This window comes from Falco cherrug, chromosome 13 (genome assembly GCF_023634085.1).
Source record: "Falco cherrug isolate bFalChe1 chromosome 13, bFalChe1.pri, whole genome shotgun sequence".
NCBI lineage: Eukaryota > Metazoa > Chordata > Aves > Falconiformes > Falconidae > Falco > Falco cherrug.
This window is the reverse complement of record NC_073709.1, coordinates 23900870-24044579: the sequence shown is the minus strand read 5'-3', so window position 1 is coordinate 24044579 and position 143710 is coordinate 23900870. Positions and strand designations below refer to the sequence as shown.

The 143710-nt window shown below is 40.5% G+C and overlaps 3 protein-coding genes and 1 long non-coding RNA gene across 6 annotated transcripts in view; 2 read left to right on the top strand and 2 right to left on the bottom strand.

Moving 5' to 3' along the window:
- The window catches only part of DTL (denticleless E3 ubiquitin protein ligase homolog), a 22159-nt gene extending 1794 nt beyond the window's left edge, over positions 1-20365 (bottom strand). Inside the window, exons 1-14 of the mRNA XM_055725847.1 lie at positions 20275-20365; positions 19918-20043; positions 18946-19044; positions 18559-18620; positions 18353-18473; positions 17813-17878; positions 16524-16639; positions 15775-15848; positions 14744-14847; positions 13690-13794; positions 11512-11624; positions 7748-7837; positions 5829-5967; positions 1194-2035 (exon numbers count right to left, since the gene is read on the bottom strand). Coding sequence (XP_055581822.1) covers positions 1194-2035; positions 5829-5967; positions 7748-7837; positions 11512-11624; positions 13690-13794; positions 14744-14847; positions 15775-15848; positions 16524-16639; positions 17813-17878; positions 18353-18473; positions 18559-18620; positions 18946-19044; positions 19918-20043; positions 20275-20320 — 2103 coding nt within the window. The 5' untranslated portion in view covers positions 20321-20365. The remainder of the gene's footprint in view (positions 1-1193; positions 2036-5828; positions 5968-7747; positions 7838-11511; positions 11625-13689; positions 13795-14743; positions 14848-15774; positions 15849-16523; positions 16640-17812; positions 17879-18352; positions 18474-18558; positions 18621-18945; positions 19045-19917; positions 20044-20274) is intronic.
- A 238-nt stretch (positions 20366-20603) lies between these two features.
- INTS7 (integrator complex subunit 7) lies at positions 20604-51811 on the top strand. The gene is made up of 20 exons (XM_055725846.1): positions 20604-20752; positions 20966-21095; positions 21964-22110; positions 24178-24315; positions 24816-24862; positions 25377-25576; positions 27086-27208; positions 29650-29767; positions 30741-30875; positions 31455-31552; positions 32199-32438; positions 33151-33288; positions 34001-34207; positions 37775-37969; positions 38731-38834; positions 39228-39296; positions 40449-40581; positions 41739-41837; positions 42687-42872; positions 43809-51811. The coding sequence occupies exons 1-20, from the start codon at positions 20662-20664 to the stop codon at positions 44094-44096; spliced, it is 2886 nt and encodes a 961-aa protein (XP_055581821.1). The 5' UTR covers positions 20604-20661; the 3' UTR covers positions 44097-51811.
- LOC129737271 (uncharacterized) lies at positions 51656-60679 on the bottom strand. The gene is made up of 3 exons (XR_008734965.1): positions 59420-60679; positions 54008-54042; positions 51656-51788 (listed from the first exon to the last, which is right to left on the bottom strand). It is a non-coding gene; the product is annotated as an uncharacterized LOC129737271 (long non-coding RNA).
- A 5651-nt stretch (positions 60680-66330) lies between these two features.
- Positions 66331-133522, top strand: LPGAT1 (lysophosphatidylglycerol acyltransferase 1). 3 transcript variants are annotated; one of them, XM_055725848.1, is made up of 9 exons: positions 66331-66477; positions 66810-66959; positions 67355-67622; positions 94917-95035; positions 100829-100924; positions 104113-104386; positions 113145-113271; positions 123279-123385; positions 127670-133522. In XM_055725848.1, the coding sequence occupies exons 3-9, from the start codon at positions 67385-67387 to the stop codon at positions 127819-127821; spliced, it is 1113 nt and encodes a 370-aa protein (XP_055581823.1). In that variant the 5' UTR covers positions 66331-66477; positions 66810-66959; positions 67355-67384; the 3' UTR covers positions 127822-133522. The 3 variants fall into 3 exon arrangements, with proteins under 3 accessions (XP_055581823.1, XP_055581824.1, XP_027665028.1); XM_055725849.1 differs by lacking the exon at positions 66331-66477 and adding an exon at positions 66490-66638; XM_027809227.2 differs by lacking the exons at positions 66331-66477; positions 66810-66959 and adding an exon at positions 68547-68767 and having other exon boundaries at positions 67486-67622.
- Positions 133523-143710: the final 10188 nt, after the last annotated feature.

Here is a 143710-nt window from a genome sequence, read left to right as displayed (position 1 = left end):
AGATGTAGCAGATCAACAAAGGCTGCTGGTATTCTAGGCACCTCCTCAGGCTTTGAGTACAACACAGGAGCATCCTGAAATCCGAACTAGAGCACACTGGACAGGAAAGGTAATTGTTCTACAGTAATCTCTCTGCAGGGAGACCTTTCTGTCTTGTGTTTAAACACGTACAGCATAAAGCACACGTAGTTGTAGGTTTCCTGCAACCACAGTATGAAGAGTTCAGCTGCTGTGTGTAACTTAAGGAGGGGTGGCTTGCCCATTTCGTGTCTGATAGATAGTGCTGGAAGAGGTGAAATGAGATACCAAAATAAGTCTTAATGATGGCAACAACTTGTAGCATCAGATAGTCAAATGAGATAAAACTAAAATCCAATGACTGAAAACTTACCTAACATTTACTGAAATAAGGCTCAGTCAAAGACACTGTAGGACTTGGGAGTCCAGTTTCAGACACGAATGCAGTGTGGTTTGTTTTAAAAAAAGTAATTATGGTATCTCAGTTTGCATGTTAAACCCTCATGCCAACTTTTTAAACTGCTTTATAAGCTTAACTTTCAGATCCTAGGATGAGCTCTGTGCCAGGCTTCTTGTACATCAAAAGTAGGATTATTTAGGTCAGATCCTGCCCTCTGACTCTTTACAGTTCCTTTGTTTCCTGCTAGTTTTCAACTGAAGGAACCGAAGGCATTATTTACTCCCACAGTTTTAACATGGGTAACAAATTCTTTTGCTACCTGGGCTAGAATAGAATTTAGCTCTTTCTTCCAATGCTAAAGTGGCTTTCCAGTAACGTAAACAGGCAGATGTGACGGTGAATACACAAACAGTAGATCTGCCAGGAAAGGTGCTGTCACTATCACGCTTCCCAGAGTAGAGCTGCATTTCAGATGATGGCTACATCCTTTGAACATCCAGCTGGGGACTGCAAGGATCTCGGAGCTCCTGTGTGCCCCAAGTCCCTTTAAAATGAGGGACACCACCATCCTAAAAGTTCTGTTCTGGCACAGAGGGGATTAGCCGATAACAGCATTAATGTAGCTGGCTTATTAGGCCTGGAATCATCCCTTTTGTCCATAATCAAAGGGATCAGATAACTCTTTGAATGCCTGAGCAGGCATGAACAAACAAGGGGTGAGTGGCAGCTAGGGATAACTTCTTTCATGACCACTGTCACTGGCCGTCCTACTTACAGTTTTGGGTGAGGTGGCCACTGCTGCAGCCTCCTGTCGTTTGGCACTGGGGCTGCGGGCTGACGGGGGGCTGTTTGACGTGCTCTGGCTGCCAGGTCTGCCAGTCCGTAGCTTCTCTCCCAAAGCAGACAACCAATTTTTTCTTTCAGGTGAACTATTCTCTTTATCAACTACCTCAGCATCTTTCCCACATGGAGGTCTGAAAAGATTGGGGGGGGTCTGAACACCCGATGGCTTAATATGAAAGGAAGGCTCTTTAGGGCTGCGGCTAGAGCCTTCGTGGTCGTTACCCAAGTTAGCCAGGCTGAGAGAGACTTCATCACAAGCTTTTTGGTCTGCAGCCAAGTGACATAAGTTCAGCTTGGATTTCTTAGCTGCGTGGTCCAGTTCAGTCACACAGCTACAGGCCTGCAGACACTTCTGCCCCGCACTGTCCTCCTTGCTGCAGTCAAGCCTTCTCTTGGCACGCTTTTCAGCCTGTGAGTGTGGGGCTTTAGGAGGGCAGGTGGCTTCCAGAAGACCTTGGGTGACTTCTGCCAGGGCTTTTCTAGGAGAAGGAGCATTCTTCCCCACTTCTGGAGAAGAGTACGGAGTCCTTGTAACCCAATGTTTAATAGAGGAAGGGATCAGTTTGGGAGAAGCGCAGGGGCTGGCCCCACACTGCTTGGCTGGGGTGCAGGCTGCAGCCACCTGGGCTTTGAGAGTGACCGTCGGAGTGTTTGTAGACAGGGGAAGGTCTCCGGAATAAATGGGAGCACAGGCAGCCAGCCGTGGCGAGGAAATGCACAGGCTGCCCACTGTGAAGGCCTTGGCAGGAGTGCTCTGTGGGCTGGCTGGCGGTCCTGGTAGGGGAGAAACAAGTAGCTTGATGAGGAACACAGAACTCTGGATTAAAGGCAGCCCTTTTACAAACACCCCTTCCAATAAGGAGATGAATTCAGCACTGATCCTGATTCTCAGATTGCATAAATCCCTCTAATTTCGGTTAAACCGGTACATAGTTTATATAGGTAAAATCCTATATCATTGATAAGTGCATACACAGTACCTTTGTGTAACATCTGATATCTATCCGTTCTGTAACAAGCACCCTTACGTGAGCTACAGCCAAGGGGGACAGACAAAACAGATCTTGACTCCTCCAAGTTTGTCTAGCCTTGCTGGAAGCCTTGCAGTGGCTCGGTCTGAACAGCTCTGTACTGACATACTGCCCGAGAGAAAGGCTGGTCCTCACCTGCACTACCATCTTTAACAGCTGCATAACTTACTGTAAGCAGGTCCCACAGCTAATTGCAATACCATGGAAGCCTTACGCTATAATGCCCTACCATATGAGTCATGCTCCTAGTCAGGCATTAATAGTTGCATATTTTAAAGATTAAAAAAAAGACTGAGAACAGGAAAGGACATACTTTCATTCTCTTGTCTTTTTGCTGGAGTATTTTCTGCGATGCCATATTAGTATGAAGATGGTTGTTATTTACCACACCCAGGGAAGTGCGAGAAATTCTTCACCTCCTGAACAAGGACTTAAATTCTGAAGAAAATAGAATCTGTCACTGTGGTAATTAATTTCTTTAAAACAAATGATTCCCAAGCAGATATTTCACAGTGGCTTTTGAGCTCACTAGCTGATATGTAACCCCCCCTACTTTTAAAAAAGACGTTCGGCATACCCAGCTTCTTAAAACAGTACTCATAGGTAGGGGCATAAGGACCTCATTACTAACAGTGGGAATCATATATAGCAAAAATCTTGGTCTGCAGCAGTATTAGAGGGTTTCTTTTTATTTTTTCTTTTTTGATTTCTGGCACCCTCCAATGGCAAATACATTGGCAGGTTTGTTAGATGCCTGCTTCCTCATTCATCTGACTTGCAGTGATGCAATTAAATAGGATAGCACCTTGGTTACTCTATGCATTTCCACTGCTGAGCACAAGAGCTCTAAACATTTTCTATATAGCAGGGGTTTAATCTGAACTCCTAATTCTCAGCATTAGTACTGTATTATAAAGCACTTCATTAGGACAATAAGTCTAGTGTGAATAACTTACCGTTTTCTTTAGGATGCTGGCCTGTCACACAAATAACATGTTGAGTGAGCACCTACATGCCTGATCATATACCATACTAAGCCTCTTTCAGTTCTTCCTTTTACTGTATTGTCTAGTATCCAAAATACAAGTAGTGGTGCATCACTCAAAATTAAATAGGATCCTGTAATAACAGAACCCACTACAAATCACTCTAACACACAAAACAGAGTTAAACGCTCCTTTCCTGATAAAATATGCTACTTCATAACAACTTGCTTCAATCTGGACTAAGAGAAAGTAACTGCCAAGATTGGTTCTCCTTTACTTTAATGAGCATTACAAGACAATAGTATCTCAGCTGGGCAGTTAGTTGCACTTAAAAATCTAAGCTCCTAGAGGCAGAAGAGAAGTAGCAAGGTCAGTTCTTGATCCCTAATGACCATCTACAAATTCACACAGCAGAAATATTGCATGACTCGCTGGGTATGAGCCCTCTCAATCCCAAACCGGTCGGAAAGTTATGCTGTGGGGACACTGGATAAGAGAAAAAAAGCTATCCTGAAAGTTGGATGGGTGTTATGGCCAGAAGCAAACCCAAACTGGATAAACATCCCCAAACATGAGATAAAGAACAGGAAATCAGGCTTTCTGGTAAGACTGCATGCATTATTCAGGCTTCTACTAAGCCAGTTCCCAGCTGTTTCCATTTTTCCTGCCATTGCACATAGTAGAACACTGTAAATACCTGCAGTCAACCTGCATAACACCAGAGTAGGTTCTTTCAAATGTTTGCTGCCCTCTCTGCTACAAATCTTCTAGAGTGATATTATCGGTCTCCAGATTTAAGAGTCACAAATTGTCCATGCTCCAGAATTTTTGTTACACAAAAGCAGAGAAAGTCGTGCAATTTAAGGAAACCACAAAAATAATTTCCAAAGAAAAAGGAAACCGTGCTTGCTCTACTTGATGATATAGGTCAACAGTCAATACACAACCTCAATCCCACAATTTGTTCCAGAAGATAAATGGGTGGGGAACTACCTAGATCTCACCCCAGCAGGTCTGAAATAGTACTTAGCTTGCCAGCTCTGAATCAGTGCTGCCGATAACTCCTGTATTCTAACAGCACGTGCTTTGTGTTCAAGAGCTAAGGTCAGCAGGAAGCCTGCTGTTGTGTTTGCAGTGTCTGTGTACTTCCTCTTCCCTCCTGTGTTACTTTAACGCAAGAGCAAGGAGAAGTTAAATTAATTTTCAGGTATAATTGCCAAAGCTAACTTGTAAAGTGTAAAGCTACTTTAGGTTTCAGGCTTCTGCACTAGAACTATGCTTACTTCTCTTTTGCTGAAACTAGTACACAAAGAGATTTTTGAGCCCCCCCTGAAGCAAAGCATGTGCACACACAAACCATTTACCGGCTATGGAATGGACCTGGCACTCTCCCTGCTATTGTCTTGCAAACTTCCTGCAAGGCTGTTACTCACTGGCAAAAGGTTAGAGGTAATGTTATCCCATTAGTGGGATTTGGAGACCTTCAGCCTTTATTAGTGTTAGCCAAGGTGAAATTCATTTGGAGGGTGGCTAGAAAACATAGGTGGAACACAGGAAGTCACACCAGCAGCTGCTGGGAGGCTGTTGTATTCTTAGTTTCAGAGCTACTCTACAGAGAAGCTCATCTTACTTCACTTTTTGGGGGCGTTATTCTCCTTTCACCTACTCTACTGTAACAACACACGAGTTTCAGACAAGTCAAAGTAGTGCTGTGATTCAGGGCTCCTTTCTTCTGGTCTAGGGTGCCGTCCAGTGAGTAGCTTCTCTGCAGAGCCCAGATCCGCACGCTGCATAGCTTGTCTGACTGCCTAGGCTTTGTAGAAAGGTATTGCATTTGTTAACTAGCCTTAATACGTGAATAGATGAATGCTGCTGATAAATTCTGGAACATTATGATCACATGATGATTGTCTACATGCATTTCTGAAGTACTATCACTTAGTGGCTTTTGTCTGAAGAGATAGTACCATTGTATGAAGCTGAAGAAAGAGATGCAATATTGATAGCAATATTGCAATATTGATAGCAATATTGCAATATTGAAATCTGTGTGGAATTCAACTACTGGCCAGGAGGAAACAGTTCAGAGTTCCAAGGCTGTATATGTGCCATCAGACCTTTACTGGGTAAACTAGCAAACTGGAAAAAGCATGTGATCTTACTGCTCTCAGTTATTATTTGGTATTAAAAAAAAGCATGACTTGTTGCCACAGTGCATGCACACATGACATCTCCTTTGGTTGTTCAGTTATTGGACCCTGCTGATACCCGCTGAAGATCTGGCTGCCCAACAAGCTGTATTAATGAATATTTGCTTTGCAGTCGGGTCATACGGACTTCAGCATACTTGTAAGCTATTTCAGCCAGCTTGTCTCCTTGGTGGCATTAGTATTTACAAGTAGAAGTGTTTGTCTGGCTATATGAATAATTGCCTAATATTAACAAAATAGAAGACTAGCAAGACAAGCCAAAGGCTTTTGCTGGTGCAGAGAGAAGCCAAAATTCAGAAGCTATGTTGCAGAGCAAGATATCTCAGCTCAAAAGCCTTACCTGCTCCATGTTGTTCTTCTGGTTTCTTCTGAGTGACCCAGCCCACCAAGTTGATTTTGCTGAATGCTGACTTCTCCTCCTCAGGACGACGTCGTAAGCGCCAGATCCTCACAGTGTTGTCATCAGAGCACGTGGCAATCTACAGTACAAATTAGTTTGTTGGAGTAACCAGGGCACATCCTATGGACCACTGGACACGTGAACTAGAACAGCTACACCCAACACACCAAGCCAATACAAATGAGGGCAAAGCCTGGTTCAGGGAGTGCGAGATTTGCCCATAAAACAAACAAAACAACACAGCTCTGTTTCATTACTGTATCAGACAGCAGAATTTGCTTTAAACCAGGCAAAGCTGCCACCTTCGTGGCTTCCTGCTAGAGAAATCTCAGTCACTAGTAACCATTTGCCTTGTATAGCTCTGCAACAATCTGCTCGGGAAGGGCCAAGGCATATTCTGAGATTTCAACCACCCAGCAGACAAAAGCAGCCACGCTGCACCTGCATTTAGGTCTGCCTCTGCTACTCGGGACCTTTTCTGCTTGGGAACAAACATTTCCAGCACACTGAGAAGGTGACGTTGGAAGGTCATTATACTAGCCTTAAACACTATCTCTTCAGTCAGATGTCAGCAGTATCTGGCAGAGAAACCAACTCTGCTAGAAACATCGGTCTAGATTTCCACCGCAGCATCAGACGCTCCCAAAGCATCCATGGAATCTCAGCTGAAGAAGCAGCAGAACCCACGTAGCCCACATTTTATGGCTCTCTTTGGACAGATTAGCTGGTGACTCACATGGGAATTAGCAGTAAGAAAAAGGAAATGCTGTGGCCAAAGTTCATAGTAATCTGAAAGGGAATGTGCCTCTACTCTGACCTCTGTGACACCAATATTGTCCCTACAGAAGGAAATTTTGTCTCTCAAGTCACTCCAAGCAGCTTTCTGATGTATCTTAGCAGCACATTTTCCACTTTTCCTCATGCTTCAGCACCTGTACAATGGCTGACTATTCCTTACCTGTGTCAGTTATGATTTTAAAGTCTGTATTGGTCTGCATTTACAACGCATCCTGATCAAGACGCTGGGCTACCTCTAAGCAACAGATTTCATCTAAAGTGCTAATTCTTATATTTTTGTGCATCTTATACAACTAGAACAATTCCTCCTGTTTGCCTCCCACCCTACCACATTGCAACACTTTTCTGAAGACCCAGTGCTATAGTGCAAGCTAGGGAAAGTGGCTGACTTAATACTGTGGGGTGAAAGAAACTCTGGCTATTATTAGGACACTGTGTAGGATTTTTCAGGGTTATTTCTCATTTTGGGCTAGGGCAGTCATTCAAACCGATGTCCTACTGCAGTTCTCTTCCTTTTGGTGATACTTGGTACATAATTACTGACCCTTTTCACTGTAGTTTTTGGGTGTACACAGCATATATGTCATCAGACTTTGAAAGAAGGTCACAATGAAAAGAGTCCACATGTTTCTTAACAGGCATTCAAAACTTCTTGCAGCTCTACAAAACTAGCAGATGCATCAGTGGTCAGAAAGGTAAGGGAGCTGTATGTATGGAACCACAAAACAAGCTTTTGGCTTATGAAAGCCCTGATTAAATGGTTTTACAGTTCTGTCTTTTAAAGGTAGCGTCACAAGCTCTCATCAGGAGAGGTCTTTGTTCATTTGCAATTTCCTAGGTCTTATCAAATAGCCCAGATTATTTGAAAATAATGAAAAAATTCTAATACATGGCACTCATGTGACAAGCCTGGTTCACCACCCCTCTAAATGAACATTTTTAGAAATTGTTGACTAAAAATTTCCACCCAAATAAACAAATATTGCTGCAATTTTGAAAAGCAGATGTTGCCACATCACATCTATTGTTGCACTGGAAAGACAATTTTCCAGAAAACAAACCTTAGTGAAGTCTGAAGGACACCAAGCAATGGAGGTAACTTCTTGAGAGTGACCAGTGAGTATCCATGGAGGAAGGCTGGGCTCAGAAACCTTAAAAATTCCATAAAAAAAACAAGTATACAATCAGAAGCCCCACAGCCTAATATACATCGTTAAGAAAAGATCCCATAGCCCACCCACGAAGCATGCAAATCTTTGCATCTTTCCTATACGAGATGGATAAATCAAATGCTCTCAGACTGTCTTGAGGCAACAGCTGATGGAGCCCTAGGAGTCAGTTCATGTTTCATGTCTAGAAGTTAAGCAGCTGGTCAGCAATGAGAGGTACTGACTTGCCTGGATCCTGCTACACACAGGATTTCTGCCTCCAGCTGTCAGCCCAAAACACAACCCAAGCGTTTTATTATATTAAGTACCTCTACCTGTTCTAGGTAAGATGCTTAAAAGTTTGGGAAACTCATACTTTGAATCAGGACAGGAAAATATATTCTGCTGCCATTTTACAAATGTCCCAATCACAGGTCAATGGTTTATTAAAAAAATGAAACCGCTACCAACAAAATCCTATAGATGAACTCCAGTGGCTTCAGAACTGGCATTTGTGTGACTGCCAAGTGCCTGTACCTCCTCCAACCAACCAGCTGGACCAGAGACCCTCTTAAGAGCTTATAAAATAGCTCCCCTAAATCACTCATGCTCATGAAACTGATCTCCATTTCTCTTACACCCTTCATAAAAATCTTTCTCCTGTTCTACATTATTACTATTAATCATCGATTACAGCTCATGTAAGTGACACATACAGCTGAAGCTAGCATTAAGTGGCCTAAGGAAGAAAACACACACGCGCACACACACACACACACACACACAGATTATACCCAAGTTTTGCACGCTTTCATCAGGCAATCCTTTCTGGAGCCATGAGTCACCGTTATTGATGTGACATTGTAAGGGGGATTTATCAAGGGGATTTGCATAAATGACTAAGTGAATGAACAGATTCTTTACTGTGTGGGAAAAGGAGTAGACATTACATGTAGATTTCAAAGGAAGATGCAAGACTTTGCGGAAGGTTTCTGATTTACACACAATTTTTTCTCTTTGGATCACCTCCTACAACAGCCTGCAAACCCACAATTGAATATACAGCTTCAGATCTTAAAGCTGTTCTGATAAAAACAGGTGCATCTTAACAGAACACTTTTTTTTTTTTTAACCTGTCATAGCAGAGGCAATCACTTGACTTAATATCCACTAAAAGTCTTGGTCAGGGTATTCCCTTGTCTGCCAAAATAGGCAATACCATGGGAACTAAATCCTTATTTAGGGAATAAACAACAGGAGATCTTGGTGTAGAGAACACCTTCATTTACATTTAATAGCAGTCTTGCTATACACTCATAACAGACACAATAGCGGTCCAGTAGCCACAGATTGCTGAAAGGAGAGCAGAGGAAGAGAACTATTCTTGCCGGGACATATTGGTTTTACACTGTACTAGTGTAAATTACACCAACTACACCCAGCTTGTATTATTGTGTACTAAAGGACGATGCATAATTATAGCTGTGTCCTCTGTGTTTGGCAGAAGCCAGCCAGCCAGCCTGCACATGTGACATCAGGATTAGCCACAGCACATGCTGCTTTTTGCCTGATTTGACAGGATGTTGGTGGGGAAGTTAGAGCAATTGTGGGCAGGTTAAAAAGAGAAACCTAGGAAATGAGACTTTATTAGTTACTCTACTCACTGAAACAGCTGTTGTATCCATCGTCAGGATTCAGCATAAAACACTGTATATAGTTTTGTGCACCATATGATACAGAAGCACTTCAATTCCAATGCTGGGACAGACTAAAGGGTAACTTGTTATGGTCACCTCGGAGTGGTCCGTCCCAAAGGATTCAAAGGACAATGGAAGTTCACGTCTATAAAGGATGTTTTTTTATTACCAGGATAGTATCATCTCAGCCAGAGACCATCTTTGTTGAGAGAAACATCTCTGCTCTCTGACTTTTATCATCTTAGGGTTGTTCAAGAGTCAGTTCATCAATCAACAGACTAGTAATTAAAAAAACCCAAAACAACAAAACAATAAAGCCAGTGTTCATTGCCTGGAGGTGATTTATATATGGAAACAGACTGAAACAGCATCCTCATCAGCAATAACTTCTAGCCACGGTGCTCCTTGGGAACTGCTGACCCAAACACAACTTAGCACTGCTGCAAAAGTTTCTCAAAGAAATCATCTGGATAGACAAGGTCTTGCTCTGCCTTTCATTCCTTGACAAGGTCTTCCTCTGCTTTTCATTTGTCTTTAGATATAGAAAGCTAGCGTTCTTCATGCAGTTCTTTCCAACATTACCTGTTAATTGCTCATGCAATATTTAACCATATTTTTTTCACAACACAGTAAATCCTTATCCCAGGAAAAGATATGTATGTTTCACAGTCAGTTAAATCTGCCAAGACTTGAAACAAATTAAGAAGCCTCTGGATATGACAGATCTCAAGAGACAGTTTTGCTGTAAGTCCCACTTTCTAACATGACTATGGAATTAAAATAAAAGTAATCATCTGATGATTTACTTAATAAATATGCAATATGATCTGTCGCTCATATGTGATAGCAACAGAAGCCTTCCGTACACGAATGCATTTTAAACGTGCTTAAATGCTTTAGCTTTGAGATGTAATGATATCCTTAAATGCTCTCAACCCAGTCCCAGTGTGTGTTCCAAGTATCAAAACACACGAATGCAGGATGCAGAACTCAAGTTTGCACAGGTATTTTTGCTGAACTCGCACAGAACGTGAGGAAGGTTAAAATAACACCACTTGGCATGGGAGTAGCCATGGTACCGCACTCCTGCTACTACTGAGTAAGCAACATAGCTGCTTACAAGTGTTCTCCAAATCAAAGAGACTACATGCTCAAACTACGACCTCAGCAGACTGACCCTCTGCTCTGAAGGGTTTGTACGTTACTTTCAAACTCAGCGCGAAAGGGGTAAACAAGTCAGCATTCCTTAAAAATTACCCCAAACCTGAAACAGGCAGTCACCTGTGGTTTCTGTCTATTCTACTTCAGTAAGAAGCCCGCTCTGGTCGGCTGTCGAGTATGGAGAACAGAACTTGAAGCATGCCTTATTCTGAGGTCCCTGCTATCAACTTGGTGACATTTGCATTTCCTACACGTCACCCTCTCTCACCCTCTCAGCTGTCAGATGGTACTTCGGAATTTTGCTGAAGGCTCTGGCTGAGCCCTTGCTGTAACACAAACGCTTTAACTACTGTAAATTAAGCATGGGAAACAGCTATGTCTGAAGGAAGAGCTGGAAAAAAGGGAGGTGGGGGAAAGACTGCCCTTTAAAACAATTAAATTGTTAGGTTTCTGCTAATGTGCTCCATTGCTAAATATGAACCAAGAACTGTCTGTCTACTTGTCACAGCTGGCTGAATCAACAGGCTTGAAGGAGGATTTTAATGCCCATTAAAACCAGATTAAGATCAGCAACTTGCAATAAGCAGCGGTGATGAGAGGTATTGATGGCGGGAGGTTAGCTCTGTTTTACATTAAAGTTACATCTAGCCTTGACAGCAACAAACACAGTCTGGGCACAACATGCCAGGAGCTAACCCCACGCTGCTTATGAGTGGGAGTGGAAGGCAGGGAGTGTCCTACGTGAACATGAAAAGCAAATGAAATGAGAGAGCGGAGCAGCTCCAGGTTGCACACTTGGGTCTCCACCAGTTGCCTCACCTTCCAGATGTACGCGTTGCCGTCACTCGAGCCACTGACCAGGAACTGGTTGTCTGGGCTGGTGCTGGATTTGATGTAAAAGGTTGAATTCTGGTGCCCGCTGAAAACAGCCACTGTGAAGAGAAAAGAAAAAAAAAGGAAAATAAAAGACCCACTCAACGTGCTGTAGAGTCAGTTGCGTAAGGAGGGCTGATCTTACAGGCTTTTCCTGCCTGGCCACATATCCTCTGGAGAAAGTGGTTGCACTGCTCCCTCGCTCTGGGGCTCCAGCAGCAGGAACTTTTTGTTATTCCACTGGAGCCCTTCAGGCTTCCCAAACAAAGCAGCAGCTCTCTCCACAGCATTAGGAAGCGGTGGCAGCTTTATTAAAGCTTTGGCTTGACCCATATCTCAAGCAGGCAGAGACATCGCCTGGGCTGCCCCACTGCTCTGGTTAAGGCTCCTTGTCTCTTCCTCCCTCAGCCGCCATCACCAGCCCCACTACATCAACAAAGGCAGTCTTGCAGAAAATATAGAGAGGGCTTTCTTCCACCCAGGTGGCAACAAGGGCACTTGCTGCTTCTTCCTCCTGCTGCCAACATCTTTATTTTGCCAACAAAACTTGCATCATGTCAACCATGCTCACCGGCTGCTTGTATTTAAAGCCTCAGCAGCATTTGCTAAAGTCTTGAAATCCTCGCCTCAAATGGCTGCCATTACCCCTGTTGTGAGGACCTGAAGAGCTGGCAGCTGACACAGGGGCTGAGCGTGGATCTCGAGCACTCAGACACACCACATCCCATCCCCTCATCGGGGCAGAAAGGACCAATTTGCCGATGCAGAACCAGGTAGGACTGGCAGCCCCTCTACCAGCCCTGCTTTAATTGCGGTTTTGGCAAAGGAAGCAACCCACAGACCACGTGGCTGCCTTCGGTGGTTTTTGAAAAGTTGTAAGACCCCAAAACATCCCTCGATTTTCACCCACAGCTCTCTCAGCACAGCAGTTACCAGACAGCAAGTCTCTTCCTAAGCCAGACCTACCAGCAGGTCGTGTTACAGCGAGGATTTCCGTACATCCCCCTGCAAACTAAAGCTGCCTCAATACTAGCTAAGAGCAGCCACGATCAGGAGAAAAGCCGGTGAGCGAGGAGAGAGGCACCAACCCGCGGGCAGGCGCTGCCCTCTGCGGGAACAGCGGCACACCGAGAAGCCACACGGGTTTCATCCAGCTGGATGAATTCAGATGCTTGCTGGGTTTTATCAGCTACACACGTTAGGCAAGAGCTCCATGAGGAGGCCGAGGGTGGGATGCCCTGTGCTTTGGAGAGAGCCCACTCCTGCGGGGGGGACAGGCTGGTGAGTGTATTTCCACAGCTTAGCAGTGGCACCCGGGGTTTACCTCAACAACTGATCTATTAATATTTACTACTTGGACCATTTCTCGACTCTGGAAGCGTTCCCACCCACCAGACTGCCTTCTTGAAAAGGCAGACAGAAGGACACATTGTTCATTTAATTTCAGTTAAGTGAGAGACTGAGAAAGGGCAGTGGAACTAAATCATGTGTCTGCCTGGCTGGAATGCATCCAGCAAGTTTTGCCGCTTCCTAAGAAGCAGCCACTGGCTGATGGCAAAGCAGCTTGGTGCACCAGGTCACAGGTGCAGAGCCAAAGGAATCTAAAAAGCTGAAGCATCTCCAAAATATGCTGGGGATACTTTCTGCCAGAAACTGCAGCAGGAGCCAAATTTAAAAGACACCTTAACATACCTTAATACAACACATGAAGTGATCACTTTACATGGATTCATATCTAAGAGTTTGAATAAAATCAGTGACTGCCAGTAAGCAGAAGATTCAAACTTGCTTCAGGTGGGTAGCAGTGGGACACTAGCCATTCCTCACCAGATAACTAGAGTCAACGTGCAAACCAGCATTAGTATCTGTCTAGAAAAAACAGTATCTGCACTTTCATAAGTTTTTATGCTATTAATTTTAAGTGGATGGCTTAACACAAAATATGAACACCCCTTGTTACAGGTGCCTTCTCTCCCGAGTAAGCTTTAGACAAAAGCGCATGGAATAGGTTTCCTAAGTGTTCAAGAGGTCTCTGTCTCTCTAGGTCATAGGGAGAAACTTGCCTTTCTATGCTCTGTAACATCTATATTTTTTGCGGTTATTTCCACTGATTATCATGCTTACCCGGAGTGGTCCTTAAACTTGCCATGTTGAACATGTAGATACTGTCATCAGTGCAGTTAGCAAACAGATTAGCACCAGTGGAATCCAAAACCAGGCTAGAATATCCTATAGAAAAAGAGAAAAGTTCTTAAAAAAATGTTTTGGAAAATAGGCATTCTCAAAGAAATGCCTAGAGAGGCAAATTTGGAAAGGATCTCTATCATGTATGAGATTGTCATTGGAAAGGTTTGTTTGACAGAGCACTTGCTGGAGAGGAAAGTTTCTAGACTAACATCTACATTTTGTCATGAGGGTTCAGGGTGATATTTAGAGAGGAATCTCACTTTCAGAGCAGGCAGGCGATATATTATTTGATAATTTCAAATGGATAACAGAACAACCAATTGTAGAAGCAGAGAATAAAAATAAAAACCCTCATGCTTTGGTAGAATAAGCCATTCTCTGATTTGCTAGTGATTTAGGTTCAAGAAAAATCTTCCCCTGCAAGCAAATTATTGCACAACCAGCTCCTCGTGTTCTTGGAACTGACACCGATCATTAATACATCAAGATAATTCATTAGACAAGTCATCAGGAATTACTGTGTTACATCAAAACATTGTAAGGCATTAAGATACAAAGAAGCCCAGAGCAACATGAATAAGAGCACTATTGTTTTTGGTAACAAACAGCTTCAAGTATTGCTCGACTCTGCAAGGTTATAATGTAAAAATCCCACCCGGTCTGTTGTCTTTGCAAGATATAATGCAAAGAAAGAGTTCCATCTGATTTCTACTCATGCATCAAAACAACTAGCTAAATTCTACCTCAATAGCTCTACTATTCCCTCATCTCCATTTCTGAAAATGCACTGCTGAAGCTAATCCAAGCTTTTATCATCAATGCAGTGACACCAAGTGGGGCACTTCCACTCTTCAACTTGGTATTAGCAATCAAAATACCCTGCTGAGCTTGTCATTTTGATCAATAATTGGCTAAAAGGGTAAGAGACGGCACTGTCAGTACTTCTTAAACTCACTTTGCACTTTAACGAATACGTCCTCCAATAACTTACCAAGTTTGCGAGTGCTAGTCCCAGGGTAGCAAAAAGACTTGAAAGGCACCGGGTCCTGACGGTAAGCGGCATAGTTCTTGCGCAAGTCCCATACTTTGATCACACTGAAATAGAAAAAGACAAGCATCTTCAACTGCAAAATTTCTTTTGCAATGCTGACAGGGCCTTCTAAGAGCATGGGAAGACAGGTTGCTTGTTACTGAGGAGCATCCAGTGCCAAGAACCAAAACTAAGCAGGCGTAGAGCAGAGACGTGCTGAAAGCAAAACAATTGCTCCGAGTATGGATGAGGAAGCAGCACTACCTTCTGTAACTAACACAAGATCAACAAGAGCCTGCAAGCCAACTTGCTTCAACTAGGAAAAGGAAATATAAGGATGCCTTTATACTCCTGACTTTTAGTTTTATAAATGAAGTCCAAGGTTTTTCTTGCTCCCCAGGAGCAAGTGTCTCTCACAAGCCATAGGCAATAGTCAATCGTATCTGCCTCAGAAAGGCTCTGACCGCATGGAGCCTGCTAAGGTATCAAGTCCTGAGAGGCTAATCTCCATGCTAATCAATGAGACAGTCTGCCCAAGCTCCAAGATGCTGCAATGGATCTGGCACCTAAAAGAATGCATCTTTTGTCACTTAAGGCAACATTTTCTCAAGCATGCCTACACATATCCAGACACCAACCACCCACTTGCATCCCAAAGCGGCTAACTGTCTAACAATAGTTTGTTTATGTGTGGTCCCGTAGGTCCATGAGAATAGAGAGAGATTATAAATTCTGCCCTGTAGCTAAGACAATAAAATGAGCATTTACCACATACACACAATTTGTCTCAGCGCTGCAATCTCCAGTAAGGAAAAGAAGTGGCATTCAGCTTTGCCAATGCAAGCTGGCAGCATAGATCTGCTGATTCTACCTAATAGTAACTCTAGCCTTGTAGGCCACAAAGCGATCTTAGAAAAAAATCTCCCAAGCTTTTTGTGCCACTAAGAAGAACACACAGAACAGACAGAAAAGCAGGCATCCTCCCTCCTTACCCATCAACAGCTCCTGCAGAGATAAGAGTATGCTCATCCTGAAGCAGCACCACAGTTACACTCTGCTGGAAGTCCTTAAAAAGAAAAGAAAAAAAAGAACTTTATTTTCTTTCCAGGTCAGCAAGATCTTGCTGCTTTGTTCAAGGCCAAGTGAATACTAAGAAGACCTTCTCCTAGCCAGACCGGAGCATCTGGAAATACCAGATACAATGGACACAACAATCCTTCAATACTCCAACTTGCCACTGAGTGTTAAGTGTTTGGGCAGCAGTTTTAGATTACGCATTTCAGGTCAGAGATAAGAGAGCTGCCTTCATCACAAGGTTTAATAGATTAAATAAGACCAGGTCTTACTCCAGTAAGGCAGTAACTCACATGGTCAAATGGGAAGGGGGGGGGGGGGAGGCAGGGAATGGACAGAGAAATAAAATTACAACCGTCTCTATCACTCCCCTCAAACAAGGAATGCTGCCCACTCCTTTCCTCTTTGGCAAAAAAAGTATTTTCACATGGCATTTGCAAAAAGAAGGCTTTGATGGTACATGGGTTGTTGCTGACAATTAAACAACGTGTAAAGTCAGCCACAGCAAGTGACCATGACACAAAAACCTACCGCTGCAAAGATAAATGGAAGCATTTACTACATTCAAACCAAGTATTTTTCATAATAATTACTTAGGAAGACTTCTGTGAAAAACGTTGTCCTTCAGAAGAGAGGCCTACATTTCCTTTGTTCCCCAGACACGTACCACCAAGGGAGCAAGCCCTCGCAGGTTCTGCCTCTTTTTCTTTGGTTTGGAAGGAGTCTGCTTGTCAACCACATTGTGTGCTCCACTGATTTGATTCACCTGCCTATAAAATCCATCTGAAAGAAATCAAAGACATCTCAATTAGTAGTTTCTATGCAATTTTGCTACCACTTTACTAAAACAGGCGTCAGCTTGGAATAAGTCCTAAAAACTGGTTCAGACTAACCTTTAAAATCACAGAAGTATTCTGAAGACAAAAATTGTTAGTTATATATGAAACTGATAAGCACACAGTAGCAAACAGGAGCATACATTGAAAAAAATTAGAGGTCAGCTTAACTGTGGACATTGAAACTAAAACTGGTCTAGGCAGGCTGCCTTTGGAAACCTTCACCCCTTGGTCTAGTCTTCAGCATGCATCATGGTCTGGATCATTCAACCCACCTCATCCCAAGCAGAACTGCACTCACAGGAAGGTTTCCAGTGATTTTCCACTCTGTTTTAGAATTTTCTATTTAGCCTTTTGTCTGCTACTTCTTGCTTTATGAAACTTAGTGCTTTACCAGAGTTAATTGACTATTCTACTTTTTTCCTATACCTTCCACTTCAATCACATGGAGCCTCCCTTTTTCCCCCAGTTTGCCAGTTTGAAGAGCCAGTGAACCTGGGACAGATGGAAGAATGAGACATGTTCTGGCTGTGCAGGCCAGGAAACTGCTGGGACAGAGCAGGGAACTGGGAAGAAGTATAAGGGCATGACCTGACCAGGGAAGGAAAAACTCCAGGAAACAGAGGAGCAGAATGAGCTCACCCTGCATTTAGTAGGTGCTCCCGCAGTATATTCACTCACTCCCAGTACTCACAAGCCCCTTTGTTCCTGCACTTTCTGCCTTCCTACTCTGGTAGGAGCCTTCCCAGCTTTTCTTCATCCCTCTGGATGGCTCTGACCTAAGCACTCTCACCCAGCCCATCTACCTCCATGCTCTCCCACCCACACAGGGATGTATTCTGTACCTCCCTATCTCCTTACCAATACACAGGGTATTAGCAGGCCAGCATATATATCATGCTGCAAATCTGAGACTGTTACCAAGTGGGAAAATGTATTATACATAGAAGAAACACCTATTCCATCCTCTTACTGTACTAAAGGCATACCCTAATCTGACAATCCTCTTCTTATCGAAGTGTTGCCTATATTGTAATCGAAAGCATTAGTCCAACAAGTACATCTGAGTATTTACATGAGATACAGAGCTTTTTCAATACATATCTGAAAGTTTAGTTACCTTTCTTGTTGCATCTGGTATCCCAAACCATGATGTTTCCATCTCTGCCTCCAGTACAGAAGACAGCTGAGAAAGAGAAAGCGTGTATTAACTTCTGAAAGTGTTAATTAACTGGATGCAGTACAACGCCACCTATGTGCCTCTGGCTCTTCTACCCCAACACTTGGGATGCCAGTCCTAGAAATACAAAAATCAGGCCATTGTTCTGCCATGGTTTTTTACTACTTTCCTTACTCTTCCTGTCCTTTTTTTTTACTACTACTCTAGAGAAACCTGCTTATGAAAAGAGTATTTTCACACTTACATATGAAAGTAGGGATCATATCTTAACCTTGCCCAAGATCAGAAATGTGCAGATGTTAGCATCAGGTCACCGTGAAGTTCAAACAAGTTAGTTTTGCTTTACTGGCTGGGTTGCTGCTCAGTCAGTCTGTGCTACTTGTAACTGTCAGCTTCCAAAGCCCTTTCTTAGCCCCAAAAGTACCGATGTGCCAAGGGGAAAGAAGGAAAAAACAGACAGCAGGGAAGATCAACATTTACCTTTCTCAAATCTAGAAAAAGCAACTGACTTGAGGCTACACTGGTGACCTTTGCATATGCCAAGAAGCTCGCCGGCTCTCACATCCCACACCTTGGCTGTCTGATCTCCTGAGGCAGTGACCTTCACAGGAAAAAATAAAAAGCTTTAAACTGCACACAGTTGCCAAAGCATTAAAAATAAAGTGAGATGGTAAAAGATTGCTTACAATCCTGTGTTCCCCTGGTACCCAGGCAAGGTCAAATACAGCATTTGAGTGAGCTTGCCATTCTAGCAAGAAAACAAAAGCTCAGATTAGTTCAGTGCATTGCAGCATGGTATTTTGCAGAAGACTAAAGAACATTAGACAATGAAATCAGAAAACTTGTCAACAGCTTGCCTTAGGCATGAAAACCAGCACAGAAAACCTCACCCATTACTGCTGTTCAAAGAGCACACTCACACTGCTGCTTTGTAAAGGAGACTCAGCAAAATATGTGAAAGGATTTAAGTACTTCCCACGTTTATGTTTAAACCTTGTAAAAAGCTTTCTTTGACTCCAGTAAATCACATACTTGTCACACCGAATAAGGATCACATTCTATAAAACATTTACCCTTAAAGATGAGTTTGCTGGTAGTATGAGCTTCTGTATCATACAGTCTAACAAATCCTTCTTCATTTGCAACTGCCAGTACGTGCTCCAGATTCGGGGCTGAAAAGAAATTAAAACATATTTGTGTATTATTTAGCTGATTCATAATCATACTCCTGCTCTTTGCGAAGGGCCACAGGCACTTTAGATAGGGTACACAGCAAACGGATAGCTGTGAAATAAACCGTATTTATAGAGCAATTTAAATATTCAACATACTGGCAAACATTTTTCCGAGACGTTCCATTTGGAAACTAAGACACATGAGCAATCGCATGGCTTCAGAAGCAACTTTTGAGATAAATGTCTCTTTCACCAGCTGTAATAGTTCTCAAGTTATAGTCCTGTGTATTGAAACTACCTATCGTCTACAACTTCCAGCACTTCCTATGGATCTGAACTGGAAAAGCAGGAAGCTGCTTTGGAGAAACGTGTAAGCTCACACCAGAAATAGAGTGCTACATATGGAAGAGTTTTGCCCTGAAGGTCCAGGAGCTGCCATGCCTACTTCACCCTTTATGTATTTATCAGGGGGAAATGCGGTGTAACGGCCTGGTGACAGCCATCCACGTCTTTTGATTTCTACATACCATTCTCCATCCTGTTAGATCTTATATTTTTCGCACAAAGCCCATTTTTTCAACTGTGTAGCCTACCCCTGTCACGAAGAGGACATAGCTTCACACAGACAAAGCTGAAACAACAAACGCTTTGTAGTTACTTCTTTAAGGGAATACTTCCCAGCAGTATACCTAGGAGCACCATGACACAATTTATATCACGTCTAGGTGCAAGCACACTATTACCGGCTTCCTTTAAGGCAAGACACTCTGAAACCAAATCCTGACACATATTTAAACAAAGAAAAAAAACAACCAAACAAAAAGCTGACAGCTCCGGCCCCTGAAAGGGCCCTTGGGAAGGTGACCTTACCTGCCGAGAAGGTGCAGCCGAAAGGGGGGACCGGCATCCCCGTTTCCCCGTAGGACAGGTGGTCATCTTCTCGGCTGCACTGGTAGCTATCCAAGAGATGCTGCAGGGAAAGCGGCGGGGACCGAACTGCAACGAGACAGGCGGACCGTGAGCGCACCGGACAGCCCAGGTTCAGATGCGGGGAGCCCCGCGGGCCCCGCAGCGGGTGCGGAGATACCCGAGCCACCCGCTCCGCCGCCGGGGAGGTCTAACCCGGGAGCTCCGAGACCCACGGTTCGGCAGCGGGCAGCCCGGGCTGGCGCCGCCCGGGGAGGGGCGGGAGGAGGCGGCGGCGGGCCGGGGGGTCGCGGTACTCACGGGGCGGCGGGGCCGAGGCGCGGCGGAGCAGCGCGCAGCACAGCATGGCTGGGAACCACCGGCGAGCGCGGACCCGGCTCGTGGTGCCAACTCCCGCCACCGACCGACCCGCCAAAAGCGCCTCGGCCTCCCATTGGGCAGCATGCGCCCGCCGCGCCGCATCCTCTTCCTCTGATTGGGTGGCGCGGAGGGGCAGGGCCTCCAGGGCAGGCCTTGTCGGGCGGTTCTGCGGGCTGCAGCCGCCGCGGCTGGGGTGGTAGGTGGTGCGCGCGCCTCGGCGTCGCGCCTGCGCACGGGTGGGAGCGGCGGCGGGGCGGGGCGGGGCTGGGGTGGCGGGAGGGTGACCGCGCATGCGCGGCGGTTGTCCGCGGCGCTGAGGGGGCCGCTATGGCTGCCAGCGCCAAGTCCTTCCTGGCTGATGCGGGCTACGGCGAGCAGGAGCTGGACGCCAATTCCGCCCTCATGGAGCTGGACAAAGGTGGGGCCGCGCGGGCTCGGGGCTGCCGCCGGGCTGGGAGCGGGAGTGGGGCTGCCTGACCCCCGGGTCGCCGGCGCGCTGTGGGGGTGGCCCGGCCCCGCCGTCGGTCCCCGCGGCTGGGGGCTTCGTCCGTCCCGCTTCCCGCGGGCGCCGTGGTGGGGCGGGTTGTGGAGGAGCGCCGGTGTCGACAGTCATTGCTGTTGTCTCGTTTAGGCCTCAGGTCTGGCAAACTCGGGGAGCAGTGTGAAGCCGTCGTTCGTTTTCCCAGGCTCTTCCAGAAATACCCTTTCCCTATTCTCATAAATTCAGCTTTCCTGAAGCTAGCAGATGTTTTTAGAGTGGGGTAAGTAACATCAGTCAGTTCCCATCCGTTCCAATTTCTGATCCATAGTCATGCGTTGTGTCTTGGAGCGCTGCTGTGTTGGAGCCTGGGCAGTCATGGAGTGGTTTTGCTCTCCTGGTAGTACCACGGTGGTACTTACTCAGTGGAGGACAAGTTGTGTTCGACTGAAGCTTGCTGTCCTCGTCTCTAGTGGGCTTGAGTGGCTGTGAGTGATGAAGGACACGTGGTTCCTTCCCATCTGTCCAGATTTGAGGATTCACTTGCTGACAGGTGTAAACTGTGCTTCGTAGGCATGTTCAATGTCATCATTAATTAACAGATGAATGATCACACGTAAATTCCATCTCCAAGGAATGTTAATAACAAAGCCTGAAGTATAGCTTTTTCAAGTGCCTGATGTCTAAATGATGCATGTGATGGAACTGGAGCTACTTTGTAACAGCTTACAAAACTTACCTGTTGCTGTTGTGGAGTCTTCACTGTTAGCTCCAGGAGGGAAAAGAAAGTCATTCACAGCTGGCAATGGTAACTAGACTTTTCTATGTTAGTCCTGGATGTGTTTATCTAGTGGAATTAGATCCCGAAGTGTGCACAAAACGGGTACCTGCTGACACTCTTCCTCACCGGTGTCAGCAGTTCATTTCCCTGGAATTGGGCCTAAATTGGATGCTACCTGTACTAGATAATTAAATGATAGCGTGTTAATAGTCTCTCTTTTTACTATATCTACTTGAATATAATGTTTCTAAAGCATAAGCCTTGTCTTGTTTTAATTTACCCCTGGAAGTTTTTTACAAATAACTTTGTTTACAGTGTTTGAATTTTTATTATAAAGCAGCCTGATAAAGAAACGTGTGTCTTCCAACAGAAACAACTTCCTGAGGCTGTGTGTGCTGAAAGTTACTCAGCAGAGTGAGAAGCACTTAGAGAAGATCCTGAATGTGGATGAGTTTGTCAAAAGAGTTTTCTCAGTAATTCATAGCAATGATCCAGTTGCTCGAGCTATTACACTTAGGTATGTATTATATAAATGAACCTAATATACTTCACATTTCTAGCTAATTATTAGTATGGTAGTCTGGAATAACAAAATCTGTATCCACCACGAATGAAATGTAGGAGGCATCTTATACATTGCTTATAGAGTTAAAAGCAAAGACGTTGGTCTTTAGAGGGAGGGAATGATAAGGGTCTGTGATCAGAAGAACACGGTTATTAACCATTTGTGATGGTGAGAATTTTGTGGATGGCTCCAGGCAAAACAGAATTTGCAGTGTTGAAATTTTTTGTACTCAAGGAGGAAAACGAACCTGTTGTATGCATAACCCAGACAGTAGCTATATGCAATACATCCTGTGTTGCCTATGATATATTTAAATTGGGACCAAAAGGGAAATGCTTCCTTATGTGTCAAAATAATTTATGTGGAATTGTAACTGAGACTTATTTATGTGAACCTTGTTATGCTTGCACCTAGATCTTTCATTTATTGTTGCCCTAGAAGTTTACTGCTTGTTGGTCTCTGATCAATAACTTCTAAGGAAGTGCCATTGTATTATTGATTGCTTTGGACTTCCTGGGAATCAAATGGAAAAACAAAAAAAATTAAGCTATCTTTAATACCACTGTTTGGCTGCTTTTGTGTCTGTCTCTCTAATGCTATCCAACATGATCTTCTTAACTGCTTCTTCCAACTCCTGTGCAAGTGAATTTAAATGTGAAGAGAGCACTTTTCCCCTTTGTATTCTTCTTTTCTATCCACCTGGAACTGTTCCTGATTTCACTACTAAAAGATGGGAGACAGTAACAGGGGTTTGCTTGATTAGCTTACATATCCATTTTTTTCACCTTTTGATAGTCTATTTGAGTTTATACTTCCATGCTCTGGTGTCTCAGTTCTTTAGATTCAGTATATCTACATGTTTTCTGGTACCTTCACTTCAGTATTCTAACATAAGATAACAATTGTTGACTGGTATTGAGGGCTATCTTTACAGACTGCTAAAAATCCCAGGAATATGTTAATTTTGAAAAAATAATTAAATTACTGATCAGAGGTTGCATTAAGTAAAAAGTTAAAATCGCTGTTGATTCAGCAGTTTCAGGTGAAATTCTTCAGCTGATTTTGGTTTTGTCCTTCTTAAGTAGTGTCAGTAAGAAAGAACATGCTGAAAGAAAGATCTGCTAAAAACCCCTTTGTGCCTGTGAAACTTTATTGATAGTGCTCTGTGTAAATATTGGTATAGAACTCTTGCTAAAATTACCATCAGTGCAAATCCTGCATTCATTGTTCTATTAATTGGATTATGCTAAATATGTCTGAAAAGTATCTTGGAGATACCCTTAGCAAATAGATTGATTTTTCTCCTTTTTTTAACAGTTACACAAATGCATTGCACTATTTCCAGTAATAACCTTATTTCACATCAGCAAAAGGTCTTTGAAACAAATGATGAAAGTCAGGTATTTGTTTGCTTGATCATGGTACCACTCTAGAAACTGCTTTCGTAGCATGTGGTTAAAATTTATGACTGTTCAAACATTTGTCACTCACTTCTGCAGTCTTAAGTGGAAAGAGGGCTAGAAAAGATGGAAACAGTTCTCTAAACCTTGTTCTTTTTACCCTCCTAGACTACCACATATATCTGAATTTATATCACATGATATATCACACTTAATGTGTGTCTGAAAATAGCCGTCAGTACACTTTCATGTTAAATCTGTTGTACTGGTATCAGAGCTTGAATGTAAAAGCATCTGAAAAATACTTGTTCCTGATGCAGTAGTGCACTCTTAATTTTGTAAGAATCCTTGGTAAGTTTATTGCTGTGCCCATTTCAAACTAAAAGGAGTCAAAATGTAATATTTTTTTTTAATTAAACTACTGACATAAGCCACATGACAAGACTTCTTATCCTTTATTTATATGCCTATTTTTAGCATTTGTTTGTAATATGTGAAAAAGCACGTATTTATAGAAAAATAGTCTTCTAACCAGTGCTTCTACACTTCTGTTTAGTTTCATCTTGCATTTCTTCATGATCGTTGTTCTTCCTGATTTTGCTGTGATTTGTTTCTGTAGGATGTTGGGCAGCATGGCATCTATTATTCCAGAAAGGAAGAATGCACATCACAGTATTCGTCAGAGTTTGGATTCCCATGATAATGTGGAAGTTGAAGCTGCTATATTTGCTGCTGCCAACTTCTCTGCACAATCAAAGTAAGATGTAATTTTTTTCAGTTTTTTACATTACAGAGATTAGAAACCCTGTTGCCACTGGCACTCAAAAACCTTAATTATTCCTTCTGTAGTGCTACCCATGTCATTTATAGCAGAACATTTAATTGCATGCAGTAACAGTATTGTGAGGAAATCTGAATACAGGTTTTAACAGATTTTTTTTTTTTATTCCTAAATAGTAATGGAAAGCTCGTATATATGGGAATGCAAAGTGGAATAGCAGTTTTAATCAAGGATTATTTTACAGAAACTGTTAGGGAACAAAATGTAGGGCTGCTTGTCACTGACACATTTTTGAAAGCTTCCATTTTATTGTACAATCACGCCTACATGCAGGGGCTCTAAAACAACAGGTCTTGGCAAGCATCTTTAGTGAAAGTTTTTGTTGTTAAGACACAATGTTTGGTAGTACAGTTGATTTTTATTTTTACTTACTTTTTTTATTTTTCATTTCACCTCATACTTTGTCTTCTCTACAGGGATTTTGCTGCCGGAATATGTAATAAAATCAGTGAGATGATTCAAGGTACATATGTATAATAAATGATAAAAGGGAAAAGCTCTAATTTCTCTTGAGAATTCTTTGTTAGCCATATGTAAAGATTGTATATCGGAATGCTGTTGCCCTTATCCTCCAATGATTCCAGTTTTTAAATTAAATTAGCTAACCAATAATCTAACATCTGGCTCTTGTGTCCTATTGAAAATGAAGTTCTCAAAACACCCGTTTAGTAAAGAATAAAACTTTATCTATAGTATGATGAATAAACTTGCACAGATTATCACAGGTTGCTTCAGATGAGTTAGTGTGCATTACTTGCAATAAAGCAAGGAGCAACCTTCTCAGAGAACCACGGAAGTGCTTGATAGCGCTTTCATTATGCTGCTACTTAGTAGATGAGTTATCTGAAGCTGATGCAGGTGTCTGCACAACCTACATTCAGCAGTGGTAGCAATGCAGATGTATTTTGTGCCTCAGTATTGCCAAAAGCCAGTACAAAGGACTAACGTTCCACCTGTGTTTCTCTTCCTTGTTGCAGGTTTGGCCACTCCTGTGGACTTGAAATTGAAGTTGATCCCTATTCTGCAGCATATGCATCATGATGCTAGCCTGGCCTCCAGCTCCCGGCAGCTGCTTCAGCAGCTGGTAACATCATATCCCTCTACCAAGATGGTCATCGTTACTCTGCACACTTTTACTCTTCTTGCTGCTTCTTCTTTGGTTGACATTCCTAAACAGGTAGTTCTTCCTGATTCATTCCCTCAACTTAAAAGTGCAAAGTACGCTTATAAAACCCCTTGGATTTTATCTGATGCTGAAAATAAATTGTAATGGATATGCTAGGATGGGTTCTGTATGTGCTAGAGAAAACACCCTGAGAACTGTTGCTGCTGGCGTATTTCTTTGCCCTATCTGGTCCTGTTTTCCAGGTGGCCTCATCAAACACCAGAACCTTTCTTTACAGATCATAACCTTTCTATCTTTAAATCAACTGGAATTAAAATGAACGACAATCAGTTGGTATTTAGGAAAGCAAACACCCTGACTTTTTCTGCAAACATTTCATTTTACCTGTAGAACCTAGGCTTCTCTTCTCAATACTGTAATTTTCTTGGGTTTTGAGTGTCTTTTGCCTTCCTTGCATGCAAGCAAATGAATATTTCAATAGTGTAGAGTGCATTTAAAAATGTATTTCTTGAAGAACTCTGAGGAATTTCAATCTGTTCCTATAATTTAAGACTATGAACCAAGTTGTGGGAAAGCAGTGATGGAAAAATACAATGCTTTTATGTTCTGATAATGCGATTTGTGGATCTGATTTATATAGCAGGTCTGAACACGGTGACATTTGAGATTCATCCAACTAACCCTTCTAAAGTAGTCATGAAAATCTACCTCCTTTCTTTCAATTCTGTACAACTATAGAAGGCTGATGTCCGTTACTGTTAGACTAATAGCATTGATCTGCCTGAAATGTTTCTTGTATGGCTGATTTCTGTATTTCAGGAGATGCTTTTGATAATACTGATTCTATGCCAACTGAAATAGCATTAGAACACTTGATGTGATTTTTGTTTTTAATGATGATAACCAATGTGATTTAGGCTGTCTTTCTGCAACACAACAGCCAATGCTGCTTAAAAGTGATGTAGCCAGCATAGGCATGGAGAGCAAAATCATGGCCAGCATGTTCATGCTTTCATGTGCTGGCTGTTCTATCTCTGTAAATTTGCAGGCAATGAACACAGCAAAAGAAGTGCAATTAAGTATCACTTAACTTGAGAGAAATGGTTTGGGGGGGGTGGGCAGGGATATTTTCTGCTTGGGTTTTTGGCATGTCGGTTTTGCAATGTTAACTGCAGATCATGCAGACACGCAAATTAGCATCGAATGCCCAGAAGACTTGCTAGTAGCAGAATCATGACAGTATAAGGTGTTTACTGAGCTTCTCAGGGATGTTTTATATTTCTGCGAGTGCTGAAATAGCTCTCAAGGCTTCTCAGGGGTGTAGGGTGATGTAGAGAAGGATGTGTGAACAAGCAGTGCAGGATGGTAGAAATCGGCTGTCAAACTGTTTTAGCTTGCCATAGCATCAGAGCCTAAGTAGAACTTTTTCCTGTGGCAAGCAATCAGACAGAAAGTCAAATTGGTTTTGGCTGAGTATGCTCAAGACTTCTTCACAAATACTTTTGAAAATACTTCCTTCTGGTAGCATCTTTCTTAAACAATGAATTTACTTTGTTGCAGATCCAGCTGTTGTTGCAATACTTGAAGAATGACCCCAGGAAGGCTGTGAAGAGGCTTGCAATCCAAGATTTAAAGTTGTTGGCCAACAAGACACCACATACATGGAGCAGAGAAAATATTCAGGTTTATAAATTTCTTTAAGGTTTATTATGAAACTTTGCAATTAGTTTAAAATTTTTTTTTCAGAACAATTTTGGAGATAAAGGAAGGAAGAGCGTACATCTCCATATCCTAAAGTCAGGTTACTCTGGATATAGAGTTCATAGAATCATAAAATATCTTGAACTGGTTGAGTTGACCTATAAGGATCAAAGCTGAGGTATTATAACTGAGGAAAAGCTTGTGTAGTACTGTACGGAAATAATTTTTCCGTCTCACAAACGCATCTAAGATGATAGACGTGAGAGCTGAATATTTACACGAATCTTATAAATACTGGGTATATATTAATACCTTCATGTAAAAGGGAGAGTCTCTGTGCTATTTGTTAAAGCATGTCATCCAGCAAGGTATACTTGAAAGGACAAATGTAATTCTGACTTCATTTCTTAGGATTAGTAGCTCATTTTCAGTAGTATCCTTGTGGTTCCTATTGTATGAATGAGACCCTAGAAGCTGTTTATAGTGCATCTGTGTTATCTGGGGAAACAGTTGTTACAGTGTAGATAGTATTGCTTCTTTCTTTTAGTCAGTTACATACGAACATTTTTTTCTCCTTGTCTTTTTTTCTGGTAGAAATGACAATAGTAAATAACTTCAGGTTAGATTAATGGGAAAGTAAATATTTCAAGAACTTAATGGCACAGGCTTATAGCTCTACTTTTTTCTGGGTCTTTTTTTTCTCTGTTTTTACTACTCTTGAAAGCTACTCTTGATACATATGCGGTTGGATCTTAAGGCAGCTGGGAGGAAAAACTATGTGCGTTTTTGTTAATAACCATGTGAGAAATAAAGCATGTTTTGCTTTGTCTCCAGTTGTCAAATAAGATTATTTGAAGTGTGCAGAGGTTTTGTTTTAGTGTCTTAAGGTAGGTGTCCTGATGGTTGAAATGCATGTGAAAAGCTTTCATTGTTGTCAGACTAAACCAGTGACTGAGTTACAGCAAAATTGATGGACTGAAGCTTGTTAGTGCTTGCTGCATGGCGTGCAGAAGTGATAGTTTTTTCTGACTTCTGAAATATAAAGCCATTATTTTGAGTAGGGCAACTCTTTTCCATATGTTTAAATAACTTGGTAATGGTTATACAACAGGGACTAGAACAGACCCTCATTTTCTCATAGAAAAACCTGCTTGTATCTTTTTACCAACAAGAGTAGCAGTGGTGTTAATGTCTTCAGCATTTTGGGTTGGTCTGTGTAGGTCAGGTAGGAGAGGCTTGGTCTTTGTATTGTGGAGACTTCACTGATTTCTAGACACTAGCTTTAGAAGCTGTTGCTGTTGACACAGCAATCCTGCTGATTGTGAAGGTAACAAGCAGTCTGCGGCCCATCCTGCTAATTCTTTTGTGCTTCTGGCATTCTTCATAGTTACTGTTTCAAGTATGCTGTGTGAGTGGTGATCTAATAGCACTGGAGTAAAATACCAGTTTCTTGGGAGACATCAAGACTCATTTTCAACTCTAATCATTGTAACTTCTTCTGTCTGTTGATGCCATACTATTCAGTGGGTTAGCAGAATACTACAATGGTATGAATTACAAATTTAGTTAGGATTTAACACTTGCACCATATAAGAACATATATATGCCTGGTAAGAACACTATTTGGGCTTTTTATTAGTTCTGTGGAACTAATTCTATGTCATTGCTTTTCTTTATTGAGTTACTGGATGTTATCATTCAGCCTTGGTACTCTCTGGGGCAGGACATACTTATGTTTTCCATTTGTGCCTCATGCTGACTAAAAAAGCCTCCAAAACCAGTGAATGGCTACATTGTGGACAGTGTTGGCATAATGCATCTGAGAACAACATGTGTTTTAAAAATTATTCTGATCTCTGTGTGATAAGGCCTGAGGAGATCTGGCAAAAAAGCCACAAAAGCATGACAGGAGCTCTACTATAAACACGTTAAAAAATGAAATACGCTTCAAGATGTTTATCAAGAAACTTAAGCTGTATTCTGTAGGACACCAGGATTGTTACAGGAAATGACACTTCAAACTTCACTCTTGAGATATATACTTACATAGATCCCTGCGGGTTGTTATAAGGCAAAGTAATCAGTAAATATTGACTTACTTAAGACTGGGGAACTGTCTTAAAATCTTTTGCAATATTTGATCAGTGAGACCCAATAATATTTTTGCTACTGATTTTTAATTAATAGATGACTTCTAATCGGTGTTTCCTAGTATATGAGACCCACTCTCTTTTCTGCAAGCCATGTCCTCTGTCTTCTAAAACAGATGCTTCAGCACGTGACTTCTGACTTTTGATTTCAGTATAATATTTTCTGTGGGAAAATCTTGACTCTCACAACTTTTAATAGAGAAGTGCAACTATTAATACAGATAGCTCATGGGACTTCCTTTCCTTTGTATCTTTTGTCCTGCTAATCTTTAGGCACTCTGTGAATCTGCTCTTCACACTCCTTATGACAGCTTGAAACTGGGCATGCTGTCTGTTCTTTCCACGTTATCGGGGACCATTGCCATTAAACAGTACTTCAGCAGTGCTCCAGGTAAGAAAGCCAGATTAAGTGACTACCTTTGGCATTTCTAATGGGTTGGCTATCTACTGATAACTGGTTTCATCTAAACACTTTGTAGCATATTTTTAAACTTACTTTTGAACTTCAGAACACTAACTGAGGGTCAGACTGTGTTCATCTTATATAAACTTAAAATGGGATACTGTATACCCACGAATATTCATGGTCTAAAATTTTGTTCTGGATTTTGTGGGTAAAGAGCTATATGAAAGGGTTTTTTACCTTTGGGTCTTCAACTTTTTTTTCATTTTATGAAGAAATGTAATACCTCTCGAATAGCTGACCTGCATTCTACTTAAGGTGCTTTGAAACCATGGTTTTGCATAGTTTTTGAGTAGCATGGAGACTTAATGGTGCAAGAGTAGGCTGGTATGTTACTGTGGCACAGTGAAGCTATGCTACCCTTTGTGGGAATGACCTGCTGTGGTAGCAGGTGAACCTTCCTGCCTTGTGACTATATTCTGGAGAAATAGAGTTGGCATTTTAAAGTCGTTCAAGGTATCTTGTTCTTAAAATGATGATCATACTTTTATTTTTTCTTCTTCAAAGCCCAGCTACTTGGGCTGCAGAGTTGGAGAAAAAAAGTACATCCTCTTCAGTCATTCTGGCATGTCTTAATGATTAATAGGCTCACCAGCTTTTTTTAAGCAGATGCAATATTTCTGAGTCCCTGAAACATTAGCCTTCAGACCCAGATATTCTTTCTCACGTATGTCTAATTTGTATAATGTTCAAGAAGGGAGGGAGAGCCTCTGTTTGAGTGTGGGGAGAAAGAGAGAAAGGTATGTTTTCATCCTACCCTTAAAAAATATGGGGGAAAAAAATCCTAAATCAATATAGGTTTGTTGTTTTGGTGGGTTTTTTAATGAATATGCTTGAAAAGATCTGTGGTGTAATTCTGGATTGTGATATTTTATGTCCTGTTTGCCCTGTCTTTACTTAGGAACGACAGCTACAACCGCAAGATCGCTTGATTTAGTAAAACTAGCACAGGAGTGCTGTTATCATAATAACCGTGGCATTGCAGCTCATGGCGTGAGAATTTTGACCAATATATCAGCCTCCTGCCAGGAAAAAGGTAAATGAAAGCAACGACAATGAAATTTGTCTGTTTAGTCAGGCTTATGCACTTAACGCCCATTAACTGGTCTTGTCTGTGAACCTGTCTGTAAATCTATCTGATCCTTGATGCTGGTTAGGGGGAATGGGGACTATAACCTAGTAGAAAATATTTGGTATGATTTTGTGAATAGCTGGGAAGATTCCATCTTAATCTAATTTAAAGAAAAGTACTGGGCGCAGTAGAACTCGTGCTCAATAAATGCTTGTCTTACCTTTGCTGTAAGACTAATGAATTGATGTCAACATTTTAAAAAATATCTTTGCACAAAGTCTGTTGCAAAAGAATGTGGACTAAGACTTGTAAATGTCCTGTTAGACTTATGCATGCTCTATAAATGTCATGGTGTGACTGCTGAATATAGTTACCCAAGACATGGCATGGCAGAATTGTTTCTAAATCAAAATAAGGTAAGGCAGAAGTATTAGGAAGATACTTATCTGTCATGACTGCAACACCAGTGCAAGCATTACACTGTTTATGTTCAGAAAACATAACAGGGAACTAACTTACTCTGCTTTTCTTTTCTTTTCTTAGATCTTCTGCCTTTGGAGCAAGATGCAGTTTTTGGCTTAGAAGCTCTTCTTGTTCTTTGTAGTCAAGATGACAGTCCAGGAGCTCAGGCAACCTTGAAGGTGACATTACTGTTGCTTTCCCCTAGCACAGCTTAAGTTACAGTAATAGCTTGTATAACAAAGGCTAGCATGCACCACATGGTGGAAGCATAACATACTGGAAGGAAACAAAGATTTTTTTCAATGTTTTGCCTGTAATCAGGGCTCAGATTGGTAGAACAACTGAGCACAACTATAGTGCAATTCGTGGCAGCTCTAGAGTAAGTTGACTGCTTGGGGCGGGGAGAAAGGGGGAAAGCATTCCTGTGAGAGGAACAGCTATAGGGATGGAGGTGCCTCTGGAGGACAAAGAATTTTGGAGATGGGTATGCAATGTACGTGGTTACAATGTTTGTATAAACTATTATTTTTATTTTCCCACTTCATAAGCAGTTACCAGTAGTTTTATCTAGTTATTTACCTGTAAAGGCTGGTTGTATGAGAAAGAAGATTATTGTTCTTGAATTTGTGATGTGTTTTTGCACTGTGAGCTCAGGGACAGAGGCTTGGGCTCTTAGAAAAATCTCATCTTTTGTAGAGTATATGGTTCTGAAAATACCAGATCTTCTATATTTCTGCAGTCATACTTGCAGATCAGTGTGTTTGACTTTTTGTATTTTTAAGTAGACATTGTGCTTACTGTACCTGTTGATTGTGTGAATTGCAGATCACATTAACTTGTATGGTGAAGCTGGTGAAGTGCCGTCCTCACCTGAGTCAGTCAGTAGTTGAATCCCTGCTGACTCAGTTGCACAGTGCCCAGGACACTGCTAGGATTCTCATGTGCCACTGCTTAGCAGCTATTGCCATGCAGCTGCCTGTCTTAGCAGATGGGATGCTGGGAGACCTAATGGACCTCTACAAATTAATTGGACGATCTGCCACAGATAAGAAACAGGAACTCTTGGTAAGACCTCCTGGTGAATAGCTCTTGATGGGTGAAGTCCATATAAACTACTGTGGATGGATTTTATTTAAAAAGGCAGCTAAGCCGTTTGTTATGTCCAAGTTGATGTGCCAGTCTATAGTAACTGTTTTCAGTTTTACTTCAACTTCTATTTCTGTCAGTGTTCAATGTGAAGTAGCTCACAGATGGAGCAGAACTACGCAGTGTATTCCATTATATTTTCCAGCAGATGGCACTGCTTAGACAAACCTAGCTACTGAAATTGGGGGATCTGTAAAATAATGGTTATAGAAAACCAAAATGGCATTTTGCTCAATTTACATATAGTACTTGGATGCCCATGACTTCTACTATACTGTGAGAGATAAAAATGCTTTTTTGACATCCATTTGAAAATGTATTTTAATTTTAAGAAAGAAATTACAGACTTCATCTGAATTTATTTGGAGCATTTGAATTACCTCAGTTAAAAGCCACAGTAAAGAGTCTTTAAGTGACAGATGACTTTCATTTACAAGAAATACTTGGGTTGCCATAACAACTTGAAAGATAGAAGTCTGAGAAAAGTTCCTCAGTTAAAATGCATATGTAGTTTGGAGTCCAAAATCAGTCAAATAATTTCTGGTAGTTTAGGAAACAGCTGGCTTTTTTTTTTTCTTGTTTTGTTTAGTTCCTGATCTATAACCTTCTTCACCCCTCCACTCTTCCTTAGGTTTCTCTTGCCACGGTGATATTTGTTTCCAGTCAGAAAGCTTTATCTTCAGAAATCAAAACTGTTATAAAACAACAGCTTGAGAATTCTTCCAATGGATGGACAGCCTACAGGATAGCCAGACAGGCTTCCAGAATGGTAAGTGAAAATACCTGGAGGAAAATGGTTTGATGTGGTTGGGCAGATGCTAGTGATTTCTTGGATTTAGAAAAAGAAAATAAGGAAAATAGTAGGATTGGGGATGAGGAAATGAATGTGGGGTCAAAAAAAATAATTTCCGTCTTAATTTCCTGGAATGCTGATTCAGATATATATGCCATTTAGGGTAGTCATCCCATCAGGTTAGTTTTTCACTTGTCTTTTTGAAGTATTTGAGAAGAATGTAATGACCTGGTACTTCCTTGAGCACATGCCTAATCTGCATTGTGTGGCTGCTCTTTAGAAGGTGATATAGGCCATCCTGATGTCTGCTTCTCCAGTGTGAGGGAAGGAGAAGACACAGTTTCCCTTTTCCCTTCAGTAAAGTCACAGCTGGGGTCAGAATTATGTAGAAACCCTAGTATGAGATGCTGGGATAAAAGTAAATTTTGATATTTGTTTCTCCTTTTGTTGAACTATTTTGTGTAAATAAATACTACGTTTTATACAGGCTGATGCTTCCATAAAATAAACATTTGTGCTTCTATTTATTGTTAGGAATGTCATGATCAAATAACTGGAAGTTTCAGTAATTCTATTTATAAAGTAAGGGTAGTTTTGGAGATGTTACTGTTTTCTTATTTGTATTCGTTTCATAGAAATCCACAGCCTTCTTTCATGTCTCCTCTTGGAAACACTCTTGTCATTACAGGGCAACCATGACATGGCCAGAGAACTGTATCAAAGCCTGCTGACTCAAGTAGCTTCAGAACACTTCTACTTCTGGCTGAACAGCTTGAAGGAGTTCTCCCATGCAGAACAGTGTCTGACAGGTTTGCAGGAGGACAACTACAGCTCAGCACTTTCTTGCATTGCTGAAGCTTTAAAATCCTATCACAAAGGAATAGCATCGCTGACGGTTAGCACAGATCTTCTACTTTAGTGATGATGTTTCTGTATACTGCAGCAAGTCTTTTTGGTTTCTCTTCTTAAACCTCTGACAAGTTTTTAAAGACATCAGACATCTGCCAGACTCTCTTTCTGAGAGGACTGCAGGGAAGAGTTAGTTGTAACACACTGCATCTTCAGAGGGAAGATCCTCAGCTAAGTGTGATTAGCTAGACTTATCTTTTTTTTTCCCCCCACTTCTTCTTCACCCCCCACTTCCTGCCTTGATCAAATCATATGATATGTGACAGATCTTTTAAAAAGTTACAGTACTTAAAATTTTCCACTCCTTGTCTTGGCTGAATAAATACTATTGTAATAATAGGACATCATTCTTGAGATGTGGAGAAGGGTTTAATTGCCTTCCTCCCTCTTGCTGAGTTCATGTTGACTTGTATTTGATAATGTGATCCTATAGAATCCTAACAACACTCAACACCAGTTTAGTGGGAGGAGAGAGGACAATTCAGTCTCATCAAATCAACAGAGTTCAAATGGTACCTGCTTTTATGCAAATACTTTCTGCTTTTCTGAAGTGGTGAAAATGCCAAGAAGCTGTGTGATGTCTGTGAATGTAAACAAAAAAAGCATTAATGAATACAGACCTTCAGTTCTTACTGTTAAGTGGCTCCTTAACAAAAGACGATCTGGCTTCACACAGCGCTTGCTTTCATGTTTTAGTTTGCATGAAGAAACCTTTACATACAGTTTTTTGTATGTCTTTTGAATGAAGCTGCTCTCCCCCTGCCCAGCACTGGAACTGTCAGTTTTGTAACAATTTTGATATTAATGTTTAATAAAGTTCAGATATTACTGTTTATTAATAAAACTATCCCTGAATAATAAGCAGGAAGGATGTAAATTTTACACCTTTGTCCTTTGAGAGAAAGCTCCATTGTTCCTGAAGTATGTCTTTAACTTGTTGACTGAGTGAATAAGGCTTTTAATTCAGTATTTCAAGATTTCTCCAATGTCTAGAAGACATTGAGGGGGGACCTCATCTAATTAGATGTTCATATTTAATACAGGCAGGAAAATAAGCTCTTTAAATAGGTCATTCTGTGATTCAGTAATTTAGTTAGCCTTTCCCTAGAGTTCAGGGTTTTTTTCTGTTGAAGGATTCCAGTCATCTCCTTGGCTGACTTCACTTCCTGCATGTTGCACATAGGTATTGCACCCAGAAAAACACTTCCTTGTGAGTTGTTGTGGTCCAGAGTAGTAAGTACAGGTTTCAGAGGGCTAGAAAAGAGGAAACTGAGTGTTACTGCTGGCTGTTGCTGACTTGTTGCACTGCTCTGGACAAATTCCTAACCATGCTGCAGTGTATCAGTTGTGAAAGGAGCCAGTCTCTGATTGTATCTACAGAACACAGCATCTTGAAGGAGTGAAGTGCCATAACATGCACATGATAGTTTTACTGCTATAGACTTCTTCTGTCTCTCCCCTATGACTTTGCTGCTGCTGTTTTAGTGTAGAGCATGACTCAGCACTGTCGGTTCCAGACACCATTAGTGCATATCATGAACCCTGTGTAGCTTGTCTGCTTTGTAGCAGGAAGACGCTTTGCTGGTAAATCTGTTGCAGATATTTGGTCAGCCCAGTTTAGCAATGATGAAATATTTACAGTGTCTGATCTTGTCAGAAAATTTCTCAATTCCTTCTTGATATGCATGCAACTGTCTTGCATTGCTATATGCAAGATGCTCTTTCATGTGAGCTAGTCTGCTTGAGGAAAAAAATCCCATTACTTTATGGATGAAGGGTGTTGGGGGGATGGCAGGGACTTATCATAGAGCATATTGGCCACAGTCCCCATCTGTCTCACTGAGTACTTATTTGTATAGTTTTTGAATAGGACCTGCTCTTTCTGGCGCAGAACATGCATCATGTTGAAAGCATTGTGTTTGTTTTTCACTGCTGGTAATCTAGAGAAGATGCAGAACTTGAACAAAGCATTAACATAATCATTGATTAAGTAGCACTAACTCCAAATATGTTGATAACAAGTGGCGGTGGTTGAAGGACTTGGCTGAGCCAAAGAACTCTGTCATTTTCAAAAAAGAATTGTAACTCATTTATTGCCCATGGCTATATGGGTAGCAGATAAGGTAAATTGCAGTATTAATGAGGCAAGCTTGTATTTCCATTTACAAGAATGGAGTCCAATTTGTGCTACTAAAAATGTCTGGATTTTCTGATACAAGTACTGGTACTTTACTCTCAATAAAAGCGTGTAGTCTCTGTAGAGCAATTACTGTGCAGCGAGATCTCTTCTACAGAGGGTTTTCTGAAACCACCCTTGCAGAATAAACTGAACTATTTCCATTCAAAAGGGATTTTTTAATGCTCTTGGAGAAATGAAAATGAAGTGATAGATAAGAGAGGCTAAATGGCTCAAGAGAAGAAATAGTCTTATTTCTTTGGCTGAAATCTAGTTTAGTGGTTGCAGTTGGCTGATGTTTTCTCATTTTAGTGAGTAGTGGGCCAGTTCTCAGTGGTTGGGATGTTTTGTGAGGAACTAGTTTGCTGCTTTCCTGCCAGCAGAAGTGGTTCTTACTAAGGTTTTGGGATAGATTGTAACAACTTGCTTCCAGAAGTAATCTTTTCTGGTGAGGAATAAAAAGCACTGGTGGAAGGTATGTGTGAGTTTAACATCCATTCTGTGAGTAAGAGAAGGTTCCAGTTCTTTGTTTTGCAGGTGGCTTTTTCCCCCCTAAAGGAAAAAAGTGTACTCTTCTCAAAATCCAGCAGTATAAGAAAAGGTAGTAATAAGAATAAAAGGATTTTTTTGCCTTAAGTAGTATCAAATCTCAAGCGCTCCAGCTTACTCCCTCCTGGGTGTCCTAAGCTGTCACAGGTGCTTCTACAAGTCAGATAAGCTCCCAAAGTCTTAGGGAACAAAGTTTCACAGAACCATATATGCTAAATAATAGCATGTCTACCATTATGGAGTTCTCTTATTTATTGTTGCTAGTTGTCACTGAACTGTGTCTAGTCTTCATCAAATGTGAGGTTCAGTGCCTTCCTAATGTTCCTGTCTATTTCACAGTTAAAAAAAACCAAACCAAAGGTTGTATTACCCCTTCTGCTTGCTGCAGGTAACTTAGGCAATTCTTTCTTTTCTGGCTGATGCAGGGAATCACTTTTTCAGTCCTTTGTTTCAGGTTGCCTTACAATTCGGTGTGCTTTCCTGTAGTAAGGACTGTCTGGACTAATGTAATTTGAAGTCTAAGGCCTGGCCTTGGAGGAAGAGGAAATAGGTGCCCTAATAAATAGCATTTTAACAGCTTGTCACATTTGTTACAAGGGTGATTGCTTGCTTGAAATACAGCTTAGTAATTAGCTGACTTCTGTGTTGTTTATATTCAGTATGATTTAAATTAAGCAAATCTACTAAATGTAGCCTTAAAAAAAGCAGCTTTCAGAATTGAACTGAAGGGTTCTGTTGTCTCGTGAGACAGTTCAGTGACATTGTAAAGTTACTTTATCATGTTTGCTTTCAACCTAGATTGCCAGCATTCCTATTACTGTGTTTCAGGCTGCTAGTACACCACTTAATCCTCTGAGCTTCCAGTGTGGGTTTGTGAAACTCAGGATTGACCTTCTGCAAGCTTTTTCTCAACTTATTTGTACCTGCAACAGCCTAAAAACGAGTCCACCACCAGCTATTGCCACAACAATTGCTATGACATCAGGAAATGATCTCCAAAGGTGTGGACGCATCTCTAACCAGGCATGTATTCTTGTTCCACTCTTGTGCAGTTACATTATGGCTCTGGTGTGAATGTTGCTTCTCAGCAAACATATCTGATGAAAGAAAAGTGGTAGTAAATAGTTTTGCTAGATAGTGGGCCTTGGCTTTCACCTGTCGCTATAAAAAAAGTCTGCCTGTAGCAGGCCATATTTTGAAGTTGAGCATGTATGTACGTTTTCTCACACATTGATGCACACAGCTCCCAAGGACATGCATGCAGTTAAGCCACTCGGTACACTCAAACTTGCAAGACCTTTCACACCTTGATTCGAAACACCTCGGATACTGTGATTACACTTTAGGATCATAATGCAACTTCTTTTGATAAGTGTTGGCAACTCACTTGATACCATACAGAACACCAAAGCAGTCTGCTTCTAAAATGCATGTACCCTTCAAGAAGGAATCAGTGGGTAGTCTTTCAAAGACAGAGCAGTTTGATTGACCAGTAGGAGTTGGAGGAGGTTGGTGGTTGTTTTGTTTTGCTTTATTTTTAACCCAAAGAGGATATGTTGGTGGTACATTACAGGAAAAATATCTGTTTGATGTGTGGACAATAAAAATCACCAAAGGAACAGGCTATCTGTGTGAAGAAGCAAGAAATTTATATGTTTTGCCAGAGTATGTTGTCTTACTCCTTCAGTGTTGTATGTTTAATGTTTTAATGTGGTTTTCTGGATGTGTGGGGCTTTGATTTTGTTTTGATTTGATTTTTTTGACTAGTAACATTGCCTCTGTAGATGAAACACTCAATGGAGGAATTCCGAAACCTGGCTACGCGGTATGGAGATCTGTATCAGTCATCTTTTGATGCAGACTCAGCAACTCTAAGGAACGTAGAGCTGTATCCTTTTAAAATCTTAGAAATGGTCCACTTCCCTTCTCATGTGACCAGCATGAAGCTTAGTAATCCTTTTTTCTACAAAGACTGGCACAAAGTCATCTTGAAATTAGTAATGTAAAAATTAGGTACCAGTTGCTTAAAACCTATTTGGAAATAAACATTGCCATACTATTGTCAGGAATTACTTTATGAAACAAATTACGACACAAAAATTGCAACAGCATAAAACTTGGGATTTTCATGGCTTTTGCTCTGCATTTACTGAAGGAGTAATGACTGCAGGATTACTTCACAAAAGCTAGAGAAATAAGGAAAAGTGCCAGTAAATATACTGCATGTCTTGGTTTAGGTGCCAGTTTTGTAAATCTTCCAACTCCTTAGTATTAAGATCAGACAACAGCAGAGCTGCCTGTTAATTTCACATGCAATAGAAGCTCTGATTTTGGATCCAGAATCTGCAAGGTATGTTTGATAATTAACTTTCTACTCCTTTGCTATTTTTTTCTGAATTCTTGGGGCTTTAAGCCTAGGAATTTGAAGAATGTTGAGAAAGCTTCTCAGTGGACTCTTCTAATTCTACTCTGGGCAGGCTTGAGGACCTGTTGCTGCTGTGCTATACCTGGCAGGCTAGGAACTGTGTTTTGAGTTCTGTATTTTATACAGATTTTGCTCTTGAGAGCACTATACAGAACTTATCTTAAATATAGGCTTATATTAAAAGAAAAAAAACACTTTTAATCTCCTCTTTAGCTACCTGTTTTAACTTATGTCATTGTGTGTTAGCTCCTATACCTACTGTCTGCACTTGTAAGCACAGATTATTTTCCTTCAGGGTCCTGAAAATATATGCACTAAATTAGTTTAATCTCCTAATGTAAATCCATTGCCTCTGGCTCTTTTTAACAGTGAAGGTATACCCACTAGAAAATCACATTGAAGTACTTATGGATTGAATCAATCACTCTTTAAAACTGCCAGGCTGAGATTAAATGGAAGATAATGTGGATAAACAGATTTTTAAATGTATGATTTTTATAACTAAAAGTACAAGCAAACATCTGAAGTGACTGTCCTCATGAATTAGACATTGTTTAGAAGGTGTATTAATCATACTTGTAAAAAGTATGAAGCCATGGATTTCAAAACATGGGATCCCTAGGAGATGGAATTGTATTCGAAGCCTGAGATTATAAACTTCCAGAATTAGTTTTAACTCTGGCTGGCGTTCTTGCTTTTTCTTGAGTTGTGAGACTTTAAAAAACTTTATAAACATTGCAGGCTTAAATAAAAGCCAGTGGAATTAAACACTGCAGGCTTAAGTAAAAGCTAGGGGAATTAAGACCTGTAACTGCTTCAAGTGAGAGAAGGTGGGGACAGAAAGCAGTGGGTAAGCTGTAGTTAAGTAAAGGTTTAAATGTAAAGGGCAAGTCTTATAGTGGAAAGATAATAAGGGAACAGAGGAAATGGTTTGACAGTTCATTTGTAATGGATTTCAGGTTGTAACAAAGGGTGATCTTGTTGGACCCATTCGGGTGTGAGAGCCTCCTAGGTCACGGTGAGGAAAGTACGTTAGACAGGATGAAAACTTGTTTTGTTTTGGGTTTTTTTCTTTAGTTTCCAGGAATATAGCTCAAATGGAACAGCACATGTTGAGAGTGAATATGAAAGAAGAATGATGTCTGTATTTAATCATGTACTGGAAGAAGTGGAATCCCTCAACAGGAAGTATGCTCCTGTGTCTTACTTGGCAAGTAGCAGTTTTAAATGTATAATTCTGTAGACTAAGTTTCCAAAGACATGGCAACTCAGTATATTTGTGGTGGTCAAGAAACTGAAGAGTGCACTTGATTAATTAACGTAACCTCTTGCTGGCACAAAGCATCTCTATGAAGACTCACTGCTTCAAAAATACTTCAAAAAAGGTTCTGCAAAGACATTTGTAACCGTACAGATTAAAAATAGTGTTTTAAAAATTCTGATACTAAGAATATAGCAGATGCTGGTAAGATACCTAAAAGGAATTGTTGTCCTACCACACACAGCACTGGAGGGTCCAGCACTAGCCTAGCTTTGGTTGGTGAGTCGTTGGCAGTTCATGCTGTGTTTTGTGAGTATAGCGTTCCCCTTATCAGTGCAGGTCATCAGAGAACACAATGTAAAGTGTGCTGTATGCAAACAGTGAGCTGTAAGTGATAACTTAACGCCTTTACAGGGCTGGTATGGTTTCTTCTTTTACTGTTGGTGAACATCATAAAACTGAAGTGCATGTTGATGGGAATGAGGTACTTAATTTGTCACGGCTGGCATCTATTTGCCTTCTTTCTGAATTCAACAGTCCTTACCAATTCCAAATAGAATAGAAGAATGAGTAACGTAAAATATAGCGAAGGTAAACCCTGTAAACTTGGTTATCACCGGCTCCGTATCAGTGCAGCTTGGTGACTTCAGTAGCACTCCCTTTGCTCATCTGAGCCAGAAGGATGGTGTAGTGCAGTAGGGAAGAGACTTAAAACTTAATTATCGCACTGCATTAAGTTGTGGTAGATGCCGGTCTTGTTCGCTTGGAGAATTGTTTATTTCAGAATTTGTGTGTGAGGGTTTTGTGTATGAGCATTTCAAGCAGATCCTGCTCTGCTGACCATAACGCTAGGACTGAAATTATTTGGATTTTTTCTTTTTCTTGGCCTCCTTGTTCTTTCCAGAGCAGAATAACTTCTTCATGAAGGGCAGAATATAAATAGGCTGAATGTAGTCATCATAGCGGCTGTTGCTCTATGACTGTATCAGTATATTTCTGCACTTCTAGTGGAAACTATTACAGTTTCAATAGCATGAGTAAATGTCTTTTTCCTATGCTATGAATGATGATTTTTTTCTCTACTATTCTGGTTCTGTTTCTTACAGCATACAGCTTGTCTGTGCGATGCTGTCATTGCATTGTTGAAGGTACCCCTTTCATTTCAGAGATACTTTTTTCAAAAGCTGCAATCTACAAGCATTAAGGTAAGTGTACTGCTCAAATGTGGCCTAAAATTACTCTTTATAGAGTCTTTACTTCATGACAAAAGTCTTACTGAAGGCACAAAGTTTCAGCATTTCTACTGAAGATACTTAAACGCAAATAGCATCTGGGTTTATCTGTTAAGAAAAACTTCAATAATATGTACATGTAGTCATTAAGAACTACTAGGCTGTGACTTAGGCAAGTAGGATTCAGTTCTTTGATTGCAAAGCCTTAATGATAAAATCTAACTGGAGTTTTTGTTGATTCTGAGAATGCAAAGCTAAATAACATTCTAGTCCTGGGAAGGCAACTTCTATATATTTGTATTTATTTTTTTTCCTTTTAAAAAAGCAACGTTTACTATCTTGGAAGGAAATTGTGGTATTCAGCTGACTAAGATTGGCTGTATGTGACCTTTAGTGGTTGCATGTTGTTGGGTTTTTGGGGGCTTTTTTTGTGGTTGTTTTGTTTTTTACTTAAGTGCTCCTTTTTCTTTTTCTAGGAAAAATGAAAGCCTTGGAATTTTTAATGTTTACTTTGTGCATTTTACTACCTTGTTTGACTTAATATAGTTACCTGTGACTATTTTGTAGTAGATTTTCTGCTTCTTTTGAAGAAGTGCAATTAATGAAACTGATATAAAGACCACATCTGGTATTGCTGATGATGCTTATTAATCATTATAGTTACGAGTCTCAAATATATGTCTTGTGTTTCCATTTGCTGGTTTCCCGACCAAAACCTCCTTGGAATTTTTTCTATAAGAAGCTGTTTCGTTTCAGCCTTGAATCACATTTGCTTTTCTGGAGGCATGAAATTACTTTTCGGTCTGTTTTCTTGTGTTTCAGCTTGCTCTATCCCCATCTCCAAGGAACCCTGCAGAACCTATTGCAGTACAGAACAATCAGCAGTTGGCCCTAAAGGTGGAAGGAGTGGTTCAGCATGGGTCTAAACCAGGCCTTTTCCGTAAAATCCAATCTGTCTGTCTAAATGTCTCTTCAGTGCTGCAGAGCAAATCTGGACAAGACTATAAGGTATGGATAGAACAGAGCCAGGCTTTAAGCTTTCTTTGCTGTGTTTTCCTGCTCTTTTGTTTGGCTCTGGTTAGTGGAACTTTCAGGTAGAAATGAATGGGTGGTTCTGTAATATCACTCTTGATAGTTCACAAAAACTGGCCAGAGCCAGGCATAGTGCACGGAAGGGATCTGGGATTTTGAAGTCTGCTGTGTGCTGATACCTTTTTAGTAACAGCTTTTCTTGCAAACAAAAGAGGCTTTGTGATGTTTAGAGCAAGTCATTAGGAATATGCTTGAGATCAGGAAAATTGAACCTACGTATATATCGTGTGAAACTCCACAGGGGAAAAAAAGGCAGGAGTAGATTATTCTCTGCCACATAGTTTCTAGAACTTTTTGATCTGCATTTTAAATTGTTTTTGTTTGCTTCTTCATGGGAATCGGGGGGATGGGCTTTCCAAATTAAATATTAGAACCTGAACTTTAGACATGCAATCTTTGATAAAACTGTTGACTTAAATTTTTATGTATTTCCTCAGGTGCTAATGTATGACATATAGTGAAAGGCCTGTTTTGGTGGTGTTTGGGGTTGGTCTTTTTGTTTTTGTTGTTTGGGGTTTGCTTTTTCTTTTGAGGAGGAAAAGGAAAAAGTCATTTGCTTCTAAGAGAACAGGGCTAGGAAGTGTGTAATGTTTGTCTGACTCCTTACTCTGGGAAACTAGAACCTCGAGGAGAAAAAGACTTGCTAGCTACCTTGCTTCTGTGAATAGATATAAAAAAACCCCATTCATTGATGAAAAAGCATGTCAAGCTGGCTCAATTGTGCACATGCATTGGCTTAGGAAAATTGAGGATAAATGTTTCTCTTTCTCTTTTCTCCTTCAAATGGAGAACAGAAAACTTATTTTAACACGTTTATATAAAATGGCATTTTAACCTTCCATGTGTTCTCAGATTCCTATTGACAACATGACCAATGAAATGGAGCAGAGGGTGGAACCACACAACGACTACTTCAGCACTCAGTTTCTGTTAAACTTTGTGATACTTGGCACCCACAACATCACAGTAGAGTCCTCTGTAATAGATTCAAATGGTATTGTCTGGAAAACTGGGCCTAAAACAACTATTTTGGTTAAATCTCTTGAGGATCCATACTCCCAGCAGGTTCGTCTTCAGCAACAGCAAGGACAGCCACCATCACAGCAGCAACAGCAAAGAACAGCATACTCACGGTTTTAATTCCCAGAAATGACTCTATCCTGGTCAATGGTATTATAGTTTTTTCTTGGACACTCTTGGTTTTTTGAAAGGCCTACAATTTTAATCTTCTCCTAGAAAGTCTTGGATGCCAATTTGTTGCTTTTTAAATTATCTGGGGTAGGTAAACTTGGAATTTGATTCAGCAGAAGCAACTCTGTTCAAATTTAGAGTTGTGCTTTTCATATAAGAATTTATATCTGATCACTTCTGTTTACAAACCAAACCCATTGCAGCAGGCTCTGCAAACTTTGATAGCAGGGGACAGGAAGAACTCTTTGATTAGTACTTTCTCTGCTTTCTTTTGTTGAAGCATATAAGTTCTAATGTTAGGCCTACAGAGCATCAGTAAACACTTTGGCTAGTTATACAGAACTGAGTGTGATACCAAGTCTGTGTCTTTTAATGTAAAGTAATTGGCAGGAATTTCCAGGGATTTTTTTTCTGACATTTAATAGCAATTTCCAGTATTTGGCTGGTGTATGTGTATTATTACAATTCATCAGCACTACTTAATGCATGCATCTGAAAAATAAAAAAAGTTGCAGCTCATTTCTCATACCCAGTCATTGTGGAGGGAGGAGACTGCCTGAGGAGTTGCTGTCTAGGGAGTCTTAAAATTGAGGCAGAATTTTACAGGTGGGAACAATTAACTGTTTCTCAGGTGATATAGAGAAGATTACTGTGGTGTTTTTAAATCTTCATGCATCTGTATTCCCGAAGGCTTTGGTTTTGTTGGGTTTTCTGTTTGCTTTTTTAAGAGGGAAGTTAACTTGCAAGTTACCATTTTTTTTAAAAACTCCTTTGTCTTCTAAAAAGAAATTTCATATACCAAAGCTTTGTAATCTTGTGTACTCTTTGACCAATTTAGTAATCTTAGTTGTTACTTTTACAGGATAACTTGAAGGAGAATTTTACCAATACTAGAAATTGATTCAGAATAACTTTGGAAATATGCTGCTTCATACATAGTTTCCTTGCTTTCTTTGAGGTGCAAAGGGCTGGACTCTGCCTGTGTCTGGACTCCCAGACAATAGATCACATAACATGTACTTCACCTGGTCCTCATAAATAATCTCTGCTTATCACTCTGCAGGAAAGTAGGGCCCACTTGCTTGGGGAGGAGGAAGGGTGGCACTTCTTACAGACTTCAGTTTGTAAATGGTTTAATCCCTTTCATTGGAGCAGAAAATTTCATTGTTGTTTTCTCGGTGAGTTCTGAAGATACTATTACTTCAAATTGCTTTCACTGCAGAAGCTGACTAGAGCTTGCAGATTCTGCTTGCGTTATATGCAGGGAATATAACAAATTGTCGTAAGCCTAGGTTTCTTTGGCATAGCTGGATAAAGAATAATTTTCACTGTGTTTTCCCATAATAGTTGCTTAAGCAATCAACTTTCATATTCTTGGCTGGACACTAACAACAAAAAGAAGTGATTATGATAGATTTCATAATATCTTGGTCAGGCTATAATCCTAAGCAGAAAAGATGATTGGGATGCGAAGTAGAAAAAGAAGATTCAAAAAACTGGTGAAAGATTCACCAGCATACTACTTAAATCTGATTTTTATTTTGTACAGGAGACAAACTACCACTCCCCTTCACGCTGTCTGAGGAAAGTGGTAGTTTCTGTTCCCACTTTCATGTTTATATACTTAGGTTTGCGTGTGTATATGTACATAGAGCTATGTATGCATAGATGTATCTATAGCTGCATATAATTATATAGTCCAGAAAGAGATGATTGAGCCAGTGTTGTGTATGCTGTTTGTCGGACTGAAGATCTGAACCCTTTGTGGTTGGTTGGGTTTTTTCATTAAATTTTTAGATCAGTGCCTTAACCACAAAAACCTCCTTATTGTATGCAAAAAAGAAAAAGACTAAGAGGTCAAACATTTTTTTTTTTTTTTTTTTTTTTTTATCCTGCATAGTGAATGTGTTTCTTGCTGTTATTGACCAATATGTTGCTGGAAACCTGTGATGGCAGCGTTCCAAAACAACTCTGAAATGAAACAAAATTTCCACACTGGGGAGCAGACTTCTTTCCTAAATCTGCTGATGCTCACAGTGCAGAGCTAAACATATGAGAAACCTAGTAGAAAAAACACTTATGCAGGGAAAGCCTGACCTGGCCTGAGGCTTACTTGTCTGTGAGCCAGTAAGATTAACCCTGAATCAGTTGAAAACAATTGTTCCTTCTCCAAACAACTTTGTTCACCTCATCTGAGAGGCCACTAGAACTCCAGGAATGTGTATCAGTTTTGGAGCCTGGCAAATAGTAACTGAGGTCTGAAATTCTGGATGCTAGGTATGGGAGACCACAGGGTGAGGGTAAAAGTCTTCTGGAGAATGGCAAGTCATATTTCTTGGAAATTAGCTTGTATAGGAGGGTGGCTTACTGTGCAAGTATCTGGATTTCTGACAGAAGGATTGCTCATGCTGGCTCATCTGTACGTTAGTTATGTGCATGCTGATCAGGACAGACCCTGGACCTGTTACTGAATGTCCTTTTATGTAAGCACAGTGTTTTATGTGGTGTTTGTAGTGAGGTTATTCTTTGGGTGTTTGGGTTTTTTTCAAACATTGTGTATGTTTTTTCCTAATACACTTGGAGAACAGGAACCAAGACTTCTCATAGAAATCAATGACTCTGAATACCCAAAGAAAAGTGAGGGTGTTACGGTTACAGCTCCAACAGCAGCTTTCTGTACATTGCTATTAGCAGTGAATGTGATCCTTGATTATTAGTAGAAGCAGAGATTGAATCTTTGGATATCTTGCTTGAATCCTGCATTCCGTTTGTGGTGCTCGTACTTGAAGATGTGCAACAAAGAATCTAGAAAGTACTTCTATGATATGGACATAAGTTAAATCCCCTTAGTGTTTCCAATAAACAAAGCAGTAACTTGATCAGTATGCATAGCTGCATGCTGATAATGGAAGACAATTCAGATCTTGTTCGCTTACTGGCAAAAGAAAGAAAATATTCAGTGGCTAGACATTGGTCTTGAAGCTGCTGCTAAGAATTCAAACAACAAAAAGGCTTATGCAGGCAGCTACATCGTTGTCTAGTCTTAGTAATAAAGATACGCTTTCATCTAGCTTTGATAAATTCTTGGGCTGGGAAGGGTGGAGATGATAAAATTAAGACGGCAGGAGGTATTCGTAATAGTGCAGTTCTGCATTAAGCCAGTATAATTGCTGCTTAGGCTGTAGAATTTAACCCGGCTTATCCATGGATGATGTAGCCAGTTACTCTCGGAAGTACTTAACATTCACATTCTTGTGAACCTGTGCTCAGACATACTATGAAGTGTCATTTCTAGATTCCTGGCTAATCTCTTGCTCCAGGCAATACAGAATTCAAATGGGTAGGGAAGGCATTTCCCCTGTCAAATTCTGCCTTCCTCTGGAGTTTAGTGTAATCTTCTGCTAAGGTTATTTAAGTGTGTTTCTTAAGTGATTCACTGCAGTTGCGCTCGTCATGGATATTCATGGAATCTTAGACTTCCCTTCCCATTTTTGTTTCCTTGGATGTCCAGTCATTTTACCTGAGGACTGAAAAGCCTTAATTTAGCTACTTTTTGTATTTGATAGTGGATATATGTATATCTTTGACTTTCTGTGAAAATGTACAGGAATTGTCTAGAGGCAAGTTCATGGTTAAGCATATGCATAAACTTTTAAAATTATTTTCTTCAGTGATGTCACAACTTTAGTTAAAAACTTATTGAAGGAACTGACAGGATTTGAATGAACTATATTGCATTCCTAAATTCCTTTTCGAATTATGTTCAGTATGTGTATGTATATATAGAGGGATCTCATACAAAGCAGTATTGAAGCATCTTGCCTTCAAAGTAGCTTTATTTCTTTTCTGGCTGTTGTCTTTCTGCTGGCCTGCAGTGCTTTGCTGTCTCCTTGGTCAGCATATTTGCACGTGTCCTTTTAATATTTAGGATCTCCTCAAAACAATCTGTTCCTCTTGCGGCAGCACAGGTGTAGTCAGGTATCTGCATTGTCCAAACCGAGAGGAGGAGAAAACATAAAGGAGGGTAGAGGAGGGGACCTGGGAGCCGTGCCAGCTTGCAAGCACTTCTGAGTTGAGTAGGGCCCAAGAACTGGTAGTTCTCTTCACCTGGCTGCTGTAACCCAGCATCCAGCACTATTGGAGTGGCTCTTGCTTCACCTGTGTAGATGCCTCCAAGGACACAACCTTGCTAAGCAAAATGAGGCTTATCCAGCCAGAACCTTGGCCTGTTAACCTCCAAAGCAGAGAGAGTGATAGAGACAAAAGCACTTCTTGAAAGCAAGGGAAACATAAGTGTTAAGTTGCTTTTCTTGCAAGGTGTATTATGCGGTTCTGCGGTTACCTTCTCCTCAGTGGGAATTTTTAAGCCAGGTGCTCTTTTGTGTACCAGGAAACAAGCTTATCTTAATGGTGACCCTAGATAGCTCCTGAGTTCTTTGTACGCTGAGGGACATCTCTCTGACAAACAGCAGCTGCTCAAACTTGCTATTGAAATCGCAGATTACACGTATTTTAGTGAGCAGTCATCCCAGTGGTTGTTCTCGGCACTTCAGAATTGCTCTACTCTGCTGAGTGTCAGCGTAGTGCTGAGAAATAGGAAGTATCTTGATGCTCTCATTTGCTTTTAGGATGAAGTCTTTATCTACCTCTTGCTTGCCCACCTCAAAGCAATGCTCTTGAAATTAAGGACAGCTTTGCTGTATGTTAATGAAGTTTACAATTAGCCTCAGCCTCCTGATCCAAGGATCTTGGGTAAGGTAAGAAGAGCGTTTAGTGAATTTTGAGAGAAAAATCTTAGGCTAGAAAGAGCCTGTGCCAGCGTCTTAAACTCTTTAGTCTACTGGACACCTAGCTGTAGTAAAAAGCTGATTTTTTTCTCGTTGTCAGTGGTCCAGTAGAGCAGTTGAGATACGGCTCTTCTAATGTGTAGAAATAAAGCTTATGCCATAGCCACTTCATAGTCCTAAAAATCATACACCTCCCACCCCTTCCCCCCCCCCCGTCCCCAGACAGGCAGTCTTACATTCATATTCCCTCAGATTTGAGTTTGGGGTTTTCGAGAAGTCTTTTAAAATTGATTAATAAAAGCAATTGTTTGGAGTTTTTTACAGGTATCAGTGGGGACTACAAAGCTCAAAAGAAGATAAGACTGTTGTGGGTTAGCTGATTTAAAATAACTTTGCTCAACAGTTTAAGCATGTGACTTGCTGGCAGTCCATCTTATACATCTCTTCCCTGCTTCCTAGAAGTACTAAATTTAAGAATGCAGTTAATTTGAAATTAATAGCTGTCAATGTTTAACACATAGCTCCTAACTACAGGGCAAAAACATTGAGTAGTAGTTGAACTAGAAGAGACTGTGGTAAGTACAATCTGAATGGTATGTGGATGGATAAACTCTGCCAGAGATGATGGGTGGATCTTCAGGGTACAGTTTTGTGCTTCACTTAACACACTCTAGGTGTGGTGTGGCTGAAAGGGACACTCTGCTGTTTATTCCTGGCTCCACCTTTGCTCTTTGCATCTGATCACGAGTTTATCCAGTTAAAACAGTTTCATTTTGCTAGGGTGTTTTTTCAGCTGAATCAGCAGGTTTGTCTTGGCAGACAGTGCAGCAACTTTATCAACAGAACCAGTGCAAGGGAGATGCTGGGAAAGACGCATGGTGTATCCTAAAAGTAATAACTGTTGCACTGACCATGCATCTGTGGTCACAAGTCTGGAGGGAACAATCTGTTCACATACATTTGAACTGTGATGTTTCTGCATGGCCAGTTTGAGAGGGCAGAGATCGCTGCAGTAGTTGCCTTCCCATCTGCTGTGAGTCACCATGCATGAGTGAGGCAGCAGAAGGGAAGAAATACCTTTGCAGAGCAGTAGTTGAGGCCAAGTCTGCAGTGAGTTGTCAGTCTTTGCTCTGGAGTGGGTGAGGTGTGCTTGGTGATGTCCTGATTCGCCAGCAATATATGTGGGCAGTAGCTAACAGCTGTGAGTGACAGCTGTCTGACTCGCCTTGTTTCACAGAATCCTAAATTCTGCGGGTACCAAGGTTCTGCTTTCACATTTTTTAGTTAGATTTAGTTATTCCTACACGAACAGCTTGAATTTTGGCTGAAGCCAGGCTTTTATCACTTAATCTTAAATCCACTGGCACCAGTTTCATGGGTATGTATTTGTAGAAATTGGTCTATGCAAGTGGCAATGTTCAAATTAGATCATTGTTCACTGAGTGAAGTGGAAACTCTTGGAGTTAGTCACTTGCTTCAGACAGATGGGAAATTCCAGGAGTTGTAATGATTCACAAAAAACGTTGTCTGACCTCTCCAGAAGGTCTCTCGGAGGAACAAAAGCTATTGTAATCAACTCTGTTACTTGTTATAACTCGCATAGTGAAGCTGTCCCTCTGCCACATTTTTTCTTAAGCAGTGTGGACTGATCCTGTCTGCAATATACAAACTCTGATGGCTTTTCCTTTGTGTCTCTATATGCCACCAGTAAAGAATTGATGTGCATTTTCATCCTTGCAGAGGAAAAGATTTACCTGACAGCCTTCTGTGTCCTGTGAGGGAGAGATGCAGAACCTTTCCTTGTTTTGCCTCTTGTAAGGGTTTGTGTGCTAGTGTGGACAATCTTTGTGAGTTGGGTAGGAATTTCTGAGGATCAATTCTGAGTGCATCTGGGTAGCACAACCCACATGATAGATGCCCTAGAGAGATTTGTATTTCTGTTGGCATGTGTACACTAGGTTAAGAACAAAGTATACTCTGATTTTTATTTTTGGGGGGAGTGGTGCAATACAGGTGAAAGGTAATGGTAGTGCAGCTTGAAGGCTGTAAGTTTAGTTGTCTTCCTGGTATTTTAGCCTGACCCTAATACAAGCACCTAGTTATTGTGTGTTGGTTTTCCCATTTAAACAAACAAACAAACAAAAACCCAAACCAAACGCCTAATTCTTTATGCTTTGCTGTTCAGAGTTTTAGAAATTAATTGGAAATTCTATGGAACTACAAAATTCTCTCTCTCTCCCCCTCTCCCCCCGTTTGTCAAAAAAAAAAGTGTTGCAAATCAGGTACTCATGTTCAGGTCTGCCCTTTAATGATACAAGTGTACTAAATGGCAGATGGGAATGTTGGTGATTCACTGAATATATTTATTTATGTATGTAAACACTACTTCACCAGAAAGCAGCTTACAAAGAGGAATATGGTAACTTTAAAATTTGTTTTCAGTGAAGCCCATTTTGTAGTGTAAACATAGTGAGCTCTTGCTGTGACAAGACAGATGGGAGAGCCTTCTGCAACGCCTGCCTAATCACCTGAAATGTGCCTTTGCTTCTCTTGGGCTTTGTGCTTTCTGGGCACTGCCCTTATCGTCACAGCTAATAACAGCACTTACAGGCTAATATCTACTGCCAAGTCAGCCACTGCTTACCTGTTATTTAATGTAGTTTTTCTGATTGATGAGTTCTCACCTGTGTCTGGCCACTTATCTTCTGCTGGCAGGGATGAGAATATTCTTTGATATGAAAGCTGCTGGGAGCCTGATGCCCTCTTCCTGCTGTAAATCTTCATGCTTCCAGCTGCTCCAAGGCAGCCCAGGGAGAAGCTGGCATTGGCTACCCCAAATACTCTGGGATGCAACCTGAATAAATTTTTAAAATGCCACTTTTAATCTCTTGAGTTTTTACTTTCAGCTGCTTCTCCACAATCTTGATAGCCATAAATCATGTTTTGCATAATCTCATTCCTCGTTTTTATGTTTAGTACTTGACTCCAGGAAGTGTGGCTTAAAAAAAAAAAATTAAAAAATACAAAGAACCAAATGTTCAGTACAATCTGCCTTTCCAATAATATTGTTAGATAATTCAATTAGCTTGGATTTGGCCTTTGAACACCCAGCCTTGCTGGGCTGTGCCTGACATTTTGGCCATTCAAGGAGTAAAGGAACAGCAGAATAGGAACTTAATACAAGTTTTACAAGCCAAGTGTCTTCCGCTCAAACCTGTAGAAGAGGAAGTGTGGATGGGAGGTGGGGAGCACTTGTGTGAGACTTGCAATCACTTTTGTCAGCTTGGAAGTCAGCAATTTAAAAATGTATCACTGTAATTATCACCTGTTGTATTTCCTCATGTCCACCTTTTGGAAGGGAAAAAACTCAACACCATCTGATTGTGGTCGTATAAATTATTACAGCTAATAAAGTCACATATTCGGTGAACTAGGGTTTTGAAGTATTGAGAACACTGAAAATAAAAGCATAACTCATTTTGTCCTTTACCTTCAAAGAAAGGCTCTGACCAGTTTTCTAGAGAAACTGTGGAGCCTGGTTAGTCATAGCAGTTTAGCTGTTTGAGCACTGATTCATTTGTACCTGTTCTTAGTACTAGTTTGGTAATGAAAAATTGATGGCTGAAATTACAGGACAGAGATGGAGAGGGCCCTGTCCGGCAAGAGAGCAGCAATCTACAGCTGGGCTGCCCGAGATGTAACTTGTTCACCAGTGATTTGGTTACTCGACAGTCTAGATGGATTCACAGGCATCAAATTTCTGAACAGAATGTAGACAAAAGTTTCCTTCAACATCGGACAAATCCTCTTAATGCTGTACTAGGGTTGACAGAGGACACAGCATCTCTGCTGTAGTTCTGTATTGGACTTTGTTAAAATGAAGTACATAATTCATGCTCAGCGGAGGCAGCCGAGACCATGACTCATTTGTGCCACTCTAAAATATTAAAACTTCCAGGCCAGTTCAATTACAAGCCTGGCAGGACATACAACCTGATACAGTGAAATATTCACTGGTGTTATCCAGGCAATGGCAAAGAATCCAGTCATTTCAAAGAATGCTACCTGTGATTAATGATGTCATTATTTAAATTTGGTTTTTAATTATTTTGACTACCTATGAGTAGAAGGGGCTACAGCTGACTGGGTATTCCACTTTACTAAAGTGTGTTGGAGATACATGAAAGCTTTGTAGCTTTTCTTCAAGAATTTAATATTTAAAGTATTTGTGCATGTGTAAGCAACTGCTACTCTGAAGGGTGTTGGAAGATAAGAGAAACTGGAGAAATTTATATTTCTGTAATAGCAAAGATTAAAGAATTCTGAAAGAGAATCTGAAAAGGATCTTGAGGTGTTTGAGTTTCGAGGGAGAGAGATGTTAGTGCATTTGATAAATACACTCAAATAACATATATTAAGTAATGAAACTACTGATTAAAAACTAGTTTGTGTACTTAATGAAGTCTAATGCAACAGAATTAGTACTTCTGAGTTGCTAAGACTAAAATCATGTTCATAAGCATCTGTTTTTATCTAGCTGATAGCAATGGCTGGAGTTTATGTGCTGCTCTGCTTGTTTGGTTTGGGTTTTTTTGTGGACAATCCAATAGCATTGTATCACAAATTCAAAATTTAGTGTTGTGGGGTTTGGGTTTTTTTGCATTTATGCAGGCAGCTCTGAACTCTGTTTTGCAGACAAGAGGTATACTTAGGAGTGGACTTGGCCTGGACGTGAGTGTATGGAAATAGCTCTGTATGTGAAACTGTAGGCTCGACTGAAAAATCTGAGTATTCCAGTTCATGATTCCCTGCATAATGAAGTCACCGACTAGTACAATCAGATTATATAAAAGTCTTCTCTAGTGTATATATAATACCTAGGCTCACATGAACTGGTTTTAGTCAATAATTCATATTGCTTATCTTTCACGATGAAGGGATGTAAGTAAATGTACATTTGTGTACATTGTGGTAACCTCTGTAGAAACACTGCAGGAATTTTTAACAGTTTAACTAAAATCCAATGTGAATCAGATCAGCTGTTACAGGCTTGGTAGGATCCAAGCAACATACCTCGCAGGATGAACTCTGAACAAGGGCACAGAGACCTAGAAAGAAATAGTTAATTAAGTAGAGATTCTACTGAAAAACAGTGATAATACTTGAAAAATACAGGCTTTCAACTAAAATAGCAAATATATAGGTATTACTGTGACACTAAACACTTCCCTGTTGAACAGAATATTAATCCATTGTGTTTTGCAGGGATATTTCATTTATTTTCTGTTTTTAAAGAAGTGACCGGAGACAGTGTGAGTTCTTGGCAGCTGCTGATGTCTGGCCTACAGGGTTGCAAGTCAATGTTTTTATCTTTTTGTTTTGATCATGAGGTAAGGTAGCGGTGGTTTCTGAGGCCTCTGGTGAAGAATGACAGTGCGTTGGTTAAAGCAGTGACTTGCAAATCTTCCTGACTTCCTGCAATGGTTTAGGCTTCTCCAGAGTGTATTATGTAGTATATTTGAGCAATCTTACGTAAACATTGGAGCAACCTTTTTTCCCCACCCTACAATTTATTGCCTTCATTCTTCAAATCACAACTGAATTTAAACTCATTTGTGTCTCCATCCAGCTGCTAACTTGCACCCTTTCATCCATCTCCTCCAGACTTAATCCATAGCTTCTAACAGGTCATCCTGTGCAACAGTGTTTGCACCCAGTCCTTCCTAATGTACCTAGTGTTACTTTTTGTTACTCCCTTAAGTTATCTTTCAAAAGCTGCGATACTTAGGAATTTATATCAAAGAAGGAGGAGCAGAGGGAGCTAGGAAATAGCGTGTTTGTGGAGTAACAGTAGGAATAGTCATCGCTGCTTTTCAATGAGTGAGAGCTGCTGCCTGACCAGGCAGTGTTAGGGCTGCTCTCTTCCTTGGTCGTGTTTCACTGGGAAGATGTTGTAGCCAGGAGCGAGCATTACGGTGGTTGGCAGCATAATGAATAGCAGAGATCCAGGTACATTTCCTCACCTGGAACGTCTTTCTGCTGTAGACTGGGGCACACACAACTTAGGCTTGTTTGCAGTCCTAGATACTGCCTCCTGCCATCTAGAAGAGTGGAACCCAGGGAATGTTTTAGTGGCCTCATCTAATGACTGCTGTTGTTTTGGGTTGGTAGGGTTGGGGGTTTTTTTGTTTGTTTGTTTTTTAATGTGTACCCCATCCTTAGGGGAGAGATGATCAATATTTATGGTATGTAACAACCCTTATGCTACCTCCCCTTGGAGACAGAAGTTACCACAATAAAAGTGTGTGTTGTAGGGAGTGGAATGTGTAATATAATTTGCATATTTCAAATTACTAGCCTCCACGCCAGCCTGAGCAGCAATAGCTGATGTGGGACTAGAAGGTGTCAAGCCTCTGCTTCCACTCCTCCTTGCCTTCAGGAAAAGAAACAGTTTACAGCTGGGCATGGTAGATCTTCCTGCAGATTCCTGTGTCCAGGACATTGCCCTAGCTAGGGTTGTTCCCTACTAGGCTATCAGCTGGTAATCTCAGGCACCAAGATAGTCTGGAATTAAGGTACCACCCCATAGTAGGTCCTGTTTCTTCACTGCTCAAGCCTGAGAATACTTAGTAACAAGCTGTAACAAATCCAATACAATTTGTTCTTCAACTGCTGGATTTTATTTTTGTGTTTATCTTTAGTAGCTTTTCTTTGATAAGGGTCTAGCTCCAGTCCTCCCTGAGTATTAACAATGGAAAAGAGGGTGCTAGGCTGGTTTGGGGAGGCAAGAATCGCTAGAATACACAAATACTGGAATACACAAGAAAAGAACATTGAAAAGTACGTTAAATACTGAACCCTACAGTCTGCTATATGTAGCTATTTCTCCAGCATACTACTGGTTTGATCCTTACTTAGATTTGCCAATCAAGACGTGTTTTATGACAAGATAATAGTTTACTTAATTTTTTTGTATTCTTGCTCTGACTGGAACTTTCTGCTTTTCTAAATTTTTAGCCTAAAAGATTTGAATTAATGTCTTGCCTTTAGACAGATGCTGCCATTTCTAAACGTTATCTAAAAGACATGCAATTAAATTTTGACCTCAGTTAAGTCAGTGCAAAGTCTTCATAGCTTACTGTGATAAGCAGTTATGGTTTTGTGATACTGAATTTGCTGTGATGTTTCATTTTACCACTTGGCATTAACACAAGGCACATCTTTTGATAATTGCTCAGAACCTCAACACATCAGCCTGTTTCCACTTCTCCTCCTCTACATTCCTCTCCCCCCACCCCACCCCCCAATCTAATTGTAGTGGCTTTCACTGCTTTCTGGTGATCTTGACAATAATTAGTGGGAGCAAGCAGAAAGACCTGAGTTATACCAATAACTAGACTTTATTTATCAATCTCACAACTTCATTTAACTACCATTTTTTTAACCCTCAAAGCTGGGGATGCATCACCATCTGAAACAATGTGGTGAGTGTCTGGGGGTAAGTATGCTGCAGGTACTATGTCCTACTCAAAACTGCCATCAGACCAGGTCATGCTCTTCTGCCTCCTCCTGCTCAGAGCTCTTTTGGCACCAGCTTCCATTCGAACCCTTGGGAATACAGAGCATGAAGAGGTGAAAACTGGGACTGTAGTGAAACTGCATTTGAGACAGTGTGAGGCACTAGGCATAAAACGCTGGTAGGTTGGATCAGTCACAGCCTGGGTCAGGTGGGATCAACAAGGGTGTATGTGTGTCCAAAGGAGGTCAGTGAAACCGGGACAACTGGGGGCAGAGTATTCATATATGGAGAAAAAGGGGTAATAGTCTAGTAGATGTTTGAAAGGGTTTTTTCTTTTGCTTTTTCTTTTCCCCTTGCATCACTTCTGTGTAGTAAAGGGAGTTTGTGGTTTTATGTTTTAATCATTTTTTTTCTTTTGCAGTTTTTTTCCTTGTGAAACCTTAGTTCTGTTTCCCTCTGCCTTTTTGTTGTAAGACTTAGGCTGAGCAGATCAAGCTACATAATCCCTCGTGGTCTGGCTGGATTCATCCACGCCATTAGGATTGCTTTTCTTAGCCAGAGTTAACAATGGTGTAATGGCTTTTATAACATTTTATTAAGTTGAAATGCATCAATAGCACTAATGATAAACAATTGTGGTATTTTAGGAAGAACAATTTCCAGCACTTACTGCACATGCCAGCCTGCGGAACTTCTGGGCAGCACTTGACCCTGTGGCATGAAAATAGGGACTATTTGTCCCTTACAAACGTGTGTGCTGTGGCACAGGCTTGGTCTTGGATGTCTCTGGTAAGAAGTATTAGAAGTATTACTTCCATCTCTCTAGATTAAAATTCCTCTTCAACTGTTGCTTAAATCTGCTGCTGGCTAGTATAAATCAAGATAAAATGGCCTAGCTTGGATTTGCTGTGGGGAGGATGGGAAAGGGGCCTTCTTGTTGATGGCGGTCATACGACATACAGTGGTGATGGAACATCCTCCCTTCCTCTCCCTCCAATGCACATTGGGACTGTCCCTGGCTTAGGATGATAAATTTAATGTGAAACTACAACTAAGATAAGGTTTTTCTTATACATTCTTTATATATAAGTATATACATAATGTATATTATGTATAAGAATATACATAATGTATATACATTTCTTATTATTCTTTATAAGGAATTCAACCTCCCCCAACATCTTTAATTCTGAAGAAAAGGAGGAAAAAAAAAAGAGCAAAAATGAGGCTACCTTTTTAAGGCCCAATAGCATTATCTAACTTAATGATTACTGATTAACCAATGCCAACAATAGCTTTAACTGAACTTTTCCCAAGGAAATAATTAGTTGCCATTGACAGTATTTACTACATTCAGCAGAGAGACAATAGTGTGTTTCACCCATGAAAAAAGCAGGTAGTGAGACTGCAAAGGATGTGGGTGAAAGTGTAGCTTAAATGCAAATTACGATGCGACTTCTCCTTTTGGATTTCCCAGTGTTGCACTGTTTCTTCAGTCAGATTCTGCTTGTGCGAAAACTGCAGAACTAGCTTGCATATTCATCATTACCTTCTTTCCATAACCAAGTAAAACATAGTCTTGAGAAAGCTAAGCAAAAGAGTTGCAAAGAGGCATATGGCACCATAAGACCAGGAGGTCACATGCTGTGCTGAGTTGGGAGAGGGATGATTAAGTGTGTTTTGTTGTTTTTTTTTTTTTCTTAATAGACCTCTGTCCTGATCAAATATCAGTGATGGTATTTATGTTACAATACCTACTTCCTAGAAATGCTCAGTAGACCTTGGATCAGACCTGATTGCTTTGTCCCCAGTTCTTCTGTCAGCTGAAATGGGATGGATCTTTGCACTTTGCACAGGGCTGTTTGAAATCACTGGAATTCAGCACATGAACAAATAGACTCCCCCACAAAGGCAGCTGTTGTTGTTACATTGGACTGTCTACTTGCTTTTTCAAGTAGAAAACCCACCACTCTTCTGAAACATCAATATTAATTTTAGTTTGTAATGATACAGAATCCAACAAACATAGAAAGGATAAAGTAGTCTGAATACCTCTTCAGCTTTATAACCAGCTATTCACTGGGGCTTTAAGTGTGAGAATCATCTTAGCAATGATAAGTATTTGTTTAGTTCACTTGTATTTGCAGTTTGATGTACAAACATTGACTGGATGTTGATAAGTTTACCAAAACCTAAGTCAGTCAGTCTGGCAAATGTTGACTTGAAATGAACTTTAGTGAGTTTGGAGAGAATAGGAGCTTCGTCTGATGACTGACCTCACAGCATGTGATCTGTATGATCAGAACCATGCATTGTAGTGCTTAATTTGCCAGTGCAGATGGAGATAAATAGTAGAGGTAACTCAGTGCAGTCAAGTCACCATTTTTACTACATTCTTTTATTTAAAGTGGCTAATGGCAAAACAGTGTGATAGCTAGAAAATGTTAGAAGTCCCATCTGCTTAAAGACAGGTTGGCTTCGTTTTTGTGTTTGTACCATGCTTCCATATGCAGACTTTATGGGCTTATAAAAATCTTGCAAAATGCAGTCTTATATATGATCATTGTTTGAAGTAATATGATACTGTAGAGGCGATTGAACTAAATCTATTTGTCATGGATGAAAGATTTCATAACCAAGCTAGCACAGAGGTTAAAGATTCAGTAAGTCGTTGGAGTAATTCTAGAGCTTCCTTAAAAAACCCAAAAAAACTAACAAAAAAACCCCAACAAATGCAAAAAAAACCCCACACACCAAAAAAAAAAAAAAAAAAAAACCCAACCAAAAAACCAACCTAAAAAACCACCCCAAGGAAACAAAAAGAACCAGCCCCAGAAAAACCCCACACACCAAAAAAAAAAAAAAAAAAAAAACCCAACCAAAAAACCAACCTAAAAAACCACCCCAAGGAAACAAAAAGAACCAGCCCCAGACAAACCAAAAGTAAACCCTCGGCTCAAACTCACCTTGGTGACAGCAGTGTCAATGGCTGAAAAACACCCATGTAACTGAGACGAGAACTCAGCTTTGTTGTGCTCTGCTGAGGCTGCCCATTGATTGACACACACAGTGTGACAGAAACACATTACGTGCAGTAACAAATGAAAGTGTTGCTTGCTGACCATCTGGTTGCATTGCAGTGTATCTGTTACACATCTTTAATAAGTGGTCTCCGTCAAAGTCTTCAGTTTAGTTTTAATGAGAAATTAAACACCTAAACCCATCTGAGTTATTCAGCTTGAATTGACAGGCATTGGTATGGGAAAGCTTAGTATGGTATGAAAAGGTAGTGTAATACCTGGAACAACAGGGGTTTTTTTCCTGTTGGAAGATGTATATATTAGGTTACTGCATCAAATGTGTATTTTGTTGAAAAAAAAACCCCAACCAAACAAAAAATTACAAACCTGAGACTCAAGGCATTGTCCTTCTATGGTTGATACTGAGGTTTTGCTTATTTCATACCCTTATGAAAATAGTAGCCAGAAAAGGGAACTTCAGATTAATGCCTGCATCTTTAAGGAGATTTAAATATCTTTTGAGGGGTTTAGCTGTTGAAAACATAACTTTTTTTGAGAGCTAACCTCTCCTTTTTTGAAAAAAAAAATTAAATACATTACAAGTAATCTGCATGTGAGGTAAAGAACATGTACCTGCACCAAGAGGGCTTATATTCTTGATATGCTAGATGAAAAGCAACTAAAACAGATGGTACATACATTTTATGTAAAGCAGATTGAGATGGAAAAATCCAAGAGTGGCATTGTTGTAAAGGCTAACAGTCTCTATGTGGAAAATTAAGAAATTTGCATATAGCTGGTAGGAGAGAGATGGTTACAACTGCCTCACCTTCTGCTAGTCTTGACTAACTGGCAAATTGTTCATATGTGATGCATTCTGTTTTTTCACCTTTCTTACAAATGGTGAAGGTCATGAACAAAGATGAGTGTGCGTGCCTACCCAGCTCCAAACTTCCTTGATTTGGGTTGCTGTGATGTAGAAAGAGTAAGTACATTCAGATGTGAATCTAGCCAGATTCTTTTGGGAGATCAGGATAGCCTTGAGTGAAGCACCATATGGCTTGGACCCCTTCTGTATCTTATACTTCAAATCCCTTTAGGTTCTTTGTGGCGGAAGTAGTACGGATACTGGTTATCACGCTCCTTTTTTGCAACGAAGAAAATAAACGTGTCCAAAAATAGTTAAAAACAAACCCTTGACAAATCATAAATAACAGAGTGCTTCTAAATTGTAGAACATAATCTCCACCTGAAAAAGTTTGTAAACTATTGTTTTATGTGTCCACACCCAGCAAATCTATTTTGACACTGCCTTGGCCTCCGGAAACTATTGGGAAACATGTGATAAAGAAGAACTAGCTATCACATGGGTCAAAAATACATTGTTATAGAGAGCACCTGGCTATGTTGGCAAATTAAATTGAACAGCAGTAAACCAACAGGTGAGCTCAATCTGAGGTGCAGAGCAGGGAGAGTGCAGTACATGTTGAGATTTCTCACTGTATAAAGACTCATTTTGCTGCAGGACTTTCATTAGACAGTGATGGGACCGTAGCCAGACCCAGCATTAGATATGAGTGGGCTTCTCTCTTCCCCAGTAGCATGCTTGATAATGTGTACTTGCACTGATTTAGCATAGCTGTGTCTTCCATGTCATATGGCCTCCTTGGCTATGGCTCAGCTTTTCTTTCCCCAGAAGCTGTGTGTTGAATTTTAATTTTTACTTTGTTGGACAAAATTCCAAGCATTATGCTGGAGTTTCCTTACTGGAGCCAGAGTTTGTTCTTCTGTCAGTGTCTTAACTATATAAAATTCCCTAGAGCAAAATTACAAAGGCAGTAATACCTGGTTATAAAATGTTTACTTAGTCTCATTTAGAGATTCCAAAATTACAAAAATTTTTGAATGAAATATTAACTCAAAGAACTATGTAACAATACAACTTGCATAATATTTAATGATTCCTGATATGTAAAAAAACAGCCTACAACATATCTGGGGTCCAGCAACATAACAACGTGGCAGTGCTACTTCAATGCTATTTTGATTTACTCAGAAGAAATACCATCTGTTTAGTCTCTCTTATCTTAGCAATAACTTGGTTTCTTTGGTTTGTTTGGTTGTGTGTTTATATAGATTGTTTGTTTAAAACCAGGAAATCTTTGCTACTTTCTCCCCAGAAAAAAAAAAAGGCCCTAAAACAACTCAAGGCCTTAACTTGGTATCATGCAGTCTTGTTAGAACTAACACTCTGAGTATGATGTCAACTCAAGCTAGTAGAGGGGTGAGGAAAAAGCATGCATTCATCATGAACCTGAAATTTTTGGTCACAGCTGTGACACATTTTCTCTGAGGCCTATAAATTTTTAATGTGAAAAAAACTTAGCCTCTCATCCAAGAACTTAAAATATTAGAAAAAATGAGCAAAAATGACAACTTTATGCTAGAGCTGTAGGAACTGGCAAGGCTGACTTGTCTGTGAGGGATACTGCATGTGGGATCTGGAGAGGGGGGCAAGGGAAGGGGGCTTGTTAGAAGGCTGAGCCCTGTGTCAGGTCAAAGCCTTTTTACATAAATACAGGAAGGTCACAAGTGTTCAAGTCAATGCCACTATTTACTTGCATTTTAATGGTTCCTTCACATTACCCTGAAGTGTCCTTAAAAGAATGAAGATGCAAATAAAAGCATCTTTGACTGAAAGGTCAAATAGTCTGGTATCATTTACTTCCCAGAGAAAAATCAGAAAAGGAAAATGGCCTGGGTTTTGCATTTTGTGCGTGATAAATGGATGTGACCCTTCAAAAGGAACTGATGTATCTAAAAGACTACTGTTGGATGGGTAAGAGAAAGGACGTTAGAACAGCTTGCCACTGAAGATCAAGGAACTTGAAGCATGTTTCCTCTGTTCCTCTTGAGGTACAGCTGGTAGAGATGGAGTGACTGATACTGCCCTTTAAATTTAAGAATTTACTTGGAGAATGGAGGTGATTTTCCCTCTCATACATAGGATGTAATGGAAGTTGCGGTTACAGAATATTTTTGGAAGGTTTAACTGTCATTATGAAAATGAGTGAAATACTTAACTTTCTGAAGACAGCAATGCAAAAATACTCCATACAAGGGCATTTGACACTCTGTAAAGCAGCTCAGAACTGGAGGTTAAAAATGTAATTAAATCTTTTTTTTTTTTTTTTTTTTCCCCAAAGGGCACACGATTTATTCCCTTTGGGTTTTGTGTGTGTGTGTGATTTTGGTTTTTGGGTTTTTTTTCCCCATACCAGTTCTTTTCCCTTCTTTCTTTATTGCAGCCTACAGAAAACATAGTTGTGAAGTTATTCTTGGTGCTTCTTTAAACTTTTCTTCCCCAAATCTAATGCTAACTACTTAATTCACTTGAGATTCTCTCTGGATTTATGCTCCCGTGAGTATAAGCCCTGTTTCATGTTACGCATCTTACAGCAGTCTGTTCTGCACATGCTCCCAACTTTGTAGTTCCTCATGGCAGTTTTGTCTACTTTCATCTTTTCTGTCATGCTATTGTTTTGGTGGGTTTTTTTTATAAAAGGGTATACAATTTCTCAAGTGGCAAGTTGCTGCTTCTGAGAGGTTGGAAACAGTAGTTGTTTTCTGCTGTGTGGAATTTCTGAGATTTCTCAGGCTATTTTCTTGTCTTTGCTTTCTGTATGACAAGCCTTTATGATTTTTAAAGGCAATTTTGGTTTTAGTGTCATCAGCACACAAGTGCATCCTCCTAACCCCTTTTTGCTCTGACCATATGGCATCTGTGACTTCAGTTTGCTAACAAGGAAAGCAAGCAGGGAGAACTGATTCAATCTGGTTAGGACAAATGAGCAGCTTTCCATTTCCCAACCTTTGACCCAGACAGAGGTTGAAAAGCGTTCCAAAGCTTACTGTTTCTGAACTCCAGAAACAAGTCTTTTGGTTGGCTTGGTGTTTACAGCTTTGAACCTGAATTTCATTATGGTTATCCATGCCTCTGTGACTTGTGGACTACTTGAATATCTGCAATGCATTCCTTCCTTACAGCTATGCTTGCAGGCAGCTCTAATGCTACAGCAAAGTTGGAATGCAAATATGTGCCATTGAATGGTATCATATGAGAATGACAGTGGCTAATCGCTTCTTGAAGTGTACCCAGAGACAAAAAACATTATCTTCTTCAAAAGCCTCTTATGACAAAAACCTGACTTGAATCTTACAGCCAGATACAGTGATCAAATCCAGCCTGTGTGAATGAAGAATCTTCCAGATTGCAGCTCCCTTGCAGTAACCTACATGCTGTTTAGGGTAACTTAAGTAACTGAATGTAACAGATGTGTGTGTTTATTACTGTGTAACGTCCCCACCTCAGTAATAAGGTGTTTTTCCTTCTTACAGGCAGGAATGAGTCTAACCTTTTTTCTGTTTGTTTGGTCTATAGGGGTTTTTTGGAAGTGAGTGGGAGACAACTCCAATATTTAAATATCTGCTCCAGTGATCCTTGACATCAGTTAATCACCTAGTATTACCAATATTAGAATCTGTATCTACTGCTTAATAAGCACATTAAATTGTATTTTTACAATGATCAGTAGTAACATCCCTGTCAGTATTTCTGCAAGGCTAAGAAGACACAGTTATGGGGGGTATCCAGTCAAAAATATGTAAACTTTAGAGAAATCATTAAAAAGGCAACAAGTTGAGAGTTGCTTATATTAATTGTTCGCTTTTTTTGCGTTTGTAATAGTAAAATGACAAAACAACATACAACGAAAGGTCACGAAACTCAGGGATTATGAGGAACTGCTTCCAGAAATCAGATTTTTTTTTTAAAAAAATCAAAATGAAAAAACAATTTTGAAACTTTGAGCTTCAGCATTAACAGTTATTGACCAAATGAAAAAAAAGAAATTCCTACTGCTTAGTTTTCTTCTTTTTGTTTGCAGTAATGGCACAATATATACATGTACATTTTACTTTATACTAGAAAGGATTCTTCAGAGGCTCAGACTGGATGACAGACAGCAGGCTTCTCAAGATCCATGACGGGTATTTCATTGTGCACGCTTCCTAGGACTTGGGTTGTCCATGTGAAGGCCAGGAAATGAGGAATAGGGGTGGGTCTTTGCTACTAGCTCATTCAGCAAAATGCTAAACCACAGCTTCCTAAGCTTTAAGGCAGTCACTCTGACAAAGAATGCTTTGTACGCCAGCTTCCCCATGTGCAATTCCTTTCTGCAATATAAATTGCCGAATTCATTGATTGTCTAACATAATTTGTGCAGTCCCTCATTTTGATGCATCAGATTAGAGAATGTTATTCCAAATTGTACAGTAATACCAAATTTGATTCAAAAGTCATTGTTTTTCATCTTGGAATAATACATAAACAAGGCTTTATTTTGCTATTGGGATGTAAAAATTAAGATGTAACATTAATTATGGCTTGGAAATTTTTCTTGCTCTATCTGAGGATTTTCAAGCATAATTTTGGTGAGAATAAGTTCAAGTGTATGCCCAGAGTTGTTTGTATGAGATATAAAAGGAAAAAACAAACCAACCCCCACAACCACCCCATCTTACAGAAGCTGGTAACACTTCAGAACAGCTCAAGATGACTGCATAATGATTACTGAGCACAACTGTCAGATCTAACCCAGTAATAAAAATAACGTAGACAGAACACCCAGACTTGGAAACACTTATGCAAGGCGTGTCCTTTTTGTCAAGAAGGTCAGGAGTTTTGTTTTGCTGAAATAGAACATGATGGCATTATTTAGTTGTTTGTGGTTTTAAATTCTCAAATTAAATTTATCTGCAATAGCAACTTTGTTTTCTTCCTGGAATGGAGGTTGGGATTCAATTTTGTCATCTCTGAAGCTTCATTGTCTAGGAAACAGTGGACTAGCTTTACATATGGTATGTTTTGTATGTGAAAGTGATATGTTTCTCAGTCTACAATTTGAAATAAAACCCAGTTCTAATTTGAAAATTCTGTAAAACCTTCTAGCATGTCTCCTTTTTAAGGTGTAGTTGTGTTTTTTCCATCTGTTTGGGTTCTTAAGGAATAGAAACAGAGTTAACGTGGCTGGCACAAGCCATTCTGCTCAACATAGGTCTTGCAGTACTTGAAGGAGGTTGAGGAAGGGGAGCCTGGTCGGTCCCGGGGGGCTGAAGGAGGTCTGGTGCTGCTTTCCAGCCCAGTTGGGGGGTGCAGCGAAGGCAGGGGAGCAGCAGTCCCGTATTGCCACAAGGGATGATGCAGTTACACAGAAGGCAAATATTCCTCACCCTGGAGAGGCTGTGTGGGGGGACAGGTTGGGGGGGGGGCTGGGAAGCCTTCCCCCCCTCGGCTGCTTCAGGGTCAAGTGCTGCTGTAGATGGTGTAGAAGAAGTAGGTGACGCCTGTGGCTGCAAGGGGAGGATGCTTAAGAAAAACAGCAGGAGAAGCTGATCCATAAAAAGCATGCAGAAGGGAATTCTGACTACAGGGACAAGACAAAACATGTTGCTGCTGGCCGGGCCCGAAGGGTCCTTCTGGCGGTGCTGCGGCGACCTGTGGCAGCGTCCCCTCTTCCGCCTGCCCCGGTGACCCAGCCCTAACCCAAACCGCTGACGAGGGCCGCGGGTGGCCGCGGCGGCGTGCGGGGACGCTGCCGCCCGGCCGGGCTCTGGGGCGGCCACAGGAGCCGCTCCTGCCCCTCGGGGGAGCGGGGGCACGGCGGCCCGGCGCGGCGGTGCTCCCCTCCCGGGGGCCAGCAGCCGGGGCCCGCTCCGCGCCGCCGGGCGTGTGTGCGTGCGTGTGTGTGTGTGAGGGAGGGGCGGGGGGCGCAGCCGCCCGCGCTCTCCGGCGGGGGGCGGCGCTCGCTGCAGCGCCAGCCCCGCTTCTGGGCTGCGAGCGGGCGGGCGGTCACGGCGGACACGCAGCCGGCGGGGGCGGGGAGCGCGGCCCCAGCGGCCGGCATGAACCCGGGGCGGCCCGCGCTGCCGGCGGCGGTGCCGAGGTACGGACCCTGCGCGGGCCGGGCCGGGCCCCCGCCCCCAACAGGTGCAGGGTCCTCCCCCCGCCCGCGGCACCCGCCTGTCCTTGCGGGGCCGGGGCTCGGCTCGGTCCCGCCCGTGGAGCGCCGTGCCCAGCCGAGCCGAGCGGGCAGGGAGGGGAAGGGTAAGGGGCAGGGCGGGGAGGGGAAGGGAAGGGGTGCCAGGCCCGGCCCGGCCGCCGGCGCGGGAGAACCGAGGTGAACCCGCGGTCTGCGCCTGCCCGCCCGGCCCGGCGCTCCCGCCTCCCCGCCCGCCGGCCCCCGCGCTCACGCCGCCCGCCCCCCTCTCTCCGCAGGGAGCCGCAGGGCGAGTAGCGCTGCCGCGGCCGGGCCAGCCACCTCCGGGTCCATGAGCCGCCGCCAGCCGGGACTGCCGTCTCTACCGCCGGGCCCAGCTCCCCCAGCCCCGCCGCCGCTTCCGCTGCCGCTCCGCCGCCCTGCCGGAGGTGAGTCCCGCGGCCGGGCCCGCCGCCGCCCGCTCCCCTCAGCGCCGCCTCCGGGCCCCGGCTGCTGTCAGCCGCTGCGGGGCAGGGGGCGAGGCCGCCGGCAGCCGCGCTATCCCCCGCGACCTTTTTTTTGCGGGGGGGGGTGGGCGTGGGAAGACGGAGGCCGGCTCGGGTCGCGCGCGTGTCCCCCTCAGGCGGGCCGGCGTCCCGCTGAGGGGAGCGGAGGGGAGGTGGCGCCGGCCGGAGGGTCGCGGCGCTGCCTCCGAGCCCCCTGGAGCGGGGGCCGCTTCCTTCCCCGGTGACTAACGGCGGCGGCGGGTGGTGGGTCCGCGGGGCGCCCCCGCCTCGCCCTCCCGGGGAGCGCTACCTGTGCCTTGTCTCTCCTCTCCCCGCAGGACGGTCCCGCGCCCTCCGCTGTGGAGAGAATGGCCGTGACTGTAGAGCAGGCCCGGCGGGTGGGCTATACCTGCCTGAAGGCACTCCTCAGGTTCGCTTTTATGGTCGCCAATAACCTGGTGGCTATTCCGTCCTACGTCTTGTATTTAATTATGCTGCAGCCTCTCCGAGTGTTGGACAGTGAAAGCTTCTGGTATATCGAAGGAGTATTATTTAAGTGGCTTTTAGCTATGGTGGCTTCCTGGGGCTGGTGGGCAGGATACACAGGTAAGGATGTCTTACTGATTTAAAAACTACAAACGTAAAGGTGTAACTAAGTGTTAAAACACAGATGTGTTCGTATGGGGATGTGCAGGGGAATATCTAAGTATAGTGGATGTGTGGGGTGGTTCTTTTTTTCAGGTTTCTTTCAGAGATGCATTGTTATTTCTGAATCGGGGTGCTGAGTGTACTGAAACAGGTTTTTAAATCGTAGGTAAAAACTTAATCATGTGTTAAGTAAGAGTTTCTCAATCGATATTTTGTCTTAGTATAATCAGAAATAGCTTTTTCCTAAGTATCCTGATCGCTTTATTTTAGTTTAACATGAAAAACGTACATCTCTTCAAAAGAGAGTTGATTTGTACTGTGTGTACTGTAGCTGATAGAGCCAAACTTTTCTTTATTGAGTCTGTGTGTCTCTAAATCTTCTCTGCTTAAAACTATCAGGACACAAAGCTAAGGAGTTTGACACAAAGCTCATGTCAGAAGAGTAGGTCTTCTATTCCTTGCAACAGCGACTGTCTTCTGCTGCTTCAGAACAGAGGGAAGCAGAGGGAGCCTCTTTCGTACGAATAGCGATATGCAATGTTTCTCGACTGTATGGCTCTTCGTTTATTGTTAACAGAGCTAATGACAGAATCTGTAGGGGTTTTTCTCCTCTGCATGCTTGCTTTGCAGCTGTTATTGAACTTATTTTTGCTTGTTAGTATTCATAGGCTCTTGAAGGTGATGGACTGAACTGAAATACTAAGAAATGCTCTAGTCTTGTCCTCGAACGCACTGATTTTCATCCTGGCTGCTGCACTTTGTGCAAGAAAACAGCCATCTATTCTTTGTGTGTGCTTAGACCTTGGAAAGGGAAGAAAATGAATCTACTGAGTGCAAAATATGAACAGCCCTCCTAAAATTCTTTCCCTCTCTTCTGCCCAGGCTGCATCTGCAGGTCTTGTCCATGTAAACAAGGAAAAAAAGGAATGGCAGCTCACAGCTCTGGAGTCTGGTCAGACTCCTGATTAGTCAGAAAGTCAGTGTTGACCCTGATGGAGCCCTCTTTTTGTTAGGCTACAAGAGCTGAAGCCTCTGATAATGTGCCTTTTGGTACCCTGTCGTGTGCCTTTCCAAGATGCACAAAGTTTCTGTGGATACACTAGGTGAGCTTCCAGTTCTTCTTAAGGAGATGGTGGCAGCAGCAAGCTAGCTAGATTCTGGTCTGTCGGGCTAGAACTGTCGCAACATTGCACTGCTTCAAAACTGCCTTGCCTGGTACAGCTCAAGCTTTTCCAGATACGCTGTTTCAAAAATCTTTTTATATGTTTGTATTTGCTCATTAAAAGAAGTCCACATAGTATTTGCAGTGGCAGGTATATTTTTAAAAGTCTGCTTTGTGCTTTAAAGCACAAAGGCCTTCTAGAAGGAAGGATTGCTTTTCAAGGTGTCGTGTGTATTGTTAATTGGAAATGGGAAAGTTTATGGGCATAATGGTAATGTTAAAGTCATACAGCATATGACCCTGGGGATTCGATGTGTATATCGAACGTGCTAGTTAAAATTCAAGCCATTGTCCCGTGACAACATGGTTGTCAATTTTTGAAAGCAGCTCCCTTGGGATAGTTTTACCGCTGACTGCAGAACTGTGTGGTTTCTTTTGCCTATTGCTTGGAAAGTGGTCTTAGCATGATCTGCATATCCTAGAGTCTTCCTGAAGCATCTGTTGATTGGTGGTGTTGATGTATCTTGACAATTTGAAATAATTTGTTTTACAGTCTTGAAATGTCTTAGTATGTTTATTTGAAGTATCATTTACAAACAGCTACACAGAAGTTTGTTCTGGGATGGTGTTTGGGTAAGGAGGCCCTTTTCACTTTTTCACTGTAAAGCATGGCTTTTGGGGAGGATTTTAAGCAAATGCTTGTACAAAGTCTCAGTTTAAATATATTTAATTTGGTATGAAGGCATTAACTGTTTTATACTGAAGGTACAAAATGGCAAGACTAGTTTATTTCTTTGTTCATTCTTTCTTTACCCTCATCAGTCCTCACCACTGTATGCAGAACAAACCTGGAAAGTGTATCTTTCTGGCTTCAACAGATAGTCATTTACGTGCCTGTTTTCAGATTGATACACTTATAAAAGACTGTTGCTAGGTCCACTGTTTTTATGGATTACGACATAACTAATTCAGAACTGAAATACTACTTTATTGGTGTGTAAGACTTTCAGTAGTGCATCTGAAGGAGACATTGCTCCAGAATTCTTCTGTTCTCAATTCCAAATACTAAGTCAAAGATAGGCTTCAATATGTTCCATTTTTGCAAAAGTAGCAGCTATGTATAGGTTCATTGAGAGACTAAGGATTCTTCTTTCCCTTTGACTAGCAGAGCACTTGATGAGTTGTTTGGTTGGTGGTTTTTTTTTTGTTTTTCCACTCGATTGAGAGGGTAAGCAGCTAAATAAGTTTACTTGTCTCTTAATTGGAGGTAGTGTGCTGCTTCAGTTGTGTTCAAGGTGTGTTTCAGTTTTTTAATTTATTTACTTTTCTTCTTTCGAGCTTGGGTCATCAGTTGGGTAAGAGGCGACATAAACTGTTTGTAATAAGGGACTTAAACTCAGCCTGCAAAGTACATTCAGGGCAAACTTTTTTTCTCTCCTGTAAGTTTGTATGTAATGTGTAGGATAGAGCTCAACACCAAATGAAGAAAATATGGTGAGTGCTAGTTTTTCCTTCTGGGCTTTGTTGCTGTTGTGTATTGAATAAAGCTGGAAGAGCTGAGGAAGACTCATGAGCTAGGTCTGCCCTTCTCCTCCCTGCCCCTGCATAAACCTGTGTTTTTGTGCTAGGATCCTAGAGGATTTGTTACAGAAATTACATGATCTGTGTCTGTATTGGCTGCTTTAATCTGTGCTTTTTGATAAACGTGGGTGTTTCTGCTTGCAGATGCACTTGATGTTATGTAAAGAGATAGTATATAACTGGACAAGCAAAATAAAGGAAGGAATGGGAAGAGAAATTGTAAAGGTCGCTCTCCTTTCCCTAATCTTCTCCTTCTTAAGATGCAAGTATGAGAGAACTTGGGGATAATTAGTTGCCTTTGATGGTTTTTTAAAGGGCAGAGTACGATAAATATCAATGTTGTTCTTTTGAAAAGGAAAACTGTCTTTTTATGAACAATGTTCAGATAGCCTAGCAATGTTATTTTTATATGCTTTCAGAAAGGCCTGATAACTTCTAAGCCTTTTTCTTTTTTTAAGGCTTTTTGTATAATCGTATTGCTCTTGTTGTAGGAGCCGTTTGGTTATGACACTCAGAATCTGCATATTGGTGTGATGTGAAAGGCACCTTTGAATAATACTTTTAAATATTTTCCTGCATTTTTTGGAAGATACATTCTAAAAAAAGCAAACTTGAGAGTGCTTGATCCTTTGTTGGCAAGTACCTTCCCCCCCCCCCCCCCCCCCCATACCACAGTTTGTCATTTAATATACAAGTATACCAGAAGCCACTAAATAGTGCAGTAGGTGTAATGGGAGAGAGATGGAGCATATCTGTGGTTGTGTATTTCTGATGACCTCCTACTCGCCTAAAAAACTAGTTATTAAAATGACCGTCTTTCAGATCTGAACAACTTTGGGCAACTAACTATTGCAGACTAAAGTTTAATATCCCTGTATCTAATCAAATCACTAAAAATAGGACTGCTAGAGAAAAGCTTGCTTTGCTTAAATACGCTTACTGTTTTGTAGTCTCCTGCTGTCTAAATGCAGAAGTTAGCATTAGCCTGTGATAGTGTTATTGCGGTATTGCAATTAGAAGTCTCTAGGACAGCAGAGTAATCTGTTGGCAATGCAGTCCTTGACTGTAGCAACCGTCTGCGCTCCTCTGCCTGTCAGAGCATGAGGGGAGAGGGGTGCTGCATGTGGTTAGCAGGGTTGTAGGCATCTTGGGAAGGGTTTTCCTTGAGAGCTGTGCTTCTGAGTATTTCATAGTCCGGCACTGAAGACTACAACTTGACAAAACCTTGTTACAGCCTCTTGCCGACACACATAGTCTTGAAATACTGTTGGACAGGTTGGTGGGCTGCGGGCTGATGAAAGGAAGAGTAATACACCTCTGTTATGACACACAAAAAAGCCTTAGTGGTGTGAGTATGCTTACTGGTATGATGCAGTACTTAATAAAAGGTGAACTCATCCTGTGCTATTGCCTGTTACTGTTCTCTGTTGGCTGGGAAGGTGGCATTTAAAGAATGTAAGGATTGTCAAGTTTTGTCAAGTAAGGAGAATTTCCCTTTTCTCCTTTGTTATTCAGTCAAGCAGAGTAAAATTCTGATTTGGATTTTTAGTTGTGTCCCTCTCCTCTCCCCTCAAGTGATTTAAAATTTATTGGCTGGTTTCTACGTATGATTAAGTAGTGACCACTCTATAATACTTTTCAGCTGTCATACTTCGCGCCCCCCCCCCCTGCCCCGCTGTAATTCGAAATCTTCCTAGTTTCCATTTCATCAGTTCAACAGCCTCAACTCCTCTGATCTTCTAAGAATGTGAGTATTTTTGTCTTTCAGAACTGTGAAAGATACAGGTGGAGTTGCTGTGACAACATTTCCTCAGTGCAGACAGCGTGTGCGGTCTGTGCTGCTTCTCATGACAAGTCAGCCCCTCTCTGGGCAGGAAGTGCAGCAGAAGCTGGAGAACAGCAGATGAGATTAAGTAAATTTTTTGCTCCAAATAAGGCAGGAGGTGTTATTTCAGGAGATCTATCTATGCCTGTAACCCTGCCATTGTTTTCTACCCTCCTCTGTTCTTATGGTGTGATTTTGAACTGGCAGTATTCTGTTTTGGGATCGGTCGCTACTCTGGGAACCGGGCAGGGAGGGGCATGAGGGAAACAACTCGTGTTTGGGGAGTCAGGCAGTGTATGGAATGGAGAAACAAAGTTTTTCTTGTATTCTTTGAATGTGCAAAAATACCTGATGTGACTCAGTAGATTTGGATAGCAACATGCCTCACAGAAATTTTTCATTTATGCTAAGGTTAGGTGTTGACTTTCTAGGTAATCCATGAATTAAATGCAGCTTTCTCTGATATGTATGATTTATGTATAGGTTATGCTGAGATCAAGAAGGGATCTTTGAATTTATTTTGCTGTTTGTGAGAGGACGTTTGTGTGTAATTTGTGAGCTCTCTTGATAAGAAAAGGTGAGAGTTGAACGAGTTGGGGACATTGTAGCTGTTTTTACTGTGGCCTCAGAGCAAAGGCTCATTGTGCTTTTGTGTAAGAGGTACAGTGAACTTGCTGTCAACTTGGTTGTGCAAGTGATGTGTCTGTCCGTAAAGAATGCTATACAGTGACCCTTGTCCTGTTTTAATAATACATAAAATCACACCAGGAAATTCCCCATCTCTTCTTTTTGGCACAGGAGTTACAGGCTTTACCGTATTTCTTTATAGTTCATCTAGTGTCAGCAATTTGTCAAAAGCAATAAAGTTTATATTTCAGTTTCCTATTGTATCATTTAACTATAAAGGATCATTGCAAAAGACTGGGTATTGAAATGCTCTCTGAATTTTATTTTTATAAAGCTACTGCCTTCTGGCACAAAACTTAGAGTAAAAAGCACATGCTATTGTGTTTTTGCTATTGATACTTTTGTTGTTTGTTGCTACTTAAGGTGGGGATTTTTAGTGGATTAGTCTCTTCTCCTGCTTCACCAACTCTGGATAATACAAGAACTATTGCAAGTGTACCAAATCTGTCACATCTGCCTAAGGATAGTAAAGGTGAAATTATCGAGGAATACCTGTACAGAAAGGTATGGTTATTTACCTCTAAGTCCAGGAATGGCTATGGGTGCTTCTGAATTAGCTTATGTGCTAACAGCCAAAGGAAGACAAAGTTTCAGGAATTCGGGGTTCTATTCCTGCTTATGGCTGAGTCTACTATTTTTAGGATGTGTTTTCATCCTTCCTGGTTCTGGGCCTTTGTTTTTAGTGTATTTATTCATGCTAGTCATCTTATTTCTCCCTTCATTACTGGTTGAGTGTCTGAGAGGATGTAACTCGGAATACCTGAGAGATCTGTCTCTGTTCTCTGTACCTTTTCTGTTCTTTTTCTTGATGGTAGGCTTTTAGCAACCATGTGAAATAATTACAGGAAAGCTTTTCCCAGCTCTGATTGGAGAAGCAAAATCTTAGGGACTTAAATTATTTGTCCACAGATTCTTTGCAGAGTGTACAAAGGAGAAATTTTTTTTCCACTTCGACACCATGATTGCATCTGTATTGAAACATGTCAGAGATACAATTTCTCATTCTCCTTTAATGTAACTGTTCTAAAGCATAGAAATTCTAGGCCTTTGCAAGAAAACTGGAGGAAAAAAAATGGGTAAGTGTGGATATACCCTGTTTTCTCTGTCATTTTGTTCTGTACCTTTTCAAGAATGAAACTCAAACAGATGAACAGAATGTATCGCTTCCCCTTTCTCTGTCAGGTGTATGAAAGGGACAGAGAAGTCTTGCCAAAGGTTAGTTTGGCAAGGTTTTACGCTGCTGAAAACAGGATCTTAAAAATGGAAGAGTTGTGCAACCTTAATTAGACAGGGTAGTTACTAAATCCTTTATGGAATATAAGCTTAGTGGTGTAACTTTCCAGTGTGAACTGAGCCAGCATACAGCTCCAAGATATGTAATCTGCTCGCGTTTATTACAGTGGAATATAAACTCTAATGCTTAAGATGACATGTCAAATGCGTGGTTGCATAGGCATGTAATTGTGCTGCTGTTGCAGTTGACACAGTTGAGATAATAGTCCACCCGTTTGTATATGCAGTTACAGAAACAAATAAGGCTAATATGTTTGCATCCCTAGAAATGTTCCGTGATACCACTGAGGGACTCTGTGTATAAGGCTGTTGGTTTTTTGTGTTTGTTTGTGGGTGTTTTTGTTTCCTCCTCTCACAAGCATTTTAAGCAGGAAGTACCACTGAAGAAAGCCAGTCCCCGCCTTTCAGATTCGTCCTTCTACTGCTGCTTGAGTTCTATTGGCCACATATTTTAATGATTGTGTGGTGGTCTGGATCACAGCCCTGATCCACACTGAAACTACCCACCCCCTTTTTTTCGTGGGTGACTCACAAAACACTGTCCCTAACCCAGTTCGTTTTGCAGGTGTGATGGAAGAAGGTGGGTACAGATAGCAAAGGGAAAGAGGAAGGAACTGCATCTTTTGGTCACAGTACCAGCTTTAATGTATTTTTTGAACTACTATTTATGGCCCCAATTCAAGAGAGCAGGATAGGACCCCAACTCCTGTGCACTATAGGGCTTTAGTATATGAATAAAACGTCACTGGATAGACTTCTTCACCTTTTCTTATTATTTTGTTAATTGGTTAGTGTTGGTTAGACTGAAAAAATGCCTTCTGCGAAGTTCCTTTAGAGAAGAAAGATAAGCATAGAGTGAGAACAAAGGGTTATCATAAACTGAAAACCAGTTGGTAAAGGGTTAGGAAGCCAGTGTTCATTTTGGTGAAAGCTTAGCAGTGGGGTTCCTCTGAAGTTTTGTACGCGTACTATTTGAGTTTGTCAGCTACGGAGACAATTGTAAAGAACTTCAGAAGTCCGTAAGCTCTATGAATAGCCAACAAAATGGAGAAGTTGTTGAGTGGTGAACAGTCCAAAGAAATAAACATTTAAGTAAAGTAGCAGTTTAGGAAAGAGATTAGTATGGTGGTGGAGAGCTTAGGGAAAGTTGTGGTTCAGTCCACATCTGTACCTTCTGTTACAAAATATGTAAAGAACAGGAAGGACAATAATGCTAAAAAATACCCATGGTTCGATGCCAGTTTGCTGGTTTTGTCTCCATTGTTTTAAAGCTCTAGAAGAATTAAGAAGGGGCTCTAAGAGGGTCAGCAGCTTCATTAGTTCAAGTCAAAATCAAATTAGAACAATTTCATTCACAGTCGAACTTGAATCAGAACTGAATTAGACAACTCAGTGATTCTGTTTCCTGGGCAGAACAGAGTTGAAGAGATGCAATCTTCCTGCCTCTGTGTAAAGAAAGGGGAGTTTTATTGTCATTGGAAGGTAGAAAATTTAAGATTTAATAAGACAGCAGTGCCTGGAGTTTTTGTTTGTTCGTTTTTTCTTAAATACTTCCATTGTGTCTTTTCACAAATATTTACTTTACAGGATAGTGCTAATAGTGTTACTTCTTTTGAGTCATACAACATAATCTGAAAACTTCTTGTTTAAATGTTATAGTTCTAAAAGGCAAGGAGTTGTCCCTGTTTAAGGTGTCTTAATAGTTTAAACTAGCTTAGAGGTTCACCTCGGTTTTGTAATTTAAGTAAAGGGGAAAGGAAAGATTAATAGCTTTATTACTGCTTCTTGCTTATGTAGAACTAAAAATAGAAGTGGTGTTCTAGGACCAAGGGCCAGCAGTGCTGCTGTTTGGGAGGACGTGGGTTCTGGAAAGTTGAATCGTTAGGACAATGACATGAGTGCTTGTGGATGTGGTTTTTTTGGTGGCAAAAAGGAGGATTTTGTCAGAGGCTTTTAAATTTAGTTTGATTTGTTTTCTATCATCCCAAAGTTACGAGCTTGTGCAGTTTCTGTGGAAGTCTGTAGTGTCTGTGGTTGCTTGCCAGAAAGGAGGGCAGGGGGCACGGAATTGACTGAAAAATACATATTCTTAAAAGTAAGAATCAGTTATGTTTTAGTGTGGTGTTTTTAGGGTGGGCCATTGAACACCATGTTAATGTAATTTGGTGACTTTGGTATTTTATTAACTATGTAGATAAATGTGACAGTGTTTTAAGCATGGTTTCCTGATGGGATTAAGCTACTTGTTTAACAGCTATTCTTTCTCTCACCCCTCCCACACTTCTGACTTGTTTCCCTGCAAATCTGTCTGCGATTGACCAGATGGTTCAGATTTGAGACATAATGGTCTCCTCATGAGTTTTGTGAAAATTGGCAGCTGAGTGGAGGAGAGAGAGACCCAAGTTAGTGCCTCAGCTGAGGGTAGCGCAGGCAGGTTTGGCCATTGTATGTCTTGTTGACATCTGCTGCAGGTCCAGCCAGTGCATCAATGGTTTTGGGTTTGCCACAGTGTCGACGTACCTTGTCCTGCCTGTCGAGGAGAAGGAGGTTAGACAACAAGTTTTTGGGAAACCATTTTTTTTTTTGCTCTGCTGCTTCTAGAGCAACATGTTAATGTGGCAGTGGCAGGCAGTGTATGAAGCAGAATCTTGTCCTTTAGATGATGTTTAGTTCACCTTGCTTATCATAGCCTTTTAGATCCAAAAGGCATATATAGATAACTGTTTGGTCTTAATATTGGGAAAAAGGATAAGGTAGTAAAAGAGCTTAAAGTACTGTGTTTTTAAGACTTTCTACTCTATGTAAAAAAACAAGAGCTGGTGTAGCCTCCTAAAATGAGCACTGGAAGGACATTAACCTGACTGAAACTCTTGAGAAAGAGCAGTGATGCCCAGATTACTGTAAGCAGGGCAGAGAAAAAGTCAGCTATGAATCTGACCCAGGGAGATATAGAAACATGAGGCTCAAGGTGTGTTTCAGTATATTTCAGGAGACCTAGAAGAGAGCAATGGTATGGATGGTAAGCAGCATGAGAATATGTCAGGAAGGGTTCTGTACCACCATGTAGCAGGTGTGAAGGCATTACATTAGAAATGTGGCCTCTAGATTTTTGTACCTGAACCTGCTCTGTTTTGATATGCATAAATAGATATAGATGGCCTGGCAAGCCTCCAACTCTGGTATCTGCCAGTTTCCTTTCCAAATGCATTCTTCTTTCATATCCGTTTTTATTGCCTGTGCTTGTTACTGGCATAAAATTCAGTTGCTGTTCCTCCTAGCAACAGCTTTACTTGGAAATAAATATAACCATAGCCTGTGTAGACACTAATGTAACATGAAAGACCTCTGAAGTTCAGTTTACATTTGTAAAAATGCTTTCAGATGCAGGTACAGTTAGTGTAAGTGTCTGTTAAGCCTCTTGCATTTAGTGGTTTACATGAAAACAAACAGATGAGTATTTTTTTGTATTTGAGACTCTTCTGTTTGTATCATCACACCTAATACTTCGGTCTTATAACCTAGTAATGTAGGAAGGGAATGTGACATCAGCAAGGCCATTGCGCAGGTAATTCTCTTATCTTAGATGTGTTTAAAGATACTTTGATGCCTATGTTGGGCTTCTGGAGCTTGACAAGATTTTTACAGGCTGGAGAAGCACTTTTGTCCTTAATCTATTTCAGAGGGAGAAAATAATAAAGCATGCATTTATTATTCCCCCCTTTATTGCTTACATTCTTTGAGAATGTTTTAATAACCTACTAAACTTTTAAAGCTAAAATGCAGAACTGAATTCATGTAACCATGAGTGATGTTGCCATGTGTCACTGTAGAAGGGCCAAGGGTTATTTGGGTGGCCGCTGTGGTGAAGAACTGTAGCAGGTGGCCTGCTTCTTCCTTTTTCAGTCCCATTACCACCCTTTCCTGATACTTTGCAAAAACAATGTGGTAAATCTGAGTGTCTAGTCATTCACTAGATTTGCTTTGAGGCAGGGTTTCTTTGTGCAAAGTATGAAGGGTTTAGTTGGATAGGCAGTATTCAGTGATTGACGTGTATTGACCAAAGCTGTTACTTTGTGGGACTGCTGGACTTTTGTAGCCTGAATAAATTTATTTTTGCCTAGTTTTCTTTTTGTCTGAGGAAAGAGTAATCTGTAACACTTCCGGCAAGTGCTTCATGAGTAAGCCAAGGCACTTGTAGCCACAGATCATGACAAGTTGCATGTAAAGTGCTTACAGTGCCTATTGCTACCCACAGACTTAGGAGTATTCACATTACTCATTTAATTGTAAAGTGGAATGTTGAGATTTGTAATATCTTCTTGCATTTGTGGCACACTTGCAGTATTTGAAATAGATAGGTCTGTTTCCACAGTCTCTTCAACAAGTCTGTTGTTCTACCCCTTTATGGGTGCTCTCCAGAAACACTGCTCTGCGGTGAAGTACTCACTTTAATTAAGTACTCTGTCTTCTATTTTTCTTTTTTTTTTTGTTCCCCCAGCATTTCTCTACTGTAATTTTTATCATTTGTTCCCACCATATAGAAAAACTCTTCGATCAACATGTGGATTTTTTTCTTTTAATTTGAGGAGGAAGAAGAGAGAGAGGAAGAGGATCCTCAATTACTGTCACTGCAGCAGCGTATTTCAGAACTGGCACCTGGTTATTTCATTGACAGTTGCATTGAATGTTAGTCTGTGTGCTGAGGATGAAAGGTAGATATTGGAGCCAGCCATTCAGAATGTTTGGATAAATTTGTTTGTATTGAGCCCAACCATTTTATGTCAGTAAAAAGTACTACTAAAACTCCCAGTAAGACTATCAGCCACAAATCCAAGGTATTTTTTGCAGTTGTCAGCAGGTATAAGAGGATTATTTGTTTTGTAATAGTAACAGATGCCAGGGTGCTACACTTTTTAAAATTAGGAACGGTAAACTTTCTGCTGCTACTTTGAGGTACATCAGAATGAGAGAGGGTGGTTTTTTCTGCTGATGACCTCATTTGTGACAGCCTGAGAGTGCCGTCAAGGTGTTGTTTCTGATTTTTGTGGTGATGGACTTCTTAATGGCAACCTGAAATGTGGCCACACAGTTCTTAACGAGTTGCTGAATCGGTGTAGGATAACCTGGGGCAGATTTAAATGTGGTAAGATACTTTGGCTTGAATCATTTGCTGTGTCATACCAGCAAAAGTACTATCTTAAGTTCCTGGCTAGAATTATTACCATACGCTTTCCAGCATGCTTTTCAAACTGTTGTGGTTTAACCCCAGCTTGCAACTGAGGACCATGCAGCTGCTTGCTTCCACCCCCCTGGGCCTGGTGGGATAGGGAGGAGAATCAGAAAAAAGGTAAAACTCATGGGTGGAGAAAAGAACAGTTTAATAATTGAAATAAAAGAAAATATTGTAATAATAATACTATAATAATTGTAATGAAAAGGGAGACAACAAAAACGGAGAGAAAAGTAAAACCAAAGCAAGGCAAGTGATGCGCAATACAACTGCTCACTGCTTGCTGACTGATGTCCCGTCAGTCCCCAAGCAGCGATCAGTGCCTTCTGGCCAACTCCCTCCAGTTTATATACTGAGCATGACATTCTGTGGTATGGAATATCCCTTTGGCTACTTCTGGGCAGCTTTCCTGGCTCTGCTCCTTCCCAGCTTCTTGTGCACTGCCTTGTTGGCAGAGCATGCGAAATTGAAAAGTCCTTGATTTTAGAGTAAGCACTACTTAGCAACAGCTCAAAACATCAGTCTGTTATCAACATTACTCTATACTAAATCCAAAACCACAGCACTGTACCAGCTATTAGGAAGAAAATTAACTCAATCCCGGCCAAAACCAAGATACAAAGTTACTGTGGCCTCTTATTTTAATAATGGGACTAGCATAAACAGAAACATAAAACTGAATAGAGAAATTTTCTGTTAATCTGCATAATTAGCTTCTTATTTTTTTATGTTTAAATTATTTTCATTAAATTTATGGTAACTGAACATCATTTTCCCCCAGGCCTTTATAAAATCCATCGTTTGAAAAAAAAAAAAAAAAAAAAAAGAAAAAATAATGAACGTAGTATCTAGAAGTCCAAGGGAAATGTTTTACAGTTCTTGTTCATGGTGTAACTTCTTTATCCTGAAGACTGTTGTATGTAGCATGGGTGAGAAATTTAATAAAGTCCTTGAAACCTAACAGTGCAAACATTTAAGGCTTCTTTTGAAAGGTTTGTCCTTCTGCTTCCTTGCATCTGTATCCAGTTATTTTGTGATTCTTTGCGTGCCTGCATGCCTTTCATTTTTAAGTTTTCCCCTGGACACTGCAACTTGAAAATGGCCAATGATTTGGTTCTGTTTTGTGGTATATGGCAGTGCTAACCCATTGGAGCTGGAAGATGGTGCAGAGGTGTTGGGGGAAGAGAATAATGCTGCAGCTGTTTAATTAGTAGCCAGTTTTATTGCTTGAGGATATTGATTTTTAGGTTATGCTACTTCTGTAGTATCAAAATACACTGTTTGAATACATATTTCTGTTCATATGATCATTCAGGCACTCAGGAGCTCTGGTTTTTTGGTCCAGAGTTGCCTGAGTTGAAGAGGTTTAAATGATCGGTATCCTTAAGCACAGACAAGCTGCTCAGTTCAAAGGTCACTCTAGGGACATGGTAAATAATTGCACAGAATGGCCTTTTGCCTTTCCCATGTAGACCATTTAACAGAGATCATCTAAAAGTAAAGTTTTTCAAATACACGTGGCACTACTTTTACATGGTGATCATTTCTACCGTATCATGAGCTGGACTGAAAAATGTCAGTATAACAAGACAGCATCAACAGAATTTTGCAGTAACTTGGGCCAAACCTAAAAAAATGTGAAGAGGTAACTGACCTTGATTTAGGTAAGCAGAAGGTAGTGACCAGAGTTGGGATATAGGGGTGGTCTTACCATATTTAGAATCTTGATTTCCAGTAATAGTGGTGCTGGTTTTCTTGACTTGAACCTTTAGCCAGTGATTGAAGTCATGCAGTTTGCTTCTGTTAGAAGGAAACATTGGTGAAGATCTGGTATTTTTTTTGAATCAATACAACTTATTTAAAGGAAAAATGCAAAAATCATATATTTCTGAGCTTAGCTGGATTTGAACACTGGGAAAATGGTTGCCTTGCTCGGTAGTGTAATTACATTGGGGTTTTTTAACCTAGCACATCTTCTGAAAATTACAGTCTTAGTTCTTACCTGTAGTCACTCTGGCAGCTTTTCTTGATATGTACCCTCCTGGCTGTAACCCTTGCCTGTGCCCTATCCGGGTGCTATAGTTCTAGAGTGAAGTATTTGAATGCTCGGGGGCTTATCAAGCTTTTTCACCATGCTATTTAATTAGGTGTGGTATGTAGGGAGAGATGAATGCAAACTCTTATTTGGAGTTTTAGGCAAGTTTTGTTTAAAGAGAAAGTAACGCTTGCTCACTTCCAGCCCTATTACAGTTTTCTGGTTCCTATATGTGATAAACCTCAAGGCACTTCAGAGAATTCATGGGTACCAGAAAACCCTTGATTAGTTATTTCTCTGGCTATAATATAAATGCACTAGATTAATGTGCTTCATCAGCTTCCTATGGGAAGTTGCTCTCCCTCTTTATGCAATCCAGTGCCAAATTTTTGCACTCGGCATGTCTTTTACCTGAAAGAGCCTGTTATATAGTGCTCTGAAAAGTTTATGGTCCCAAAATGTATGGTAACTTAAAACTTGCAGTTAAAAATGGAAATGAGGCTTCCAACTCAGGTCTTTTCATTGCTAGCTAACCTCTCCAGTCCCTTACGCAGCAGGTAATAACTAAGTTCTGTTGAATTCTTCTACTGTCCGCAGAGAGGCTTGCTATTCTGTGGCCTTGGGATATTTGTTGTAAGTGCTGAATGTGTCATGTTATTTCTGCGGTTGTGTTTTTTGGGAAAAACATCTGAAAATTTGCTAGATGCTCCAGTTTCCTTGAAATGGTGTAGGAAGCTTGCAATACATAAATCTTAAAAGGGTGAGGAAATGGTCATCTCTTCCTGGGCAAGTTCATTGCTGTATGCCACCCGTTACTTGCTGTTTAAAGCCATACTTGTAACTGACTTGACTTGGAAATTCAGATTAAGTAGGAGCAGAATCTTCTGTATGGCTGGAATGTTTGGATTTTTTTTAATTTATTCAATTTAAGAGCCAGGCAAACAGCAATTTTTGCAGAATTTTGTGTAATAGAGCTTGCTCCCTCTTAAATAACAGCGAAAATTTTGTGCAGTCTTTATCAGGAGTTCATTTTGGGCAGTTCAGCTGTTATCACAGAACATACTTTTTGTAACAAGTTCCTTCAGGTCTTATATATGCTGTCCAGAAGCAGTAAGGACTCGAATCTGTCCACTTCAACAGCAAAAGCAAAATACCTAGTGTGGGTTACATCCACCTACTTACCTATTTGTTGTAACAGATTATTCTTATCTTTATTTCTCTATAGCCATCAAGACTGTGTTCGTGTATAATTTTCTTCTTGAAACAGAATTACAGATTTTCCTCAATTATTTATTTGAAGTCTTGCATCTGTCTTGGTGCGGGGTTTTTTTCAGTGGTGTCTTTGTCAAGTTTCCCCAGCACTGGTATTATTCTGGACTACACAGTGCAGACTGTTTCTGTTGTCTGGATAAGAAAGCTTGATTCCTAATAGAAAGTCCTGTGGTGCAGTGTGCAACTCTGCATAAGCAGCCAAACAGCCGAATGGAAACTAGGAGTGCTGTGGTCCTGTACAGTGGCTTGTTGATTAGTAGTTTGTTTTAGCCAGCTTGCAGTAGGCCAACTAGTTTGCATCAAGATTCTTAGAGTTAACAGCTGAGGCTACAAAGTAGGTTTTGGTCATTCCCCCCTGCTTTGAAAGAGGTAGTCCTCTCACTGGAGGAACAGGACTGCTATTGCAATAATTGCTTTGCATAGACCATTACCCTAATGGGATTTTTCACACGCCTGGTTTGGATATACTGGTTTTTGGTGTTGATTGCACAATCTGAAAAGTATCCTTTTGCTGAGGGCCATGAACCTGGGTGTATTCTCTGAGCACTGTCTTCCCTGGAACCTGTCTGGGAAGTTCTGCTTTTGTCCTCTCTGTTAGCTTTTTAAGGCTGTAAGTGTGGTGGTTGTACTTTTTGAGCCAGTCACCTTAACAGTTGAGGGAAGTGAAGTACCTTATGAATGACTCTGGCATGATGGGGAACTTCACATCTGGAAAGACAAGCAACAGGATCAAATTAGTAATGCATACCATTGCCAGTGACTCAAAAGGAAACTGTAGTAATAGTATTGTAGCTTGTAATACTGCCCCTGGGTAAATTCTGCTGCCTAGGCAGTTGACTCTGCAAAGACAGCTCAGGTTATTGTTACGGTGCAGTACTTGATCTGTGGCGGACAGAGGGTGTGCTTTCAGGATGCTCTCTTAGGGAGAAAATATTTTCTTTACTTTGTTTTCCCCAAACAAATCCAATGCCTACTAAAAATCAAACTGTCACCCTGTCCCTGACTAAATAGTGGTTCTGTAGTGTCTGTGGCACATGGCTACAAAATTTTTATAGCAAGGACATTTATCTTTCTCTTGTACTTGCAGGGAAAAGGTGAAGAGTAGGGGGTTGCATGTTTTTAACGTGTTCTAATGTTCTTTTAAAGGACAAAACTCTATGCTTGCTATGCTCAAAAGACCACTAACAAGTTTTGTTTTTAAAAAGGAATTCATAGCAATTTCAAAGGTAACTTAGGTGACTCGTGCTGGTTATGCTTTGCACATTGGGCCAACTGGACTTGCCCAGCAGGTCTTCCAGCATAGCAGACCACAGTTCCCTAAGGATTCATTCTAGTCCAACTGGTGCTTGCTGCCCCATCATCCCATCTTCTGATAGGTCTGATTGTGCTGGCTTGCCCACCCACCCCATACCCCTCCTCCTGGTTTTTTTTTGTTTTTTTTTTTTTTTCCCCACCAGCACAGATGTCCTCACAATGTTGCAGTGGCTTTCATTGGCTTCTCAAGTATTAGAGCAACTTGCTCAAAATAGGAAAACCAAGAAATACCTTAGATAAAGATAGTAGGAGAAATAATTGAGGCATTCCCACTTTATATGTTGGAAGGTTTTTTGTTTATTTCTTATTACTCTAAGCTTTAAATTTTCTATTTAAGTAGATGTCAGTAGCTGTATCTGACTGTTAAATAATAATATGAATGTCTTGGTGTTTGAGTAACTAAAAGTAGCTCAATTTCAATGTAGCTGCATGCACGCCTCATGTTTGACTTGCAGATAAAACAGTCTTAATAGACTAGTTTAATTTGCCATAGCATTTCATAATATAGCTAAAAATACAGATAAAGGTATAAATTAAGATCTGAAGATCTCTACCTTTTGGATGAAGATCTCGAGATTTTACAGCAGTGAACCCAGTGGCTTATTCTGGCTAAAATGCATCACTGTTGTGGTTGTTGCTTGCTTGTCCTACTTTTTTGCCTGAGTCTGATGATCCCAGGTGAATCATACTCTGCTTTTTCCTTATTAAGGTTTGAACTATCCTTCAAATTTATGTCTTTGCAGCAGTTCTGCAGCAGTAAGACAGAAAAAACTTGCCGGTTTGTATTTGCAACATGTGCCTTGTAAAGGCTGCTGCTTTTCATGCCGCAGGGTGAAATTGTAGGTTTTGTTGTAGTTGAGGGTATCCACTAAGAAAGAATTATGTTAGCATTGTGGTTTTCCTCCTGGTGTCAGGCTGTCGATCACAGAATCTCAGAATTGTTTAGGTTGGAAGGGACCTCTGAGGATCATATAGTCGAACCCCCTGCTCAAAGCAAGGTCAAATAGAACAGGTTGCCCGCAGGTGCACGTCCGGACAGGTTTTGAACAGCCCCAAGGATGGACACTTTCACAACCTCACTGTGCAAGCTGTGCCAGTCTTTAACCACTCTTAGGGTAAACATTTTTTCTTCTTTTTTCCCTTGTATTGAAGTGGGATATGCTGTTAATTCAATTTGTGCCTGTTGCCTCTTAGCCTGTCACTGGGTACTGCAGGAAAGAGTCTGGCTAAGTCTGTACTTCTTTCCCTGCATCTTTGTCAGGTACTTACACATGGGTAAGATTTCCCCCCCTGAAGTCTTTTCTTCTTCAGGCTGAACAGTCCCAGCTTTCTTAGCCTCTTCTCATTTGAAAGATTCCACGGTCCCCTAATCATCTCAGTGACCCTTTGTTGGACTCACTCCAGTAAGTCTGCATGTTACATTGTACTGGGGAGCCCAGAACTGGACCTGGTGCTCCAGATGTAGCCGCCTCAGTGCTGAGCAGAGGAGAGGGGCCACCTGCTTTTCCTAATGCAGGCCAGGATACTGTTTGCCCTACCATGAGGATGCATTTCTGGCTTGTGGTCAGCTTGTCCACCAGGACTCCCGGGCCTTTTCTGCAAAGCCTCTCCCTAGGTGTGGGGCTCAGCACTTCCCCTTGCTGAACTCCCTGAGTTTCCTCTTGGCTCATTCCTCGAGCCTGTCTGCATCCCTCTGAATGGCAGGATGACCATCTGGCATATCGACCACTCCTCCTGGTTCTGTGTTGCCTGCAAGCTTGCTGCAAACTTGTAGAGGGGGTACACTCTGTCCTATCATTCAGGCTGCTAATGAGGATGTTAAACAGTACTGGTCTCATCAGTATTGACCCCAGGGTACAACCCTAGTGACTGGACTCCAGCAGGGCTTTGTGCTGCTGGAAGTGGTGATTTTCTCTCCTGCAGCTTTCCTTCTTAAAGCTCAAGTCCCACTGTTGACATACTGAATTGCAGACTAGCTTACTCACTCCTTTTTGTGTGCTCTAAAGGAATCTTCTGCTTTCTTCTTGTTTGATTTCTCATTCTTTTCAGATATAGGTATATAGAGGGAAAGCCTACCTGTGACTTGTTCTGACTTGAATCCAGGAGGGAACAAGTTCTCCATCTCATGCAGCAGATGGAATTTTTTTTTAAAGAGACCTGTAGTTTTTAAAGGGAAAATAAAAACAAAAACACCATGGCCCTTTTATTGAATTGTTCCTGTCTGTTGGTATTTTGATGTGTCAGACCCTGCTTGTCAACTTTTTTCCTGTTTGGTTAGTTGCACAGCAGTAGTGATGGGGCAGATGAGTATGGGTAAAGTACTGTAGTAACCTGCTGGGTTCAAGTTATCAAAAATACAGAGCTGCAGCCAACTGTCCTTGGCTTGAAAGAGTGATAAGGGTAACAATAATAGCCAGCTCTGTATTGGTAGCATTTTTTAGTTACCCAGCTGCACTGGTATGTTTTTTAATCAGAGAAAAACACTCCTCCTCTCGCTGCTCTTCTCTGGAACTTAATCTTTTACAAAGAGAAATGTGCTTGAATTGTAATGGTTTTGTATTCTGAAATTTCCCTGTTTTCAAAGTAACCTTTCTAATTCTAGAAAAGCCAGTCTGTTTTCCATAAAGCAGTCTTACAGATACATCCTAAGCTCAAAGAAAAACTGTATTTGCATTGTAACCATACTGATAATACAGTAGTTTCAATATATGCAGTATAATGAATAGGACTTTTAAGACTGTGGTATCAACTTAGCAAATTTTAATTTGGACTACCTTGTTAAGAGTAAACATCACTGTTAGGGGTGAAACTGCAAGAGTTTGGCTCTTGCATTTAAAAAAAAATTGAAGTGTTCTGTGGATTTAGTATATAAAGTCATGTGCTTGAGTGGTGAGAATCTTTTCTCACTTGTAAAAATTATCCTTGTAGGTAAAGAGACTGAAATGTAGGGCTCCCGGCCTTGTCTGACAAAAAGGGTCTCTTTGGGCAAGTGCTGGACCTCTTTGTGTTGGGGGATTGACTGTGGTGTTTCCATCATTGTCGCTGACCCTGAGTTTGAGTATCAGAAAGTGTAAACTAGTAAAAAAACCTTGTATGTCTTGGTGGTTCTCCTTAAAATTTTCAAATCCATAGTGTCTGTCTAGGGAGCAGATCTGTGGACCAAATTTTCATTGGACATTTTTTCATACAAGTGGTCTTGTGGCCCTGCAGGTTGTCATAGGGGGTTTCTTGCCATGGAAAATTGCACGATCTTAGTAAACTGTAAATCTTGTCTCTGCTCTGTGTAACAACTTGCCTGAGAGCCTTCTATTGAGAGTCTCTTCGATGCTTGTTTTACAGAAATATGTTTCTTTCCCTCTGTCACTTATGGTGTTTCATCTTTTTGGTCATTAGAAGCTTTTTAACCAGAAAAAGGCCATCTTTAGCTTATATACCTTTTTGGGGGTTATGATAATCTCAAAGATAGTCCTGTAAACTTTGTCTTTATTTGATATTGGAAATAAACATATTTATACATAGATTGAGAGTGTTTCCTTCCGCTGTGTAACTAAGAATGACCAAAATGGTACTGAGTATCAACTTTAAATATGAGCTGAAGTGATAGCAGTTAATCTGAAGTACACTTACCATTGGTTCAGATTCTTCTGTCTTTTGAGGACTTTGATGACAGTGTGCTTCTAACTAGGTAATTTTTTGTGCGTACTTGGAAACTTAGAGTTGTTTTTAACTTTCAGGCCTGACTATTTGATTTTTAGTATCCCTTAAGCTTTACATGTTGTTCTGGTGTTTCTAAGTGTGTTAAAAATATAAAAAAGTCTTCTTTCATTGTGGGAAAAAAACCGCAAGACTGCCCCATTGTTTTGCTTTTCCTTTTTCTAGGCTTCAAACAAACTTTTTTTTTTCTGGCGATTATAACATCTGTAGTATGTAAGGTATTAGAGCATTAGGATATTATTTCATGAATGCATTGATGTTCCTCTGGGTAGTTAATGTATTTTATCTGTCACCAAGGAGGAATGTGCTGTACAGCTTGCTCCTTCTGCAAGTGGTCTGACTCATGAGCTTGAGGTACTTCAAAAGGATTTCAGCACTTCATCCCATTCTTCAGTCTTGCAGTTGCTTTTCTAATAATAGAAGCAGCAAAACACAGTGGAGTTACTTCTCGGCTGCTACAGTTTATTACCAGCACAGTCATGAAAGCTGACATCAATCACAATCTTCATGTTTCACGGTCCACATATGCCTGTGTGGCTACGAACACGGAGTCTCTTGTACCACTCCTTGAAAGCAGTAACCACCATATGCAACTGGGGTTCCAGTTTGGATGATCAGAATTACAAGCTGTGGGACGTTGGTGCCTCTGCAATTTAAGCAGTGTTGTGGGAATGGCATAAAATAGCTGTTGGAGACCTCCAGCGAAATATGGAGCCTATGTCCAGTGAAAGATGTGTTGTTGTAAGACTTAAAATACATTAGAACTATTCCTTAAATATCTGTAGAAGCATAGCTTGTGTATCCTGACAGAATTTGTTAACTTTAAAATTTTTCTTACCATATAAACTGCTCGTCTAGTGTGATTGTAAAGAGGTGAGGCTCTTCAAGTGATGTTGCCTGCACCAAAGTCAGTGGAAGAAGTTCACTTCACTGAGGGTGAGCTAAGGTTTCACTTTTATTGATTCTCAGTCACATATGGGTAAAAGGAGCCCTTTTTTCAGCCACAAGCATCATCTCTTGTGCCAGGGAATTATAGAACTCAAGCAAACTGTACCCATGAGGTCTTGAACATGCACTCCAGGAAAATTAAGTCAATCTTCAAAAGCAGTCATTGCTAGGGCCTATTTCCAAAAGGAACCGCTGTCCTTTAAGAAAGATGTGGTTCTTGGGTTGGTTAGAAAGATGAAAGAGCCGGAGCATCTTTGTTGTAATTGTCTCCTGCTTTTAACACCTCTTATTTGTCATTTAATGGAAGTAAGAGTGTGGGTTGACTTTAGGGCATAAATATTGTGACTTCTGAAGTCCTCTTCTCCACAAAGCAGATCTGTACACTGTACACTGCAGAAAGAGAGGGTGGAAGCTAAGAGGAATGGAACTGAAAGCAAAAGAAAATGTGCATTGTTTCCTACAATGAAATGTAGAGGTGTGCAAAGTGATTTGTCACAGAAAAATGGAGGTGGTGATGGGGACATCTTGAACCCAGCCCTGGTTTAGTAACATGTACTGTAGGAACAATTTCCTTTATTTGCAGGCTTCTTTTCCCCAGCTGCTGCTGCTTCTCTGACTTCTCTATGACAAGCATTTCTCTTGATGCAGGTAAAAGGAAAAAATTTTCAGTGCAGGTCAGTTTATCATCATAAAAGTCTGAATCAAGCTGGCTGTAAAAGATACTTTTTTGGTATCAAATTCTTGTTTGAAACTGTATATCCACAACCTTAAGTTGTGCATATTGTAATAGCATGGAAATTAAAAATACTTTTGTTATTAAGGTACATTATTTAATAGGAAAAGAAAGATAACACATTAAGTGCATTAAGTGAAGCTGTGTTTAATGAGATATGTTGTCTGAATGTTCTTTCCCTCCTTTCCTGGATTGTACTTTTATTGATCACCTGTATGTCTTCTGTGTACCTAGAGACAATACATGCAGGTTTCCTAGGCAGTATGAATTTCGGAAGGTACGGGTGGGATAGGAAGAGCTGTTTTTCTCTCTCCAATAGTATGTGTCTGATTTTATATAGGTGATTTTAAACATCTTATAACCCTAAAGTACATGCTTAATAAATGTAAAAAAACCTAGCTGCTGATTTGCTTAGTCCGTTGTTTGTTTTCCTTTTTTTCACTGTAGCCAACCTTTAACCTTTTTGTTAAGGACTAAAAACACCTTTAGCCTGTCTGTCGACTTTTTTTATTATTATTTTTTTATTTAATGTGGTCTAGATGTGTGAAGTAATACTTAACCTTTGGCATCACTTCTGGGATTTCTTATTGCCAGCTATCAAAGAATCCCATCTATAAAGGAGAGACAAATGAGTTTAACAACTGCACATAGCTACTCTAGCTAAAACATACTTTGATGAGCCACTTGTGAATAACAGTAAAGCAGGGTTGCAACTTGCCAAACACAAATGCTTGAGTATGAGGAGGAACGTTTAAAACGTAGAAACCTGGTTGTCATGAGTTACAGTCACTGTTTGAATACCTAATAATAACGTTCCTTCTTTTAGAAAGAAGGGTGGCTTTTGAGAAAGCAAAGAGATCTGTCCATTAATAATGCACTTTCTGTTACTGAAAGTTTCCAAGTCATTGACGGAAGGTGGTACCGTTCAGTTCCAAGTGTTACCAACCTGCAACTTCTTGGAAAAGATTTTCTTGAAGCCTTGCCTCATGGAGGCAAGTGATGAGAAGATGAGAAGAAAAATGAACTAAGCGGGTGAATGTTTTGGAGTAAAAGTTCTTCTCCAGTTTCTAGAGGAAGTGATGAATATTGTTTGTAGACTCAAATCTAAAGGGAAAATTGGATATTCAAATCAATTATATGTTTACGTATATCATAACTTTCAGGTGATTTATCTAGCTGTTTTATGAGCTTGGGGGGTTTAATAATTGTGGTTAGAACACTTAAAATTCCCTGACCTTGCCATAAAGCAACAGTCTTTTCATGTTTTTTGTTTATGGGATTAATACTGTAGCTTTTAGATTTAGATAATGCTACTATAGGAATTGCATCTGGTTCCTTCACTGCCCATTTCCTAATCGCTGTAGAAATTTCTGGCAGGAGGTGTGTCGTCATCAACCCCCAGCTGAGAAATACGAAGTTAAAACTCAATATGTTTTGAAACAATAACCCCAGGTATTCATTAGACCTTATGTTGTTAAGATACCAATAAAATTTATGCCAATTCTTACAGCACACACTGGAGTTAAACTGTTAACTATAGTGAATAAGAGACAGTCAAAAATGTCAAACATTTAAGTTTTAAAATGCAGTGTGCAAAATGAAGTAGCTCGTATTAATTGCTAGGCAACTGTGCAGAATACTAGACCACCGTTCTTGCCAGGTATATTCAAAAGTGTAAAATCTACTAAATTGGGAGTTAACAGAGTAGTCATTTGCCCAGTCTAATGACACACTGCAATTAAAGCGCTTGAATATTTATTCATAGCATCACTTACATGCACACAGCTATGTTAAGGACATGATTACAAAGCAGCCAAGTGTTCTAAGAACTCTCAATAGCTACATTTAGATGTGTAATAGTTGAGCAAAAATGTGGAAAAAAAACTCTTTTATTGCTGCTGCTTCTTCTTTAAGCCCTGCAAGGATTAGCTCATAAAAACTCAGTTTGCAGCTCATTATATGAAATACTTTCTTGATGTTTTAGAGATGTGTGTACGTCTTGGATGACTTTTATAAGTGAAAGAAAAATCTTTTTGTCTTACGGCACATGCAATTGCAAGTAAACTTGACTTCATCCTCTCCTGGAGAAGCCCTTTGCTTACAACACTAAGTACAAATGAAGTATCTCTAACAGCTAAGCCACTTCTGTCTCTATCTTGTGGGTAAAAGATGTCGTTACTAACCCGGATTACCAGATTTTTCTTGGTACTGGGTTTACCATGATTTCAAATCGCCATGTTATACTGATTTCCTCTCTTTCCTTCCTTCACGTTATTTCACTATGTTAAACTGCATTTGCAGAAATCTTAACTATTGCGAGGCTGTAGACATAGAACCAATATCCTGATAAAACATGCCCTGGCCGTAGAAGGAGGCCATGGAGGAATGTTTGCTGGTTTTCAGGCCCCGAGTGACAAATATTTGTCTTTGAACTGTTTTTTGTCTTGTTACAGTGGAGCAAAGCAGTGTTCCTGGTTCTGTTGCCATGCAGCTGAGGTCTTGATTTGAATGTTTCCAACTGCAGTGGAGGAATGTAATAGCACAAGTATTTCTTAAAGCAAAAGGTGCTCCATTTGAAAATTTGTGTGGTGAGAAAATCGAAGACATTTATTCCCTCCACAGAGTTTAAAGGGACACTGTGAACTTAAAATTCTAGGTATTTAAGGGGTTTCTTTTCTTCTTTAAACAGTTGTGGTAATGGCAGTGGTTTTTCTGCACTTTTGTGGTTTGCTGTTGTGTTTCTGATCCAGAAATGCTCTGTGAAGGACTTGCACAAACTGATTCTTTTCTCCTTGATAATCAGGTCAATCAATTGACTATAAAGTGTTACTAAGCACAAGAGACAGCCCGATTGCCTGAGGAGAAATGACAGAGGGAAAAGAAACTAGAGGATGTCCAGCTGAATCACTGTGATTTAATAACTTACTGCCTGTCAGCTGAGCTGTGGAAGTTGAGCTGTTAGCCTGGCCAGTTGCTAGATAAAATGAATAGAATAAGTAAATTTAAAGAATTAAATCAAACCTTTTTTTTTCTTTTTTTTGTTACCTTGCATTTGGGGTGGGATAACAGAGCCTGCCTTTTTGCTACTACTCAGCTGAAACTTGTTAGTGCCTTGTAAGCAGGCTGTGTGCTTTTACCCTCTTGTTTTAACAAAAGTATGTGTGTAAAATACTCTAAAATACTCTAGGTAGCAGCAGAAGCTTTTTTTCCCCTGCTTTTCTTTGACTGGGGCCTATCTGAAAGTTTCAAAGTCAGGCATTAGTCTTCACCTAGTATGCTAAAAATGTACTTTTTTATAGCAAATTAAGCTTCATAAGTTCTTCTCTTTAGTTCTTTTCAATTGCGTGCTGCTTCTCATGGTCTACATTTTTTCAGTCGTGACCTTTATTTCAATCATTCAGAAAGCTGGATCTGTGAAACACTTTTGAAGATTAAAAATAGTTTCTTTTTAAACTGCTCTACAGTAGAAATAAATACTAGTAGAAATTGATACATCCCAGGGAAGTATCTATAGTAAAGTAATCCCTTTTTTTCCCTCTGAGTGATCTACAAATAATTGTATTTGGAAATAGTTAGATACTTGTGAGAGAACTTATTTTGCAGATGCTTAATGTATTCAGTACTTAGTTTTTATTACTTTTGGAAAGCCACAGTTCAGTAAAACTATTGTATATTGGCTGCTTAATAAAGACACTGAAGTAACAGTTTCAAAATCAGTAGGCGGTTGGTTCATTTCCCTTTAAAACAATTCTGGTTTCATCTTAGTTTCTTGCCTTGTGGGGTGCTGACATAGGTAGATATGTTAAAAACTTGTTAAGGAGGGTGCACGGTCAACTATGACTGCCATGACCAGGCATTTTCCAACTTCCAGGGAGTTAGGGAGGACATGGGAGGGAATTGGATTGTAATCGAGGAGGAGGGATAAGGGGGATCTTCCAAGTTCATGTTGAGAAAAATAAGAAAGGATCTGTGCTTAGCTTGCCTGGGGAAAGGAAAGGAGATTGGACATTATGGAATGAATAGTCCTCCCGCCTTCATATGTCTAGCCTGATTCTATGTACTTGTAACCAAATACAGCGTTTTATTTTTTTATGGGGTGTTCAAGTCTCAATTCAGTACTAAATCAGGAGCAATTACAAAATAATGGAAGTGGCAGCTTTCAAAGGTGTGATGCTAATTGGATTTCTGCAAGAACAGGGGAGCTATGCATGGATTATTGCTTCTTTTCTTTGGTGTGTAGCCTACTGCTTTTGTATTGGTTAAACCACTGCTTAAAAGACAGATAGTAAATTAATTAATTATCCTGTGATGGGAGTCGTTCACTGCCTGGGGACCTGTTAATAACCGTACTAAAGATTCAGCAGTGGAGGTGAAGTATTTCCTTTCGTGTCAGAAATGAAAATATTAGCTGGTAAGAAATACTGAACAAACAGAAAAATAATGATGCCCTACGTGCATGGGCAATGCATTGTACTTTTCCTTTTGAACTTCACAGAGCTACTCTGCCTGCCCATCCTTTCCCTTTCCCCTGCACTGCAGTAGCCATCCTTCTTATTGAAGAGGGCCAGACTCTACTTGCTTGTCTCTTTGCCCCAATAACAGCATCAGGCATATTCTGGTTTTTAATTTATGACTGACTTTTTCTAGTTTTCCATCCCGTGTTCTTCTTTGGGAGGCAGCCTTCATTTTCTCTACTTAGTTATTTTGTGAAGGTGGAACTAGCAAATTTTTATTTTTTTTCCTTACCTCATCATGTTTTTGCTAGTCAGTGTGAATGTTAGATGATCAACAGCTGTAGCTTCCTACTGACATCATTCTTGCCTCTGGAGTCTCTGGTCTACAAAACAGTGACTAATAGTTTCTGTCATCTGAGCAGCAGTTTCTGAACCCACTATCTTGCCTATTGCTAACTTGTTTAGATTTGAATTACTGGGTTTCTTTAATGTAGCGTTTTAATCTAATGATCCAACTACAGATGTTTTGTTTCGGTTTTACTGGAGTAGCTTAATAATAGTAAGTGTAGAAAGGAAACAAACTTGCTAAGTGTAAAAATAAAATTGACATCACGTTTGGTTTTGTTTTTTTAAATATGATGAGTTGAGACAGTTGAATTTGAAAGCTGGGTCAAAAGCTTATGTAATTTTGAGACCCTAAATATAGAATGGTGTAATGACACAAGAAGATTGATCTCTGTGCATATGTTCTGGTAGAGTATTTTTGTTTTGTTCTTATTCTGTGCATGTGATTTAAAACTAAGCTGAATACCCTCTGCTTGGAAAAATGGTCTTGCTAATATTCCTATCTTATGCTGTGTGACAATTTAAATTGACATGTAGCATGTAGGTTTCTTTATTATAATTGTCTGGGTGTGGGGTCTTTGGGTTTTTTCTTTTGTTGATAGTAGAATTTCCATTTGGTCACTGTAAAATTTATTTTTTTTTTTTTTTTTTTTTAATAGTAGTGGAATGGGGTGATGATGTTAAAGCAGTATCAGAAGATGAAGCCATGGTACTGGTGAACCATCAAGCAACAGGTGACGTCTGCACTCTGATGATGTGCCTTCAGGATAAAGGCACGGTAGGCTACAACTGGGGAGTGGGATAGGTTTTGCGTATGTGATCTGTTACCGTGGGTGTGCTTGCAATCTGTGTGCGGTACTGGTGACTGACTTCTGTGTGTTAATCCACCAAGTAGTCTCAGAGTCCTGAATGAGAAGCTTTTTCTTTAGACTTGGTTTAATGTGACAGCCCGTAACTTGGAGAATGTTTTAGACCATAAATGTTGCCTTTGAGGGTCTAATATGAGGTGAGTCAGTGTGCATTCAGTCTAGCTTAACACAGAGGGAAGCAGATCTCTTTGCAGTTTACTTGACTTTCTCCTTTCACCTCATGCCCATATGCAACTCAGGCCAGCTTTGTTCAGACCAGCACAGATCTAGCTTCTTGGTTACGACTTTATTCTAGCATGGAATTTTTCTCTTGAGTTAGAAGCAAGTTATGCATGGTATTTTGAAACTGGAAGTGACTTCCCTATGAGGGCATGTCCAAGCTAAGCTAAGACTAGTTAAGGTCAAAATTGCTTGAACTCTTATTTCAGAAACTCTTAAGCATTTCTCGGTGAGAGGTGCAACTAATGTCAGGGTTTTTTTGCACATTACTGTTCAGAAAATTCCACGTCTAGAGAGTGTAGTGCTGGAAACTAGAGTATGGGATCTAAACAGGAGATTAAATTTATGTGCCAGTCAGGAGGAAAGGGATATGTATGATTAGGTTACAAAGGGTGGGAAACATAGCTGGCAAGGTGAAAAAGTGCATCAGCTGTATTTGCCTTAGAGTTGTTGTCTTTTCTGCAACAACATGGTGAAGAAACAAGGAAAACCAACTGCTTTTTGTTGCATCTGCACAACTTGTAACTGGCACTGGTTTTCTTAATATATATTAACATAGGTTGTGGATACACTGTATCTCTACCAGTGTTTTAACATTTTTGAGGAATTTTCCCAGATCTTACTTATGACAGCAGAGCTGATTTAAAAAAATAAAAAACCTAAAAAAAAAAAAGAAAATGGCACTCAAGATTGAGCAAAGACTGATTTTTCTTTCTACTGTAGCCTAAAGAAGACTTCATTTTAAAAGTACTTCTAATTGCTTTTATTTCTTTTAGAATTGAGGAGGTCGGATATATATGGTATTCTGTACTGTACCCCAACGAGCAGAATGACAGAATAAACACTCTTTAATTGCCTTCATCAAAATTATGCATAGGACAATCTTGTGATAAAGATATGACTGTGAGGGCATGGTTCTGTGGATATGTATTGCATATAATCTTAAATATTGATGTCTCAGGTGTTTTAAATACCATAGAGCTTCCTTGACTCATCTATGTCATGGTGTATACTAAGCTGTATTTATCCTGTTTGACTCCATAGCTAGAAAGTTCCAGTCAAGACAGAGTAAGTTTCAGTGAATGTAGATGGTGATGTAGGTGAAAGGCTTGCTTCCAGTTCACACAGAAGGGCATACAAAGTAGTAAAACAGTTTACCAAAGGTGGCCTCTGGAAGAACTAGGCAGAACTAGGAAGACCACCTTCCTGTGCCAGTCCAAAATTTCTCCTGCTTGCTTTTGCAAGCCAGTACAGACTGAAAACAGGAGTAATCTGCAAGCGCTTACTGGTTAATGCTGCTTTTTAAAGAATGTTGATTTAAGACATTGGAAGTGTTTGATTTGAAGTTCTATATTTTTCTGTGTAGTGAGGTAGAATAATTGAAATGTATTTGCAACTTGACAATATTTCCTAAGGGCCATGTCAGGAGCTGTGATGGTATTTTTTTTTTTCTAGTATTTTATAAATTCTTACATACAAACGATAGTATAGCCTATCTGTTTTAAGCAAACTTAATCTCACTAAGCTGTAAACTCAAACACATGTGTTAAGACATTTGTTGTCTTTCAGGTTCACTTATGTGAATAGGAAAAACACAATCTCTTATTAGGGAAGTGGAACTTGGTAGAAGTTCTGATTTTTATGAAAGGACTGGACTGGTATTGTTTTGACTAGTACATGTTACCTAAGGCAAGCCACGCAGAGCAGGGTTTCAGGTGAATCAGAAGTGACCTAATTACACTTTTTATATAGTTCAGGAAATAGTTCCAATTTGTTTGTGTAAGTAAGTGTTAAAAGAAACTAAGTAACTTACTTGAGATCTCATAAACATCAAAGGTTATGTGTTTAAAAAGAGAAATAGGTTAAAATGCTGCTATTGCTGCTTTCTGACTGGATTAGAACGGATAAATGTGGCAATGTTTTTGATTTAGAGCAGAAAGCAGTGCCAGGAAGGAGTGCAGTGGAGACAAAAAAGTAGAGCTTGCAGGTGTTTGAGTGCGAGTTTCAAGACATGCATTCCCAGGTTTCATTGTTAAGTTAGAGGTGCTTGAAAGATGAAAGTCAGTCTATTCAGGTTGCTTTGTTATGAAATCTGTGTAGAGTGAAATGAAAGTGGGCCTGTGAATAGGAGACACCTAGATTTATTTTTTTTTTATAAAAGTGTTAAAAAGCTTTTTCTACATTCTGGATTTAAGCAGGAAGGATGAACCAAAAAGAACCTTAAACAGCATCCAAATACTCTTTCAACCTGTAAACAACTATGAATACGTGCTCAAAATGCTGCTGAATGTCTTTGCTTAAAACCTACTTGAAATGCAAGTGATAAGAGACTCATCTGATAAACGTTGTTGCATTCCTGAGGAGACTAGATGGAAAAGCTGCCACCAGTACCTTGCAGTGTCCTCTGCTCCGCCCTTGGTGGAACAGAGTGAATCTCCATTAATCATTTGCCTTCTGATTGCAAACAAGATAATTGTGTCCTATTCTTTGAACTCCTTCTTTTTGATTGTGTGTTAGAGTGTGTGTATATATTCATTAATTCATACATAAAAATATTTTCTCTTTGTATTTCTTGCCACTGCCTAGGCTTATAGGCAGATTTGTAATTACTGAGCTCTGGAGTTTGCTCACACTTGGAGCAAATTGCCTGTATGTTTTGTCTTATTTATAACTTCTGTGCCGCACTGATCTTTGACACAATTGCATCGCTCCTCAAAAAGACTGAGCAAGTCCAGGGATCCTAGTTAGAAGCTCTGTGTCACCTAAAACATGGGGAGATGGACTTAAGACTCTGAAGAGCAGTGATCTTCCAGAATAAATGTACTGTCATCTAAATAAAGACAATAAAAAGCGGTATGGGAGGAGAGAAGCACTAGCATTCCTGGGCAAGTGTTCCTCCTCCAGGACTGACGTAGAACATCTAGGGACCAATGTTCATTCCTCGAAAGACACAAACCTTTTCTTCCCAGGGAAGCAGATTATTAAGCTTGCTTATCTCCTCTGGTAAAATAGATCGTGTTGGTTTAACTTCTGCTTGATATAATAGAAAAATAATTGTCAAAATGCCAAAGTAGTAGATGAACGCTGACAGTCATACAGGTACTGCTGCAGGCTACGCCATCATCAATGGAATGTTGGTGGTGTTTTTATGAAAGGATATGGTTCCCTACATCAGCCTGTCATCTTTGGGCTGATGCGTAGGCATGAACTTAAGATACTGTAGTGCCCTGGAGAGCAGTAACACCTCTCAGTGATGCTTTTTTTAACTCTTGTCCTTAGGGCACACCTTTTTCTTTTCCCTCTCCCTAAGACTTTCTACTTTACTGAAATGGAAAGAATGTGAATCTCTGCAGAGAAGAATTTTTGCTTTAAGACCCTCTTTTATTTAACACAGGCCCAGGGATAGCTGTATGAGAAACCATTTGACCAGTATTAGTCTCAAGTGGGGAATTATATCTAGGAACTAATTTTTCTTTTATCACTCACAAATGCCTAGCGTGCCTTTGTGCGTTTGTATGTGTAGCATCTGCCAAGAGATCCACTGGCAGACAGGAAAGGATACTAGCCTGTCACAGAGGAAACGGATGCTTGTTTCCAAAGCAAAACCTTTCATATCTTTGAGAGCTGTCCTTATCTCTCAGATGTGTTTTCCTTTTCCACTTTCAGAGATGCTAGAAGTGGGTGCTCTTGCATTATCCATGATCTTCAAATAGAAAGTTCGCTAGTATTAAAAAAACTGCAAAATTTGAGATGCTTTTAATGCGCTCTTAGGCAAGGATAGCTAGTTTCTAAATGTGACATCCAGACTTAGCGGGGAGACCAGTAATGTGTCTAAGGCAATAAAGGATCTTAAATGTTTTTAGCCAGTATGTTCTTGCAACATATTCCAGCTACAGTTGTTTAAGGATGAGTAACAGAAACAGGGTATGTGACAATTATCTTTCCCAAGTATATAACCAAGGATTCATTTATAGCTTCTGTGGTCAAAAGGGAGAATAGGTAGTTGGAGCATTCCAAGAGATAATTAGATTTTTTTGGAAGAAAGATTTACTAATACATGCAATTCTAAATACAAATTGCAAATTATCGAGCTGCTTTTACAAAATAAATTCTTGCATAAAATATGATCTGCTTCTTTCTGTGAATTCCACATAAACATATGAAGATGTGAGAACAGGTAAAAGCCATCATCTTTCACTGTATTTTGTTAGAAGTAGTATTGAAGGCATGGACAAGGATTCTGAGTATTTCAGTTACTGTGCAAGCCTCTGGTGTTTGGAGAGAAGCATAGAGTACACTTTAGCAGTAGATGTAATCAACTAAGACATCAACAGTACGTTGTATTTTCTAGAGGAAATCTTTATTTCTTAGACTGCTTTCCTTCTGTCTTTGCCTCAAATTATGTTATTTTAAACAACTGAAAGGTGCCAAGCAGAAGGTTCGTGTTAAAGATTTAAAAAAAAATAAATCTGGCTACCAGAGAGATGTCATGGTTCTCTGTATGCTTTTTTGACAGTGGTAAATGGAAGAGTACTGTGAATCATTCTTGGTGTGGCCTTATAACATAGGGAAGAGTAAAGGCAAGTAGCCTGGTGTATGATTGAGAGCATGTAAGAGGCACTGGATTTTTCCAGTTCTGGAGAGGCAGTTCCTACCCCTCTCAGAATCTACATGTAGGACCTATAGAGGGGAAAGACCTTGTGGGAGAAGCTTTTCCCTTCTGTTATTTACCTCTTCTGGAGTAATTCTTCCATTTTAAATCTCAATGGACTGAACAGGTATAGTTATCAGCCTTCACTGTCCTGTAAGAAGTGATGGTCAAAGTGAATCTAATGGCTCAACCTCTATTTTTTGCCTTCTTACCTTGCGTCTGGGCTGGGCCAAGGAGCATGATTTAATGAAACACTCAGGGATGCACGTGGCTGCTCTGCTATGAAAGAAATTAGTAACGGCATGTGGGCTGTGCATAGGTCTCAGTGAACACTGCTGTTCGTAGATAGAATGAGCATGTATGGAGCATGTGCACATTAGTAGCACGAGAACAACATGATCTCATCCCCAAAATCACCAAATGCAAAAAAATGTAAGGAGACGTAAAACAGTTGGAGATTTCAAATACAGACCTCTGTTGTCTTGTGTACTTTAATGAATGTTGAAAGTGGTTTTCATTTGCAACTGGCTTAAAATTGTGGTGATATGTCAATAAGAAGCATTATGCTACCTGTGTGAAAAGACACGGGAATCAGCATATGGCTAATAGTGCAGAACCATATATTATATTACAAAAAGACAGCTATTTATTCCTACGCTTGAAGGAGAAGTGTGGCACCTGTGCTGCTTTATACTTTGGGGCATAAAGGACTTTATTTCATCTATTTGCTAGTTTTATTGCTGTTGTGAGGGTGACAAGAATGGGACCAGTATATACATAATTCTCTGCACTTGGTATTTACTAAACTTTTTTTTTTTTTTTAACTTTTCAGGTTGTCCGTCAGATGATGTGGCTGATGGATCATATTTTTAAGTATACAAACTTTGGTATTGTGTCTCTAATCCACGGAGACTTCTTTATAAGACAGGTAAATGGAAACATGTTGTAGTGCTTTGCTTTATCCTTATATTTGGAATATTGTGGTGTTATGGGACTCACCACCGCCTGGATGGTTTGCAGGATGAAGTAACTATGCTGTAATGTGTATGTTTGGGTAGAGCTTTGTTGTGAAACTGCTTTTTTCCAAGCTTATTTTTAGAGCTTTGTTGTGAAACTGCTTTTTTCCAAGCTTATTTTATTATTTGCCTAGATACAAATGTTTATGGAACCCAATTATGTTGGGAGCCTTTTATGAGAGACTGATACAAGTGAAGTACATGGGCAGTCCTTTCTCTCACTTCACTTCTGACTGCCCATTCTTGGCATCTCTCTTCTTTCCTTAGTGACCTTGAAGCTGTGTGATGAGTTTGGGTGGTCATTATTCTGATTGTCAAAATTTCAGATAAGGAAAGGCAGGACCATCCCTTTTGATGGTGACATGGTAGTAGACCAGTTTAAAGTGTTGATGGACTTGCATAAGTAGTAATTAACTGATTCTTGAATCAGTTGTTATTTGAACCAGTTTTACAAATTCATGAAATGAACCAGTTTATTATTATTTGAGCATTGGGAAAGAATGCGTTGAGCTCAGCATCTCAAATGTTAAGGAAATAAATAATCTCAGGTTATTTCTCCCAATGTGGGGTGTTGGGTTTTTGTTGTTGTTTGGTAGTTGCTGATGAAACTGCACGCTAGAAGTACAGTGATGAGCATGAACCTGCTGCCAGATATTTGAACTGCAGCATCCAGCATACACATTTCTTTCCTCTCCTTATTTTTATTTGTCTGGACTTCAAATGTATAGGCAGCCAGAGAGAATTAATGAATTTTCACTCTACAGCGGAGGAGAAGCTAATTTACTCAGAACGAAATAAAGAAATATTTAATCACAGCTAAAGTGAGATTTCTCACTAAGACTAGAGGCATGGTTAGAAAACCTCAGGTGAAATTAGATAATAAAATACAGATCTCTAGAGATAAACAACTATGTACTGTGAAAGTATGGAAAAGGACAGGTCTGGCACTTCGTGAAATACAGGTCTATTTCAGTAGTTAAAATTGACAAGATACGCATTCTGAGGTACATGTGGCTATGAACTTGTTAATTGTAATTTTCTGAATGTGATGTTGCAATTCCAGTTACAAAATCAAACCCTTACTGAGCTGCAAAAACTAAGGCTTTTCGTTTTGTAAAGTGGCTGAGATACACAATGTCACAAATAAAATGTCATCATGAGTCTAAATATAAACCAATTGAAAATAAAATATTTCTTGGCTATTAGTTAGCCTTTGGGTGTAGCAAAAACACTGAAGGTGAGTGAGTAATGATCCTTTGCCTAACTATAGAAAGGCCCTAGGTAATATTTGGATGAGCAAATACTTTTTTTTTTTTCCCGCTGTTAAATAATGTAATTTGATCATGGTACAGTACATCCAATTTGTTAAAAATGTACATTAGCCTAATTTTCCTGAGCAGCACCAACAATAGCTTTAGGAACGCCTCTGAAGTCTGCTAGATGTTGGCTAGTATTTTCTTTTCTCCCATTGAAAATGTTACTGGAAACAGAGACTGCTGGTAACTTGCCATATCGGTGACATGAAATGCATGGCATCCTGAATTTGTCAGCAGTCTGCTGCTATCTCTTTTCTTTCCTTTAAATGAAAGAGGGCCAAGCCCCTTCCCTGTGATGGTGAGCAGCTAGCCATGGTCTTCAAGAACTGGTTATATTAAGGAGCTGCTTCTGCTTTTGTATGACTTGCTTTCTCTTCTTTTTGATCAGTACGTTAACTGTGGTTTATCTTCCAGTACTCCTCAGTATTCCACTAGTCATGGTTGTTTTTAAACACTCCTCTCTTGCCCATTAGTCCAGTAGATTTTTCTGTATTGCAGCAGCATCTTAAACCTCACGGTATTTGCTAAACTGAAATTTATTCACCAGTCATATTCATCAGGTTTGTTTAGGTTTTGGAGAGTTCTAATATCTAATGTGTGAAAAGTTTATTATTCACTGCTCTTTTCTTAACTGCTGTGCTATCCTGGAGTCCTGTGGTGTGGTGAGAAGGGACTGGTTTAACTGAGGAACGTTTATGTTACTCTTTAATTGCATTAATATGAGCAGGCAGAGCTTTTTCCTTCCCTTTCATGAGGTAAGTTGGAAGTAGTTGCCATCGTGAGACTTAAATCTAGGAGAAACTTTCACCAGACTAATCTTCAATAAAATACTGGTTCTTGTTGTCTTCCACTCAACCCCACTCTTTCCCTCTTCTTCCTCTAATAAAAAAACCCAGCCAACCACCAAACAGTGGAAGGTTTGTGGCAGTTCAGAGAATTAAAATCACCTCTGCTGAGGAGATCTTAAATTTTGGACTTCTGTGTCTTTTGAGTGATTTGGCAAAGTCACTTTGGAGCACTCAAAAATGCTAATTGATGTAAACTCATTCCTGTGAAAATTGGTGTAGCTTGCTCTTGCAAGTGTGCAGAGACGGAAGAGAAAAGGTTGTTGTTGAAAATATCAAAGATACTTCTGCAGTAATTAAGGACATATCTTACTGTCTTAAGTGAAGAAGTTGTGCTAATACATCAAAGAGGAGAAATGAGTCATTCAAGCGTTGCAGGTTTGGGTGAAATCTGTGGTTCTGCTGTGGTAAGCCCCCTCAGGCCTGGTCTCGAGGTCTGTCTGTGGTACCTCCTGCAATGCTAGTATGGGGTGGAGGTGGGGGGAGAGCTGCGTAGAAAATAGTATAAGCAAGGATACTGTTTGGCTTGCAGAAATTACTAATGATAAGCAGACCTCCAAATCATAGCTTGACCCCTAGACTGTGTTTGCAGAATGCAGTTTAGCAAATTCAGCTTGGGACCCAGTAACAACTAGGGAATTCTGTAAATACATCCTCCTGTTACGTGACGTTCCCACTTACAGTCTGGACGTCACTCTTGTGGAGAAGTCATCAAATCAGGAGCTTCGTTCTCAATTTCAGGGACCTTTTTTCAGCCTTTCTGTAAAGTGGCGTTAATTTGGCCACCATAGGTACTCCGAGGAGAACATTGTTTTGTGTTGTTTTAGGGGCTTATTTCTATCTCTGGAAAGAGAGAAATCTTAGAAATGTAGTACTTACCTGTCTAATATTATCTCTTTTAAGCATTCATTTTATTTAGGTAATGTTTTATCCTTACAGGGAAGAGCACACCGTGACCAGCAGCTTGTGTTACTCAAGGAGCATCTAGAAAAATATTACAGGAGCCGCAATCGGAAATGGATTGTTTTATTTCCAGAAGGTGGCTTTCTTAGGAAAAGGAGAGAAACAAGCCAGGCATTTGCCAAGAAAAACAATTTGCCATTTCTTAAACATGTCACCCTGCCGAGACTTGGGGCAACACAACTAATTCTGAAAACGCTTGTAGCGCCGCAAGAAAATGGAACTCCAGCAGGTGGAGATGCTGTGATAAAAGGTAAAGACTGCTTCACTCTGGTGGATAAAAAGCAAATTGAATGTGTAAGATTTGAGTTAAGCAAAAATATTGTGTTGATTTGGTCTCTTTAAATGTCAAACACATCCATAATGGACATTCATATTTATATAAATGTTTTCATGTTTACTTTTAGTTCCACTAACTTTATTTCTGATGTTGAGACAAAAAAAAAAGAAAAAAAAAAAAAGAAAACCGTAGTTTTAATTTGATTTAATCTATGGTGTGGCTGTGTGAAAGCTTGGCTTGGCACACATGATGGGTAAATATAAAGATACTGGAATGAGCACCCAGAGTGAGGAAGGTGGGCTGCTCCTTTCAGCAAGACTGATGATTTGTCCTCGTTTATGGTAGTATGGAAATATAGTAAAAGTATTTCTGGAATATGCAAACTATATATTCATAATTTCTATTCCTGGCTGTAGAAGCTTCTTTGCGTCCAGTATTGTATACTTCATTCCTCTTCCTGAACTATTTGCTATTGAGTTTGAGTTGTTCTGTTCTCTGCAGATTTTTATGAGAACTGTCCCCTTTGTTGCTGGAGTTAACTGTTGCTGGTGGCTAGATTTGAAGGATTGTTTTTGCTGCCTTATGTTAGAGTTATGAGGGAATAAGAATATTCCTGTAGCATTACTGTTCTGGAACACCTGGGCTGTAGAGGGAGGGTATAGCTGGGATATAAATAATGCCTGTAGTTATTGGACTTGATGCTTTTACTCTCTTGATTTTAAAATTAACTTCCTGGCACGTTCAAGAGCGGGTTTAGATCTTAACCTAGTTGTAGGTTTCTGTTACTTAATATAGAAACAATGACTGGGGGTTTGTGGTGGTGTCTTGTTGATGGGTGGTGCTGGTATTTCCATAGCCAAATTATTGTAGTTGTTTAGCGGTTTGGAACAAAGGTCCATGCTGATGAAGCCACATATGCAGATGACTTCAGTTTTTTTCTGTCTGAAGGTCAAATTTCAAGGTTAGCAGGAACCTTTATACAGAAATCGCTTCCAGATGTTTCGTTTTGAAGTTAATCTTGTCAGCATAAGAAATTAATGGAGATTATGTTCTTGCAGGGGTGGAGGGAAGATTTTAAATGAACTGAAAATCAAGCCATGGAATGCATCAGAATATTCCAGGCTACATTCAGAAGTGAAAAGCTGAAGAAAGCCCTTTCTGTCTTAGAAAATTTTAGGTTTAGAAGAGAGAAACAGTATACCCAGTCCTTGTTGTTTTTTAAGGGGAAAAATTTGGCCTGTTCCTTTTCTATTTCTTCCTATCTCAAAGGCAAAAATGTATGAAAAGCAAGAAGTTACCCAGATGAATTACAGTCCCCCTAGTTCTGTAAAGGGAGCAAAAGCACTTGTCAAATACCAATTTTATGTTTTCATACTCCTAGATTGCTATCACCTTAGCTGAACATCAAACCTGACTCTTTTTTTGAGCAGCGTGATTCAGACTCTGGACAAGTGAGCATTTGATAGTGGTTGACCTAACTGGGTGCTAAAATAACGGAATTGTCTCACAAATACAGTGGAGCCCCATCTGTCCGCTCTACTCAAAAAAACAGAAGGAAAGATAAATGGGCAAAAATAGTAAAGAAATGTGTGGGTTCAGCTATCATTCTTTGAGAGTAATGGACATGAAAACATAATAAAAGGGATGAAGAAGGGAAGTAAAAGTAAATTTTATATGCTAGGAAAGAGTAATATCGATACATAATGAAGCTGAGAGTGTTTAAGTCCTCTCTTCTTTTAAGCTTACAAAAATGTTTCTAGCATGGTAAAATTTCCCATTCAGAGATGTATGAAAGGTAATTCTTGATCAGTATCTCGTATAGAAGATTCTTCCTTTAACCTTCTGCTTCTCAAATGCTTTTACTGTACTCTTGCCACTGCCACTTCAGAAAATTTTTGAAGAATGTTCAGTTGAATGAAGTATAATTGTATAAATTGATAAGGTTATAATATAAAATTAGAAGCCTAAAAAGTTAGTGATCACCTGTGCTTTTTACCTGTTCTATCTGTCCCAGTTTTTTAAAACCACGTGAAAAACCCTGGCTCAACCTGAAATCAAACATGTCTGTGTCCTCTTCGAGGTGGCCATTTGAGCGGTGGGTGCTAGAACTAGATGTGGTGTATACAGCAAAGGTTTCCCTGGTGTCTTGCCTAGAGATTGCGTATAAACTTTTGCGCATCATTACTGTACTCCTTTGCTTGAGAAATGGCGTTTTTGTCAGTAGCATCACACGTGAACGTCATGGTTGGCTGAAAATGTTTCTCCTCTGCACTGCTTCTTGTACTTTATACTATCTTATTTAGCAACGTTCCTGGTGTCCTGGGTTACCAAATTATTCAGCCTACTAAAATAATCTTTCTTCTCCATTATGTATCATTCTCTCAATCTTTTTGTTAATCATCGAGCTTTATTGATAATGATGGGAGTTCACCTCCCTCCCCCACCCAGTTTTAAATTGCTTTGTAGATTAACAGTTAATTCCTCCTCATCAAAAATTGTGTCCCTTTCCTATTGAGTTTCCTGGGTAGCTGTGTTACAATGAGTCATGATAAACAGTTGCAGTGTTCTTGAGTGCTGTCACTTTATTAGTACTTAATTAATTTTAAATGATGCTTGTAGCTTTTATACCATTGTAGATTTTATAGCGTTCTACTTCCTGAGCTGGAACGGTGTATAGTACTGGGTGAAAGAAGGAAAGATGATTAATTTGTAATATACCATTACTCTGCACCCTAATTTGGTACTAACCCAGTTGCGTACAGTGCTTTCGTCATGTCAGCTCCCCAGCCCAGCTTGCTTCTGTCGGTCAAATGTCACTGAAGTTTTGGCCTTCAATAGTTCAAGAATTGTGCAACAGATAAATGCTACATCATCTGTCCTTCTCTAAGGTCTCTAATCTGATTTCTGTTGTCCATTTCTTAAGAGGTGGGTTTATGTTGTGAAGTGCAAGGGTTCATTGGCCTCCCCAGAATTTCGTTAGCCTTGATTTACGATATTACTATTCTTAATAACCAATCCCCTTTTCAGTTTATTTTTGTACTAGTTATAAATTTTCCACATTGTCTTACCTGATTCTTTCTCTGTAAAGTGACAGGAAGAACAAATGTTCCTGAGCTAGACGATCAATAATATTTAATTATTCTTGTACTTAAACTGATCAGTTCTGTATCAGTTGCTTTTCCAAGGCAAACAGCCTCTATTGTCTTAATTTCCTCCTCCCTCCTAACAGTTTTCCAAGCCTTCTTTCATATTTAAAGTCCCAAGTACTAGCCTTCATCAGGGTGAACTTTAACTTATTGCTGGTAAATACCAAGTTAAATGACTAAAACAGTTGTTGCTTTTGCTGCCTTTTGAAACACTTGTTTAATTTAAGGAAATCTTACAATTTTATTTCTAAATAAATAGGATGGAAAAACACATAGGAAAGATAGTACTATCTTTTGATGGCTTGAGTGCCTTTGAGGCTAGAAAGTACACACAATGTAGTAAAGTGGTGTCTGTGCCTGAAAAGGTGGTGTAAGTTAATTCTGGTGTCTGATGAAAGCATCCCTCTGGGCCCATGTACGGTGCTGCCCAAACAGAGGGCTGCAGCCAGCACCTGCATTTGAGGAGAAGTTTTTAGTGCAGAACAGAAATACAGGCAGCACAGAAATGCTTGATGCATAGCCATCATCACCTTCACCCTGTAAGAGAGGGGGTGGTGCGTGCCTGCGGGGGTATTTTATGGGTTCGGGTTTGTTAATTTTTTTAACAGGACACTTAGTCTCTGGCATAGTTGCAAGTACAATGTTCCTTCACTTAGTAAGAATTGATCTTGCGAGTTTTAGAACTAGTAAAATGTTCTAAATGCCAAACAGCTGCCAATTCACAGGAGTTTGGAGCAATTGTTCACCGAAGATAAACCTTCCAGAGCTTATTTTTGATCAGGCTTGCTCTAGTATGTTTTTTTTAATTCTGCTTTATTTTACCATGTGGCATCTGATCAGAGGTTTTTATGAGTTTGCTTAAAGCTGTATTGAAATCTTATCTTACTGCTTTCAAATGCAGCATGGTACATTCAGTTCTGATGCTTTTTGTCAGAAAAATTCAATTTTCTTTTCTGCAGAGCTGGACACTGGACTTCATAATTGATATTTTTTTTAAATCAAACTTTTTGATTCACTGTTATATGAGGAATGTGACTGGAATAACGTGGGAAGGCCTTTTTTTTTTTTTTTTTTTTAATCCTGGAAAAGGGGCTTCTTGTTTTGTTCCAGGTGACTTCTTACAGAGAAATCTGGGAATGATAAAATGTTACATCTGAGAGCTAATCTTTGAGAAAAAAAGTTAATTTTAGGGTCAATGGTCCAGTTGATCACATGAGGATAAGTAGAGAACAAGGGGCAAGTTACGAGAATGCATTACTGTGCAGGGGGAGGCAACAGCCTCTTCTGGCTGCATTCAGGGTGATGTAAGTGTTCAGGAAACCACACCTGAATACTAGTGAATGCTAGTAAGTATTTTCTTTTTCAAGTGGAAGCTGCGGTCCTCAGGGTCAGGCCTGGCTGGTGCATTCTTTCCCACTCCAGATCCAATCTGGCAGTATCGCACCATCCAGAGCTCGGCTGGGGGTGAGGTTTCCTGCTGAAACCTGTCTTTGCAACTTGCTCTTTTTCTCAGTGGTAAACACTGACAGTGTGCTGGCGGGTTTGAAGAGTTCTGCGCGTAGTCAAATCTGGATTTTAGCACTGGTTGAGGGTAAACCCAGGGAAGAAGAGAGAGGGGATGAAGAGGAGCTCTGAACCGCATGAAATTTGTAATTGTAGACAGTCAGGTATATGCTGTGAGAGGAGAGTAGAGGGTGACAAAGCACTGAATGCCTTGAAGACACTGATGTAAGTCGCTTCATAACTAAATAAGAAGCAGCTATCACCAAATCCACAGCTAGAACAAAAACAAGGAGAATAGTTACAAAAATTTGTCTCTGCTGGTGACTTAAAAAACAAACGACAACAAACCAAACACAAAAATCTCCAACCAACCAAGAAGTTAAGAAACTGTTTAAATTCTATTTTGATTTTTTTGTCTAGGCCAGAAAGCTACTGTTAGCTGTGACTGTTCAGTCTTCTCTTAACACTCACAACACAAGTATGTACCATGCATACCAGGGTACATTGTTACTACGTAGTTTGGATGCAGCTGTGTAGACAGATGCCTGCAGGCCTGTTTTGAACATTTATGTACTATTTCAAAAAGAATCAGGCTGCTCACATTCTGAGGCAATTTGCGGAATCAAAATCCTCCACCTGCGCTGAAAGTGGCAAGCAGACTGATACCACAGAAAAAAACCCTAGTGCTCAAAGAGATCTGCTTAGATCTGGCCTCTGAACAGTTTCTTCTGCTGCAGTCTCCAGCAGGCAGGCTGCTCAATCTTTCAGCAGGTACTAGGAATGAAGGATGGGGGTGTCTTCTAATGGCAGGTAGAAAGTAGGTAGAAAAAGGGTTTGGCAAGCAGAAGCACCCATGGCTGCATTGGCCAAGCCAAGCATGGCAAGAGGAGTTCTTGAACAGGTATATGCAACTGCCTTTTTTTCAGCTACATGTGCCAGACCTGATTCACACCCCGTTACAACTAACGCAGCAATCTTTCTGTTCCGAGTTTCTGTTAGTGTGTATTTAAAAAATAGAGTTTATTCTTGTTCAAAGGTCTGCTTAGGCCTGAAAGCAGTGTCCTCAGAGAGACTGAGGTCCTACCCTTTGTGTTGTGTTTGTGTTGTCTGGTATTTTTTCAGTTTCAGGATCTGTTAGAGCTTCATGTCTTTAACATAAATATGCTCATGAGCAGGGTGCAACATGGTATAACCCCCCCGAAAGCACTATAAGATTTATTTCACAATTGATTTTCTGAAATCCTTGGTGACTCAGAGGTTTTTGGCAGTGTGAGATCTTGGATGATTATGTAAGGCTTATTTTAAACCAGAGCATGCAGAAATATGCCTGTGGCTGATTTGATAGCATGTCTTGGTAATTGTACACGGAGGGAGCTGTGCTAAGACCTGCTTGCTCTAAAGGAGGGTCTATGGAGGCTGTTGTTACCTTCAGAAAAATTGTTGTGTGGGTTTTTTTTTTCCTTTCTTCCCCTAATCTGGGGTTTCTGGTGGCTGTCAGAGGCAAGTTTTTCTTCCCACCCTGTCCTGGCGGGGCTCAAGGTGAGTTTGGAGCTGGTCTGAGGAATCCATGCAGCAGCTCTGCTCCACAAAAGCAGAATGTAGGACATCAGCACAGAGGAGGACTGCAGGAGTCTTCCCGTAATGAAGTTTGAACCATTAACCACTGAAAGAACAGTTTGAAATACTAGCTAAATATTTAATAAATGATTTTAAAAGATTTTACTGTAAATAATAAGATAATGTGCCCATATTCATCTGGCACTTTTTAATTGCAATTAAAATGATCTCTGTTGCTTACTCGGACAATTTACTTTATCCATTCTTACTTTACATCTGGGAAAATAATAAATTGAATGGCTTTGTTCAGAAATCCATTTCTAAATGAATACTTCTGTGGATTTACTATTAATTTGTTATTGGCTTTTCTCTAATACATTGCTACTTTTAAAATGAAGGACTCTGTAGTTAGTGCTTTTCTTAAGAGACTTGACAAGCACTCTGTCATGATGCTGGCAAGACTGGAGCCTCTAATGGGACCTCGTGTGCTTATTTTATGTGTCTTGTCAGGGTTTTAAAATACTGCATCTCCAGAAGGTGACACTGGATGCTTCAGCTTAACTCTTCAAGCTTGCTCTTGGTCAAATTTTGGAATAGCATATTGCATGCTACTAATAACTCCTTACCTAAATATTAGGAAATACTGTCTAGCCTTATTCAGGTAGTGTGCGTACATTTGTAACAAAGCAGTACAACTCCGCTGTTGAGTAGACACCACTACTGAAAACACTAGCTGCTTGTTAAAATAATTGATAGATCTATGTGATAGTGTTGCTGTAATTGTCTTCTCACACGTAATTAAATTAAACACAAATGAAATGAAATGGAGGTAGAAACTTGCTAGTCAGTCCTTGCATGTATGTGCTGGTTTGTGCTAATTAATAAGTGGGGTTTAGAGTGCGCCTCAGACTGTGTGTTGCAGATTTCTTCGTGTGTGTGGTAGCTCTTCTGTAAAATTTGAGTGGCGATTCTGGGCAAGAGCAAACATCTGTCTAGCCCAACATCTTGTCCATGGCTCCAAGTGGGTATTAGAGGAAGAGTGTGAACACAGCAAACAGGCATCATACTTCTCCCACGTGCTCTCCTAGTTTCGGACTTGTTTCCAGTGTGGTAGGTTTCCCAAGCCAGATGGGGGCTGCTGCCCATTTAGTTAACCCTCCAATGGATTTCTTCCGTGTACTTGTCCGGTTTCCTCTTGAACCCAACTCGGCATCCTTGACATCCTTTGGCAAGGGGTTCCCCACAGTTCTATTCCCCTCTGTACAAATAATTATTTCTCTCAGTTTACTCTGAAAACTTTTCCTCTCGGCTTCATTTTGAATATGCCTGTTCTCGTGTTGAGAAAGACAGTCTGTCCCCGTGCACCTTCTTTATGCTGACAGCGTTTCTGTCAACCTCTGTCGTACGTCTTTGATAGCTATATCAGCTGCAGGCTCAGAGAGTCTTGTACTTTGTACTAAAACTTAACACCTCTTACGTGCTTCTGCCAACAGGTGGCTGTTTTTAATAGTCTACCCTTTAAGTGCTTTAAGATACTGCTGGGTATGATGTAAGCATATCACTATACTAGGATATTAAACATTAAGTAAGCATCTTACTATACTAGTCCAAACATAACGTGACCTCAGGTACAAGGCAGCTCCAGTTCCCACAGAATAAAGTTGACAAGATAAACTCAAAGTGCCATCTTGGCAGCGTGCCCCTGCTTCCTGGTTGCTTTCCAGGTCTGCTGCTCTCCCTCTGCAAACCTGTGAATTGAAGACATACTAGAGGGAGATCATGGCTTGGCTGTGTCTGACCTTGACCATTGCTGGTAGTAACCTATGTTTGGATTTAAGTTTGACTCTCCTGAATCATCTCCACAGCAAATATTTTCACCTCCTTTGATCTTTTTTTTCCCGGTTTCTAAATGTGCTGAGCAGCATTTGAACTTGCACTGGTATCCATCTTATTGGAACCTTGTGGATAAAATCTCCTCTCTGTTGTGAAAACTGACGATCTTCTATTTGTTGCTTTCTTGTCTTTAATGCACAAAGTGTTGTGTTTACTCTTTATCCCATAACTCAGATTTTTAAGAACCTTTGAGGGATCTGCATGTCTGTTGTTTCATCAGTGAGCTGCAACTGCAAGCTCTTACAAAGGCCCAGTTGTAAATGTGCTTAAAGTCCAGACCAAGAAAGTTGGATTTTTATTTTTTAACTTCCTTTTGGTAGAGGAGGGGAAGCACCTAACTTTTGGGCCAACATGTTTTGTGACTGTATTCACACCCAGTGAGTGAACTTGTTCTGTTCTGTGTACTACAATACGTAAGAACAACAGAAATAACTGTGAAAATAAAATCCTGGTCTAGCAGAAGTTTGTAACAATATTTTTGTGCTCTGTAATGAAATCTGGATTTTATTTTTGGCTGTCTAATTTTATTTGTGCCTCATACCTCATGAAGTAATATAAAAATGGAGTAAGTCTCAAATAAAAGACTTGGATGTTCTGATTACTTTTAATACCATGTTTCTTTTTGTTTCTAGAGAGCAAATCGAAAGGCCTCCAGTGGGTGATTGATACAACCATTGCGTATCCCAAAGGTGAACCTATAGACATCCAAACTTGGATTCTTGGCTACCGACAACCAACAGTGACACATGTACATTACAGGTAGGAAATAAACCTTCTACTCTTAGATTGAACTAAAATACTAAAACCCCAAGTACTTACAAATTAGTAACATCAAGTTTTAGGATATGGAAAATCTGTAGCAATGTCGTCTTTATGTGTGTCTCTCACAGGTGGGCAACTCATTATCTAAACAAAACACAGCTGTCTTTTCAAAAGTTCAGAGACCATGCCGTATCTTAGCACATTTAAGTTTTTGGCTAGTGTCCTGTGGCTGAATATAGTAGTGAGGTATATGTTCGATGGCTAGGTCCTCCTTTCCACTGTAATGCTAAGGTGCTGGCAAACCGATCTTGATTGTTGTTTTTTTTTAATAATGACAGCAAATTAAAAATCACTGTGTTATTAAATAAACAGGTTTCCTGAGAGATAGTTATATATTGTATTTAACTTTCTGACAAAGAAATGTCAGCTTTTTGACTCGAAGCATACTCTTAATAGTTGAGCAGAGCAACACTCTGGAAATTGACTCTCATCGACACCTAGGATGGGTTACTATTAAAACTTTCCTCCTCAGCAGTTCTTTGTCTCAAGACCTAATCTAATGGAGAGAGAAGCTGCATTTTGCTTTTGGTTTGCAGTTAATTGCATGTCTGAAATTTCCAGAAATATTTTAACACTTTTTCTATACCAAATAAGTTGATCACATTTTATCTCAAAATTGCATTTTTTTTGTCTTAATTCCCTTTTGCTGATTTTGGGGAGCTTTTAGACTCTTACAGTAAGCTTTCAGATATCCACGTGTGGATCCCCTGGGGGGATCTGGCTTAACTGGGAATGACCTTCTCCAGCATTGCTGCTGTGTCAGTGTTGTGTGGTGCAGACTCCAGGCTGCTCACTGGAGTTCCTTTCCACGGCCATGTTTAAAATCTGTCCGTGCTTTTTATAGAAATCTGCCTTCAAGTTTTTCTGAAGGTGAACATACTTACACCCTAATTTACGTAAGATACCATAATATCTGTTGTGCTTTATTCAGGTCACCTTAGTGTACTCTCTCAGATATCTGGGATAATTGCAAGTTGAAGGTATTTAGAATTTTACTGAAGAGTATTTCTAAAAATACTTTGAAAAAGAGAGAAGGTTATCTTAAGTTGAATTAACTTCCTGCTTCTAAATGTGTATATTCAAAACCTATTTTTGAGCACAAGCATAAAGATGATGTAACCTTCCTTGTATTGAACTTGAATATTACAGTCTTCTAGTACTAAAATTCTAAGAAAAAATACTAGAAATTGTTTATTGTTGGGTGTAGGTTTGTTTTCTTCCAGAGGGTCTAAATCACTGGTTTGGACAAGGACAAGCCTCTCAATTTTATTTTTCTTTCTTAAGATTTATTTTATTTTTAATAACCTCTAGTTGTTACGACTGACCTTTAAAAACATTTGAAGTATGCCCCAAATGGAAACTAGCGCAGTGGCATGTCTCCGAAGGCGGAGTGCTGGATGTAATACCTCTGAAGTGCAAACAGAGGGTCTTAAGTGGAACTTTGGCTAACTTTCCAGTCCTGGTAATTCTTAAATCGGCATGTCGAGTTTAGGCATGAGTCCTCTAGACTGTAAATGCTTTGGTTGGATGCAGGTTAGCAATTCTTAAAGATGTATTTAACAAAGTACTCTGGCTGTGACAGCGGGCAGTAGCAGCAAAGGTGCAGGAAGGCAGCCCGTGCACCGTCCCTCCACACGTAAACATGCGGTGGCTGCGATGTGTTCTGAGCAGGTGTTGCATCTGGATCGTTCTTTTGGTAGGTGCTGATGGACCTGGCCTTCATGAACTTGTCTAATACCATTTTTAACCTGCTTATACTTAAACCCTACAGTTGCCCATGACACAACGTGTAACTGTTCTTGAGAGTGGCAGCCAGGACCAGTTCCTTTTTGCTTGTCTTAAATTCCCCACCTGATGCCCTAAGTGGGTGCAGCCTGTTTCCTACGTTGTGCCAGAAGTGGATGAATCATTCCTCAGTGGCGCTCTCCCTGGCCTGTGATTTTACGAGCTTTCTCATATCCTGCCTTAGCTCCCAGCCCAACAAGCTTTCATCTATTTGGTGTCTCCTTACGCAAAAGCCTTTCCCTGATTATCTTGTTACTTCTGTCTGTGTCTTTTCTGGTTATGCTACAACTAGGTTGCGAGTTGACTGACATCCTGAATTCCCCACAGGGATTGTGGGATCGCTTACCAGAGTAATAAATAGCTAACCTTAGAGGCCGTGGCAGCGTATGCATAGCTGCTGGTGTTTTTTCCTTCCCCAGTGTTCATTGCCTTGCATTTACTGGTATTTAATTTTGTCTGCAACTATTGTCAGGTCCTTCTGCAGCTCTTCTCTTTAACTAGCCAAAATAATTCTATACCAAAAAAGTCATCTTGATTTTGTATCCTTTTTTCCAGCTTAAGTGTGTCATCTAGCTATGATATGCTAAGACAGACCTTTTAACGTATCTGGAATTAGAGCTGTAGTTTGGAATGAATATGGTGAATTTTCACCTTCAGTGTTTTTGACAATAAAAATTATTTTTAGATATTTTTGTGTGGCTTTAAGAATATTGTTCTGTTTTACATGAAGGATATATTTATCCATGGCAGGATTAGCAGAGAGTGACTCAACAGCGTATGTACATGACTTCACTCATGTTGCATCATCCTGTTCTGTTGCTTATACAGAAATTGTCCTGTTGGATTCCCTTCAGGGCATTAGAGCAAGTGATTATTTTTTTCCCAGATCCCTTGACTAGACTTCTTAGGAGTTATTTTTTTAGCAGAATGCTGTAACGTGATGGGCACCTTCAGGGTTTTGCCAACTTTAAATCATGTATGGATGGTTTGAACAGAGTTATTGGTACCACTGAGGACCTGTGAAGATGGAGCCATGTGCCTGGGAAACTGGGGGTGGTGGACAGGGAAGAGTAGGGAACAACTCTCTCTCTGGAGTTAAAGAAAACACTACAGCTCTGCTGTCGCTGTATTAAACCTTCTCGGGGATCAGGAAGCCAGATATTTGAAGCCCAGTGGGCTGACGTCAATTTCTTAGAGCTCATTTTTGAAATTACAGGTATGGCCAGTGGAAAACTGTCTCTCAGGAGCTTTGCATGTGTGCCTCCTGGGTACTGTCCTCACTTGTCTGAAAACACAATGATGTCTTGAGCCTGTTTCTGTGTCAGATCTTCATCGGGAGCAGTTATGGAAAAACACCAAACCCCTTTATGCTGGTTAAACAGCGCATGCTACAAACAGCTGTACTTCGTGACCAGTTAGCTGATCCTTGCCCTGTCAACCTCCTTCCTCTCATCCCTGGCACTTCTGTTTGGGAATGCAGAGTGTCTTACTGTGCTGAAGTGTCCTGGGAAGTTTCTGTCCCACGTTGCTCCCTGGGAGCTGGTCAATCCATTGGGCAGAGGATGATACAGCAGACCTGCATAGCTGTACGGCTTGACCAGGAAACCTGAACTGCTACTTTTAAGTTCATCTTCCATGAAGAGACCAAAACATTGCTGTAACAGAGCCATTAGAGTATCTGGGGTTGGCAGCTGGGAACGCTGGCACTTGTTCTGCAGGTCACAGATTTGAGGTGGTTCCTCAGTATTTCTTGATTTTGATAACAATTTGGTATTAAGTACTCTTTTGTCCTTAACAGTGTAGGCAAGGATTAAATCTGTGGCTGAGGTTTGTCCTGTTTGCCAGAAGGCAGCTCTGCAGAGAAGGACCTGGGGGCTCTGGTGGGCAGCAAGTTGCCCGCGGGCCGGCAGTGTGCCCTGTGGCCAAGAAGGCCAATGGGATCCTGGGGTGCTTTGGGAGGAGCGTGGGCAGCAGGTCGAGGGAGGTGATCCTGCCCTCTGCTCTGCTCTGATGAGGCAGCATGTGGAGTGCTGTGTGCAGTGCCGGGCTCCCCAGTTCAAGAGAGACAGGGAGCTACTGGAGAGGGTGCAGTGGAAGGCTACGAAGGTGATGAATGGGCTGGAGCATCTCGCTGGTGAGGAAAGGCCGAGAGAGCTGGACCTGTTTAGCCTGGAGAAGACTGAGAGGGGATCTTATCAATGGCTACAAATATCTTGGGGGTGAGTGTCAAGATGACAGTGCCAGGCTTTTTTCAGTGGTGCCCTGTGACAGGACAAGGGGCAACGGGCACAAACTGTAGCACAGGAAGTTCCATGTCAATATGAGGAAAAACTGAGGGTGACGGAGCGCTGGGACAGGCTGCCCAGAGCGGCTGGGAATCACTCCTGCTCTGGAGACATTCAAAACCTGCCTTGATGCGAGACTGTGCAACCTGCTCTAGGAGAACCTGCTTTAGCAGGGGCTTGGACTAGATGATTTCCAGAGGTCCCTTCCAACCCCAATCATTCTGTGATTCTGTGACCAGATGCCATCTCTACTGTGTGAAAGGACAGTCGGGATTGAAACATGCTTTTCCCCTTTTAGAGTAGCCCAGAGCAAGGAATTGATGCATGACAGTGGTGGGCAAAAAAGCAACGTTTTCTGTGCTAGTTGAACTGGAGCAGGGGAGACTGCAGAGCTTTTTGTTCTGGTTGCCCGGTCAGTCCTTTCTGCTGATGGCCTTGGTCACAGCCTGTCTCTGTCTGCCTTGTGGTCTTTCGAATCTAGTGTTTTCCTCTTCTCATAGTGATTTTACTGCAGGATTATTTTTTATCCTACCTCGGGAATAACAGATGAGTGTAGAGGACATAGCAAGCAGCCTTATGTTTTCATTTTTATATGGTTTGCTAGCTGATGGAAATGGCAGAGGAGGATCAGTTTAATCCAGTAAAGCTCAATTCTGATGATGAGCTAAACCTTGTTTTTTCAAACTTCATTTTACAGTATAAATTACATGTTTTTTTGAAGTTCATAATCAGGCTAAACTGTGGCCTGATTTTCTTCAGGATGTCAAAAGTAACTTCCCTAGAAAAAAGGACAGCTACTAAGTTTCAGTTTCTTTAGAACACAAAGATGTAAGAACTTGCCCTTCTAACTATTGAATCATTTTTTTGACCCTGACAGATTAGTCTCAAAATTCATTGGAAAGTGCTGAAAAACTGGGTTTGCTCCCTGAAACATAATGCTGAAAGAGAATATCTAATTAACTTCTTCCAGGTCGAATGGCACTGGCATTTTTGGGGGGATTTTCAACCCATCTGTTAAAGCAGTAAGCACTAAAAAAAAAAAAAAAAGCTGGAAGGTGCAAGTCATCTCTAACTAAAAGCATAACTGGGAGACCTGCCCTTTATTACAAGTTTCTTGGGAAGGTTTGTTTCCTCTTCTCAGAATGCTTTATCTTTATGCTTGGGTCGTTTTGTGATGTGCGTTGGCTGTAAGTCCGGCATCACTGCAGTTACACTCAGCAGAAATGGGCTGCGTGGTTTGGGGTCTGTGTAGCAAGACTTCATACTGTCTGCTATTCTCAGCTCCCACCATTTCCCCACAGTGAGTTGAGCTATGGGATTATTTCTTTTCTTCTTAACACCAGTCACTTCTTTAGTCTACTGACTTGGTGTTTCTCAGCTAGTCTCCAAGTTTCTCGAATAGTAAGATCTCCCACGTGCTGCAGCTCTGTTGTCCAAGCCCGAGAGACAAAAATTGCAAAGACCCTGGCTGTGAAGTCTGTATGATGCGTGGCTTCCCCTCAGTTGAGAATGGCGTGGGGTTGGGGTTTTCTTGCTTTAGCTTCCTGCTGGGTCGTGCCTGGGTATGACGATACCTCCTTGCCTTGGCACTGCGGTAGTGCTTGCGGTGTAGAGGCCCCGACATCGGAGCCAGCCGTAGTCGCCTCCACCGCAGACGATAGCTGCATTTAATGCTGCGTGAAAGTACCACGCTATTTCCAGCCGACTCAGCTGTCTTTGTGCCATAATGCGGACAAGTACTATGTCACCTTTCTTTGTCATACCAGTTTTTGTACTGTGCTGCTGTTGAAGCAAGTTTTCGGCTGCTGAGGAAGTTCTTTTTTTGTGTCTACACTGATACACACTTACTGAAATAAACTAGACTCCTAGCTATAAATAAGATGGAAAACATCGTGGTTGCTGTATGAGTTTTGCAGAAATGTGAAGGGTGTCTAGCTTGGCAGTATATTTTAATACACTTTTTAAATGCAAGTAATCTCATGCCTGAGAGCTACCAACAACCTTCATCGTGCTGAGTTTATTTAAAGAGTCGTTGAAACAGCAACAAATACTATGATTTAGGAAAAAGCAGGGGGTAATAAAGAACTTTAATTCAGGGTTAGGACAGATGGTGAAAGGCAATTAGTACTTCAAGGTGGTACCCGTGAACTTCAGTATTTTAATACAGAATCAAAAGTTGTTTCTCCAATAAGGACCATTTAAGAAGTTTAAATGTTTCTGAAATGCTGTATTTCTGAAAATGATTTGGTATCTTTTGAGGAATGGCCTATCAGTAGCTCCACAATTAGTAGTCTCCATGATTTCTTAGTTACGCCAGTATGTCTTTGGCAGTTACATCTCCTTTTTTAAAAATCCTTTCTTCTTTCCTGGACTATCATTTATGCTAATACATTCTGGTTTGGGACAAAATACACATTTGTGTAGTGGTTTAAGAAAGTTGCTGTCCCTCAGTCAGCTATATGGAGTGTCCCACATCTGTTGTCACCTCACAGCTGCAGATGGGTAACCTCCAGCTAGAAGACAGTGCTTCATTACTGAGACAGCTTTGTCAACTCAGTCTTTACTTCTACCACACGCTTAACTTCCCGGGTGCAACCTGTGGTGCCACTGCTGTTACTGAAATTTAGCCCCTTCCCCACCTCCCCCTGATGATAGCAAAGTAGCTGTTCCCTTGGTGAGAAATGAAATATTTCCATTCCACTTGAATTTTCTGGTCAGGTTATCTTATTCAGTGCTCTTAGATTCCTTGTTTGACACACCAGGAACAAAGGTGCTCTTATTTTCGCACAATGTGAGGTTAGTTTTGTCCAAAAGCTAGAGAGATTCAAGTGCCCAAGAAAATCTAGAAGCTTCAGATATTACCTGTTGACCTTATTCCTTGTCAGGACAGCTCTATGTGCTGGTAACATTTCATTTTCTTCACAAGATCAGCAAAATTTGCTCGTAGTGGCGTTCCTGATGCTGGCTACCCAAAGGTGGGGTAGAGCCAAGACTATGCTCACGCTGTCCACAGTGACACCTGATGCCATGTCTCATTGGAAAGAAGAAACTGTTTCCTGCATCTTTTAACAGCAGACCTGGCAGACCTCGCAGCTGATGGTTGGAGATCCAGTCAGAGCAGTGGCTTTCCGCTGCTGTTTTGGATCAGTTTGGAAGAGTTTTGTAACAGTAGGCTTTCTCAGTTACCTGTCCTGAACCCAGACTCCTTAAAGAGGGTGTGCTTTTAAACCACAGGGGCCAACTGAACCATCTGATGGACAGAGAACAATGATACTGGCAGTATGTTTAGTATAAATACTGGGGAGTTTAGCTTCACCTTTTCTGCTACAGGAAGGGCTTGTTTCCAGAGTTTAAGGGTTTTTTTAAACATTTCGTCTCTGATTTAGCTCAGTCATTAGTAAGAATGTTCCACTTGTAAAAATAGCTCTGGAAAATCTAAAAATATATTTGTAAATGCTTCTAAATACGCTCGCGCTTACCATTGCTAAATTGTGACAGCCAGTGTAGCATTACTGGAAAACCAGTTGTTTTCCACTCTGCACTAATATTCATTCAAACTAGTTGTAACGGTGATTGCTTTTTAAACTTCTAAGAAACAGAGTTTATATCCAGAAGTTCAAGTGTTCTGGCGCTGTATTGATTCATACAAAAGCCTGGATGGATTCAAGCAAGCAAGTGGCGTGCTGCATTCCATTAGTCTCTCACAATATTGGTATCACTTACACTACTTTGCTACTCCATTAAAGTGCCAGCTTGTAAATTATTTCTAATGAGCATCTTGTAAGATCTTGTAATAATGTTTTCAGACCAGGAGGTGCATCTCTGGAAAAATACCAGGCTTAGCTAGGTTATTGGGCTGTAGAGTTGTTACCCGTTAGGTAACGGAGAAGTGAAAGTGGAGGTGAAGAATATCTCCAGTTTACAATGGAAACGGCGTATGAAGCCAGGTAATCCTAGACCACTGTCCTGAGCCCACACACACGTTCTGGTAGTTCTGAACCATCTTCAGACTTGTGTAAGCAAGCATCTGTCCTTCAAAAATACCATGAAACACAATATTCGGTTGCAGAGTCTTTTTATCTCTTCACAGCAGATAGGCAGAAGAGAGTATAAATAGCTTTGGCAGCTCGGTTGTGTTTGGGGACAGAGAGTAAGTCTTTCATAGTGTTATACGCTCAACAAAGATGGTCCTTTCTCTGTGGGTGTGCTTTTTACTTGCCTCTACATGATTTAATTTTAATCCGCTGTACAACGTCTGTGTTTCAAGATAAAATAGTTCTTTATTACCTGTCATCGTTCTTGGTATGCACACTGAGGACTTGAGATATTTACTGGACCACCAACTATTTCATAGTATCTGTCTTTGGCCAAAGACTTTTCTTCAAACTGTATTTTATGTGAGATAATAGTTGCTGATTTCTGGTTACTGAGACTGGTTTTACTAGAGAACTCCACAGCGTGAGAAAGATGTAGGTAGAATTGCTACAAAGACTACAGTGATGTCTGAGTTCATGTTGATGCCACAGCTGATAAATAAAATTGTTCATCTCCTGACATTGAAGTTATCTCTGTATACCAAAGCACCGTTATTTTTAATTCGCTTACTAGAGCAATGCTTTGCTGCTTTTCTTCTCCACTTAGAGCTTATTTTCCCATGCATCAACCGGAAAGGAAGAGGTACAAATGACTTGGCAACAAAGCAAGCAAAGATGTTGAAAACAGTAACAGCAGCAAAAGCACTCTTCACGAGCATCTTCTGCAGTTTGACATTCCTGTGTCCGTTCAGACACTGCCCAACGTGATTGTGGTGTTACTTCAGATTCTTTTCAGTAGAGTCAGTCAAGACTGTGTTGAAAATGAAATGAAAAATCCAGTCATGAAAATAGAAGCATGGCGTAGATGACAGGGTAAATGGGAGCTCACCTGAAAAGAGAAACTTACCGGTCTTTATGTTTCAGAGTATGACTATTTCAGTCTAGCCTGATACACAGATCTCTTCTGCACTGGCCTTCCAGTGAAATGTAGTAGATGTATAAGTTCTTGTATACATCAAAAGGCACTTAGGGTCTACTGAGCAGATTTCACAGTTACTGTAAGACTTGAAATTCTTTTTTGAAAAAAAAAAAAAATAATCCACTAGGGTTCGGTGGGTCATTTTGGGGGTTTCTGTATGCATGTATCTCGGTGAATTCTGCCCTGGATTTTCTAAGTAGATCTGGTATTCACTGTGGAAGTACCCAAACGGTAATTCTTCCAGTGGAGTTTTTATAATATAGCAGCAGTATTTGAGTACACTTCCTTACATGGTCAGTTTTCAGCATAAAACCTGCCTTAGAAATTTCAGACAAAGATGCTGGCATCCTTTGAAAAGCCCAGAGGACATATTTTCTGGGATACAGAAGAGCTATTGGTATTTAGTGATGTTGTGTGGCTTCTGCCTGTTGAAGAGCTGCTTCTTCAAAACTGTGGATGAACCTTCCCAGTTCTTTATTTCATTCTGTTTCAGTGTGTGAACTTCATTGCTGCTTGGTTTGGGTTGTGTTGTTTTTTTTTTTAAGGATAGTAATATAGTGCGGTGGTATTCTATCTAAAAAAAACTCCAGCAACTTGGTAGCTTTATCAAATGCTGCAGCACAGCATTTGCTAGAAGTTAATAATGCCAATGTCTTCTCTGTGCATCTGGCTGGCAACCTGGTGTTTCATATCCTTAATACCTATGTTATCCGTGAATTGGAGTGAGAATGAACCATGCAGTTAGGTTTATACCAGAATCACCTTCTGTGTTTAGAGGTGGGCTGTTGCAGAAGGGGGGAGTTTGTGCTTCGCATACAGAATGCATTTCCTAGGTTTAATTTATGTTTGTTTCTTTGGTAGGATTTTTCCAGTTAAAGATGTACCGGCAGAGCCTGAAGCTCTTACACACTGGTTATATCAACGGTTCATTGAAAAGGAGGATCTCTTGACACATTTCTATGAAACAGGTAGGATGATATCCGGCAAAGAGAACTGTGCTTTGTTAATGTCTTTTCTTGCAAGGATCTCAAGATGCTTGAAGAACATGTGTGCATTCTTCACACAAATGTGGTAGATGTAATTAGTACTGCTTTTTATGTGGCAAAGTATGATAAAAATTATCTAGGAAAGGTAAATTACTCAGATAACGTTAGAATGGGGTAGTGTTTGGAAGCTGGCACATTCAAAACAGATCTAAGGAAATCCTCCTTTTTTCTGCAATAACATACAGTTCAGCTGTGAAACTTGCTGCCATGGGCTTTAATTGAGTGGAATAATTTAGCAAGATGCAAAGAGGTAGTGAACATTTGCATACATAGTAATAGTATTCAGAGCTTACGTTAAGTTTGGAGACGATATAAAACCTTCAGGGTTTCAAATGAGCAAGTTCTTGACTAAAAGGGATTAAGTAAGACTGTTACGGCAGGTTATTTTATCTGCTTAGTGTGGCTATTTAGCATGTTCCTCTGGCACTTGTACTGTTAGAGAAAACTGACGTAAGTAGTCTGCAGGCCTAATCCAAAACCGTAGTCCTCTTCTGTTTCCTGCTAAGTGAAACAGAGATGTGCTATGATTGGAAGGATCTGTAAGAATTACACAGCAGAAAGTCTCTGGAGTCTTGACCTGCAGCCCTGTGCTGGCCCCCTTGCTGCGAGGTACTGAGGATCGCTTCTATCGTAATACACTTTCTATGTTAATGGATCAGAGGAATCTAAATAAACTTGGGCATTAATAACATTACCAAAGGGATACTGGCAAGGATGTGATTTAAAATACCAGGTAAATACTTTGAAACTATAGCTGGAGAAGTGTTTCCTCAAGGCATTTTTTCCCCATCCAGTTGATCCTGAACTATGTGCCCTCCAGCAGGGGGGTGTGGGCGTGTGTCAGAATACAAAATGGAAGAATTCATCATCCTAAAAAAGAAAATCAAGGCAGGAAAAGATAGTTTTATTTCAATGTACAGGAAAGGAAGTTTATCAAACAGACTGAGTAGGAAGACTCCAGAAATGATGCAATTTGTCTCTGAAGAAAAACAATCTCTTCATTAACAAGTATCACAGTTGTTGAGGGGGGACGGGGGATATTCCGTCACCCAAACCAACTGAGGTTAATATTCCAGAGTGGCTATGTTTAACAAAGACACTACTTCTATTAGATGATTTATTGCAAAGACTGCTTTAATTTGATTGTGAGTGCTTAATTTATCGTTTGTAGTTCTTAAAAAGATTAACAGACTTCTTTAACAACCCAAAGATGTATTTTGTTTTATGAAATATGGCTGTCACTCTGCCATCGTTGATGGCAAAAGTCAGACCCTGCTGTATGTATCACATCCAAATGTGTATAGTGGACTTCATTAGCCAAATAACTTTGTGAATCTGTTTAAAACTGCAAGTGTAGTCTATAGGAGGTAAAGAATTCTTGTTATTGAGACATTATTACACAAATACTATTAAAATAAGTCATACCCAAAAAATCTAACTAGTCCAGAATTTCAGAGAGCATAATGAAAATAATCAGATTTGTTCACAGAAATGTGCTTCCAAAATAGGATAATTGTTTATAATTTGCCAGTGTAATCAGTATGAATTAATAAGATGTTTTAAATGTAAATGCTATGACATAGGCATGTGCCTTACTAGGCATAAATTAGCACAATTTAAAGCTACTACCATTTATGCCAGTTGAGATCTTGCTGGCGTTGCTTTTGTTGGCTTACTGCAGAAATGGTGTTACAGTTTTTGGAAACCCCCTGGAAAAGCCCTGAGGCCTAACGTGAGGGGAATCACTGAAGGTGCTCAAGAGTAAGCTCTTTGTATTGACGTGTTATGTTGCCTCAAGTTGGTGGGGTTTTAAGACTTAGGGCTGTCTCAGCATTTTGATTTTCATGGGGTTTTTTAGTTTTGTGGGTTGGTTTGTGGCTTTTTTAAAAATACACACTACTTAGGAACTTGTCTCACTTCACAAAGCTAGAGTAACACAATATGTGAAAAGTTATGATATGTTAAAATGATAGTTTAAAAGTTTAAAAGTTAAAAGTTGCATTGGCAACGTCATTGGTAGGAATACAATCTTTTGGCATATTTTTGTTTGGGAAGAGGAAGAAACAAAGCCTAAGACACCTTTTTCCTTTTTGCTGTATTCCTAAGTGTTAAGAACTTTAATTGATCTGGGAAAACCCTGTAATATTAGACCTCTTAAAAAGAAAAGTATCTCCCTAAAATCTGCATATGAAACTGTCCCATCCTTTCTTACAGGTGCAGTTTACACATTTCATTTATAAAATTTAAACCATTTACAGTTAATATCTGTATGAATAAGAAGTACAGACTCCTATTTTAGCAGCTAGTAAAAAGCTCATGTTGGCAAGTTCATGATTTCTCTGAAGTCTTCAGCAAGATAACCTTGAACACTGCAGTAACACAAATGATTACATTCAGCAGGACAAAAGCATGTGGAGACTAATTAAAAAAACCCAAACTGTAAACTAGGAGCTTATCAGCTGGAAATAAGTAATTTTATACTGAAGTCGTCATGCTCCTCATTCACTCTGATCGTAAGCCAGCTGGTGATGTCACTAAGAAAGTAAGCCATGTCATCGTACGGGGCAACAGAAGAGGGTTTTCACTAGTGCTGTGGAAATACTTTTCTTTGTATCAAATCTGAAACCTCATCTGGAAATTCTGTGTTCAGGTCCATCATCCCAGTTCAAGAAACACCAGCTGAACTGGGAAGAGGGACAGATAATAGGTGCTAAGGTGATTAAGGGGAAGGAGTTGTTCCTGTGAAGGACAGCTAAAAGTGCTTGGCTTGTGTCAGCTAGGGAAGTAAAGGATTGTTTTCCCTGAAAGATATGAGTTGGGGTGGGGGAGACACAGTTGCTATCTGTACCAAGGAAAAAAGAAAGTTATTTAAACCAAAGGTCAGTGTTGGTACAGAAAAACAAATGGGCCATGGAAGAACAAGTGTAGTGTAGAGCAGACTAATGGAAGCTTAGCAGTGAGAATTACTGGGGAATAAATGGTGCGGCAAATCTGCCCATGTGTGAAAATGCATATGGGGAAAGGAGGATGGGACTTATCACGGGGTTTTTTTAGGGTTTGGTTGTTTAGGTTTTTTTAAAGTTGCATTTGGGTTTGGTGTGTTTTGGTTTTTTTTTAATTTAAGAGCATTTATACAGGAAAAAAGGCTTTGTCTTAAATGCTTGTGCAATTCCTCCAGTGATTGCAAATATGAAGTGTGGAGATCAGCTGCTGATGGTATCTAATTGCCTAAATTGTGTGGGTTTTAAGATTAAAAATTGACACTGCTATATTGTTACTCTTTGAATCATTCATCTCTTGTTCTTGTATGAGTAGCTGTGATTCCATAATGCTGCAGCAAGTACATCATCTCTGGTATCTTTAGAGTTTTTATATCCACTGTTCAGGATTAACAACAACAAAAGTGGTTCGTATCGTTTAAGCTTTGTGCATCTCAGTAAATTTTAATGCAAATTATTTAGTATGCTGATGTAAATATATGCAAACAATCTGCTTATCATAAAACTGATGCATTCACAAGATACATTTAATTTAGTGTTGTAGGTCAGAAAATGTCAAAATAGGAAAAAGTGAACTTTTTTAATTGTCAGCTGTTATCTCCTGCCAGTCTCTTGTCTAAACAGGCATTTCAGTAAAATCTTTCTGGAAAACTGTGTGGCAAATCACAGTGCTTCCTGAGGCTGTATGACTGGCTGGCCAATGAATGTTCAAACAACATAAGGAAACTGTTGTTAAAAAAAAAATAAAATGTGTGTATATTTATACTTTCAAGAGGAACCTTGAGAATATATGTGTGTTGCTGCTTCACGGTATAGAAAACCATTACCAAGCAACTGTGAAGTTTAATATGGAATCCATTCAATTTTATCATACAGATGTTACTAAAACTTCAAAAATTACACAGAAAACTTACTTGACAGTTGGTTCTCCCTGCAAAAGTTGACTACAGTGAGGACAGCTGCTTTTAAGGAATGAAATGAAAATTATTCTTAATAATTATAAGGGCTTTTGTTTGGATTTTTTTTATATTTTCTTGAAGGCAACTGATACTGCTGGAGAATTTTTTGAAAGTTTAAATAGCACAGAAGTAACCAACTAATTGTTTGTGGGCATGGTTGCTGGGACAAACGGTGATGGTAAGGAATCGTGCGTTAGGCTATCGTTCCTGCTTCAGAAGCATTAAATGCATTTTCTTTTCTCTTTTAGGAGCTTTTCCTCCACTGCAGGGTCAAACAAAAGCTATTTCTCGGGAGATGACCCTCAGTAACCTGTGGCTAGTTGGCATACAATCACTTGCATTTTTGTCAGGCGGTATGTGGTACTGTATCTTTCAGTATTTTTATCATTGCCTATTTTAAAAGTGGAATGGGACCTGAGGACACAGTGGGAATCCAGGCTCTTGCAAATGAGTATCATGTTGTATGTGCAAATGTGAATATTCAAGAGTAAAGGAAAATACTGGACAGACTCTTGCCTCTCTTTGGGGAATTTTAAGCTCCACTAAAAGTAAAGATCAGTAACGTAGTGACCTGATGATGTATTATTTTAAGAATTGTCTGTATTTTTAAAAATGTATACTCTCACCCACACTTAAGCGAATTCAGCATTTGGACAAAAGGTGCAATTGTACAACCACCGTAGAAGAATGTCTGTGACAAGAAAGCTCTGTCACCGCCAGTATTTCTTGGCATTGTAGTTAGAGCTCAGAAAATTCAGCAACTCGTCTCTTCAGTAGTCTGTACAGCATTGGTGTGGTAGAGATTCCTCATTTGCACAACTTGTACTTTATTGCAACTCATTGTGCTGGAGTCAAAGATACTCAGCAGAGCTGGTGGTGGTATCTTTGTGGCTACGCAGTCAGCAGTTGTTGTATTAGACACATTGATCTAAAACCAAGACCCAAATAAGATCCAGCGTCAAGTGTGTTTTGTGAGGAATCAGTCCTCAAAAAAGCATTGCAGCAGCATCGTGTGATTAAAAGCTATCCACATTTGATGAATCAGCCCATCCCTGCTGTGGTCTTACCACCAGCTCCCTGAATTCCATGTGCTACCAGTATCTCATATTATGAGAAAACTTGGAAAATACAAAGTCACTTGGTTAATTTTCCCTTTTTGTTCAGAATGCATCTTAATGATCATTATCAGTTTTGAAAATGCACTTTTAAAGGTGAAAATACAGTGAAGGAAAGGCATAAAACTTAGGGAATAGAGGAAACCTTTATTTGTCACCCGTTGGAAGGCAGAGCAATTCTAGCTGTTTCTGAAGGTCTGCTGGTGCTGCTGGTGATTTTTAGCCACCTTTGTATTTTGTATACTGCAGTCCAACCAAGGTGACCTTTGAGTGGTTTATAGAGGCCTTTTTCTCCCCGCTAGTTGCAACCGCGCTAAATATACTTGTGGGAGAGTTTAAATAATTCAATGCCAATCATCTTAATGTTTTGCTAAGGAGTAATAGAAGAAAAACTAGTTTTTTAAAAATTAAAAATAGGTATAATTGCTATCATAAATCCATAGGAAGATACTACTGAAAAAAAAAAAAAAGGTAAATACTCCAAGTAACTACATGGAGGGCAGTATTAATTAGCTCACCACTGTGCTGAAATCTTACTGGAAGAAAGATGAGTTGAATTGAAGGGCAAACTGGAACAGAAGACACGTTAGGATGCTTTTGAAAGGATGCCTATGATGTATGGCCGTACTTCTGGCAGGTCTAGTTGGCATTATGTTCATGTGATTATATACAGATTTGAGAGAGCTGTTCCTAAAATAAAACTAATCTCTCTAAATACAAGCAGGATAGCCAGAACTTCAAATGTTGGCACACTGCCTTTTACAGAGTAATTTTACTGAGAACAAAGCCAGCCCTCGGTAGTTTTGGCTCTGAGTTAGCAGTATTGATCCCCCTGCTCTCCCGCTCCTGCCACATGAATCACAGTGGGTGGTGTGCAGAATATGAAAGCTAGCCCGTGTTCCTTTTGCGGGGGGAGCTGAGAGCATACTAAAATACAAAGCAATGCCAATTTCCCTGGCTTAATGGAAAAATACCTGGTCAAATATGCCACCCCTGCCTCCCCAAAAGCAGTAGTTTTATCCTAAGGTAGCTCAGTGGGGATGGTTGCAAAATGATACCCCATAGTAAGTTCCCCTGAACTGAGTCCCCTCATTGACTGGGAAGAATCACTGCGGCTGCCAGGGAAAGGGCAGCGTTTGCCTACAGCTTCATGTTTTCAATAAGACACCGTTTCCAAATCCCAGCTCTTTACACCCAGTCACACACCGCACCTGAATTCTGGTATAATGTAAAATCAGTTTAAAGAAAGGTATGCCCTGAAAGGGAGGCAGTCTTGGGAGTATTTTCTTTTCCTGTTGCTCTTGCTAAAGTACAGCTGATGGAATGAATGTATTGAATCTGCCATTTTACAGGAGGGTGTTGGGACAGCCCAGCGCCGTTACCAAAAGTGGTTCTGTGTGCTGCATGTGGGCGTAAATGGACTCGCAACACTGCAAATTGCAGATGGCAAGCTACTTATTTCTGTCCTCTACTAGGTGGTTTGATCAGAACCCCAGAGATGCCCATAGTACAGCTGGTTTTATTTTGAGCTAGGACAGACTGGAGTGATATAAAAAGGGAAGTTTATATAAGCAGATTGCACAGCAGTAGCTCACATCAGGAGATTGTTCTTTATAGACCCTGTGAACTCTGTGTAAGAGCACACTGTTTTTTCAAATGCAGTATTTTTTTTCCAGTGGATTGCAGTCAATAGTGAGTGTTCACATGCTGCCTAAAGAAATTAGTAATGCGCAATAATGTTTCAGATAATCATTCGATTTATCTGGTCCTGTTCATTTTCAGTTCATTCCTCTGTAGTTCTTTTACTATCGTGAGACATTTGTTTTCAAGCACTGATTGTTGTTTCGATAGGTGAGTAAGTAGTATTAGGTCTTGGGCTTCTTTCCTGCCTGCACTGGAAAATGTGAAGAGTGCCTGGCGTTGTCTCCTTACGGCTGAGTTGCTGTAGATGACAGTGGAATGAAACCATTGTCAGGAAACTCCAAAGTACCCTCCCGGCATGAACTTGGATGCTGCTTCATGAAAGAGAATAAATTGGATAAAAGAAGTTTTTCTATTAAGGGAAAAGCACAAAATGGATACAACATAGAGGAGATTCTGTGCTAATAATACCATTATTGGTCAAGACTGTTTGGAGCTTAGCAGGCAAGTGTGTAAACATCAGTTCCTGTCGGTTGCAGTTCAGTCCTACCTTCTGGCAGTTGGCTCGTGTCACAGATGTAGTGGGCATTTTGCTGAGCCATCCATGGGCTTCCTCTTCTGAAGCATTCAAAATGCATTTGGTAGAAAACGGTGTTAATGAAGCCTACATTTGATCACAAAATGGTTAATTAATGTATGTTTGACTATATTAGGGGCAAATAAAATGGAAGAATGTATAAAGTGTTAAAGAATGAAAAATTCACAGAAAAAATGCTGTTGCACACAGAAGTGAGAACACAGCGATTTAAGCCTATTGTGAATAAAGATGGTTCTCTGCCAGGGTTGCACACAAAACATCTGTACGTTTCTATGTTTAATTGTTCATAAACAAGTTGTTACATTTTGAGTCGATGTAAGTCCTAATGGTATAGCGTTGCTGCTCTTCAAAGCCCATGACATGAGGAGTGTCTGCTCCTTCACAACGAGCAGCGTTTTCTTCAGTGCCCGTTGGTGAGCGCGCTTTCCTTACAGGTTCTCTTGTATTCTACATACGGTTCTATCAAGTATTGCAGTAACGATGTCTCTTGCAGGAGGGATTTTTTTTTTTTTTAAGCTGCTCTCACCAGATTTTGAAAAGCGCTATTTCAGCTTAACCTGCATGCTGGAAAATTATAAGCTTCCTTCTCGCTCCTGCAGCCCCAGCATCAAAAGAAGATGCATCTTATTGCAGTAAAAATACAATGATCACTGTGGTACCGTTCATTGTTCACTTGTTTTGCAAATGATGTAACTTTTTTTGTCTGACACTGCCGTAAAGTGCTGTTCACTTTTTTCACCTGTTTGTACAAGATAATACAGATACCGATCACTGTGTGTGACAGGACTCAACTGCTCCGCTTTGCCTTGACATAAAATTTTGGGACCAAAGGTACTTCAAACTGGGATTTCCAAATCATGAGTCCGGGGTTGGGTGCGTTCTCCTGATAGGCAGCTGGAGATTTTGTGGTGATCTGATACAGTCACACAAAATAATTACACATCTGGGGACTGTATCGTTTGGAAATAATGGAGCCATATGAAATAAAAGGTTATTTTTCAAAATTGCGTATTTGATAGTTTTTACACTTTTTTAAAAAGAACAACAATTGGAAGAGCAAAATTGAAACCGTTCTCTGGTTTAAAATGTCGGCATACATTATGAACACTTCCGAGCAGCTTTTTTTTTTTCTGTGAAAACTGTAGACTACCTGGCTGTGATACAAAACAAATCTTTAAAAGGATTCTATGCATTTTAAAATTAAACCTTTTATTTTAAAATTGGATGAAGTAATTATTCATTGAACAACTGTCCTATTAAAGTTCCTTAAAATTACTCTAAATGGTGTTCATTCTGTATGACAAAAATTGGTTTTCTTGATACCAGTTATTTTCACCTCCGATTCTCTCCTTTCCTTCTGTGTTACCTGCATTTTTGGTTTGTGTGATAAAATGGATGCAGAAGCCTTTTGTGATTTTGCAAAGGGCTGGTTGTGTTTGGAATTCTCTTATTGAATTTGTTCTCATTGGATTTTTTTTAATCAAATCTTTCCAGCACCCAAGATACCTTTCAGAAATGTACACAGAAACCAGAAGCAGCATTTCTCTACAGAGGTTATTAGATGTCTTTCCCCATTTTTTTTTTTTTTGGTGTGTGGCAAAAATAAAGCTGGGTTGTTTTTTTTTCAGGATTTAATGTGCTTCTAATCCTTAATAGATGAGATGTTTTTTCTTTGATGGTTGTATTTATCGTGCTTATATCTATTAGATACACAATCTCTATTGTGCTTACCATAAACACAACTAATAGTGAAATAATGCTTTGTTTCGTGATACAGCTGCAGTGTTAATTTGTGGTAGATAACATTGCTTATTGGAGTGTTCACGAGGAAAGGCACAGAAACAAATGTTTCTATGCCAGAAGTGGTACGGGGAGGAGCGAAGCAGTAGGGAGGAAGGGGGAAAGTAGCTTCTGCAGCACTTGCTCCCTCCAGCACCCGCTGGAAACTGCTGGTGCTCAGGCTGCAGTTTCTCTGCAGGTCACTGCTTAGCAATGAGTCTCCTGAAGTGTCTGAGGGCCGAGGGCATGCCACGGGCAGAACCCGGGCCATCAACCCCGGATTGCCACCATCCTAGAAAGATGTGAATGCAAACCTTTTGCAATCAAGGCTGTAATCATTTTGTAGATACATATATTTTTGAACAGAGTGGTCTGTTTTTAAACAACTTCAGCTAGGCAAAGCAATATCAAGTGGAACAGTGTGCCCGTCATTCTGTGGCCCTGGCATCTCTCGCTAGCGATAGCTCTTTAGCTCCGTGTTGCCTTTCATGTTAACTGCTGGTGCGTAATATTGCAATATATAACAAAGAAAAAAAGAACTCCTTGGAGCATAGTAAGACATCTTGCACAATTTCCAAAACAAGCACCATGGTTGTAGTTACGTCTACCTCTTGGTTTCCCTTCTGGGTTTTGTCTTGGTTTGTCTGTGTGGTGTTTTTCTGTGAGGGGTGAGGGGAATCGGGGAGTGGGAGGGAGAAAGTGGGAGGGAAGACTTGAAATCTGAATATTAAGACACTGGTGGGGGATCCAGTGCTTACCAGCCGTGTTGTCATATTGAAAAAGCCATTGTTTTTAATTCCTGCCTAGTACAAAATGTTTGTTTTAAAAAAATCCTTCCTGCCAGAAAGAAAAATGTATTTTTAAAAAGAAAAGACATCCCTCTTTTGGCTATGAGAATGTCAGCTGTATGAGTTGTGACCATATCATGACATGCTGATCAGATATAAATAAATTTTTATCTCTCAGGACTCTATCTTGTATTTTTACTCTTCTGGTCATGGTCAGAAGTTTTCTGAAAGGATGCTCTGCATATTTAGATATCAGTAATTTCAGCTGAGGCAGCAAATAAAAAACGTATGTGAATGTAATGTGCGCTTACTCCAGTTTACAAAGAAATGTTCCTTCTTGATTGAAAAAATTCACCCTGTGAAATGTACTGAAAGGCTTGCCGCAGGTTAGCTCAGGGCCCAGGGGAACTGCTGCTGTTCGGTTCCAGGTATTTCTCTCCCTCCTCCTCCTCCTGCCTCTTTGAGAGCTGCTGTGAGCTTCAGCTATACCATAACGTAGCACACTTAGCCCGTGGGCACGTGGGAGAGAGTACGTAACTTCCAGGCTGACTGTAAACGGGTGGCTTCTTTTGGAAGAAGCGGCAGTGTAGTGGGCAGAGCTGTAAGAATGGGGCTGGCAGCGGACTGGGGGTCTGAAGCGTGGGCAAAAACGGGCACCACAGGTGGTCAGATGTGTTATGCGCTGTGGTCACCTTTTCTTTCCTTCCAAGATCACAGTATCTTTCTGAAAAAAAGGCTTTCTTGTTAATATCTTTATATAGCTAGAATCTGTAAGTATTTAAACTTCCAGTATGCCCTTAGGTTCTCTGTGGAATAAGGAAGAGGTCTCTTCAGTCAGTTGTCCTTTCTAACGTCAGTCTGGTTTTGTACCGAATTAGCCAGTTGGTTTGGTTAAGACTTCTCCGTGAAGTTGGAGAAGCGATACATCGGGAAATTCAGAGCAGCTAGTGCTAGCATCTAGTGCAGCTGAAGAAAGGCTGCTTATGTTTTTACTTTAAAAAAAAAAATAATTGTAGAATTTGTAAATGATGCTATTGCACAAGTATTAAAGGGTGACAGGAACGGATAATTGATCTATGAGTATTAAAGATGGCAAGGAGCTCACTGGATTTTTAAGTTTACCTTGGAAAATTTGGGAAAGTTCCAAAAAAGTGGACATTGTGACAAGGATAAGTAAGATCAAACTCTAGGCCTATGCAATAAGCTAAGGTCAGTAAGGTCCGTGGGCATGGCCTTGGGAAAAAGCAACAATGGTTTTGCTAAACAAAATGACGGATCTAAACTTGAGATGGCAAGTGCAGCCAACTACGGTATGACAGAATATAGCTCATACTTTGTAATCTCACTTGAGAGTCTGAAGGAGAGAAACTAGGAAAGGCCAGTTTAGACTATATTGCTTTTGAAAAGAAAATTTTCCGTTTGCAGTTAACTAGTATAATTCTGCAGATCTGTTTAACAATGGACAATATTTTCATAAATGATATTATTCTACCGATTTGTTATTTATGAGGACAAGTCACCGAGTACTCCACATCACTTCGTAAAGGGTGTGTTTGACAGTAAGCAGAAGGAAGGTCATCTCGCCACAATAGATGTCTATCAGGAAGAGAAATGATCCCAGAAGACAGTGGCACTGAAAAGAGTTTAGAGACTGGCACCTGATGTCTGCATATGAGTTTCCGTTGTAAATAAATACTTGTAAATAAATAAATGGGCAGATCTGACCCTTTGAGCAGATCATGCCCAGTAAAAGCAGAGGGTGGTAGGAGTTTGGTCTGCAGCATTAGTGAGACCATATATTGAATATTGACTCAAAATGGCTCTGCAAGATGGAAAAGTTGATGAACTAGCCTTTCCCTCCCCAGAGCGTCCTTGTTTCTAGGCTAGGCACAGATGGCTGGCTGGTGAGTTGAAATGAATGCTGCCCAGCCCCTTGGAACGGTTTTCCTCACCTCCGAGGGGTGGCTGGCTGCTCACTGCTCCTCCTGGCTGTCATGTCTTTGGTGAAACTGCACACTCCCTGCTCTGAGTGAGCTATGGCGCTTTAACTCATCGGCCTGCCACACCTTGGACCTTCTTTTCTTTTCCCTTGCCCCATAATTTTGCCTGTTTTCTAGGGAAGAATCATTGTCCTTAATCCACTGGCCCTCCCCTCAGAAGCAGCGGACTCCATCGCACAGGAGGTTAGAAGCTGGAACTTCGGGTTTAGATGCAACAACGTTAAACACTCCTGCTCAGTAACTTCAGTCACACCCGCACCTACCACCAACACGTCCAGTCAGCAAGCCTGTTTCCTTCTTTTCTTGCACACACCTTTTCTGAGGAGGTGGTGATAGGTGCAGCAGCACTGTGAACCCCCCAGCCTGCCAGAGCTTTCTCCCAAGGTGAAGCTGCTGGATATTCTTCTCACTCCACACTTTTGAAAACACTGAAGATGCTTTTGTGGTTGTTCTTGTGTTCCCTTATGCCTGTGTTTTTCTTAGGCCGACACATTGCATCTTAACTCATCGGCAAGTATGTGAAGGGTAGAAGGCTAGACCGAGTAGATAAGGGCTGTCCTGCACCTGTATCTTGAAGTGCACAGGATGTTACGCATCCTTCTGAACAAGAAGGAACACTCCCTCCACTGGACAAGAAGGTGATTTTCCTGCATTGAAAATGGCAAACATAAAATCTGCAGAACAGACCCAATGGCTTGGCATGGGGCGGGGGAGACAGGGTTGCTGCTGCTTTGAGTAAATTCTCCCTCGCAGCTGGTAGAGGCAGTGGAACATTTTATGTGCCGTGCTCTGCTCTGTCACACCACAGCCAACGGCTTACGGGGCCTGTGCGTGACAGGCACAATTGTAAGAGCCTTCAGAGCTGAACCTCATATACTATAATTAGGGTGGGGTTGTTTTCCTAGGAAGTTTCTTAGACAAAACTGATGACAAAAGTAAGTATAAATATTATCTTAATAGACCAGTAGAGTCCTAAAACTAATTGCCCACAAGCCTGCAGTAATAGTTGCTGAAACAGCATTGATGAACTACTGCTGGATTATTTTTTGGCAACTAAATTTTCTCCCGCTTCTGTTTATTCCAATACTGCATATTGATTCCATTGTCACTGAAAATTGTAGCTGATGGGTTTTCTTACTCCAGCCATTGCCCTGTGGTGATATTCACGAGGCGTGCTATGTGTTTTATGTTTACACTGAAGCTGTTAGCCAGCATTCGGAACAGTAGTATGTTTTGCAGACAGCTAAGTATTTGCTAAGTGGACAGAACATGAATGGGATGACAGTCTCCAAAGGTTGGCTGTAACACCTACTACTGTGTTCCCCTTACACAAGTCTCTCAGTCGTGCTAACAGAAGGATCTAGATCAAGACTGATTTTTAGCATTAGCTGTTGAATAAACTTACACACACACACATGAAGCTATACCACCCCACCCTCTAAAAGACTCCAGACAGAGCCAATTAAAGTTACAAAGGTAATCTGGAAAAACTTATTTAAGTGAAAGAATAAAGTCTAGTCTGCTTAGTTTATCCAAAGGTGAGTAAAATACAATTCTGTTATGTACAAGTACTCAGCAGGTGCTGTCAGTCATGGACTGCAGTCTGGAAGAAAAGATTTAAGATGCAGCAATTCAGTGCAAAATCTAGCCGGGTTCAGAACAAGGAAGGCAGGGAAAGCTCTGCCTTGGGTATGTGCTCAGTTCTCCATCCCTCAAGTCTTGAAATCAAAACTGTTGTCTTAAATATTTTATTACAGAGCTGAAATAGAAGTAGGTACTGTTTAGCCTAATTACAGTGGGAGGTTGCGACCTACATTATGCAGGTAACTAGACTAGGTAATTGTCATGATGGTTTCTGGCCTGCAAGTCTATGAAACTTGCAATTTTATTAGTAGATAGATGGCCAATTATTTTTTTAGGCTTGTAACTTCTCAACACAATGTTTCTGTTTTCTACTTCAGGCTTGCGAAGACCCTGATTCTACAAGAAACAACAACAAATACAGTACTAATGTTTCAGCCTACTCAATAATTTTCATATTTGGAGTTACTATTAAAATGCTTTCCTTTATTACATAAACACAGATGACTGGAGCTAGAGAATGAGGCCCCAGAGATGTCTGAGCCATTATCCTCACACCCAGAATAGCCAGAACAAGTGCCTCAGGGAAAATTGTAAGGATCCCTGGAGTGGATGAGCATCGAGTAACCTTGCTATATATAGGAATTTTCTTCCGAACCCTTCCATTAGAAGCTGGATTATGTCCTGGCCCGCTGAAATTTATATCCCTATGTTGTTTTTCTTTTAGTTTGCTTCCTCAGTATTGGGTTTGTTTTGTTGTTCTGATATTTTTTTGAGCTTGGGGAGGTCAATGAGTCCTGCAGGCCACTTACAAGCACTTTCAAAAGTCCGCTTTGTTTCAGAAAAAGCTTAACTTGTTAGAAATGTTCTGGTTTTGCATTGGTTGTTCCTTCCCTCTTGTGTTATGAGGCGGTTTAAACAAAAAAATCCCTGATGTAGCTTTTTTTTCTCTACTTTTCCTGGGTTTATATACCTCTGTCAGCCTACCACAACTGAGGCTTTCTCTGAACTATTTAAATGTCTGGTCTCATTCTGGTAGATCCATCACCTGCATAGTTAAGTTCCTTCTGCTTTTTATTATAACATTCAGAGAATTGATTGTCCTATCAGTATAATTTATTTAAATACAGCTTGATGGTGAGAGGATTAGATTTATTAATGGATTTACCATTAGTGATTTCCTGACTCCAGTGAAACGTGTATAAATCAAGCAGTAAATACGTTAGCAGCTGCAGCAGAAAAAATCTTCTGCCATTAGTTTTTAATTTCCTGCACAAAAATACACACATTTAATTTTATTGCATAGTGAAGACGACTGAAAAGATGAAGCTGTTCCATAAGGTAAAGTGAGCTAATGGGGAATCTACTTTCTTCATCCTAGTCTGTCTGTCTTCAGAAAGCAAAGCAAAAACCACTCAAATGAAGTTAAGTTTAATAAGCCTCTGCTGGTATCCCCCTGAAATCTTGGAGACCCGAGCAGTTGTTTATAGAAACCCATGTGCTGCTACCCTGAACCAGAGCCACTGGTTGAGAGCTCTTTGGGGAGCAGCTCTGTCTCCCTAAAGTTGATCTATGAAAAGTTGGCCTCTGATTTTTATTTACGGACCTTTAATTTATCATATGAAAATAAAATCAAAATATTTTTAAGCCAAAAGGTGAAGATGTGGAAAAACTAAATACTACTATGCAAAAAGCTCCTGATCTTTATTTTCTGGTTTGCATGTCTCTCTCCAGCACTTTGTTGTGCAAGGAGGTATTGTATGTGCTGCATATGGTAATGCAGGCAGCACAGCAAACCTGAGTTTATTAAAGGTAGATATCACAAGGTCAGAAGTGCCAGTTTCACTAATTAGTGCAATCCTGACTAAGAACAGTTACATGACTTTATTTTTAATGAGCACAAGGATTATGGGAATTTAGATAGAACAATAATCTATTTTTATCTCGTATTTTGTAAGCTCAGACGATGAGTCAAGAATAAGCTGCGTAGTAAGATGGGCCAGAGCCATAGCTAAATGAACAAAACTGCAGGAACAAAAAGTTCCTTGCTTCGCAGCACTGCATGGAAGCCTCCAGATTATGGCAATAACCCTTGATAGCAGAAGCATGTGTTACAGCGACAAGGTAATGTACAAGTGTGGCACCCACCTAGGAAATTTAGTATGACAAGATTTTTTTAGTTTTTAATAGTTCTGTGTTTGCAGTTCAGGAGGGAAATAAAATACATTTTGCTAACAGTTAATTATACTTATTTCTTCTAACTGCTGCATCGTCTGCTATTGAAGGTTAAGAAGGCTAAAACTGTTGGGGCGGCGGAGAGGGGTCGACACTAAAAAAGGAGTTGTAGAAAACTGCATCTTTTCAATCAACCAGTCTTCCCCTATGCTATAATCTGAGAAAGGCGTACAAGCTTAACGTTTTAACTTCATCAAGAATTCTTTAAAGACATCGATGGTTGTAAGGAATAAGAGATGCCCAATCTGTAAAGTGGTCAATTACGTTGTCATTACTGTGTGTGGCACTCGGTTAGAGAGTGCCCTGAAGCAGCACCACACAACAGTTTCACAGGCTGTGGGCTGAAAGTAAATGACAACAAACGCAAATAAGGCTCCTGTGCCTAAACCTGACAATTGAATAAGCTGCAACTCAGAATCCATTTCTGGCTCTTCGTAATGTGTCCTTTCATGCTTGGGGTTGTATTGATTTTTAATTATGATTCTTATAAAAATATTTTTTAAACACTTATTTAATAATTTTAAAGCATTGTGTTTTAGTGAAGGGACTAAATGTTGTTAATCCAAGATGTTTTATTTAACACCCATATCTTCCAGAATCAGGATGTGAGATGGTACATAGACTTTCTTCCTAGAAAAAACATGGTATTTCAATTTAATAAAAAATAAAAAAACAACAAACACCCCACATTTCTTTGAAATGAAAGCCTGTGTTCTTATGTCACTGCTGTCAATGTATGCCTCGAAGATGGTTGGGTGTGTTACTGTGATGATAGCTGTTACTTAAGACTAAATTACTGAGTAAGCAATAAGGTGCATGCAGGAGTCCTGGGTATGTGTTTCCGTGAGGAGTAGGAGTTGACTTACATGATTATGCAAAATGTATGTTCTCTGCTCTGCACTGAGATTTGCTTACTCTCTTTCCTGCCTTGTGCAATGACTGCTAGTAATTAAATCAAACATCGAAGATGGTATCTCCTTTTCGCCAGGAAGACATTTGCATTTCTGAAAAGCTGGAGGCAGACAAAATCGAATTAGTGGGAAAGTAAGAACAATTTTCTACAGCTCGAGAAATGGGAAAGGGGACTCATAGCTTTTAAAGGGTCATTAAATTTCATTCAGAAAAGGATGGGGATAGAAAGCTAGCTTGCTTTGTCCACCTGGGGTCTCTCTGCAAATGCAACCTAGGTTAAGTGGGTATGCCCAGCACCTACAGTTTGTCGGCTTAATGCCTGCCCTTGAATGCCTTCAAGATTAGATTCAGAATAGTGTGACTTTCTCCTGTCCTTATAAACCTTTACAAAACTTTTTACTTTTCACAATTAATTTGCTTTTATCCCTACCTGACCAAAGTTCTACATAGTTTTAGGAAGATTGGATCTCATGAGGCACCATCTACTTGGATATCTGATTCAAAAAACTTGTGTGCTCTGGTAGGTCCCTGTATTCCAGTACATTTTCCAGGGGGCTGAAAAGATAATGAATTGTACTCCCACTGTGCTACATGAGCTGCCTGAATCATTTGCAGTACAAGCATGGGTGTGGACAAAGTATTTTTGGGGGATTAATCTTAGTTGGGAAGGTAAATTGAATCTTTGTATCCCATAGGGATTTATAATAACAGTTGATAATTGAGTCTTTTTTAGATACTACCTTTTCAGATAAAACATAGACCAGAATTTTTGATATATCAGAATGTAACATTACTGTCAGGAAAAGTTAAACTGGGTCTGATTTGTATTGTGTTGAATTTCCTCAGTCAAGCAAATCCCCATGGTACTAAAAACTGGGTGATACAACATTTGGATTGACATTTCATGCCCAGGATCCCATTTTAGGTTGCAAACAAGAAGCTTAAGAGCACACGGAGAATCTAAAATTTAGCATGAAGGATAAAATTATGGTTTCAGTTGTGCACAAGGCTGTGGGCTGCTTGCTGGCTATTGTTTGTTCTTTGTACTCCAAACAAAAGTTGCTGCAAACATGATTGTACAGGCCAGCCTGTAAGAGAGTACTGACTTTTGGCAAAGTCCACAGTTCCTTTAAGATCATAAGCCTCTGCTAAACACTTCCCAAATGTAAAATCCTTCCAGAAATTATCTGCTGCAGCTAGAGAGAAACCTGCTATTTCTATCTATTTCTCATTTGACAGTTGGAGAACATTTCTGAAAGAACAGCTTGTAGCTGCCAGCTGCACCTGGATTGCTCAATACCTTACTACCTGAATAGTACAGAATGACAGCATTACTTCACCTGCTGTGGTTCTGCAGAGGCTCTGCTACCTCAGTCCTTCAGGACACTGAGTATCTTTCTTCCAACTTGCATCATCAGTGGAAGTTTCCAGTACTAAACTGTTAGTCCTTCATCCTCTCCAAAAGGAGATGTAGAAATAAGAGGATTATTACATCTATGGTGAGATTTTTGGACTGGACATGTTTGTTATTTTAAAAGATCTTTCAAACTGGTTGCTGTCATGAGTTTTCTCTGGTGATGTAGCAGGTTACTAATTACATTACACTCACCTCATCTGTGGTAGATACCAGTACTTGTTAAACTGACTATCAACCAGATTTACTAGGAAGGCCTGGGCTTCTGTGGCCTTGGCTTAGCATCTGTATCCCTTGCTGTGCTGGCCCAAACAGGAATTTCTTGGACCAATAGCTGTGGCATCTTGAGCTTGTCCTCAACCAGTGACTGAGGGATTTTACAATAAATGTTCTAGCTAAATAGCCAACGAGAAGCTGCTCTCTTATCAGCCTTCCTTTCTCCCTGCTCACATGCTGTTCCAGACCTAGGGAAGAACTCTGCTGACAATGTTCTCTCTGGATTTTTAGCTAAGTAATGGCTCATACTTAAGCCTCACATGATGAGAAAGCTCACTTACTTATCTCAGGACAGCTCCGTAAAACACAGAAGGTAAAGAGGTGGAAAGGTACTTCTATTCTGCCATGTCTACAAGGAAGACTTAGAAAGACTTTTAGAGATTGCAATTTGCTTTACCATTTGCATAAGAGTGGAAAGAAAAGGTAGTAAGTGCATGTGTGGTAAATTTAAAAAGAAAAGTAGCATTTACAGCTGCTTAGTTTAAAGTGATGAGTAAACATGATGTAGGGGATGCATTACTGTATGTAGGGATTGCACTGTAGTGGAAAGTCTTCCAGGTTTATAAAACATTAATTTTTATGTTTTTAAGTCATGAGGAATCTAGGATTAGCATTAGTTATGTATAGACCAAATGTTAGGGCTAGCAGATTCCTTTTTTACATTGTGTAATGGCTTTTTCTCAACAAAAGATGTTTCAGGGAGGGAATGAATGTCAAAGTAAATGCCTGAGGCTGGAGTTGGGACACGTGATTGCCTAACTTGGGTGAGATGCCCTGTGGAAGAGTACTGCTCAAACACAATCTCTCGCACCAGGTCAAGCCTACATCACTAGGTAATGTTTAAAACACAATCTGCAGCCAGTTCCTAGCGATGTGTGCAATCAGTGAAAAGCAGCCTCTGAAACTGCCTGTTCACAGCAGTGCCTCTCCTGTCTGCCGTACTGGCTCCCTCCGCGTTCCCCAATGGATGGGAGCACTAAGGTCTTAATTCAGTGTCCTCATCTGATTTATCTGTGGCAGGTGAAGAGCTTACTGCTGGCACCTTTCAGTTTCTCTGCTAGTGGTCACCACTATACATTAAAGTTGTAGATGGGCGGTATGCTTTCAGATGTAAGATTCAGAGTGTGGCGTATTGATTTGAACGGGCCCTGATTTCAGTTTGTATTAACACACCAGGCCAAGAATTGAGGCAGCAGAAGGCTGACTAATAATCCTTGTTTGATCTCACTATGCTGGTCTGAGAGGCTACCAAACAGAGCTAGAGGAGAAGGAGAAGAAAAGTTCAAGGAAGAAAAAAACAGACTTTAGGACAAGGGTCTGTTGAACTCACCACTGAAGACGAGGTTATGGGACAAGTACTCAGTTCACCTTTATGGGTGTTGGTTGTCCCTCCAGCAGCAATTAAATGCTCTCCCCTGCCCTCTTTTGAATGGTTCCTTGCTAGGGGACCCATAGTGTTTGTATTACAATGTGCCTCTTCCTGCCTTTTACTCTTTTCTGATATAAAGCACCTTACTTCTAGCTTGTTCTTTCCAAAAATCGGAAGAAACTTGACTGAAGCAGTTGATTTGAATATTAAGAGATAGGAAGCAGCTTTATCGAAATAATTATGTACAGGCTTACAGTGGTTTAGTTAAACTGATTCAAGCATACTTGAGCATGCTTATTTTGCTCTGAGACATAGCTTCTACTGTTCCTCCTGAGTCTCCAAATGCTCTAGTTGTATTGTTGTAAGCAATGCCTTGAACTGGTGCTGCACTGCAGCTCTGCATGTAGACTAGTATCTCCCTTTTCTCTCCTGCGTCTATTATAACTGCAGAAGTAACACCCAGAGTTAGGAGTTACTATAATAGTAAAATAGCCTGCTCTGGCAAATTGTATCAAGCTTTGAAAACACCTTCCATAACTAAACAGAGGTGATCTTGTTCTTACTTTCAGGGAGAATGAGAA

Bases quoted from the DNA above. Each gene is read 5' to 3' on its own strand.
- LPGAT1 (XM_055725848.1), top strand. From the start codon at position 67,385: ATGGCCGTGACTGTAGAGCAGGCCCGGCGGGTGGGCTATACCTGCCTG. The intron at 67,623-94,916 runs GTAAGGATGTCT...TTTTTTTAATAG, and splicing joins CTGGTGGGCAGGATACACAG to TAGTGGAATGGGGTGATGAT. The intron at 113,272-123,278 runs GTAGGAAATAAA...TTTCTTTGGTAG, and splicing joins GTGACACATGTACATTACAG to GATTTTTCCAGTTAAAGATG.
- INTS7 (XM_055725846.1), top strand. From the start codon at position 20,662: ATGGCTGCCAGCGCCAAGTCCTTCCTGGCTGATGCGGGCTACGGCGAG. The intron at 33,289-34,000 runs GTAAGTGAAAAT...TTGTCATTACAG, and splicing joins CCAGACAGGCTTCCAGAATG to GGCAACCATGACATGGCCAG. The intron at 37,970-38,730 runs GCATGTATTCTT...TTGCCTCTGTAG, and splicing joins GTGGACGCATCTCTAACCAG to ATGAAACACTCAATGGAGGA.